Source organism: Phyllostomus hastatus, unplaced genomic scaffold, assembly GCF_019186645.2.
Source record: "Phyllostomus hastatus isolate PE091 unplaced genomic scaffold, TTU_PhHast_1.1 phas_contig_150, whole genome shotgun sequence".
NCBI lineage: Eukaryota > Metazoa > Chordata > Mammalia > Chiroptera > Phyllostomidae > Phyllostomus > Phyllostomus hastatus.
The window spans coordinates 4742911-4882405 of NW_025333611.1; the positions used below are offsets into that span (position 1 = coordinate 4742911).

The following is a 139495-nucleotide window of genomic DNA, read 5'->3' on the forward strand; positions in this document are numbered from 1 at the left end:
TACAGGTTCAGAGGAAGGATGAGTTCTGGACTTCTCTGTGGCTCTCGTGAGTTTTAAGTGTTGGAAATCAACTTTAAAAAACTCATAGAAAGTGTCCTGGCTGGTGTGGCTCAGTGGACTGAGCACTGGCCAGCGAACTGAAAAGTTGCTGGTTTGATTCCTGGTCAAGGCACATGCCTGGGTTGTGGGCTGGCTTCTCCCTTTCTTCCCCCACCCCCTCTAAAAATATATATTTTTTAAATCACGAAAAGCAACAGGACAAAGGAAATCTGTCTGTGAGCCAATACTTGCCTACAGGCCACCCATTTCTGAGTTAGCCCCAGGAGAAAGGAGGGGCATTTCGGTCACACGGAAATGGCACCTGCGGCACCTGTGAAGTCAAGACCTTGGGCAAGGCAGCCCGCTTAGGGAGCTGCTGCGCACCATCTGGTGTCATTGGGAGCAGAGGCAGAGGAAGCTCATCAGTGGTCGATCCATCAGGCCTGAGACATGGGTGTGCAAAGCAGCACCAGCTACTGAGCAGAGTGAGCCCCGGCACCCAGGCCCAGCCCAGCCCTGTCCACCCTGTCAGCACGAGGGTCCAGGCAGAGGCAGGCCCATCCCCCTGCTGCTCTCTCAATTAAATGTACGAAATAATGGCAACTGGGAACTGATAATAAGATGGGTTTTATCCACAAAACAGTGCCGACTCCATTTGGAATGAAGGAACAGTCCCAATTTTTATTCATAAAATTATTCAAAACAGCAACAACGGATTCCCAGAGGCACACACCCAATAACGAAACGGGAAGGGAACTGTTCGGAGACGGGAAGGGAACTGTTCGGAGACGTCTCGAGAGGTTTGGAAGGAGTACGCCCCTGGCTAGAAGTCGACAGCGGGACGTGGCTGCACGCCGGGTTGCGGTCACTCCTGCATTTTCTCGATGAGTTCTTCCTTGTATTTGCCTTTCTCTTTTCCAACCTGTCGAGATTTGGCTTTGCGTTCAAGAATCTTTTTCCGATCTTTGTCCAGTTTCAGCCTGGTGATAACCACCTAGTAGGAGTGAGAAAACAAGCAGATGTCTGTGTTTCAGGTGGAAAGGTTTAGCACCGTGACTCGTTTGTACAGCAGAGCTTCCCTCAACGGCAGCAGCTTACGTGCCTTCTGCCGGCCGACCTCCTCCCTGCCTGATTCCTGAGGACCTAGGAGACCATCTAGATAGTTTAGGAATATAAAATATCAATTGGCTTGGGAAAAATTGTGCTACCAGCATGTTTATGATTTGTCTATCCTCCCTTGGCTGGCAACATGCATTAAGAAACACCTGCACTGCCCTGGCCAAGTGGCTCAGTTGGTTGGAGCATTATCCCGTACACCAAAAGGTTGCGGGTTCGATTCCCGGTCAGGGCAAATGTCTAAATTGCCGGTTCGATCATCGGTCTGGGCACATACAGGAGGCATTCAATCTATGTTTCTCTCTCCTGTCCTTTCTCTCTCTCAAATCAATACAAACATGTCCTTGGGTGAGGATTAGAAAAGAAAAGAAAAGAAAAGAAAAAAAAAGAAAAGGACAAGCAGATGCCCAGATTGAGCCCTGATGGGTCTACGGACTATTAAATGTGTCTGTGGTGTGCTCAGGCACCTGTGTTTTGAAAGAAATGAAAAAAAAAAAAACACAAAAAACAAAAACAAAAACAAAAACCCCCCCAAAAACCAACCCATCTGTGTCCCTGCAGCTACTGGGCACTACAGAGATCACAGGGTAAGGACAAAGGAAGAACAGCACATTCCCCCAGGAGGGGCTGAGGGCCACAGGAAGAAATGGGCTCTCATCGCCATCTGGACATTATCTAGTGGCGAGGTGAGGTCTGGAATGCCCAGAACTCCCTTGCTGCCTGCTTGAACACGGAGCCTTCCCCAAGACTGACAAAACAGACAAGAAAAGCATCTGGATCCTTGATGGTATCACCAGGCCAGTGAATCCATCAAGCCCGCTGGACCCCCCTTGGGACGTCCCCTGCCAGGGTCGCCTGTGTAAACAGGACCACCGCATCGACAACTCTGACGGTGGCCGCTCCCCCCGCCCAGCTCCGGGCCGCACCTTGCTGGGGTGGATGCCCACGTGCACAGTCGTGCCGTTAGCCTTCTCACGCTGCACCCGCTCGATGTAGATGACGTACTTCTTTCTGTACACCTGGACCACCTTGCCGATCTGCTGGCCTTTGTAGTGTCCTCGAACCACCTGAGAGAAAACACACAGGAGAATCGCCTCCGTTTCTAATGCACGAACGTCACAGCGAGGACACTACCAGGAACGCACAGGCTAACACACAACCTTCTGTACAACAGCAGATTGACCCCGGCAGCCAGGAGTCAGCCGTGATTAGGCAGAAGTCTGCTTTGTGTTACCCTAAGTCCGGCGGAATTTCTTTACTTGAATTTTTCTCTTTTCGTATCTGAAGAACAAAGAATTCCTTGAACTAGGATGGCCATCACAGAACTAATCCTGAGAGTAAAAAGATATAATCACTGTACATCTAACATTAACATAATGTTATGTATCAACTATATCTCGGTTAAAAAATATTAAGAAGGAAAAAAACACAATCACTCTGAAGCCCTCAACAAAGATTGGTCGAAGGCAGCATACTGAGATTCATGCGACCGTTTAAAATCCGTGTTTTCAAAACATAATTTATAACCCAGGAAAATGCTCAAGATGTAACATTTAGAGAGAAGAGGCGAACACAAAGCTATATATAGAATCTGAATCTTGTATGTATATGTTTAATGTATTGATGAGGAGACTGAAATATATCCAAGTATCAATAAGGGTTGCTGATAGGCAGGAAGTAGGATTACAGATGCCTACTTTTAAAATTCAAAGTCTTCCACATTTTAAGATTTCTACAATTAATACAAATGTTTTATAGACAAAAGAATTTTAATGTTAGATTAAAACCTTGTGGGCTACACTAAAAATCTGCTCCCCTGCCAGCTCTATTCAAAAATCAACTAGATACAGTTTCCCTAAAGGCAAGAACCTACTAAACAGTAGCCACAATACAGGTGATGTTCATTAACAAGCACAGAGGAAAGAAGTCACATAAAGAACTGGAGAAGCTCACTACTTCTAAAACGTCTACCTGGGTTGTTTAGCTGAATAGCTCATTTACCAAGGCCACGTTCAGGTTGAAAAGAGACCAGCCACTCTTCAGGAAGGCCCACCACACTCTATACGAGCAGAGACTCGCACGTGGAAGTCTGTGAAAAAGCCCCTATTAACAACCATCAAGACTGAAGAAGGATGTTAATGAGCCTAAAGGAACAGCTGGGGTAAAGGAAGTGGACAAACACTTGACCCGGAGAGGTGGGTAAAATTAAACTGAACGGACTGAAAGGTGAGGAAGAAGAGCCAAGAATGATACTGAATCTGGCCGGGCAACTGGGTGGAAAACTGTGCCTTTCCCAGAGGCATGGAACGGGGGTGGGGGGGGGGGGGAAGAAACAGATTTTCAGAGAAAGCACGTTGAATTTGAGGCCTCTGGAGACATTCTGGTGAAAAATTCCATAAACAGCTAAGACGTCTACTGGATAGACAACCAAGACCTGGGAGTCACCCCCCTCGGAGTCTGGTGCAGAGAGCCACCCTGGGCAATGCCTGGCACCCTAACAGCCCCGGGGCCAATAAAAAAAAAAAGAGGTGTTGCTTGGCTGGCATAATATTTTTAAAAGAAAAGTATTATTAGGGGATTGAACTTGAATGTTCTTAACTAGGTTGGTTGGGCAGAGGCGCTCTGGTGGCTCTGGGCCCCCACCTGCGGTCTAACACACCCGCAGGGTCACATTACTTGCCAGGGTGCTGAAGGCCAGTGAGGTCTATGACTCCCCCACGCCCACGCACACGTGACGCCCCCAGGCAAAGGCGAAGCCCGCGCGCTATGCGCGCTATGCAACCGGGGCCCGCGGGACAGGTACCTGGACCTCGTCGTCCTTGCGGATGGGCATGGAGCGGACGTTGTACTTCTGCCGCAGCTCCTTGGAGAGCGGGGACGACATGATCTTCCTGCGCACGTGCGAAGGGGCATTGAAGTGGCGTTTGCGGTTTTTGCTACGGTCCGAGGTCACGAAGGGATTGAACTTCATGGTGACCGTCTGCAAAGAGCGGCGAGGGAGGGATGGAAGGGGCGTTCAGTGGGGTGCGAGCGCCTGCTCTCCATCAGGCACGCCTCATCCCCGCCCCAGTGCTCTACAAGCGGTGGCCTCGGAAGAAGACGACTAAGCGAGGGGTGGGGAGGGAGAGGGGCTGTGAGCGATTTGGGTGTTAAACTAAGGGGTGCATGCCTGATAAGAGGGATCGTGGGGAGAGTCTTTAAGCGGAAGAAAACGGGAAGGCAAAGCTAGAGAAGAATGCATGGATGGGGTCACGCTGAGAGACCTGGGGAGGTGGGTAACCCCACGGCACGTGAGGAAGGGTCCTATCCAGCGGAGAGCATCACAGTGCGAGAAAACTACCTGCAGCCGCTCACCTACCTGGCGCCGGAAATACTCAGAGAGTACGTGCTCAGAACCGGAAGTGAGGTTTCCTTGCCTCGTAAACGCAGAAAGAAAACGGTGCCCCATTCTCTGTAAATGAAACTGAATGGCGCCCCCTGCGGCTTGGGGTGGGATCGCAGTACCTCGTTTCCGGGGACCACGGGGTGGGTAAGCGACCCTGAGTGTCAGGCCAGGAGCCCCGAAGAGATGGCACCTCTGGGGAGAAGGGGCCTACTTTTTTAGTACCTGCAATAAGGCTTATTGATGTTCTTTTAATAGGTGCACCATCAATAGTCTCTCTCCCACCCCAAACTCTTTGCCCCTGTTATTCTCCGCATCAGTGGTCTAGGCATATTATCAGGTTGCTTCTAATGGCATGATGCTCCGAATGCAGTCTGTTGACTTGTTTCTTAAAATCATTGAGAAGCCTGTTCAAAATGCAGATTTTCGTGCTCCACTACGGTTCGGGTCAGGGTATCTGAATTTAAAGCAAGCCCCCTACACACACACTCACCCCCAAGATTTTGAGGCGCACAAATGTTCAAATGTTTGAGGATCGTGGCTAACCAGCCACCTGGCCTTGCAAAAACTCCCCGCCTCCCCCCAGTTTTTAAATTCTGTTTGGAGATCCAGAGTGTAGAGTTCAAGTGCCTCTTCATGCCATTGGCCCTTGGGGAGCCGCCTCCATGTTCCTGAGCCTCAGTTTCTTCACCCGTGAAATGGGGATGATCTTAAATTGGTGCCTTGTGGAGTTGTTATGAAGACTAAATGAGTTACTCCGTTTAGAGTGTTTAGAACAGTTTCTGGTACACAATGTTCAATTACAATCATCCATTATTCGTATCTCCCAGACAGCCCTGGGGCCAGGCCTCACATTCACCGAGTGCTCCATTCAGGCTTTTTCCGTTAACTCCGATGACGCAATCTGTAAGCTTTCTAAGTACACCACGCGTTTTAGTCTCTCTCTTTTCCTTCCCTTTGTTTGTTTTTTAACCTCTTCAAACGCCTTCGGAAATGGCCAATTCGCGCAGCTGGGGCTTGGGGGCGCGAGCGCACCTGCGGGATTGTGACCGCTGCCCCGCCCCACTCCTCCTGGCCCCGCCCACCTTCTCCCACCTCCCTCCCTCCCCGTCCCCACCTCCCTCCCTCCTGGTCCCCACCTCCCTCGGCGGAAGAGCGCCCATGGATGTGGGCGCCACTCAACCATTCGTTAGGCTCCGAAACCTGTGCGGGGCACCTTGGAATGAAAGGTCTCGTGATCTAGGCCCCGCTGTGCGGGAGACTCCATGCATTGATTCCTTCATTGAATGAACTGATTCATTCTTTCATTCAGTTCGTCTCCACTGGACGCCTACTTTATGCCGGATGCCAGATAGAATTTGTGGTGCTCAGTTAACAGATGCACACCCTGAAATTCAGAGAGGTGAACGTCTTGCCAGAATCAGGCAGGTTTCGTGCTCTGTCTCCCTGACACGTGGTGGTGAAATTGTTAAACACTGGTATTTACTAATGCTCACGGTCAGCCAGGGCATCTGACCTACCCCTGGACTTGCCGGGTCCCATCCTCCCATCCGAGGTTTCGCTCCAGAGCCCCTGTAGTTGTAGTCAGTGTTGGAGACCTCTAGCTTTCAGACTGGGGAGGAGGGCCACACCTGGGCTGTTTGCAGAGGTCAGGGCAGCAGAGTAGGCGGAGTGCCCACCGTGTGCCTTGGCTTCCAGAGTAAGGACGCAGGGAAGAGTCATAAGAAAGGAAGATCTTAAATGCTCTCACCAGGAAAAAAAAAAAAAAAAGACAGACATGCCAGGTGCTGCAGGTGTTAAGTGACAGACACCAGTGTGTTTATCACTTCCCAGTGTATCATTTCTCAATATGTAATTGTATCAAATCAACACATTGTACACCTTAAACTTACAGTGTCCATTATATTTCAACAAATGAAACTGGGGACAAAAAAAAAAAAAAAAAGAGAAAGCCCCTGGGCAAGGCAGGAGCAGAGTGAGTTCACAGGAAGGTAAGAGGGTTCTCAGAGCAGGTCATTCAGGCACTCACTCCCTCACTCACCAGCTCCTTCTCTGTTCATTCATTCACTCCTTTATCACACTGATTCATCATTCACCTACTCACTCACACATGCATCCTTTTACTCATTAATGTACTCATCATTTATTTGGTCCCTACCTGGAGCTGCAGGTACAGGGCTGGAGCACAGACACTGAGAGGGGGTGGGGAGGTCTGGTCCCTGCTCCCAAGGAGTACAGAGCCTCGCTGGCAGCCAAGTACGGGCAGATCAACACAACGCAAGATAATCAAGGTGTATTTATGATCAAACAGGGCAGGGAGGTATTTCTTTACACCCCGCCGTGGCCCAGTAAACTTAAGGCAAGCGCAATGACGTCACCGGACAGGATGATGACAGCCTGAGGCTGCATCCCTCTAATGAGCACCTAGTGGGACTGGCCACCATGTCACCTGATGCTCACGCTTAGACACATGCACAGGGACGGGCACAGGAGCCCCAGGCCCAGCGCAGAGCCTGGCACAGAGGAATTGCCCAGGGGATATTTTTATGTCTCAGAGGCAGAGGGTGGTGTGGGGCGGGGCGGGAGTGCGTAAGCCCCAGGTTCTAACTGCCTGGGTTTGCATCTCCACCACTTCCCAGCTCCGGAGCTTTGCATGAGACATTTAGCCTCTTTCTTGGTCACTCACGTTCCTCGTCTGAGACATGGGAAAAAGGACAGTCGTTACCTCATCGGTTTGGTGTCACGATTCAACGGACCCTTAGCACAGTGGTTGACTCAAAGCAAGCGCTTAGTAACTGGTGGGAATTACTGCTTATGAAGGAATAGTAATGGTTACTTTTATTAGGCTGTGCCTTCACTGTCAGATATTGTGCCAACAACTTTGCACGTGTCACCTGATTGAACCTGGTGACCAGTCCTCTGAACTGTCCCTTCTACAGCTGGGAACACAGGCTCTCAATGTGATGGGAGCAGAGGATGACCACAGCCCAGCACTATATACTCAATACGGTTATGAGCTCGCAGGCAGTAAAGATGACGAGACCCACAGTTAGTAACATAGGGAGGTGTCTACTAAGTGAGGAGAAAAGTAAACTACGAAATAATATTAACAGCACGACCCCATTGTGTTTCTGGGAGGGGGTCATTAAAACGTTAACAATGATGATCTCTGATTAGTGGGATAAGGAGTTCCTTTAAGTTTCCCTTTTTAACGTTTTGCTCTTTTCTGATTTTCCTCCGATGGGGATATGAAAACCCACTCTTTCTGTAATTAAACTCAGGTTTTAATGGTTTTAAATTTTTGTTTAAGAAAGTCCCCAGTGTTCAACTCAGCTTTCCTGCACAGGAAGAAAGCAAAAAACAAAAGTATCCTCACTGCTTTCAATTTTCCCTTTTTTGGGGGGGGGGCAGTGCACCGAGGGTCAGTTTTCCCTTTAGACACAGGTCACATCTTGGGGACTGAGGTGGAACCGTACAATATGTCATCACCCTGGAGCCAGGCGGACTCGGGTTTGCATTCCGACCTTAGCACCTGCCTGCTGTGTGACCCGCTACGCAAGCTGCTAAATCTCTGTTTTGTCCTTCCTAAGAAGGAGGTGACACCCAGCTTATAGGATCGCCGTGAGGATTCAGACAGACGAGGCCTGAACAATCACGCCCTGCCTGGCATGTGGAGAATCCCCCACCACTGGTGACAAGAGTTATTATGACAACAATAATTTATTTTGGTCAGAATGGAGTGCATGCCCTCATCACTGCTCAACTGACAGAGGCAACTGCCGGGGAGGGAGCGGGGTCTGGGGGGAATGTCTCCCTCAGCCCCTTGTGTTCCTGGACCACGGGCTGGCGCAGCCCACGGACCAGTTTCTTCAGAGGGAGGGGACCACTGGTGACCTGCCGCATGCACAATGTGCGTCTGTTTCTGGCAAGAGTCAAAAAACTCATTTGTGGGGACGGCACAGGGAATATCATCAATACTATTGCAGTGACTATGTACAACGCCGGGGGGGGGCACTGGGAGTATCAGGGGGACCCCTTTGTAAAGTAGGTGACTGTCTAATCACTGTGCTGTATGCCCGAAACTAATACAAAACAATACTGAATGTAATGTGTGATAGAAAAGAATTTAAACTAAAAAAAAAAAATAAACAATAAAATTCCAGAAACAAGTTGTTAAAAATATCAGTGACATGTAGTAATGCAGCTGGAAAGGTCAAGTTCGGGCTGCCTGTCACCGCCCAAACCGGTAAGCAGAGACAAGGCCTGGAGGTTCACGGGCGCTCCATCCAGACGGCCGGCACCATCGCTTCACCCCACTTCTCCCGGGGCCTCGCATGCCTGCCGCATGCTCACCCCAGGCGGCGCGGACTGCAGCACAGACTGTCCCCGTCGCCGCTGTGGCTCTGCACTGTCACCTCTCCTGCAGCCTCCCCGGGAGGAGCCGTTTCTGCCCGCACCCCCACGGCCCCAACCTCTCACCTAACCCCCCACCCCGTGTGGCTGTGTGCTGTAATCCCCGACCGAGAAGTCCTCTTACAGGAAAACACTGTAATCCGTGCTTGGTTAGATCACTGGAAGAATTGGTTTAAGGGACAAATCATAACAATGACACACACATACCGTAAATGTAATGTCAAAACACACTCGCTAGCCTTTGGGCCCTGAAGCAAGGCTACTTCATCGAGAAACCTGCAGTGGAGTTCTTCTTCCTTCTCCGTGCACGAAACCAACCCAAGAGTTTCAGTTTTTGGTTCATTCGACGTGGAGTGAGAACCTAGACACTTTCAGTACGAGTGCAGAATCCTCAAGGACTCCCGCCCACGCCCCCCCGCCCCCCCAAATCTTTCCGGCAGTCTTGTCCAGCGAATTCAGTAGCATTTTGCGGAGCCCGTGGCAACAGACCTTTATCATTTCTCTCCAAAGTGTTCGCCTTAGTGTGACCAGATTCTTTCACTTTCCAATCACGTTTCATCGGCTAACGAAGAAGTCACGTTGTCGTTAGGGCGCAGAGCACAGCTGGCACGAACAGGCTTGGGAACGCACGCGAGTGACCCCCGGTGGGCAGGCAGCCGACGGGATGTTACAGAGGGAAGGGGAGGGTCCGTGAAGGCCGGTTCCCAGACCGGTTCGCTCCCACGTCCACCCCCGAAGTGTCCCCCCATGTTCCTGCGGCCCCAGTGAAGGCCTTAAAGGGCCGGACAGCACGAGGGCACGCCGCCCGGAAGCCCCTTCGCCGTGGCTGATGGCGGTGTCTCTTTGCAGAGGAGCTAAAGGTGGAGTGAGCAATGCCAGGTCCTTAAAAAATCAAGAACGCATGAAACACCTTCGCGTGGGCGGCCCTTCGCTCGACCGCGTGGGGAAATCTCAGCCCTGTTCTCAAGATTATATTCTATTTGGGGAATCGCATCAGGGAACAGCTACCGTGTTTGGAAACTTCCCCAGGTGCCTCTTTCCTGCCTACGTGAGCTCGTTCTGAGCCCGTGGGATCTGCTTGCGCGAGGTGCAGATCTCATGTCTGCAGCTTCCTGAGAAGCTGTGTCGCTGCCAGCCCGTCTTCACCTGGGCAGACTGAGGCCCGCGAGGCGGGGGCTGCACAGCCGCAGAAGGGCAGTCTGGGCAACGGCCTGGGGGGCTTCGGTAAAGGCAGTGCTGAGCTCCAACGATGACTTTCTGAGTGTCCTCACGGGGCTTCTCCCCATCTCCCAACCTCTCTCCTACGGAATTAAACGCCTTCTGGGCCCGAGCCCCTCGCTGGCTGTGCAGCCACAATCAAGGAGAAAGACACGCACAGCAAGAGTTCTGAAAATCAGCTGTTTAATCTCTTTGAACCCAAGGAGTGGGGAAAGACCTAGAACATGTTTTTCCCTGGAGATTTTGTTGATAAGCCTATTGGGTTGGGGGGTGTCCCTTCCATAGGAAACCGACAGTCCCCGTGCCCTTGAGAGTTTGTTCCTTAAAAATGCATAGAAGTGGGTTATTTTCAATTCCTGTGCACCCCACAGATTTCCCCGCCCTTCCCCGCCCACCCTCTGAAGGGGCTCTTTTCCGTAACTGGGGAACAGAACGTAAAAAAATTTTTAAAAAATCTGCCTAAGTGGCCATAGACACCAGAAATAACCAAATGCAGGTGCCTACATCAGTCACCTCGTAGGCAAATGGGGAAGCTCTTCCTCTTGGAATCCAGAGCCAAAAATCACAAATGGCAGAGACTTAAGCTATCGATATAGATACGTGAGCACTCCCTCTCCCGAACACGCCCCTTAATTACAAAAGTATGCAAACAATCTTGATATAAATGGAAAACAGGCAGCCGCTCTCTTCCCGGGGCATGCCGAAAATTCCCTGGGTCCAGGGGCACCTGGACCACTGCCCCTCCCTCTCAGGGCCGAAGGGGAAGGATGAGGGGGAGCAGAGGGGAGCCCGGAAGGTGGACGTCCAGACGGGGGGAGGTGGGGCTGCTTTGCGTCCCCCACCTAAGGCCTCGGGGACGGACGGCCGCCAGCTGGGAGAGGCCGAGACATGATTGGTTCAGGGCTGCAGAGAGAGGTGCTCCCCGCGTGGACTTCAGTGCCCAGACCCTGTCTGGTTCTCCGAGGGTGCCTTCCCAGGCACAACCAGCCCCCCGCCAAGAGGTGCTGCTGTCACACGGCGCAGGGGCTGAGGCACATTGGCGGGGCGGGGGGGCGGGGGCAGTTCGGAGAAACAAAGTGAACTGAGGAAGGGGACCCAGCACCCACCCGGTGACCAACAACTGGGCATCTGCTTCTCGGGAGAGAAAGAAAGCAGGGGCTGGAGGCCTGGGCTCTGGGTCGGGCAGGAAAGCAGGGGGCAGAGCGAGGTTTCACCTGGAGCGCCACATCCCGGGGGCTTGCCTGGGAAGTACCATCCTTTGTTGAAGGCGCCAGGTGGCGAGGGGGGGGTGGTACCTTTAGGCAGCTTGGTCCAGGGCCGAGAGTCCAGGTCTGAGGGCTGGTTGCCCAGGGTGGGGGCCGGGGGGAGGGAACCAAGTGATTAGTGTATCCCAATGGTGGAGGCTGCGAGATTGTCAAAGCCTGGCTGAGAACTGGTCCACGTGGATTCTGGGCTGGTCCCACAGGAGAGGAGGGACTACAGCCCTCCCAGGAGTGGTCCCCAATATCCCCAAGCACCCTTTGCCTGATGCTGGTCTTAGGGCCCCCCAGGAGAAGGGGCACCACGACTTTAGGCAGTGTAACTCGTCTCGAATTAAACACGGGGAATAGAGGTAGCTGCGAAACTGCGAGCCGCCCCTCCCTCTCCCTATCCTCCCACTTTGGGATGCAGCCAGATCCTGGACCAGACAGAGGGCAGGAGGAGACGGGGTGCTGTGCGGGAGGCAGGGCAGGCGGGCTGCCTGGGCCCTGGGCCACGGGGCCGCACAGGGGGTCAATGCATCTTGCCCAGCTGGATCTTCTTCCAGGCCTCCGAGGCCGTGAAGATGCACGAGTCCAGAATGCCGGCGACGGTGAAGGTCCCGCCAATGATGGCGCAGATCTGCAAGGGGGGAGGTCAGAGGTCAGCGCTGGAGGGAGTGCCAAACCAGCCCGCTCCCACATCACGGGGCCGTGAGCTCAGCAAGCCCCACCGCGTGCATATGTGAGCTTGTGCTCTCTACCAGTGGGGTGGGTAGTCATCAAATCATCACACCAACAAATGCAGAAGTGCAACCAAGGCGAGCGCTACCGAGGAGAGAGGGGCCCGAGGTGCTACCAGACAGCTACCAGGACAAAGCTCCTGAGGGCACTATTGTCTTCTGGGACCAGGTGGTTCACTGTGGGGCCGTCCTGTGCATCGGAGGGCGTGCGGCAGCATCCGGGGCCTCCATCCACGAGATGCCCGCAGTCTCTACTCCTTGTTGTGAAAACCAGAACGACTCCAAACCTTGTCCAATGTCCCCTGGGGGCCACACTGGCTCCAGATTAAGAATCGCCGTAGCAGGGGATGACAGTGAGTGTCACCTGGATGCCTGCACTCCGTAACTCCCCGCCACCTAATCACCACAGCAAAACACACAGCGCTGCCACCTTCCCCGCGCCAGGCACGGTCTGAGGTGCTTCACGCCTCCCACCATGGAATCCCCAGACCAACCCGACAGGGCTAGTAGGATTCCTACACCTGCTTTACAGCTGAGGAAACCGAGGCACAGAGACACTGAATCACGTGTCTAAGGCTACAGCAATCGGTGGCCGAGATGGGGCACAAAATGTCGCGGGGTCTGCCCTCTGGACACAACACTACTGCTCCTCGGGCACGAAAATGCTCGCCCGGCCGAACCCCTCCCCCACCGCGGTGAAGTTGTCCGAACCCCACGGGTGATGTGTCAAACCCGTGCTGTGTGTTACTCCACGTGTTCTGACCCACCAATGAGTTCCTTCCTGGTGCCGTGAAACAATCAAAGTATGAAAGGGTGGAAAATAAAGGAAGTCCACCAGAGGTCTGCAAGGGAACTTGACAAGTATTTGCCGCTTGAACACACTTCGCGCTGTTCGTGAGAACCAATACCACCCACACCCGTGTCCCCGGGGAGGGGGGAGAACCTCTTCACTCCTGGCCCCGCGTGGCCCAGAGAGGGAAATAACTTGCCCAGAGTCACACAGCCAAGTGTGCGGCAGAGCGAGTCTGCCTGCCTCCAGAGCGCTCACTAGTCCCCACATGCGACATTTAAACACACTTAAATGACCACAGGACTCAGAAGAAGCCATGTTGGGTGGACCCAGAGGGTTCCCGAGACCACCTTGCAGACACCACTGGGTGGCTGGCCAGCCATGACCCTGGACCCCTGGAGGATTCTGGGAGAGGGTAGCGCCTAAATGGATCCCCTGGAGCCAAGGGGAGGCGGCCAGGAGACACAGCGGAGGCAAGAGGGAAGTGCGAATCGAACCAGCATTTATTTTTAAAGTGATATTTTCTGCGAGATGAGCTAAGCAGCGGCCCGTGAGGCCCAGGGCAGACAGAGCTGGTCTGTACGGATGGGCTGTAAGTGGAGCAGCTGGCGTTCCAGTAATAACAGCCCGAGCAACCGGAGCAGCCCCCCGGGGAGTGGAGAGGCTGGGGGCGCTGGAGGGATTATGCTGAAGTGCTTTCAGCGGGCGAGGCCTCTCCCCGCCGGCCTCGGAGCATGACGAAGGGGCACTTTTCAAGGCAGATGACGGCAGGGGAGCCGGTTTATTTCGGTAGAGCGGATCAGATGATGGGAGATTTTATACCACAAAATGCTTTTAGAGCTTGGATCAGAGGATAGGAAAATGTGACTTCAGTGCAATGGAGCAAATAATGAAAAAATAAAAAAATAACCACACACACACACACACACACAGATCTATATTCATCTGCACACCCTGGAGCCCGAGCACACCCGTGACTCACACACAGCCGGCACCCAGTCCACGGGGCTGGCCCGGAGCAGGAGATGGCACACGCATGGGGGTGCACGGGAGAACAGGGGTGGGGAAACTGAGGCCCTGAAGTGAGCCCCGTGTGAACCCACTGGTGTCCCCCAGCTCAGCAGCACGTCCCCCACCATCCCACATCTGTGGAAGGTGCTCGCCACCGGGCAACTGAGGACAGGAGGCTGACACCGTTTTGGGGGGTGAGGCTCAAAAGCCAAAGGAAATCTAGTAGCCCGCCTGACCTGTCGTGGCCCCTGCCCTCCTCACTGTGTCCACAGGCCTCCCTGACTCGCTCGAGAGGAGGTGACTGGCGTGAGCGGGGCTGTGAGCAGGGGGCCTGGGTGCTCTCGGGCCAGGCGGCCCCCGGGTGCTGGCATGTGGGTGGTCACAGAAACCACATCTGGCCTGGTCCAAGGAGGTGGCCAGGCATGGTCAGGTACGTGCCGAGAAGCGTTTGTGACAGACAGCATGCGTTAGGAGCAAAGCGCTAGGGTCATAGGCAGTGCCGCTTCTTTGGCCCACCTCAGCCCTCTTGCTAAACTCTCCTTTACCCAGAAGCCCGAGGGCCAGAAAACAGCAGAAGTGCCCGACACGCAGTAGGCACTCAGGACAGGTTCCCCGAGGCGGTAAAGGAGTGCTTCAGTGTGAGAGTAAACGGACGCACGAATGAACGAGTGAGCGACTTGCTCAGAAAAGGAGCAGAATTCCATCGCAAGGCCGGGGGGCTGGGGGGAGGGCGAAGGCGACTCACTCACAGGGTGTCGGCCAGGAGCAGGCCCCCCCCACTGCGTGCCCTTGCATCCCCCCGGCTCCCTGGACCTCAGTTTCCCACTTTTACAAACAGGGAGGCTAATCCTTGCTGGTTGGGACGGCTGTGGGGTTCATGAGAGCGTCCGTGACCCTTGCCTGCCTGCTCCCCAGGTCCCTCACCATTGCTATACTTTGCGCCTCCCGACCAGGCCCAGGCAGTGGGACAACCTGCAGGTGTGTGTGTGGGGAGGGGAGGGTGGTGGCAGGGGGAGGCGTGAAGGAACAGGGCCCCCAGAGCCAGCCCGTGCCACCCTCCTCCGGTCAGCAGCCCCAGCTCCAGGCTCGAAAACAAGGACAATTGGACACCCAGGCCCCAGTGGGCCTGAGACTTCAAGCACTTCCCTCTGCCTTCGGCGGCAGCGGTTGTCAATAATGCCCCTTTGTTCTCCGCAGGCCCTCCTCCCTGCGGTCTGCCGGCTTCCCGACCTCCTCCTCTGGCTGGGATGAAGTCAGCTGTCTACCTCGAAAGGAAGGGGTGTGTGTGTGCGTGTTTCCCTTACGTCTTAATTATGGCTCCCGATTCCGTGTAATACGGAAAGGGCCCGTTCCGACCGCACTGGCAGGGGAGCTGAATCCCTCCGTTGTCCCACCGGCGTCAGCCCTTCCCCAGGGCGAGCGGTGAGCAACTATGACAGACACGCCACAGGGGGTGGGGGGCATGGCGGGCTCCGGAGCACCCACTCCCAGGGTCGGGTCCCCGCCCTGTGACTCTGGCCGGGAAAACCAGTGTACCTCTCTGAGCCTCAGTTTCTCGCATCTGTAGAATGGGGCCCGCCGTGGGGGCCGAGACGCCCCTCCCCCCCGTCTGGCTGCCCGATGTGCTAAGTGCCAGGAGCCAGTCATTCCCCCACCCCGTCCAGGAGGCGGCATCGCTAGCAGCGCTTGTGGAAAAGCACAGCTCGAGGAAATGAATAATGAATCTGAGAGCCGTGGGGCTGGCTGGCGGCAGACAGGCTGGAGCCGAGGATGAGGACACGGAGCCCGGCCTGGCGGAGGTGGGGGCCCTCTCGGAGGGGAGGCTGATGACTGGGCCCTGGCAGGGTGGGGGCGGGGATGCAGGTCCCCACGCAGAGGCGTGCCACCTGCCAGACCGCCCAGACCTACCCCTCTAGTGCAGGGGACTGGGGGAACAGAGTCCTCCCCTTGCCATGTTCATCCTGGCTGCAGCTGAAAAATACCAGCCTCCCCTCAGAAAAAACCCACCTCGGTTGAGCACCTACTATGTGCCAGGCCTCAGAGGGCACTTATCTCTGCCTTCTCATCCGGTCTTTGCAAGTGCTTGGGGAAATGGGTGACCCCCATCCCACAGATGGGGACACAGAGGTGCAGAGAGGGGTGACTTGTCCAAGGTCACACAGCCACGACGTAGGACGACAAGAACCCGGGTCTGGGAGGCTGGCTGCAAAGGGCCTGCTTCTTCCGGTTAGCGCACCCCACTTCACCCCACCCTGCAGGCTACCCTAGGCCCCCACCCCCCACCCCCCTGCATGCACAGATGGCTCCATTACATTGTGTTTTCCCCATTCTGTTTTCAAACGTCCTGAAGTGAGGAGTCCCCCGCAGCCAAGTCTGTGAGGTAAGAAGCTGTGTGGCTGTGACAGTAAGTGCAGGGAGCCCGCCGCACCCCGATCTCCCTCGCACGCATCAGAACCTGCCTCCGCAAGGCTGCCGATGACGCATCTGTGCGCACGCGCAGTCGGCGCAATCTGTCCCCGGGACGCAGGCTCCTGGAAGACCTCGCTCTGTTGACCCGTCGTCGGGAAGGGTCTGAACTGAAGTTTTCTGCACTGACTGCAGCTCCCCCCTGCCCCCGCCCCCTGCCCCCCAGACTAACTGAATAACTGAGCTGCTAATTGGGACTTGTGCCATTCCTCATACAACGGAAACTGTCTTGGGGGCGGATCAAGGTGGACACCCCTCCCTCCGTTTGCTCATCATTTGACACTATTTATCACCCGCCTGCGCTGCCTGGCGCAGACCTGGAGACCAGAGGCGACAGGACCCAGCCCTGCCCTCTTGGAGCTCCCAGTCCCCCCGTGAAGAGAGAACCGAACCCGGGTCCTGAGAAGGCGGCAGCACAGCTACAAGCGCCCTGCCCCCAGCCCCCCCAGTCTCTGCAAGTAAAACCCGCTCAGGTTTGTCCTATCAACTCTCGCGGCCGCCTCCCTCCCCTGGCCGCAGGCCTGCCAGGGCGGGCTCCTCTGTGGGGCCCAAACACGTGGGCGGAAGGTAGTCAGACAAGGAGAAGAAAACGCGCAAACCGCAGATTTGGAGAGTTTGATCTTTTTTTTTATGGTTTGCACGTGCATGACTGTGCTTTTATCACGTGTGCTCACAGCACCACCTTGTTTCCCGCTACAATATGACTGTTTCCTGATTCCCGGGGGTGGACGTCACTGTAGCAAATGGCCCTGGCATCCTCCCAACGGCCCCGTGGCTTCTGGGGGCTCTGTGGCTGGAACGCCCTCCAGGGAGGGGGGCTTTGGGGTCAAGTTCCAGCCTTGCCATTTACTGGCTGTGTGACCTTGGATGCGTTTCTTGACCTCTCTGGGCCTCGATGCCTCATGTATAAAATAGGAATGAACGAAAACAGGAATAAAATAGGAACAGAGGGTCCCGGGGGCAGGGGGTGGACAGGTTAAAGCAGATAACTCTGAAACGACCCAGCACACAGTAGGTGTGCACTAGGCACAGCTATATCATCTCTTCCTCACGCAGCCACCCCTCGCATGTTTCTGAGCCCCAATGTGCCGGCCGGGCCCTGTGCTCTGTGCCGGGGACACAGCGGTGAACCGGGCCTGGCGGCTCCGAGGCGCAGTCTGGAGTCTGGGGGATCATCTCCCTGGAGAGCAGCAGCTCTCCGGCAGGACAGAGTCCGAGCCCAACTCGGCTGCTCCTGCTGCCCACCAGGAGCGGGTCAGTGCCAGCCTGGACTTTCTGGTCTGAGGCAAAAACAGCTGCGGCCATACGGGCAGCTCAGTTTGGCACGTCGTGGCTTCCGGCTGTCCCCCCCAAACAGGATAAAACCCACGAGGAAGGCGCTGTGACGCGAAGCCACCGATCTGCCGCCGTGACCCACTTGATGGGAATCTCAAAAAGGGGCTTCGGCAAGCGGCAGGGGACAAATGTGCATGTGTGGGAGGGGGTACTTTCAAGGGGGTCAGCAGCACGTTGTCAAAAACACCATCTGTCTATTCCCTTAGTGGTGGAATTTTCTGGAGTGCCAGTAAGCGGAGATCCGAGCAAGGTGCCCAGGTGGGTGAGAGGGAGGAGCCCTGGGCAGTCTGGTGGGGGCTGGGGGGCTGGGTGGGGCTGGTGGGGGGAGAAGCCCTCCTCTGTTCAGCCTCCGGAGGAGGCGCCAGGTACCAAATACTTAGAATTGCACTGGGGAGGCCCACAGCCGCGCCCGCCACCGGCTGTACCCACGCCTCATTCCAGCCCGCCCGCAGCTGCCCGGCAGCCGCCCCATGACAGCATCCCGGCCTAAGCCCCCTCTTCAGCAGCCTCTCTGAGGAGCTATTTGCAGAGGCCCCCCTTGGGGTCCGGGGGCTTCGCACGCAAGTGTTTGATGTTAAAGAGAGAGGAAGAGGAGTCCCAGCAGGTGCCCGCACTTCCCCACGCGCCCCACCCTGCCCCACCCCTGCCGGTGGTCTGTGGGCTGGGTGTCTGCGTGCGAACGTCACCCCCACATCTGCTGTCCCGTGACGAGGGCCGTTGAAGCTCCACAATGACGCCATCTGCCAGGGACAGCCAGCTGGCGCGGGGCTGACCCCCTGGTTGCCATGGCAACCAAGATGGCGTCACGGAGACGGGCAGGTGTGGCGGGGGTGGCCCTTCAGAAAAACAACGCAGCAGGCTAAGGATCTCGGCAGGCTCCCTGCAGCACCCCAGCTCACTCAGGTGGAGGTGGGCAGAGTAGAGATGGAGCGGAGATGGAGGAGGGGCCGAGGGCCAGAGTCGGGGAGGCGGTGGGCCTCTGGGTGACGAAGCTCCTGTCCTGTGCCCTCTTGGGACGCCCAGCTCTCGGGAGTCCGTCCCCGAAGAGGGAGGCTGCCTGGCTCTCACCAGACATGCTGCGTCGGGCGCCTCTGCACACACCGCTCCCTCTGCTTGGACTCTCTCTCCATCACTCAGTCCAGAAAACACCTCCCCGTCCTCCCAGACCCATCTCAGGTTTTCCTTCTCAGAGCTTCCCAAACAGAGGGGACTGTGCCCGTCTCTGGGTCCCCACGGCACCTGGTGCCCAGCTCCACCGGCACCCCCGAGGGAGGGGCCTGCACCTCTCCGGGTGCTTGCCCACCCGCCGCCGGGGAGCCGGCTGAGAGCAGAGATGGTGTCTAATTCTTCCACCCTGTCGCCCAGCCAGGGCCTGGCACGTGGAAAATTCTAGCAAATGCTAAATGAATACATGAAGTCGCTTCACTGCTCAGCCATTTGCCCAGGGTTTCAACCCTCAGAGCCTCAGCCGCCCGGCGTGGCAGAAGTGAACGGGAAGGGGTGTGAGGGTCCTTCCCAATCCCACCGGGTGGTGTGGGCCCAGGGCTGACAAGGCCACCCCTGCCCGGGGGCGCCTGCTGCACCTCAGCTTCTAATTCTGGGCACGCGGTCAGAGTGCGGGGCTACGCGTCGGCGCCAAGACCCACGGGAGGGAGAGCGTCGACTGTTTCGCTCTTTCACAGATGAAGAGATGCAGGCCTGGGCGTGGACATCAGGTCCTTCTGCCTCTTGGCACCCGCTCCGTCCTCTCCCGGTAACTGGCCCCTGATTCTTCCCTGGCAGCCTTTGTCCTGGGGGCCTGAGTGGGGCTGGCTGCCTGACGCACTCCATTCCTTCTCCAGGCCACAAGGACGGCAGGGGACCTGAGCTGGGCCAGTGACAGCACTCGCCTACACAGGACTGGGGTGGAATTACTGAGAAAGGGGCCTTTCCTGTTGGTAAATTCAATTTGAAATGAAGCCGGTGCGGAGGAACGCAGGTTGAAGAAAAACCTGTTGTAGACGATGTTTGTGTCTGGATCCAGCCATGCCTGAAGCCCACACCCCTCCAAGCAGCTCGATGTGGGGTCTGTCTCATGTGTAACAGCATCCCGACTAGTGCAAATCTAGTCAGCGCCAGAAATGAAAGTGCCAGGACCACATCCTGAATTGTACTAAAAGCAGGAAGAGGCGCAGAAGCCTAGGGGCCATGAGGCCTCAGTTTCCCCCTCTGTGATATGGGGACAATCACCCCTCTCTTCACCTCAGCCGACTCCAGTACCAAACACCTGCGGGCCTCTCGGCGGAAGCAGGGCCCCGTGACCCTGCTCTTCTGGCCTCGGGGACGTGGTGAAAGGGAGGCCAGGGAGCCGTGGACACAGACAGACCGTGAGGACCAAGGAGAAAGGACGGGAGCTTGAAGCTGCCCCGCAGAAGACCGGCCTGGGAGGAGATGGTGGCAGAGAACTCGAGAGAGAGAGAGAGACCGGGCAGGAGGGAAAGAGAGAGAAAACCTGACAATATCGGCAGCTGCGGGGGGTAGGGGGAAGCAGACTCAGGGGATAAGGGAGGCCAGTCTTCCCTGCAAGATTCACACAGAACAGGGTCCACCCTGCTGGGAATAATTTCCACGGAACGGAGAAGCTGGAGAAAACCAGGGACAACTGATCGGGCCACAGGCAGACCTGCTACAGAAATGAACTGAGGGGCATTCCCCTCTGGAAAAAGCTTTCTTGATGAAACGCCATCGACCCTAATGTACCTCTGGTGACACGTCTGCATGTCCCTGGGATCAAAGACCCCCGCCCCCCACCGTGTACAGCTTGAGCCCCCAGCCTTCAGGGACTGGCTGGGGCCACCGACGGCAGGAGCCCGCCGTGGGTGCCCCACCCACTCACCGTGGTGATGAACCTGTACAGAGGCTGCCGTCTCTCCGTGTACTTGACCGTGATGGGGCTGAGGTCGTATCGGAACCAGATGGCAGGGATGATGCGGCCCGTGTGGCTGTAGGCGACGTACTCCTGGGGTGGAGGGAGAGCAGGGGAGCGGGGGAATGTGAGATGCAGGCACACAGACCGGATGTCACGGCGGGTGGGGGCTGGCAGACAGAGGGCCCCCCTGCAGCCCACGAGGACGGGCTTTCCTCCCTCCCTCCTTGCCTCCCTCCCCCGGGGAGCCGGCCCTGCCAGCCCCTCCTCTCACACCCTTCCTCCCGAGGCTCGGCCGTCAGTGCGTGGATGGGCAACACGGCTGGGGGCGTTTTGACCCTTTCGGCTGCCTGGAAACTGCATATGTTGATTCCGGAAGCAGCACCAGAATCAAAATATGAATCGGAGTGCCGAGATGGAACAGGACAGTGAGACCTGGGCTCAGTGTGAATCAAGGCCTGGCTCAGCTCCCGGGCTGTGCAAAATCCATTCACTTGTTCGCTGAGAGTGTCCTGAGTGCCTCTCCCATATGCTGGTGCCTGGCACCGTGAAGGTGGCCGGGGACCCCGAGGGGGTGAACCCTGCCCCGTCCCCAGAGGGGGTCACAGTCTGGAGAAGGCAGGCGCAACAATACATGTAATACTGGGACATGGCATGTGCCGTGATAGAGGGACATGGGGGTGCTGTGGGGGCCATGAACAAATGACCAAGTCTCCCCAGGGGCACCTGGAAGGCTTGGCCAGGAGGGGACATTCTATGCCACACTGACATCCTGAGGGGTGTGTGAGGGACAGAGAGAGGCCTCTGGAGGCCACACGGGGAGTGAGGTTCTGTGGAGAAGGAACGCGCAGGGCTGGAAAGACGGAAGGCTCAGCCCTGCAGCACGGCCTTCTGGGACGGCCCCCCTGGCCGGGACCGAAGGATGCTCGGGACTGAATGACCGTGTGTCCTCTCCGGTCTGGGCGCTTCGGGACACTGGAAACCTCTGGGATACCCTCGCTCATCTCCAACACCTGGACACCAGGCTGCACCCCCGCAGCGCCCCAGGCCCGGTGCTGGGCCTGGTCCCAGGCCTCTGCCGTCTCTGTTCACCGTCCCCATGGGCACCGCTCCCTCTCGGGCCAGGCTGGGGCCAAGGCCACAGAGAGAGCTGAGCCAGCTGCTGTGGCTGCGGGGCCCTTGCCAAACAAAGCCTCAGGGGAAGGAGCCTTGGGCAAAACAAGATCAGCTTTCTCCGGGGAGACCTGATGGGGCAAGGTGACTGGGTCACAGCCTTGGGCTGAGGGACAGAGGGAAAAAAAAAGAGGCATTTATCCAAAGCTTTATCTGGTGCCTCGTTTTAAAGGCACTGCCTCATTTGACAGAGATCTTAGAAGGAGGGCATCATTTTACAGAGGAGTAAACTGAGGCACGGGGTGGTTATGGGACTTAGGGACTGAGCCGGGCCTGTACCGGTAGTCTCTTCCACAGCTCATGCTGCAGCCACGGTCTCCCAGCTGCTGGGTGCCATAGGCACCCGAGGGCGACAAGGACACGCCCTCCAAGAAACAACAACAGAGTCAGAGAAGCAGGCTCCCTTTTGGAGAGTTATCTGAGCAGAGGGCCCTCCGGTCACCCGGAGGGAGGAGCTCGCCGCCCAGCAGACTCCCGCCCCTGCTTCAGACTGAGTGGCGATGTGACCAGGGGGCCGGGCTCTGGAGCCCGCTGAGAACCCGGTTCTATTCCCCACTTGGCCATTTTGTAGCTCAGTGACCACCCTTCTGTGCCTCAGGGGTCCAGTCTGTGAAGTGGGGACAACGCGAGTCCCAGTCTCAGAGCTGTCGTGAGGACCAAAAAAGATGATGGAGACACCTCAGCGAAATATCCAGCCCACTAAAGGTGCCCAAGAAGTGACAGCTACACTGACTGTTACTATTACTAACTGAGCTAAACACTGTATCACTTAGGAGGGGTTGGGCAGCCCTGAAACGGAAGAAAAAGGAGCTTGGTGGGAAAGGGGTCAACGAGGCGTGGGGGGCGGGGGTTCGACCATCGGGTTCAGGCACTCACAGGGTCCTCTCCGAGGAAGCCCGAGGCTCTCAGCTTGCAGCTGGTCACCCCATTCTCCTGGCTCTGACCATGCCCTGCCCCCCCCACCCCACCCCCCAGGCCTGCTGGCTTCTCCATGACTTTGAGTCTTGGGGTCCTGGGACATTCCTGTTAACCAACGGCCACTGGGGGGATTCAAGAGCCTCATGATTTTGGATAAGGTGCTTGTGTCCTGAAAACCAGAGCATCTGTCGTGTGCTGACCAATCAGGGTCTGGAGTCTGAAGGACCAGGGCCAGATGCAGGGCTCTGGAGACACTTGCCACCCCGGGACCTGGGTGAGGAGGCCACCTGCCTGCTCTTTCTCAGACTCTCTGGCGCCTCTGCTCTCGGCCAGCAGAGGGCGCTATTGCACGCAGCGCAGCGCAGTCCAGCCCGGCCGCCCGCGTACCTTATTGGCCACCGTGTACTGGTAAGAGTAACGCTGCTTGCCGCTCTTGTCTTCGTAAACCGTGGGCACGATCTTCAAGATGTAGTCGTGGGAGGCGAGGGCTGCGGGAAGGACACAGAGGAATGAAGCAGGGGGACCGGCACCGCCTGGCTGGCAGCTCCAGGTCACTCCAACCTTAAACTCGCTTGGCATTGCCGGTGGCTGTGGGGGGGTAGGGGTGGGGGTGGGGCTGCAGGCTCCCCGTTTCCATCACCAAAGGACCCCTCTTCATTTTCTCCCATTGACCCCTGGCATTGAAAGACTACTCCTGCACTGCACATTACATTTCTGGAAACCAGGCATCGTCCATCAGGAGGGTAAGCACTGAAAGGTGGGTGCTGGGAGAGGCCATGTTCCAAGAGGAACTGTGATGTCAGAAGAACCGAGTTACATAACGGGGTGAATAATGCGTTTCCGTGCACGGGGCACAGGGAAGGCTCACGCTCCCCTCGTGCAAACATACGTGGAAGAATTCTCTGGAAAAATACCCAGAGAGCTATTAGCCGTTTTAGCCTCTGAGGAGGAAGGCAGGATGTGATCAAGATCGCATTTTATCGTGCGCCCTCTGCTCCTGTTTGAATGCTGTTACTTTGAAAACAAACTGGGTTTGGGTTTTAAAAAGAAAGAGCCCGCAAACCATTTCTGGTCTCTATGAAGAACTGATGACTTTCTTTCCCCATTTTTCAATGAACAGGAGACCTGTTCTGCCTCCACCTGGCCCTGCTGCAGATTCCAGAGTAACTCTCACCCCCTCCCCTATAGGGTGGGGAGGCCTCAGAGGGCAGGGGCCTTACTCATGCCCACGTCCCCAGCACCCTGCATGGGCCGGGTACGGAGCAGACAGCGGCTAATGCTTATTGAATGAATGAACAGGTGGAGGGATGACTGGTCAAAAGCATGAATGGGAGAGCAGATGAATCAGCTTCTGATAAGAATGAGGTAACCGGAATTGAACGCTGGGCTGAGAGTGCTGGCCCAACGCTGCCAGATATCGCCAGGGAAGGGTATGAATTCCCTTGGGCCTTCTGGGACGCTCAGAGAAGCTCAGGTCAGGGGTCGTGGAGCTGAAAGAGCAGAAACCAGAGATGTAGGCCCGAGGGTTGTGATCCTGGCCTCCTGGCTGAGTCAGCCCCGAGCCCTGCACTCATCTTGTGTAAGAGGTGGGGGATACAGCTGGTGTCTGCGGCCTCCTCCTGCTAACGCCGCGTCTCGGGAAGGAAGGGACAGAGCGTCCGGAGCTGTCTGCGGACTGGAGTCCTCTGGGAACCCGAGAAGAGCCCTGCAGCCTCGGGGCTGAGCCCACGAAGGCCCTAATGCCCCTCCGCTCGACCCCGAAGCGGTCCTCAGATAATAAAAGCACCAGAGTCACCGGGAAAGGCAGACACCTGGGCCTCACCCCCCAAAGGTGTGCCTAGGCTGGATGGAGCTCAGAAGCCGTCTGCACTTGAAAGCAGGAGCCCAAGACCACCCTGGAAATACAGCGTTCCAAGTGCCCACCGCCCGGCTGGAAACCTGAGGGCATGGGAATCACGTCTGTAATGGTTCTATTAAACAGAATGGAGGGGCCGGGAAAGCAGGGGATTGTGGGACGACGAAGAGGGCGAAGGGCGTCAAATACACCCTCAGGTGACGGAAGGAGACCAGCCTGAGTTGTGGCACTCAGTGGAGTATACAGACGTTGTATCACAGTCATGTACTTGCAATTTAACGTTACTAAACCATGTCACCCCAATAAATTACAAATAAATTCAAAAGAGCTCCATTAAAATGTGTACAAAAAAATGACCAGAAATAAAACAAGTCCACCATCCACAGGAAACCTCGGATTCTCACTCTTGTGTGCAAGCCGGCAGACTTGTGTGTATACACGTGTTTGCATTTTCCTAAAATTGGATCACACTGTACCGTTTTCTGAAAACAGAACGCCACAGACCCCAGAGGGCAGGCCCCACGGTGGGGTCGGTCATGCGCACTGCCATGCCCCCAGCACGGTGCCTGGCGTGTAGTAGGTGCTCAGTAAACGCTGGCTGCCTGAATGTCAGTGAGGTTCTGCCATACTGTGGTCACACGCATCCTGCGTGACACTGTCCTTGCCCCGAGCCCCCATGGCTAGACACAGACCTCATGTTCACTCTCATAAACGATGACCTAATGGACATCATTTCCCTAAGTCGCTGGACACTCTTAATTCTCCCCTTAGCTTCCTCTCTCATGAGTAGAATGGATGACTCAAACGCCACGACCGGTCTCAGAGCCTTTGATACGATGTGCCAGATATCCACTAGAGACCCTGCACCTCACACGCCCACATGGATTCCTCGTCACTCAGCTGACCCCTCCTCGGGGCCAGCGGCTCCAGCGCCGTCCACGCAGGCCCACGTACCCTTCCTGCTCCCTCCGGCCCTGCACGCATCTCGTTACGGAGAAGCTCAAACATGTAAGACGCAGGAATCACGAAGGAGCTGCCCTGCACCCCTTTCCGGAGTCACAGTGAACAGCATCGGCCAATGCGCTTCGACTCGACCCCGTTGCCCCTCCTGTCCCATTTGATGTTGCAGCGAACCCTAGACATCACATCAGTCCATCCACAAGCACGTGAATGCTGTCTCCCTGAAAGGTAAGTCCTCCCAAGAAAAGAAAAACACCCACCACCACTAGGCCACCGTCACAGCTCAAACGTCAACAACTTCAATGTCGTCGGGATCTTCAAAGAGAGTGGCCTGAGCTGAGAAAAACAGTAAATACGTTCCTTGGGAGGAGTGGGGTGTCCTACAGAGAAGGTGGTCAGGGAGGACTGCCAGGTGGTGGCGTCTGTGCCGACACCCAGACGACAAGAGGCAGCCCCCTGGGAAGACGTGAGTGCAGAGGCCTCCCCAGGGCTGAAAGCCCCCCAGCGCGGGACCGAGGCTGAGAGCTGAGGAAATGACAGGCTGTCCTCTGTCCTCTGTCCTCCATCTGGCCCTCTGCCACTGGACCTAATGTGTTTTTCTCACCACCGAGCAGGCCTGGGACGGCTTTCACCTTAGCCCCCAGGTAGGCGCGGTTTCCTGTCCGGACCCTCTGCCAGCTCCCACACTGGGGCCTCGAGCTGGATCGGTGTCCCATCCCGGACAGCTGAGGGGTCCGTGCTAACTGTGGGCACGTGTGCACGGCCACCTGGGGGCCCCACGCTGCCCTAACCCAGACCCCTGACGACTCCCCGCCGTCTGTCACCTTCACGCACACACACAGGAGGTGCCATCACGAGCACGGGCCACTGGGAGGCCACTGGGGAGCTGACACAGGCAGATACCGGACGTGTCGGCGGCACTGCTGACACAGCGAAAGTGCAAGGCGGGGGGGCCTGGCAGAGCCGCTGGGTGGGCGGCCGGACCTCCGTCACTGCCGGAAACACTGGACAGGACTGTGGTTAGTTAGGTCATGGGGCCGAGGACAGCAATCAGAAGGTACACTGCTGCCCACGCTTTGAACAAATGCCTCCTGGCCGTGGCCGAGAGCCCACAGGGACACGGAGGGAGGAAAGGAGGGTTCCCTGGGGGCGGGGCGGGGCCTGGGGAGGTGGTTTCTCTCTTTGAGGTTCCTGATGATTGGCGAGTGGAAGGTATTTTAATAGAAATGTTAGTGGGGAGGGTTGGGTGGGTGGGCTGGAATGGGAGCAAAAGGGAGAAGACTGTACTTGAACAATGATTAAAATAAAATTTTAAAAAAGGAAAATGTTCTATTTGAATAAAAATAAATAAATAAGAATTAGTGCTTAAAAAAAAAAAAAGAAATGCTGAGAAAAGCCTTATGGGTAAGAAAGGTGAGCCCGGGTGGACGAGGCAAGGTGACCGGCCCTGCAGAGTCCTGCGGGCAGACGGGCCTCCCAGGCCCGGTCTGCGTTCACGTCCAAGGCCCTGAGCGTGCGTGCGCTCTCCGGCCGGTGTGTGGACACAGGACACTGCAGCCCGGGCGGAGGTGACATGGAGCCGGAGCCGGGAGAGGACTCGGGAGGGGGCCTCCGTGGGGGGGTTCAGCAGGAAGAGAGGGTGGGGTGGGGGCGGCGGCCCAGGTGGCTAGAGCCCACGGAGCCGCCCACAGACCCGCTCTCAGGCAGCCCCGCGATCGGGGAGGGCTGCCGGCGGGGCCACCGCTCCCTGTGGGACCTCAGGCGAGTCCCTGAAGGACTGAGAACGGGAGCAGTGGCTACGGTCATGGCTGCCCGTGACACTGACGGAGTGCCCGGGGCTGCTGCCGACCCTCCCCAGGGCCAAGACAGCTTCGCTCCCCTTCTCTGAAAGACAGAGAGAGCTCCATCTTCCTCCCAGGCTGGCTGTGGGGAAGAGAGGCCTGGCGTACAGGCAGTGCCCCACGCCGGCCCCTGCCCTCCCCCAGTCCCTCTGGGCAGCCCCGGGAATCCCGGGGCAGGAGGCTGCTCCCGGGGGCGACACTTACGGTTGGAGGTGAGTCTGTCCGCTCCCCCGAGGGCATTGAACGCTCCGTGCACATTCTGGACCTGCGGAGAGGCACGGCGAGGGGGCTGACCTCAGGAGGCCGCCCCCTCCGGACCTGGCCCCGGCTGTCAGGGGACGGCCAGGTGCGATCTGGTTTAGGGACCCCCTCTGTTTGTAAAATGGGGGTCTGTCTCATAAAGCAGTTGTGGGGAGCAAGATCCAGACACCGCACAGGCCTGGCACACAGTAGGCACTAGTGTGCTTCCCATCTTGGGCACCTACTATGTGCACTCTGTCCTGGGTACTTGGGGGCCCGGCACAGAGCCTGGTGCAGAGCAGACGTCTCTAGAGTCTGAGGAATCCGTGACTGTCCAAGGCAGAGAAAGGAAGGCCCAGAGCCGGACACACCTGGTGTCTTACAAGCTGCGTGGCCTTGGGTAAGTTACTGAACTTCTTTGAACCAGTGTCCTCATCAGGAAAAGTAAATCACATCCCACATCACTGAGGGAGGTTTTCTTTTTTTTCTTTTTTTTAAAGATATTAGTTACTTATTTTTAGAGAGAAGTGAAGGGAGGGAGAAAGAGAGGGAGAGAAACGTCAATGTGCGGTTGCCTCTCGCACGCCCCCTCCTGGGGACCTGGCCTGCAACCCAGGTTTGTGCCCTGACTGGGAATCGAACCCGTGACCCTTTGGTTTGCAGGCCGGTACTCAATCCATTGAGCCACCCCAGCCAGGGCTCCTGAGGGTGTTTTCGATAGGATTAAAGAAGGGGTCGCCTACAACCCTGTATTCTGGGTGACAAAGGGCAGGCTTCCGTGCAGGCTGAAGGTGTCTGGAGTGAGGCGTGTGTGGGGTATGGTCAGTGCAAAGGCTGGGTCTGAATTCTGGCTGCACGTGCACGTAAGTGACGTGACAGTGGACGTGCTTGTGTGTGTGCACGTGCACCTGCGTGTTCACCTCCAGCAACCTCAGTCAGGAAACGGAACTCCCACCAAGCAAGGCCCGGGGTGCTCAGGGCCAGGCTGCCAGCCCCAGCGCCGTGGCCAGGCAGCTACTCTCCCTCTGAGCCTCGGTTCCCTCTGTCACACAGGCTGCAAGAGTCTCTACCTCCAAGGCCATCAACGCTTCCCCGCCTGCAGCTGGCAGAGTCGGGCTGTCAGCGTCTGGTCCTCCGTGTTTGCTGCCGGGCGGGGCCCGCTGCCCTCTCGGTCACACGACAAGGACTCGGGACACCTCGTTTACCGCGCAACCCACTGAGCAGCATGGGCCTGAGTGGAGAGGCCGAGGGGGCCGTGGAGGGGAGCGGGCTGGCTGTGCAGACAGACAGATCTCGGGGGTCCCTGCACCAACGGCATCCCTGGTCCCAGCTCCACGCCTGTAAAATGTGGTGCCCCTCCCACCTCCCGAGGCTGCGCTGACAGAGACGAAGCATCAGCACTGAGTGCTTGCTGGCGAAGACAGGTCCCTTGCCCCAGGCCCCAGGCCAAGGTGGCTCCAAGGCCAGCGTGCTGCTGATGAAACGGCAGCTGCGTGCTCAGAAGGAGCAAAACAGAGGGGGTGCGGGGTGGAGCAGAGGCTCAAAGGGGGCGGCCCCGCTGGAGGGCGTCGCTCTGAGCCCGGGAAGGACAGACGGCTCTGGTGACACAGCCCGTCCGCCCGTCCCTGGCCACTGCCGCCTGCAGTGCGGCTGCTCACCTGTAGCGTGTCCCCGAAGGAGAGCTTGTGGATGACGTGGGTCATGTCCGGGTTCTGTGGCTGGGCCGTGGCACTGTGTGTGGACACGTGGAAGTTGCCCGGGACCTGGGAGAGAGGCAAGTGTCAGGAGTTGGGTGGGCTTCCCCAGCGGGTGGGGCGCAGGGCTTCGCCCGGGAGCCAGACAGATCTACACGTGGACCGTAGTGTGGTCGGGCCACGAGACCGGAGGGGCCACTGCCCGCCTCTGGGCCCCGGCTTCCTCCCGGGCAGAAGGCGGCGGCGACGGCAGCCGCCCAAGGGGGCCGTTTGGCTGGGGCAGAGGGGACAGCGTGTCTGTGAAGCACCCTGCGGGGCACCCAGCGCACGGCCATGGACCGAGACAGCGGCTGCCCGCCACCCACTCCTGGCCGCTGCCGGCTCCACCGTGGGGTGGGGGCGACCTTTAGGCCTGCAGAGCAACCTGGCTTCCTGGGACTCTGAATCAACACGTCACCCATGAGGGGAAGAAGCACAGCTTACATTTCAGCAGCTTACTTTGTAAGCATGCCTGTTTCAAACCCTGCAGCCCGCTCTTGGGAACATGCGTCTTTATTAGGGCCTGGGCTGCACGCTGACGTGGGAGGAACTTGGCGGACAGCGTGTGGCTGGCCTCGGCAAGCTCGCATCGAGTGGCCAGCACGGGGTCTGGGCTCTGGGCCTGGGGGGCAGGCAGGCGGGAGGGGGCACGCCGCCAGGTCTGGGCTGAGCAGGAGGGACAGCATCGCCCGCTCAGGGCCCGATGACCTGTGACGGGGCGGCAGCTGCGTCCCACCCGTGGCTCCGGTCTGGCCCTGCCTCCCAGCTGAACGTGGTCCGTGGCTACTCTGGGTCTCAGTCTCCCCATTGGCAAAACGGGGATGACCACCTCAGGGGGTCACTGGGAGATTAAACGAGGCGATGAGTGCCAAGCCGATGGCACCGTCACTGGGTTGGGTTCGTAGGATGGACCACTCTGTCGTCGGGGGGGCAGGACCTCCCGGAAGAGGGGGTGGCAATGTCCACAGGCAGGGCCTGGGGAGGAGGCCCTGCACTTAAGAAATACTTTAAACTTCCTTCTGACTTATGCAGAGAACACGTAGAGACGTCTCTATTACAAAAACTTCACGAGATAAAGGCCGGACTCCAGTCCCCACAGCCGACCGCCCCCGGAAATGAGGACCATAGGGCGTCTGGTGTGTGTCCTGGGGTGCTTCCTGTGCAGTGACGCGGGGCCCCCTGCGGACGTGGGCAGAATGCAGAGTCGCGTCTGGGGCCCGGGCCTCCCGCTCCCAGAGGCAAGTGAGCCAAGGAGGCTGGCTCCTGCGCATCTGCCACCCGCTGCTGCCCCTCGGGCTGTGACTCAGTGACCCGCTCCCCCTGCACCCGGCATCCATCACAGGTGGCTGACTCATCCCGGCACACGCTGGGCCGGAGAAAGAAAAGCCGACGCTTTTAGAGCCTGTGACTTAGGAACCTGCGTCAGTGCCTCTGTGGATTTTAAAAATACATCGACAGAGCCAGGCCTCCAGCCCCGGCTCACCCTGCCCTCTTCCCCGGGGCGCCGGGTGATTCAGCGCGGAGTCTGGGGTGCTGGGGGCTGCCGGAGCAGCTCAGGACACGTGAACTCTGACTTCTGGCTGCTGGCCAGCCTCCTGATGGGTGGATAAGGAGGCCGCAGGGCACGTGCCAGCCAGATGCTGCGAGATAAAGGGGTGGGGGCCGGCTGCGGGCCCGGCCCGCCTCCACAGCTGGCTTTCTCCTCCGAGCTACTGCCTGGCTGGGAGCTTCTCGAAGGCACGACCCCTTAGCCGGGCCAGGGTGGGTGGGGGTCAAAGCGGGGCCTGAACTGTGCTCCGGAGTGAATGAACGCATCAGTCAGGTCACACGTGACCGAGGTGTCTCGGGGGAGACAGCGGGACCCCGGGCTGTGGGTGCCGATCTCCCTCCGCTGGGACGGGAGGCCCACCTGTCCGACGCGCGGCCCCAGAGCAGGTCACCCACCCTGAGACTTGGCAGGTGCTTGATACAAATTTTTGGACTGCATGAATGTATAATAACAGCTCATTTATCCCTCACACAAGCTTTGTGGAGGGGGCACATCATCACGTGATCATCCCATCCTCCCCCCAAAGATGTGAAAACCGAGGCTGAGATGGGCCGGGGGACTGGAGAGCATCTCTTGGCCAAGAGGGGAAGGAGCTGGGCCTGAACGCAGGGCTCGGAGCTGCCAACGCTGTGGTCTCCATCCCACGCTGCCTGATCCCGCCAGCAGGGGCTCCACGCCCCATGGAGCAGGAACCCCCACCCAGGCCCTCGGCAGGAAACCCCAGACACCTGGGTATTGACCTCAGCCCGCCAGGGGCTGGCCGGGGGAGGCGAGTGGGTGCACAGCGCGGCCATCAGGGTCTGGGGAGGAAGGGGGCAGCGGAGATCTCTGTACCTTGTTGATGCTGAACTGGCCCTCGAAGCGGCAGCCCACCCCGTTGTTCAGCGGGATCTTCATGGAGTTGTCGATGTGCCCCACCTCGTGCCTGCCCATCTCATCCTGGATGTCCAGCCCGACCACTGCGACGGCCAAGGAGAGAGGAGTCACAAACACCCAGAGCGACGGGGGCGGAGCACCAGCCCTCTCCCCCACCCCCTCCATGGACAGGCCGGGCCCTCCAGGAGCTCACGGTCCGGGGCCCAGAAACACAGAGAGGAAGTCAGGCCGCAGGGGGCGAGGACAGAGGGACCCTGGAGGAAGAGGGAGCCAGCACTCCCCCGTCCCCGCCACTGCCCCCGCTGGGAAGGAAGAGGGGAAGGAGGGGAAGGGGCAGCAGCCAGTGGGGCCGCTGAGGCAGGACTGCAGGGTGCGGGGGTGACGGCTGCCCGAGGTGGGGCTGTAGGCCGCAGAGGGTCAAGGTTAGGAATCCCGGCCTGAATCCTGGCCCTGCCTGCCTTGTACCAGCTGTGTGACCCTGGCCGAGGCCCTGAACTTCCCTCTGCCTCAGTTTCTTTCTTGGGAAATGGGGTGATAACAATGAAACCGTCCTTGGAGGAGTGCGAGGATCCAATAGTTAATACGGGTAGAAAACGCTTGGAATGGGCCATAGTGCACAGGAAGTGGCAGCTGCTTAATAAACTTCACCACTTAATGAGTCTCAGACAGAATCTGGGTTCACTGGTCAAACAGGCTCATTCGCTCATTCACTCATTCATTCATCATTAGTTCACTCATTCACTCATTCATGCATTCGCACCTTCCCTTACCCCAACGCCTGTTCCTCCAGGCCCCACCCTGCAAGAGCTCAGGCTCGATACACTAAATGGGAAATCTGGGGCATCCTGGCCCCCGACCCCAGCGTGGCTCTACCGCCCCTGTGACTCAGCTTCCCAACCTGGGAAACGGGCAGGTGCATGCCCACTGCTTGTCCCGAGATGGTCCAAGCGGTGGAGGTGGAGGTGGTGGGGTCCCCACAACCTACAGAAACGCAGCAATTCCCCTGGAAGGAACGCTGGGAAGGAGGTTGCTGTGTATAGAAAGAGCAGCTGGAGGTAACGTTTTAAAGGAGCCAACCCTGCAAGGGAGCCACGGGAACCACTCCCACGCCCTCGGTGGAGACGGGGAAGGGAGCGAGAGCCCGCCCACAGATGAGGATGCGAGGCAGCCCTTACAGAGGATGCTCAGGGGTCTGCAGTAGGTGGGGAGGTCGATGCCATCGTGTTCCGTTTAAAAGAAGACACACGCGGATCCCCATGTGAGTCAGCAGTCGCGTCCCGGGAGCCTGTGCTCCGCATGCACATGGGACCAGACCGGTGCGCAAGGCTGCCGGGGGGGGGGCAACCGCATCTGAGATCGCGACAGCTGGAGGCAGCAGCCCACTGCCTGTCAGCGGGGGCCTGGCCCATGGAACGGCCCCCTCCGGAAGGCCGGGCAGCGGGCACAGGAAGCAGCGGGAGACGCCGCCCACGGCGGGGCAGCGGCGGAGTGCGGGGGTGCGCTTCACACACGTTACCTAACCCCTCTGTTTCTCCGTCTCCTCCTCCGTCCTAGGTTTCTGAGGCTAAAGGGAAAACTAAACCAGCACTTACCATGCGCCAGACACCTCTCTAAGCGCCTTTTATGTAAGAAGGCGCCGCCCGCACACTCCCCTGGGGAAGGGAATGCTATCAGACCCATCCTTTCTGGGGAGACACCGAGGCACAGAGAGGTGAAGGAGCTCGCCTGGGGCCTCACGGCTAAGAAACGACGACGCTTGGGTCGGAAGCCACGGAGTCTCAATCCAGAGCCCAAGCCGTTTCGACTTTCCGCTAGAACACCCCTCGTCTTAACGCCACGCTAGCACAGTCGAAGCGTTCGCGGTGGGGCCCGGGCCGGGCTCAGAGCCCACTAAGTGCCTGCCGGGGTTACTGTTTCACTAATCCGATGAGTAATGTAAGAACAGCCCCAAGACATTAGCTGAAAAAAAGAAGCCCCAGAAAGGCCCCATACAGCTGGGTCCCCATCACGGAAAAAGAAGGTTGTTGATGGACAGACAGGCAGACAGGCAGGCGGACACAGGACACGGGGGTGGGGGAGGGGGTCCCCACTGTTGGCAGGGCCTTCCTCTGGGGTGGGTGGCACTCTGGGGGAACATGGGTTCCTTTCAGTGTTCTCTTGATCTGTTTCTATAGTCTGTATTTGGAACGTGTTATCCTTCTACAAAGTAAAAAATGTATTCCTGTACTAGTTGTGTAACCAAAAACCCCCATCGTTTTAAAAGCAGGACATGGGACGGCACAGCATGACCTCAGCGGGCGCAGAAATGGCCCGCGGAAGGGGAGGCCAGCGGGACAGAACGGCCCGGGACGCCCACCATGGCTGTCGTGGGAGTGAAGGATGGGCTAATGCTCCTCTCTCTGCTGCTCTGGATTTTCCCCAAGTACAATGGCGAGCACACAATTTTTCTTCTGTAATGTAAACTTGATACAGGGCTCTGGCAGAAACTGCTGGGGTTCGGGCGATGGCCCCGCAGGGCAGCAGGGCCCCACAGGCCGGCGCAGCTGCAGTGGGAGGTCGCCGGGCCCCTCTTGGGCCGCTGCCTGGAGCTGGGACAGAGCCTAGAACCACATCCCTTCCCTCCCCTGCCCCACGGGTCCCGGTCCTCTGGCCTAAGAATTTCCCTGTTCCAGAGACATGACCAACTCCTGAATGAGAAGCTGCCAGATGAATTATTTTTCTAAGAAAAAGAGAATAAGACAAAAATAAAACTGACCTATTCCAACAGGTTCCCTGGCTTGGGGCCCACTGTGGATTCAAAGTTGTGATGTAATTCTCGGCAAGAGCGGTCACAGGGCTGCCTCCCGGTCGCTGCCTGCGGACCCACCCAAGGTGCTGCCCTCCAACAGGAAGGGAGGGGGTGCGCGCCAGGCTGGCGCAGAGAAACAGCTAGAACCCCAGTCCTGGCGGAGACACTCAGTCCCCTCACCCACAGGTCTAGGCACCAGCTTATCATATCCTCTCGACAACTTTGGGCAATAGTTTAGCACTGAGCCCATTTTACAGATGAGGAAACCGAGGCTCGGGGAGGTTGCCGTAACCAGGGTCAGACAGGTTTAGTGACCAGAGGAGCCAGAATCAGATGCCACACGCCAGACTTCCAATGAGTTTTGTTGACACAAGTAATTCATTCTCTTGGTTGAAACAAAGCAGACAAACAAGGTAGCGCCTGACGTGGAAAAGGAAGTGTTGTGACAGCTACCAAGGGCTCAGAGCTGCCTCCTCCTTCTGGTGACTCCTGGTTGGGTGAAGGGCTCCCTCCTTCAGGCGCTGGGGAGGTTCTATGACCCCCCACTCACCCCCACACACCACCCTGCAGTGGTCAGTCAAGGACACCAAGGATGAGGATCATGACAGCCGGGCCCTTTGCCACCAGGTGGGACACACTGAGGTGCCCTTCACGCGCCACACATCTCTGCTTGTCCTCTCGCCTCCCTCACGCCCTTACCGGTTCCTCCTGAGAGCGCCCTCCCTCAATAAATCCATTTCCAGAGAACCTGACTCTGCTTCTTGGGAACCTGAAGGAAGGAACCCCACCCCCCCGCCCGCCCCGCAACATGTATTCTCCGGAGGTAATTACGCCCCTCAGCGGTTTCTCAGTTTTTTCCTCTGGAAGCTCACCAAGCACGTTTGCATGGGGTCACATTCTCCCCCAAAGGGCTGGAGAATCTCACGCTGCCAGTGGCTGGCAGCCCGCCCTGCCCGCTCCGCTGGTCCCAGTCCTCGCGCCGCTTCAAGGAGGGGTCTCGCGGCGGATACTCACGTTCGCAGTGCAGGTTGGGCAGACTGATGTTCAGGCTGACGTCGATTTTGCCCCCGCTGTCCTTGTCCGGGTCATCGACATACAGCTCATTCACACTGCGGGAGACAAGCACGGAAGCCTTTGCTGGGACAGGGGGGCACCCACCCCGGCTGCAGGGACAGCCAGGGACCACCCCCCACGGTGACTCCTGCTCCAACAGCCGGCATCACCCCCCTGGGGGCGGGGCGGGGGGCGGGGCCTGCGCCTGCCCAGGCGCCCGGCTGCGGGGCTCCCATCCCGATGGCGAAGGCGAGGGTGCTCCCCAGATGCTGGCCTTCCCACTCGGAGGGAGGGCGTGGGGGTCGTGGCAAGAGCACAGGAGTCAGTTCCGGTTCCAATCCTGGCTCTGCCCCTCTCCGTGGGGACTCGGCAGAGGTCACCTCTGGGAACGCGTCTGTTACATGGGTGGGGGGAGGGGGAGCGGGTGGTCTAAACGTGGACAGGAGAACTGCGGGCCTTCCTAGGGGTCCGAGCCCGGCACCAGCAGGCACACGGCACCTCCCTCCCTCCCTCCTTCCCTGCTGTGAGGTCAGGGCTCCCGGGGTGCCCGTCCTCACGTCCCGGCTCTCACAAACCCTGGGCGGGTTCCAGGTCTGAGAACAACCAGTCCAACGTATCAGTTTCCTGTGGCTGCTGTAGCACGTTGGTGGAAAGGTAACGACCTAAAACAGCGCACACTTATGAGCTTCCACTTCTGGAGGCCAGAGGGTCTCCAGGGGAGAATCCCCTGTCTTGTCTTTTGCGGCTTCTGGCGGCCGCCTCTGCTCACAGCCCCTGCCCTCACCTTCCCGGCCGGCCGCACGGCACGTCCCCTCCTGACTTCCTCTTAGAACTCCTGTGAGTTCGCCCTGCCCACCTGGGTAACCCAGGACCACCTTCCCATCTCAAGACCCTAGACACAATCACATTGGTAAACTTTCTTCTTCACGTAAAGTCACACAGTCACAGGTTTCAGGGACAGGGACCTGGACGTCTCTGGGGGGAGACATCGTTTGGGGGCAGGAGGCTCCACGGACACCTTGACAGCCTGCTGTCAGGGACAGTGGCACCACACTGGGATCTGTGAGCGACACCCGTGTATGTAACCAACCCTCTGAGCACCCAGCCTGTCCAGCACCAGAGTGACAGGAAACAGAGAGACGCGGTCTCAGCCGTCACGGAGCCCCCAGACCTCCGAAGCCTCCCAGGGAAACTGCACCCACCATCCATGACCACTGCTTTCATGGGGAGCGGGGGCGCCCCGAGAGGGCTGGACCAGGCAGCTGACCTCGGGGAGAGTGGCTGGAATGACCTCTCTGAGGAGGTGGTAGCTGAGTCTGAGGGGGAGGAGGCCGTCCTGGCGAAGAGGGAGGGGGCCCTCGGGACAGAGGTCTGGGGGTGCAAGGGCAGGGCTCACTGGGGAACTGAGTGAAGGTCGCTGTGGCTGCAGTGCGGAGCAGTTGCAGACTGGGTGGGGCCTGGGTCAGGGGGGCTCCGAGCCCATGCTGAGGCCTTCGCACTTGAACCTGAGCCAGCACCGTGGTCAGGCTGCACTTTACTGGGCTCCCTGTGTCTGCTGCCAGGGAGGCTGACCGGAGGGGCCACTGCGCACTCCGGGGTCTAGACGGGAGGCTGCTGCCGGGTGCAGCTGACAGGTGCTGGCCTGGCCTGGGTGTGGTGGGGATGGAGAGCAGGCAGGACTCTCGGCTGCAGGCCTGAGGGTGGGCCGAGGGGAGCACTGGGCGACCGCCACAGATTCTTCCCGGAACCCTTCACGGGAAGAGAACCGACCGGTGGGAGGAAAGGCGCCGGGTTCCGCGTGGTGTGCTGAGCTCCAGGTGCCTGAACGCTGGGCAGCCGTGTCGGAAGCCTGGTGCCCGGGAAGCTCCCCTCGGGGAGAGGCAGCCGAGCCTGAAGGCCGGCCTAGTGGGCAGCTGAGGGCAGAGCTGGAGGCGGCCCCTGGGGTCCCTCACACGGGCTGTGACATAAGAGGCTGCAGCTCTGAATTATCACAGAGCCTGGTCGACGGCTGCTTTTTGGGGAAAGAATGAGTCAGGCCGGGGCGAGGGCATTTTGTTTTACTAAGATCCTGTCCTTGCGCCCCAGCCCCGAGGGCGATACAGCAGGTGCTCACTTAGTAAGAAATGGAGGGCTCAACAACACACCCACATTCTTATAGGGTCACAAGAATGTCCCCAGAAACAAGAGAGACCTGCACAGTTTAGCCTCCAGATTTCGGGGCCTCCCGCCATCCAGCCAGGGACGGCCGGATCTGCCCCTGCGAGATGTCCTGATCCCCACTCTGAAGGCAGGAAACTGAGGCTCAGAGAGGCTGAGTCCCACCCGCAACGTCACACAGCAGGAAATGGCTAAGCTGCCGCCCCAGCCCAGGGCTGCCTTCCGCCTGAGCCCAGGGCTTACTCTGCCTTCCTCCTTCTTGTCCTCGGCATCCAGGGTCAAGGCAGAACATGAGGGGGGACTCTGGCCCTCCGAGGCCCCAGTGTGTGGGGCGGGAAGACAAGGGCCTGGGCGTGGCAGGCTGCTGGCGTGGGCGCACGTCAAAGAATGGGAAGAACTCAGGAGCCCGTGGGAGAGGAGCCAGCGGGATCAGGGGCGGTTACGCTGGAGGACGGACTGCGCCGCAGCCAAATGCTCCTCCTCAGCCTCCAGCGCCCAATTTCTGCCCCAGCCTTAGATGGCAACTCAGGAGGGGTGCTGAGTAACGAGACTGCTCGGTGGTGATTAACAGGATGGTCACCGAGGGAGAGCTCTCGGCTTCCCTTCCCTGCCCAGTGAGACTCTTCCTTGAAGCACCTCACCTCTCCCACCTGAAAGGCGGGGCCTGGAGCATCACTGAGGGATTGTGGGATGATGTCATCCCCTGGCAATCTGCTGGAGGTGACCTCAGCTTGCAGAGCGAGGTGAGTCCCAGGTGTGGCGCCGAGGTGAGCTCACCCTTGCGGCCCCAGGGGCCCTCTCCCAGGGCAGGGGCCCAGGCTCCCCAGCGCAGCTGAGACAAAGGGACTGAGGTGCAGGGAGGGTGACAAAGGCACTCACCTGCAGAGCTCGAAGACAGGCTTATCATGTAAACCTATACCTGGCTGATCCCAGGTGCCTTCCCGAAGGCCCCAGGCTGTGGGGGTAAACCGCCCGGTCACCTGGGCTGCCCGCCTGGGAGGTCAACACGGCCGCCTTCTGAGTGCAAGGTCAATGTTCCAGGGCTGCTGGCTTCCTGCCACCCCCGGCCGGCTCCAAGAGCCCACTCACAGCCTCGAGTCACTTGTCCCTGGCAGGCGCCTGCCCAGACCAGCCAACCTTACTGCCTGGGTCCGAACCGATTTTAAACCGTGACTTTAAACGTCTGTTTGGAACTGAAATAAACACTTTTTATGGACTCGCTGTTGTTTGGGGCCCCTTGTGGGCCTGGTCCCCCGTCACTAGCGAGGGTGACGAGAAGACCCGGGGGGCAGTGACAGGTAGATGTGGGCTCACCACCTGGTCCTGCCCCTGAGGAGCTGGGGGACCTGGGCCAAGTTGCTTCATCTGCCTGAGCCTGGGTCTCCTCAACTTAAAACTGGTAAAGCTTTCAGTGACGTTTAAAGTTTCCATAGGCACAATTGACCTATGGTAACAGAAGTCAGAATGGAGGGGGGGAGCGGCGGTTGCTGACTGGGAGGGGCAAAGAGAACCTTCCGGCTGGCGGAGGTGTGCCGTCCTGGGGAGGTGGTGTGGGCGTGACGTCAACACAGGTGAACACCTGTCATTAAGGTGTGCACTCGTCATCTCTAAGTTAAATATACACACACCTCACTAAAAAGGGGCGGGGGAGGAGGAAGAAGTGAGGGGAGAGAAAGAAGGAGGGAGAAAAGAGGGAGAAAGGAAGAAATGGACTAAGGATTCCGCCACCTCCCAGGGCTGTGTGAAGGCCAGGCCGGCGATGGAGCGGCAGGCTGCCGGGCAGGGGTGTTTGTCCCTCACGTAACCTCAGGGTCACAGCGTGGGCCTTCTACCAGAGTGGAAGTCCAGGCTCTCGGGGTTCGAACCCCGACTCTGCCACCCACTGGCCGACTGACCCGGTCCCTGAGCCGTCGTTTCCCCAGATCAGTAAGACGGGGGACAAAGACGCAGCACAATCTCGGCTAACGGTGAGCGCTCGGTGCCCGCCCATGGCTGTCACTGTCATCACTCCTGTCGGCGTCTACGGACAGAGTCCAGGGCTCAGCGTCGTGGGGAGGACTGAACGTGCTCCCGTGGGCACGGCCCTGGTCAAGTCGAAGGCCCCCGGAAAAGCTGGCCTTGCTGGTAACGCGTCAAAGGACATGGCCCCGTTCTCGGAGCCCAGGTGGTGGGGCTTTCACAGGTATCTCATTTAACACGCAGAACAAGCCAGTGTTGAATAGGGGTTCCTCTTCTCGTTCCACAAAGACAAAGCCAGGCTCAGAGGAAGACAGGTCAAGACCAGCCAAGGTCACACGGCAGGAAGAGGCAGAGGCGGGGCCTGAACCTAGAGACCCAGAGCCTCCAGAGCCCAGGGCCACATTCCTCCCATTGAGAGACACTGGATGGGACGGGAAGTAATGAAGAACCGAGGGGCGTGGCCCCCCAAGTCCACCTGTGGGCCAGGTGTCACCATCTTTCTGATAATCTCCAGATGCCCAACCCCCATGGCCCAAACATCCATAGGCTACGGAGGGGCTCAGGGGCCATGCCGTGTGTGCCCCATAAGCCTCCCTCTGCCACCACCTTGCACACCCCGCGGGCACCTGACCCCCCACCCCCCCGCAGAAGAGGGCTCCGCATCGCCAGCATGGAGCCGGGGCTCACGATCTCTGCTGACGGAACAGACGGGGGAGGCAATCGACCGCACTGGTGGGGGAGTCGGAGTGCATTCCGGCTGGAGGACGCCAGACAGCGTCGGGGAGTCTGGCGGACGGCATGGGGGTGCGGGGGCGCCGAGACCATGTAGGGAGCGGGAGGGAGGCCTGGGGAGGTATCGGTGGCGGGGGAGGGGGGAGCGTAGGTGGAATGTCACGGAGGGCCTTGGAGTTCTCGGCTGAGGCGTGCGTCTGATGACATCCATGGAAAACAATTTTATTTGCTTTTAGAAGAGCCCTTGAATAGTTCGGATTCCTGCCTGAAGCCGCTGGCCTCCATGCTTCACAACTGGACTCAATGGAAACTTACACATCAGCGAGGCCCCAGGCAAGGGTCTCCTCGGTGGGAGGGGGCGGGGAGGGACACAGGTTATGCAGTTACTCCCTGATAGGTAACGATGCCCCTCAAATCAGCCCTCCACAGACACCCCATCCTGCCCCTATCTCTGCTCCATGGCCATCACCCTCTGCCTTGGGTCATCACCCAGCCTCTCCACCTGGGCCTTGGCCTCCGAGGTCACCTCCTCACGAGAGGTGAGCTTTCACCCTGGCTGGTGTGGCTCAGTGGAGTGAGCTGGCCTGCGAAGCAAAGGGTCTCCGGTTCGATTCCCAGTCAGGGCACATGCCTGGGTTGTGGGGCAGGTCCCCAGCAGGGGGTGTGTAAGAGGCAACCACACATTGATGTTTCCCTCCCTTTCTCCTTCCCTTCCTCTCTGTGAAAATTAATAAATCTTTAAAAGAAAGAGAGAGAAAGGTGAGCTTTCTGAGACATCAGCCAGATCCTGTCACTGAGCTCAGAAGCCTTCAGCCCTCTCGCTGTTCCTTTCCCAAGGGCACAGTGACAACTGTGGCTGCTACCCGGCCCTGGCTCACAATCCGGGCCATCTCCTCCTCTCGGTGAAGCCCCTGGCCTCCTCACCCTGGACCTGCTAGAGGAGTGCGAGGACACCGGTCAAGGTTACCTCCAAGTTCCCACAGCAGGCAGTGGCCTCCTGGAGTCCCAACTGCCTGCCTGGCCACCTCACCCAGGGAGGGGGCACCCAAGTCCCCCGGTCAACTATTCGGACCAAAAAGCAGCGGCTCCCAGGTGCCCGGGGAGCAGACGTGCTCTGGGCAGGAAAGGGCCGGACGACAGGCCGGGGTGATGCTCGGGCGTCAGACAGACTTGGGTTTGACTCTGGCTCCACGACTCTCTAACCGCATTGAGGTTTTAGCCTCTTGTTGCCTCAGTTTCCCCAGTCATAAAGCGGGGCTGACACTAATAGCAGTATCTACTTCAAGGGGCTTTGTAAAGATCGAATGAGCTGAGCATGGTAAACTGCCAGCCTGGGGGGCCGGCACCTGGTCCCCTACTATCGAATCAGAACAGGACATTAGAATGAGTCGTGTGGAGCCACCAATTATTGTAACAGGGTGCGGCCAAGAGGGGAGCCTCAAATAGGGATCTGTAACAGGGTCAAGAAGAGCCTGGAGATAATTGGCTCCACACCACAGGGCCACACCTGCCCAGAATCTGGCAGCTGTGGCCAATTGTGAGAGGAGCCGGCAATGGGGCTGCAGAGGAAGATGGGCGCTGGGATTTGAACCGAGACGCGGCAGCCATTGGAGGGGGGAGAACCATGCGCAGCCCTACAAGAGAGAACCACACAGCTTTAGCAGAGTGAAGGCTCTCGCGGCCCTGAGGGAGGGAGAACCACGCGGCTCTGGCAGAGTGGGGACTCCCGTGGCCTGGGGAGAGAGGACCACGTGCCTTTGCCAGAGTAGGGACCCCTGCAACTTTAGGCGATACGGTACTCTGGACTGGGCAAAGGGGGAAGGAAGGAAGGACTGTGTCTGTTTGTAGGTGCTTTAGAGGACTTTAGGATTTTTGGTGAAGACATTAGGTCCCTACTTTAAGTTTGTACAGCATTAAATAAACGTTTCCTTTCCTTTTCACAAATCTCTGGCATTGAGAGACATCTTTCCTCTGGCGGCGGACATAACGGACCTGGGGGCTTCTTTATATCGTCTCAGGCCCCCCCTTGTTTGTTCTGTAACATTATCAATGGGGAGCTCCAGTGGCTACGGTTTCTCATTATAAATACCCGTCCCGTTAATAAGAAGAGCAGCCAGAGCCTGGGCAGTCAAAGGCTGGAATGTTCTGTGGCCACATTCTCCAAAGGTGGGGCGGCGGGGGGGGACGGGGGGTGGTTTGCTCCCCTGCATCTCCCAGCACCCTGTGGGGCCACTTTCCCCAGCATAATTAGAGGCCTGTCCAGGGCCCAGGTCGGAGTCCGATCACCCAAACAAACAGGCCTCTCTCCCACCGGGCCGGGCCAGAATAGCGTCTTATGTCACCGATAACCACAGGCCCGCATTGGAGCCATGTTGGTCCAACCAGCGGTGACCTCATTTCCTTAGGTTACAGTCTCACGGGGGGCGGGGGACTGACCCACTTCGGCCACACAACGGCCAGGGCGGGCCAGCTGCTCCGAGAAGGAAAAGAACTGTGACCTTCCCTTCTTCCCGAGCCAGCAGGGCTCTGCAGGGGCGGATGAGCTTCTGAGAGAGGGAAGACACCAAAGGCGCAACCCCTTCCCTCCGGACTTCTCTGGCGTCCTCGGTCCGTACCCCTGCACGCTCCCTTTGGGCAACATCTGTACGGCGGTTACGTGGCCACAGGGACACAGGGGGCGTCAGGGTCGCTGCAGGTCATAAGTGGAGCCTCTGGCCCTGACAGGTCTCTCTTCTCGTCCCCACGCCCCCCTCCCCACCTCCAGCCGCAAGCGCTGCAAACGGCAAAGTGCATGCTAGCCCAGGGCCGGACACAGGCAAACCCTCAATCAATAGCCTTCCATTTTGATTTCTTCCTTCACCCTCATCTTTCTTCCTCTCTAGGGTCCAGGATGCCCCCAGGGGCCAGGAAGAGGAAGTCCCAGGGAGGGGACAGGGTGGGAGGGGCAGGGTAGCGGGAACATTGTGTCATTGGGAAAGGGGAGCCCTGTCTTGGGTACACAGAAGGACCTGTCCAGGCTTGCTAGAGTGCCGCCCCGCCCCCCAGGCGAGGCCCCGCCCACTCCAGATGCAGGCTCTGACGTCCACACTCTCCTGCCTCAGCCCCCCTACCTGGCTGTGGGCTGCGCTGGAGGCTCCTAAAGCTGCCCTCCCAAGGTCAGCAGGAGGCGAGGGAGGCCTGTTCCTAACTCAAGGGAGGGGACCAGGCAATGAGCATTCAGGGGCTCTTACCACTGGGGAGGCCTCCCGACCCCCGAGTGTCAGGTGGGGAGTAAATATGCTGTGAGTAAGTGCGGGAAGAGATAGGAACCTGTCGGCATCAAACGCCACAGTAAGTTCCTCATTTACTTGCACTTCCCGGGGGTTGCGTTCTCACACCTGGAAGTCAGGGCCACCTCCACTGGCCAGAAGGGGCCTCACACCCTTGAGGCGGTCCGGCCCCAGACCGGCGGCATCTCTGAGTGTGCCTCTATCGCGTGCAAGCCCCCCAGCGCACCACACCCCTCCTCCTGCTGCGTCTCTTCGTTCAGAGCCTCACCACGAGCGGCTAGGTTCCAGGGCCGCTGGCCCGCTGACCCCTGGTGTGTCCCCTGCTGCCCTTGTCAGCCCCTCTGAGCACGGAATCACAGAGCAGCGAATAAGGCAGGCCTCGCCCTGGCTCCTGGGGGCTCAGTGCTGAGGGCGATCCCCATTAACACGCAGCTGCATACAGAGCCCCGCCTGACTTGGTTCCTCCTGCTCCGTGCTCTGCGGCCCCCCTCCCACGGCTCCTGCCGCACCAGCTCTCCGTCCGTACCTCACAGGCTCCAGGGAACCCTGCCTCTGGGCCTTCGCACCTGCTAGTGCCCTTGCCTGGGACATGTGAACCCTCCCGCCGGGTGCCCGGGGCGGGGCCAGGGCCCCTCCTTGCTGCCATCACACGTGTACTCCTCTCATCTTGCTCAGAACATGAGGGGCCTGCACCGCACCCCTCCTCCCAGGGAACAGGGGGCAGCCTGGAGAGGCCAGCAGGTGCCTGGCACACGGGTCCTCTGTAACACCAGCGACCCTCACAGCCTCTTACTACTCTCCCTGCTTGCACCGCCAACCCGCGATGGGGTGACCCCTAGACGTGAATGGCCCACGTGTGCGCAGGCGGGAAGACACTTGACTCGGACAGGTCATCCCCCATTGGGGGCTGGGTGTGGAGTGGGACACACAATCCCTTCTCTGACCTCCGCGTGGTTGGGGGTGGGGGAGCAGGTCCTGTCTCGGGAAGCAGCTAAGCCTCCCCAGGCCTGGAAGGGAGTGCGACTCTGATCCACCGTCCCTTGTTTCGCCGGCAAGACTCAGGCCCAGAGAGGTTCAGCAACGTGCGCAGGGTCACACAGGAAAGTGAGCAGAGACCCGGCCCCAGGTTTCCCAGTCCTGGTCCACAGCATTTCCCACCACTCTGTGAGGACCCTGGGGCATGGGTGCCATGGGGATTGAACATGGGAGCAGAGGCACAGGGGAGGCCCACCCTGTCACACCTCGGAGGGCAGGAAGCTACACACAGAAACAGGTTAAAAAGAGGCGAGACCAGTAGGCCTCAGGAGCCACCTCCTGATGGCATGTCATGGACTGCAAGCAAGTGGCCTGCCTGTCTGTCCCTCAGTTTCCTCAACTGTACGGAGGAGACAACTAGCCCTGGGGCCATGGGAGGGTCAAAGGCCGTGACACTCATACAGCGACCAGGCCCATCGGGGACCGAGAGGCTGTGTTTTCAATTTCCTGGTGCCTCGTGGCTGAGGAGGAGGCCAAGAAAACCAAGGAATTCCGTGAGTAAAAGAGAAAATTCCAGTGTTGAGCAGGAGCGCGAGTGGCCAGGGCTCAGCCCCCTGACGACCTTCTCGGCTGCCAACACGGAAACAGAGACCGGGAAGCCTCCCAGCCAAGGCGGTGAGCTGATTCCGTCTCCGAGGGGCGTCCGAGGGGGCGGCGGCTAGATCATCCCACCGGCATCTGGGTTCCGCACGGCCCAGAGGATGTGCTAGGAATCGGGGCGGACTCACAATGCGTCAGTCGCGGCCAGGAAGCCCGCGCCCCCCGAGCGAGTGAGCGTGGGCCTGGGAACAGGACAGGGGGCTTAGCCGAGGGGGCGTGGCCTCTGACGTCAGCGGCCACGCCCCCTCGGATAGGAAGCCGTGCAGTTTCTCCGAACTCGTCCAGCTTTGACAGGGAATGACCCCGGGATGAGTCAGAGGGGGGAAAAAAGCCCCCCTGCCAAACACAGGGACGGCAAAGACAGCAAATGCCTTCTGCCCGTGGGGGGACCAAGGGGGCCTCCCGCAGCACGGAACCGAGTTTCCTCTTCAGCCAGAACAAAGCAGCATTCGCTTCTGCTCTGACTTGAAAACCCTTTTAAGAGGGAGAAGGGCAGCAATGCCACAGGCTTGGAAAGGGAGTTGGAAGGTTCTGAGGTTTCTCTCTGTGTTCAGGCCCCTCCCTCTTCTCATCTGGGAAAGCTCTGGAATGCGCTGTGGGGGTGGGGGGGGGTGACTTACACTTCTGTGGTGATGAATCCAGTGAGCTCCGAGAGGAAGAGGAAGAGGATGAAGAGGCAGCAGCAGATGGAGACTGGAAGGAACAACAGAGAGACGCACCGTAAGGGCGGAGGGCACTGACCGGGGCAGCCAGGCTCTCCCCGGCCCTCCCCGCCCCCTGCCCTCAGGGGAAAGCTGCTTAGAGGGAGGGGGAGAGACCCCCTCACACAGCCCCCAAGGCCCCTGCCTACTCTTGGTCTCAGTGGGAAGCAGCCCTGCACCCAGAAAGGGAGCCTGACCCTCCAGGGGCCGGCCCAACCCTCTTCCAGGGGAGCGGGTTCGAGCCAGGCGGTGGCCACCAAATGTGTTCTGTTTGGCTTGAGTGGGACACATTCTAAAGTACGGAGTCGGCCCTGAACGCCCCGGAGATCCCCCCGAAGTCCGGCCTTCCGGCTGCTGCAGAGCACCCCGGCCCCTGTACCCGCAGGGCTCTGAGCCCACGGGTGTGCCACAGGCCCCACCGTGCCCTCCTGCCTCCCTGCTTCCCAGGCCGAGCGCCTGCTCCGTGTATCACCGCCCCCATGGTGCCACCCACAGCGTGCCCGTGTTCCCATCCAATGTAGGAAAACGAGGACGGCACGCTCTGTGCTTCAAGAGCAGGGACCACTCTTTGTGGACACGGGGAATGGCCCCAGTTGGAAATGCAGAGAGGGGGGCCGGGCTCCAGGGCTGGCCCCTGCACCTGTGGGGAGCTCGGCTGTCTGGCTGCTGCCACTGCTGACGCTCGGCTGTGTGGTCCTGCAGTGGTGCAGGACACAACCAGCGTCCGGGGGTCTGGGCCTCCGGTCACCTCCAGGCCCATCTCCTGACACGCCCCCGACAGCCACACCGAGCCGAGTGCTGGTCCCAAACCGTGCATCCCATTTCGGTCCCTCGGCCTGGACTGGCTTTCCCATCATCCCTCCTCCTCTGCCGTCGCTCTCAGATGTCCCTTCAGTGGGGAAGCCCACCCCATTCCCAGAAGTGGAGCTGGCTCCTCCTTCCTCCCTGTTCCCAGCGTCTGCTGGGACACCCGTCACGTCCAGGGGTTGCCTGTGGCTGTGTCTCTCACTCAACTGACACCCCGGAAGGCAGACACCCCACAGCCCTCTATTAGGCTCCTCATCACAGAGACCTGGAAGGACTGGGTGGTCTGGGGAAGGTGACGTGGCACATGGGTTGACCGTTGGTTTCCTGTAGAGAGAAGGTTCGTTCCCAGCCCCACCCACTCCTTCCGCTACACTCTGGACACCTGGCACCTGGACTGGCCGAGCCACCGGACGGGCGCTGAGACCACTTATATCACCATCATCCCACTTGTATTGTTATTATCAATCTATCTATCTATCTATCAAGACTGGTCAAAGACGCCTTCTGGGTGCAGAGAGCAGAGGATGAGCGTTTCTTGACCACCTACTGTACGCCCTGCTGAGGGAGCACGGACGGACATCTGGTCACTGCACACACCCACGGTTGGGGGGCAGGAGCCCGCGTGAGGGGTGCAGGAACAGAGGCCCAGAGAGGAGGAGGCTGGCCTCGGAGCCACGCCGGGAGGGGATGGGATGGGAACCTGTGCGCTCTGGAGCCGGAGGCCAAACAACAGGTGCCCCAAGAGCTCAGGGTCCAAGCGAAGGGCCCGGGCATGTCCTCAGAGTCCCCTGCCAGCTCCCAAAACCACCCCGAGACACGGGGCTACTAGAGTCCCTTGCCAGGTCCTCCAGTCTCTGAAAGAGCGGCTTGGGGCAGCTCTAAAAGGTTTTCTTTTTGTTTGTTGTTCTTGAAGGGGAAGAGGTAAAATACGCAAGTGGCGAGAAAGGAGTCAGGCTGCATTAAAAGGCACCTGGTGTGCGAGTCTCTCCCTCACTCCTGACCGCAGTCCCCGCCCGGAGGCCGCACTGTCACAGCTCTGTGTCCTTCCCGGTCACTGGATCACAGGCGGGCAGATCCCTTTCTTTCTCTAAGCCAACAGCAGCCTAAGGCGCACACGCCTCCCGCCACGCTCCGCTCCCTACGCAGTCTCTGTCTGCGCAGGCACCACGTCAGCTTGTCCAGGGTGCCCACGTTGGTTCGCTTGTTTGTTTGTGTCTATGGCCCAGAAATGAGTTTTCAAGCGCCTTCCCCAGCTGCCGAGCAAGCCCACTGCAGGAAGGAGTCCCAGTTTCCCGGCGCACGCCCCTCCCCGCATCACCCATGAGCTGCAGTGATGACAGAGCTGCCCCCACACCCGTCACCTGGCCACTGCGCTGTTTCCGAACAGCACCCCATCACAGAGGAACCCGTTCTTCAGCATCGGCTTCCCCCCTCTCACCCCACCCTCAGCCCCAGCAACCCGCAGGGTGCTGCAGTGAGGACCGAGCCCAAAATAAGCAGGCGTTTTTGAAGGTCAGTGCTGACCTAGGTCTATCGGTGTCTCCTAGCTGCCTTCCTTGCCGCCAGCCTGCAAAACGGGTCCCTAAGTTCTCCCTCAGCACAGATCGGAGGTGGACGGACAAGGCCTCTCTCTGAAACCTGCGTGCTTCATTCAAGGCCCCGAGGAAGCCCGGTCAACCCACCCAGTGGACGCCATAAGCCCCAGGCCTGCGCGGCTGGAACCCACGTGTCCAACAGCCCTGACCACTCGAGCTCCCTGTCTGCTCCCCTCACCCTGTCCCCAGACTGGGAGGACACAGACTGCGTCACAGCACCGCCGTGGCCTCAGGGTCCGGCAGGGTACCCGGCTCAGAGGGGACGTGAAATAAATCTTCGCTGAATAAGTGAATGGAAAACGCCAAGGCCAGGTGGGAGGTGTCTCAGCCAGAGAGGCCTTCGGATCCCTGGAGATCGACGAGGGCTTTTCAGTCCATGTTTGGGCAAGAGGCCGAGGCTCTCTCCCCGACTCCAGACTTCCTCGGAGGCTGACTCAGGCCCCGGACAGCAGGAATGCGGCCCCGGGAGGACGCGGGCGAGCGGGCAACCTGGTGCAGCCGGCAGAGGGGCGCCCGGGTCTAAGACCCACGGCCCCGGGGAGTCAGTGAACTTGTCCCAGGCCACAGGGCTGCTTCAGGGGCGGAGGCAGACTCCAAACCCGACCCGTGTCTCCAGGGCCCTCGCCGGCTTCTTCAGTTACTAATAGCGCTTATCACGGGGCACGGGGATGCTTGTGTGTCTGCCGTGGCGCGTGCTTCTGCAGGACGAAGACCGGAGCCCGCTCATCGCCGTGGTCCCAGTCTTGTCACGGGGCCCGGCCCCAAGGACCTGGTTAATAGATATTTGCTCGCTAAATGGAAGCTGAGGGCTGGCACCCAGGCCTCACGCCTTCCCTCCTGCGGAAGGGAGCTGGCTGCCGGGCCCGCTGTGACTGGGACCGCGAACACACCGCATCTTGGAGGGCCGTGGGGGGTACCTGCTAATGTTACAGCATACACGCCCTGTGGCCCAGTAATCCCTCGCCCAGGAAGGTTACCTTATAGAAATAACCCTACCAGGACACAAAGAGAGACGGACAAGGATGTGTGTGATGACAATAAAATGAATTCAGCCCTAGCTGGTGTGGCTCAGTGGATGGAGTGTCAGCTTGCGAATCACAGAGTCGCCGGTTCGAGTCCCAGTCAGGGCACATGCCTGGGTTGTGGGCCAGGTCCAGAGTGGGGGGCACATGAGAGACAACCATGCATTGATGTTTCTCTCCCTTTCTCCCTCCCCTCCCCTCTCTAAAATAAATAAATAAAGTCTTAAGAAAAAACACTTAAGCCCTGGCTGGCATAGCTCAGTGGATTGAACATGGGCTGCGAACCAAAGTGTCGCAGGTTCGATTCCCAGTCAGGGCACATGCCTGGGTTGCAGGCCATGACCCCCACCAACCACACATTGATGTTTCTCTCTCTTTCTCTCTCTTTCTCCCTCCCTTCCCTCTCCAAAAAATAAATAAATAAAATCCTTAAAAAAAAACACTTAAAAACGGAATCAGCAATGTCCACCCTCCGAGGGCTGCTTACATAAACAGTGGGTCACCTGCATAACGTGACAGGACACAGCTGGAAAGAAGAGTGTCGTGGCCAATTATGTGCTGGTGTGAAGGCATCCAGGACCAATCAGCTGAAAGGAAGGCCGGGAAGGTGGCGAGCACCGCCTGCATGCGTCTGTGCTGGGAACAGCGATACACGCGTATCCAAGCCTGACGATATGTTTAAAAAACTCTAGGAGGACGCACATCTGAGAGCTAAACGTGCCGACTCGGGCGAGACTGTGCAGACGGAGAAGGGGCTGGAGCTGTCAGCCGCAGCAGGAAGGGGACAGGCCTGGGGTGAAGTTTTGGGCGCAGGTTCATAACACAGCTGAACAGGTGGACGAATAAGTCCCTCTCCTCCCACATCCCCTGAATATCCTTTCCGTGGGGGCCAAGGCACCAAGCATCGCATCTCCTGCGGTCACAGACCCCCGTGGGCCGTGGGCTCCAGGAGGATGGTGATAAGCAGCAGAGTGTCAGCCAAGCACCGGGGACTCGGCACGTGCCCTGCACTTGATGTCCTTCAACGCCCAGATCAGGGAACTGAGACTCAGAGAGGGCAAGTGACTAGCCCAAGGCTGCCCAGCTGCTACATGGGAGCAGGCACCCAGGCCTGCCAGACCTCAGAACCTGTCCCGGCCCCCAGAGGTGGGGAGACTCAGGACTCGAGAAGGCAGCCACAGCTTCCGTGAGCCGAGCTGCAGGGAGGGAGAGCTGGGCAGGGCCAGCCAGGGTGTGTGTGGGGGGGGTCCCTGAGGCCATCCCTTCACCTGATGACAGCCTGCCCTGGGAGGCCACAGCGGACTCCACCCCACGGGCCTGACCCCAGGGGACAGTCACCCTCCGCACCACACACTGGAAAGGCCCACTGAGCCCCAGTCTGACTCCCTCTCTTCCAAACTGTGACACATCAGGCTAAGCCCGCTTTTCCTCCGAAAAACGAGGCCCAATCACTCCTGCTTGCACAGTTCTTTCGGTTTATTTTGATTTTCCCCCAATAAACTTTTCATTGTGGAGTAATACTGGATACGACGATGGTACAGACAGTTCCCACACGCCCCGCTCCCAGCTTCCCCTTCTGCTAACACATGGTGGGTCTGTCACAGGGAAACAGTGACACGGTCCAGTCCTGTTACTACATAAGCGACTGGCTTAGGTCACCAGCTTCCCCACCGGTGACCTCTGCCTGTGCCGGGAACTGGGCCAGGGCCCCACACTCCACACTCAGCCACCGCCTGTCCTCGGTTTCGAATCTGTGCCGGTCCCTCAGCCTTCCCTCGGTTCTCAGGACCTGGCCCCCTTTGAACAGTCCCCGTGAGGGTCCTGTAGGACGTGCCCCCGTCTGGAGCTGTCAGACGTGTCCTCGTGATCAGACCGACTGGCTGGTGGTCCTGGGGGAGGGTCTCCAGCAGTCAGGTGCCCTCCCCGATGCGTCCCAGCAGGGGGGTGTGACATCATGACATCATCTTTGAGACTTCTCACTGGCTGATCGCCCCCCCCTCCGAAGGTGCTGCTCCAGCACCACCGTAGTCACGGGACTGAAAAGCGCGTCACGGAGGCCAGCCCACACTCCGAAACAGGGGAACTAAGTAAGCGCCAACTCCCGTGCGGGGACGCATTCGTCGACATTGTTTGGAATTCTTCTGCAAGGGAGAGTCAGCCCTTCTTCCCCGTTTGTTTAGATCCGCGTGGACTCACGGGCCTCTCCTCCATGCTCCGGGCGGCCAGCCGACACCCCGTCATCCCTTCTGTGCTTGCACCGCCCCAGCCCTGGCCTCCGGGCTCTGTCGTCCTGGCAGGTTCCCGCGCCCCGCTGGCGCGCCCCATCTGTATTTCTTCCCTCCGGGTTCCTCCGGGCTCCTCCGTGCCCTCTGGCACACAAGATGCCCCCGGCGTGTTTTGTGTCCCCTTCCTGCCCAGCCCCCCGAAACCGGCCATTTCTCCAAGGAGAGCCCCGTCCTTTCATTGAATAGTATTTCGAACCCCAAATCGAAGTGAGATTTTTAGTTTTTTGAATGGTTAGAAGCATGCTTACGTCGAAAGTGCGAACAGTTTCAAAGGCCTGGAGAGAAAAGTCAGGCTCTTCCTGGCCCCTGACCCCCCGAGTCACCTCCCAGGGCAGCCACTACGCGTGACGTCCGGTTGTCCCTCCGGAACCAGGCGCTGCCTGATGCCTTGCAGGTGACGGAGAGGGCAGAGGGGAGACGAGGCTGTAGACCACGGACCACGGGCCTGGCAAGATGCCCACCATCTCTGTCCCCCTCCTGTGTCTCTCTGTCCGCCCTGGCCCAGCAGTTCTACAGGGGGAGTGGGCACAGGGCTGGGGTGGGGAGGAGCAAGGGCAAGACGGGGCTACTCACTAATGGCCCCGGTGTACGTCGGCTGCGTGAGGTCCTTGGGCACCTTCCTGTAGATGTCAAACCTGCAGAGAGCAAAGGGGACAGGGGTGAGGTGGGCACAGAGGGCCGGCCTTGGGCAGCAGGGGACACGGGGTGGCCAGTGAGCCACATGGCTCAGCAAGTCACACCGCTTCCCAGAACCAGCTCCTCCAAGAGGCCTGTGGGACACCCCCTCTGATGGGTCCCCCACAGCCACCCTGCCTTTACCCTTGTCACGCTGGCTCATGACTCTTATTAGCACTGAGAGGCCCTTGACCCTCATCTGGTCTTGCTTCTTAGCTGGCCTTTCCCCATCAGGAGGTCGCCCCCACGAGGGCAGGGACCTGGTGCGGTTTGGCCCCCCTGCCCCGTCCCCAGACCTCAGCACGGGCCTGACGCAGAGTGGGCCCTCAGGAGGCGTTTGTGGAGCACACTGAGCCCCCGAGGGAGTGTGAGGCTTCTCCGGAGGTGAAGGGAGCAGGGAAACGCAGTCTCTCCCGGGTGCCAGGGCGCTCACCCCCAGTCCCAGCTCCCCGCTCCCATGGCCCCTGCAGCCTGCTTCTTACAGATCCTTCTGGACTCCGAGGCACCAGGCTAACCTAAAACCCTGCCGGGGGCCACCGTCTCAGCATCGGGTCGTGATGATGGCTACGGCTCTGTGTGACGGGGGCTCTGGCCCTGGCGCCGAGAGGATGCCTCTCTTTCACAGGGGTCCCAGCGGAGCAGGCACAGGTCGTGGGGTGTGGCGAAAGGACTCGGGGTTGGGGACTCACAGGGATTCCATGGGTTTAAATGTGGCCAGCTGTTTAAGATGCAAGGCCCTGAATCAGACCGCCCTGGGTTCAAATCTTGGCCAGTCTTCTTCCTCGCTGTGTGACTGTGTGACTTTAGGCAAATAACTTCACCTCTCTGTGCCTCAGTTTCCCTGTCTATAAAACACAGGGCTACTACTCCCAGACCTGCCAGGCTACTGAGAGGAGGAAGGGACAAGCGTCTGGCAGACCCGACATGGATTGTTCACAAGGAAAGGTCCTCGTGCACTTGGGTCCCTCCCCTGCCTGTGGCCCTGAGCAGCCAGCTCCCCCATGCAGAGTTCTGCCAATGGGGCCCTAAGTCCACACAAAGGGTTCCCAGGCTCTCTGGCTAGAGCCCGGCTTGGTGAAGAGCCGCTGCTCTGGGTCTGCTGGTGACAGGCTGGCGTGCAGGTCCCGTGAGCGGCCAGGGAGCAGCTAGCGCCCCGCTAACCCACTGCAGTGATGTAGACGTCTTGCGTAAGGTCTGATACTTGACTCCTGTGGGCTCACTTTCATCACAGCTGTGCTAGCTTCCCGAGACCTCGGGGGGCGAGGCAGTTCCTGTGGGCTGACAAGTTAGAAGGTACCACTTTCTCTCCTACCTGCTCAGCCAGGTAGTTGGGCCCCAGAGGGCACCAGAAACTGGGGCTGGGAGTCTAAGGGGGTGGGGGCGGTGGGGAAGGGTATAACCATGTGACTCAGCCACCCTGACTTACGTCACCTCCCTTACCCTGAAAGTGCTGACCCCTTTCATGCGACAGGTGTAGGAGAGGTAAGAGCAGGTACTGCAGAGTCAGCCTGCCTGGGCTCAAAGGTGACTGCCACTCTGTGACCTGGGGCACGTCGCTTACTCAACCTCCCGGGGCCTCAGTCCCACCGTCTGTAAAACGGGGTGACAGTCGTACGCATCTCGAAGATAGGGGTGAGCGCCAGGAGACTGGAGCACGTGAAGCACTTTGAACCAGCCCGGTGCCCAGGAAGCACTGCCCGAGTACTGCTGTTGCTCTTACTGATGCTCATGTGAGTAACATTTGCGAGCACCTACTACGTGCTGGGTGCTCCTTTAGGCACTAGGGCATGGAGATAAAATCAGCCCTGCGTGCCTGTGGGTCAGCGGCAGAGACAAAGGGAATGGAAAGAGAAGGTGAGGCTGGGGTGGGGGGGTGGGGGGTAGGTTCCACCACGGGGTCAGCTGGAGGCACCTGGGGAAATCCAGGAAGCTTCTTGTAAGAGGTGGCGTCTGAGCAGAGCAGGAGGATAGGAGGAAGGTGGGTGCGGGCAAAGAGTAGCCCGGACAATAAGAACAGCAGATACAGAGGCCAGAGAAGGGCCGATCTGGAGTGATGGACACTTCGTTCCCTGGCAGGGGGCACCGGGCTGGGAATGGAGGGAGCGGTCCCTGGGAGCGGGGGAGGGGCTGACGAGCCACTTTCCTGTCCAGTTAATACCAGTCACCATCCAGGGCCCCCAGGCCCAAACTGGGCCTCGCAGCTGAAAAAATACAGGAGCCATCATTTCAGCACTGGGAGCTTTACGGGAAGTGAGAGGCTGCTCAGGGTGACGAGGCAGGGGTGGCCAGGAGCGGAGTGTCAGCACCAGAGTATCAGTATGAGCAGGGAGGAGGGGTTACATACAGGGGTGGGGGCGGGGGGGGGCTGATGAAATCAGTGAATACAGTGAGGGTGATGAGGGCCAGGTGCCTCACTGAAGGGGGAGGGACTGAGAGAAAAGCTGAATAAACCCTGGGGAGTTAGCGTGCAGACGGAAGAATCCCTGTGAGTTCATGGTTTTCAACACACGCAGTACAGAAACATCCCCGTGGGCGGGTGTGTACACACCGCGGCACGCACGCTTCCCGGCTCGCTCCATAGAGAGGGTCCAGGGACGGTGACGGACAGATCACGGACGCACCTGGCGCTGACACCTTGGCTTCTAAATTTCATTCTTGACTCAGAGGAATCAGCTTTTTGGAGAAATGGCTAATTCTAGGGCTGGGCCGGGAAAATACAAGATGATCTTGCAGCATCATTGTATGTCAGAAAGCAAGGAAGCACTCAAAGCAGGATGAGGACCCGTCAAAAGGACAAGCAGCCACTTAGAGGGGCCCCCTCCCCGGGCCGGGGAAGGACAATGTGGACCCCACTCAGTAGTCATGGTAAGAGATCTACCCCCCTGGCTAACACAGGAAGCCCACAATCCACACGGATAAAAAGAAATGAGTAAAAGCAGGCATCTGATGAGGCATTTCCATGCCTTCGCTAATTACAAAAGGAAAAAGAGTGACTTTCCCGGGGAGAAACTCAGCAGACATCACGGTGACCAAGGGATCGTCACCGGGAGGAGATGTGTCACGTGCCTCCTGATGGGACGTGCTGAGGAGGGCACACATCACTCCAAACGCACACCCTCAGGGGAATCATGGGAAAACCGCCAGCAAAGCCACGCGGACGGTCGTGTTTCAAAATGCCCGGCCAGCGCTTGTCCCAACGACCCAGGTCGGGAAGGCCGGCGAAGAGGAAGGGACCCTCTGAGATCGGAGGCAGTGGAACAGACGCCGCAAGCAAGCCCCGTGGGACGTCCCGAATCACAGAAAGGACGGCGGCGGGACCGCTGATGGGATCGGAGTTAGATCCGTAGATGAGTGTGTACAGAGGACCGCTCCCTTGCCTTTGATCACGGTGTCTAGTTACAGAAGACGCTAACATTTCAGGAAATTGGGCAAAGGGCACAGGGGAAGTCTCGGTATTATGTTTGCCAGTGTTTTGGCAAGTCTAAACATTATACCAAGATGAAAAGTTAAACGTGGTTTAATTCAATGACAAGTTAAAAAAATATTGTAAGGGCGAGATATCCCGTGAAAATCCCACCCAGCCCGCTCTCCTCCTTCCTGCCTGTCCCTGTAGGCATCTGAGTTTGAGGGGCTGGCTTAACTAACGTTTGCTGAGTCTCTCTCCTTGGTGTCCAGGACAGTGAGTCTCTGTGGGGGGTGGGCGGGGGGGGGGGGACCTGGTGAACAAGGGTCTGCGAGAGGAAGTCAGGCTCGGACCAGACTACAGGCGGCAGCGGCAAGCCAAGGAGGCGGACACCCCAGAAAGAGCAAATGGCGCGAAACCAAGGTCACTGCCGCCCCTTGCTAGGCTGCTCCTCACACGACCTTGAGTGTAATGTTCACAATGACCCTGGAGGGTGCTGATACCCCATCTGCCCAGGGAGAAGACCGAGTTTAGCTAGAAGCCACTTGCTCCAAGTCGTCACGTCTGTGATTAGCAAAGCTGGGATTCAACCCCAAGTCCAAGTCCGTAGGCCGTGGTCCTTCCACCACCCTGTATTTGCAGGAATCAGTTTAGAGCTCAATTATTGGTCAACTGAAGTCTCGAGGTTTTGTTTATTTCTTTCTGAAGACGCTGCCTCAGATCGCGTGGAATCTCCTGGAAGACAGGGACCAGTTCAAAACACAATCGCTCGTCCAACAGATAGTCACTAGGCACCTACCGGCAGTGCCCTCGATGGTGGAGAAACGAAAGCAGACAAGGCAGACCCGGCCCCTGCCCTCACGCCTTGGGGTCCCTGCTCAGGGCCACTGCAACAGAACATTTTCTAACAATAATCCCATTCCCACGCTACAAAATCCAAGCTGGGGAGCGGTCGCAGGGTAAAGGGAGAGCTGAGAAAGACCCTGGGTTCACAGCTGACCACAAGCCGGGTGAGTCAGCGGTGAATGTCACTGAGAAACTGGGCCACAGGGAAGAGGGTGAGAACCCAGGCATGTGACAGACCAGGAAGTGAGCCGTCCCCCTGGGCCCCCACCAGTCAGCCCCTCGCCGTGGTGACCACTCACTGTCACAAGAATGTGGGAGAAAGGACACGGAGAACGGGGGCGGGGGAAGGGATGCTTACTGAGTGTGCACCTAGCCTGTGCCAGGCCCACGGGAGGCCCCAGCCAGCACATGCCTGTCCAGTCATCGTGGCCAACCCACGAGGCAGGGACTGTGAACCCACTTTGGAGAGGAGGCTCAGGGAGCCGGGGGGTCTGGCTAAGCTCGCGCACCTATGAGGCAGCGCTGCGAGGACCGGAATCCAGCCCTAGCTTACGTTCTTGCTGCTTTCCCCAACGATGCGGGACAAAGCAGGGCCACCTGGGCGGAAAACACTTCTTGGGAAGAAAGGTTAAAGAGCTGGAACGGCTTGGCCTCGAACAGGGAAAGCTAAAGGATGGGCTTTCGACGGCTGACAAATAAAAAATGCCCGTCCTCGGACCTCCCACTGGACCTTGAGTTTTTCAAGGGCAGGACCTGGTCTCTCTGTGGCCCAGCCCAGCCCTGCCCGCTCCAGGCCCTTGGGGAACCGGCGTGAATGGGTCGGTCTGTGAGCACGCCTGCCCCGAGGCGAGGCCCCTGCCGGGACGGGGGGTAAAATGGGAGGTGGGGAAGCTGGGGGACGGGTCCTCGGGGCTCTTCTGCTTCCGTGGATATTTCGAAACCCACTTTAAAAGAGGCAGAGTGGGTTTAAATGAGAGCAAGAGGACACTCGGCTGGACCTGAGAAGGACTGACGCAGATGCCAGGAGAGCGGGGCCAGGGTCTGGGGCCGGCGGGGGCAAGAGGTTCGTTGGCTGCTGGCCCAGAATCCAGAATCCGAACACGGAGGCCCCACAGGGCCTCCTGCTGCCTTCACCACTCCGCACTGCCCGGTCCGGGAGGGACTCGGAGGTCGCGGTGCCCACTCATCCCGCAGAGGACAGAGCAGACGCCCGGACAGGAGCAGTGACTGGCCCAGGCCAAGGCACAACTCACCTCGGTGGAGTATTTACAACAAAAACAAGCCAGTCAAAAGCTAGCAAAATCCTTGTTCTCTCTCATGCTCTTGAAAAGCTCTTGAAAAGTCATTGCGAGGGGTTCTCAAGCAGGAGTGATTTTGTCCCCCTAGGGGACATCTGGCCATGTCTGGGGACATTTCTGGCTGTGGCCCTGGGGGTGCTGCTGGTACCTGGTAGGCAGAGGCCAGGGATGCTAATAAACACCCTAAGATACACACGGCAGACCCCACAACAAAAGATTACGGGCCCCAAATGTCCATAGCACTGACGCTGGGAGACTGTTACATGCAGAGCAGGACTTCCCACGAGGGAAGCTGGTTTTCCATGAAGCCCGCATTCTCACCGAGAAGCATTGGCTCCCGCTGGGAGAAGTCGGGGCTCCATCCTCGACCGCCCCCCATGGAGACCAAGAATCTGGACTCAGCGGTCTCTCCCTTCCCCTTTTCGCTCTGTGCCTGAGAAGGCAGCGCTTACTTGGAAGAAAACTGGGCGAAGGCCCCAACAGGGAGAAAAGAAAGTTGACCTGGGTTTATGACTTACGCTGGTGACGCAGTAAATACAGGTGTCACTCCGTTTAATCAAACAGGTGCCGGATCTGGGCCTCTAACCTCACTGTTCTCTAGGACACACGAAACACACATCGGCACCAGAAGTCAACGAGCATTTACTTTACAGAAATTCGAGGTCGGGACCCCAGCTAGCCCGCAGGGCGAGAAAGGCGGCGTAACGTCACCTAAAATAAACAGGCAGGAGGGGACTGCCACTGGAAATGTCTGACTAATGGGGCTCTTCTGTAATGTCTTTTCATAGCAGAACGTCTCAGCTTGGCTATTTTAGCTTTTGCTGCTGGGGACCACACTCCCCCCCCACTCCTGTGGACGGTGCTCGCCTCGCTCTGCGGTCCGCCCTAGGTGGGCGGCGCCCGGGCGAGCGCCTGTGATGTCACTGTTTCCAAGGCTTCATGAAATCAGACGCCATTCAGGAGCAAGTCATTGGAAGTGGTGGGTCATTCATCCCAAAAATAGCCAGCGAGGGTTTTCGTTGGCGCTTTGGCCCGGTCAGCCCAGCCCGTCAAAGCCTCGGAGCCAGGTGCCAGGGGGTTCGGTGAAAACGGTGCTTGTTTGTTCACTTGCCCACTCCCTCCACCTTCCTGGGAACCACTGTGTGTGCACGCGTGTGTGTGCGCACGCGTGTGCGCCGGCCGGAGCGCACACCAGTCCCGAGGGGCCCTAGCATTCCCCTCGTTCCCCTCCCCCATCGTGTCCTTGACATTCAAACAGCTAACAGGAGCTCACACGGCTCCTCCCCCTGTTCCAAGGAAGGGGAAAGAAGGCCGTCTGTCCGTCTGGAGCTTGGGGCGGGGGGTAACGTTAGTGACAACAGTAGCTGCCCCAGCTGGGCTTCTGTGTGGTGTGCGCCCCCTTCGCTTGCCCAAGATGCAGCCAGCTCCCGCGGGCTGGCTCCCGCGGGCTGGCCCCTGGGCAGGTTCACGCCTGCCCACTGCACACCGGCCTGCCTAGGCCAGGGGGATGCCCTCCTGCGTGTACAGACTTGGGTGGGGACCGCACACACCACCGACATACAACATCCGTGCCCAGTGTTCTCCCTCCAGCCTGTCACCGAGGCCTCTCTCCCCACATCTCGGAGCCCAGGCGGAGATCTCCCTCTGCAGGGTGGCCTCCCAGCTCCAATCACCTCCGCCTGTGACCTCAGCCCCTTCAGCATGCCCTCTCCCCTCCCCTCCTTCCCACAAAGGCCACCAAATCTAGCCAAAGAGGAGGAGGACTAAATCTGACACTGACTTTCTAGAAGGCCGCTCCCGAGGCGGCCTCGCCCACCTCCCTGGCCCAGCCCCGAGCTGGCCGCAGGGTTGTCCCCTCTGGCTGGGCTGGACGGGCCAGGTTTGGTCCTCAGTCTCCCGTGGGCCGTGCAGGGCTGGCCCACTTGTGGCATCCAGTAAATTCCGGGTGAAGACACCAAATGACACATGCACAGGGCTGTTCACCATAGCACCAGCTGTAACAGCCAACGACGAGAGACCACCCAAACGTCCACCCAGGGGGACCGGTCCACAGGCTACAGACCACCCATAAAGTGGAGGGTGATGAGTGACACAGCAGTCAAGGGGAACGAGGAAGATCTCTATCCAGAAAGAGAAAAAAGCGAACCGCGGAACACGGCGTTCTGTTCAATTTTACGTGTGTGTGGGTAGGGGGGGTGGATAAAAATAAATTGGCATCCTTGCTTGTATCTTCAGAAAGAAACAATAGAAGGTATAAGCAAAAGCTAAGACAAATGGTTACTTCTACTATCCTTAGAGACGCATAAAACCTATTAAATATTTAGGGATAAATTTGACAAAAGAAGTACGAGACCCAAATAGGGAAAGCTCTGTAACAGGGATGAGGGAAATTTTTCAAAAGACCTAAATAAATGGAGAAATATACAGTGTGAATGAGTCAGGACACTCGATATTGTTACAATGGCATTTCTCCCCAAACTGATCTGCAGATTCAACTCCATTTCAGACAAACTCATGGCAAGCATTTTTGTAGGGACTGACAAGTTGACTCTAAGATTTACAGGGGCATGCAGAGGGCTTGGAAGAGCCAAAAACAATTCTCAAAAAGAACAAAGTTAGATTCGACTTCAAGACTTGCTATAAATCCTCTAGAAGAAAATCTTTGTGATCTTGGGTTAGGAAAATTTTTTTCTTTTTGATAAGACACTAAAAGCAGGATCCATTAAAAGCAGGTCCTGTTCTCTAGGACACACGAAACATACATCGGCACCAGAAGTCAATGAGCATTTACTTTACAGAAATTCGAGGTCGGGACCCCAGCTAGCCCGCAGGGCGAGAAAGGCGGCGTAACGTCACTTAAAATGACTCAGCTTGGCTATTGATAAAAAATTGATAAGTAAGCCTTCACCAAAGTGAAAAACTTCTGCTCTTCAAAAGGTGCCATTAAAAGAATGAAAAGACAAGCAACAGACTGAGAAAATTTATGCGAGCCACACGTCTGATAAAGAATTTATATGCAGTATAAAGAACGCTCACAACTCAGCAATAAGAAAGCAAATGGCCCATTAAAAACTGCGCAAAAGGTCTGAAGAGACATTTCCCCACGAAATGATGCCAGCATCAGAATCGCTGGGGAAATGTGCATTAAAGCCACACGGAGCTCCCCCTCTCTACCTAGGGGAATGGCTACAATCATAACGGCGGATCGCGCCGAGGAGGGGTGAGGATGGAAAGCACCTGGAACTCTCAGACCCTGCCGGTGGGCGGGAAAGTTGCACCAGCTCCGTGGATGAGGGTGTGGCCGTTTGTTCAAAAGGCAAACAAGCACCTATCATATGATCCAGCCAGTCCACTGCTAGGCATTCCCCCAGGAGCAACGAGAGTCCATCCCCAAACAGACACATGTGCATGAATATTCATGGAAGCTTCATTTGTAATAGCCAGAAACTGGAAACAACGCAAGTGTCCATCGACAGGCAAATGGACAAACTGTGGCATAGCCACACAATGGACTCAGCCGCAGACAGCCGTGGGTATTGCTATGAGCTTCTCAAAACAGTCGTGTTGAATGAGAGACAAACCAGGGTCCCGATGGTGAGTCCATCTATAGGACTTTCTCTGGGAAGCACAGACTGATCTAGAGTGACAGCAGACCATCGGTTGCCTGGAGACAGAGGGAGGGAGGGGCCCGAGGAAGGTCTGGGAGGTGATGCATGTGCTCGCTGCCTTGGTTGTGATGATGGTTGGTTTCATGGGTGTACACACGTGTCGAATTTCTCAATCCCAGGGCCCCACTGTGGAACGAACCACAGCAGAACGGGGCAGGAAGGCAGGAACGGTGTCACGTAAAAGCACGCCTGAGACAAGGCCACTGCTAGAACCGTGAAGGTAGGAGCCAAGCATTTATTTCCAACTGCAAACTGGTTTCCCCAAACTTTCCCCCTGTACCCATGTGTGTTAACAGAGGGACAGAAAGCGGAGCTGGCATCTCCTGGACTCCCACCCCACGGGCCAAGCACTCCTCACACCCGACCCATCCCCTGAATCCTCCCAGCCACCCATGAGGTCCCAGCACCAAAGGCGGAAACTCGGACTCAGAGAGCTGGAGCCGTTGGCCTGACCTCACACAGCCAGCAAGAGGCCGAATCAGGACTGGAACCCTGGCCGGCTTCACCAGGAGGATGCCCCCGACACCGGCCCTCTGCAGCCTCCCCGGAGATCCACGCAGGCCCCAGGGGTGCTGGCTGGCTGTGCTCACGGCTGCCCTCCTGAGCCACTGTCCGGCCTGGTGCAACAGCAGGGGAAGGGGGAGGGGTCCCACACTGCAGCGTGGTGCCACCCTGAGGCCCTGCAGAGCACAGCTGGACGGGGGTCCCCTTGCCCCTGGCTGCCTCCCCACCTCCAACAGCTCCGTGAGCTCAGGCTGTCCCAGAAGGCGGAAAGGCGCGCCGTCTGCTGGGGCCTGAGCTTGGCTGGGAGTCAGGCATCCTGCTGTCAAGGCCACAGGGAGCGCGGGGCCGGGGGGACAGCAAGGGCCCCGGAGTGTTTCCAAATCGCTGGAACCAGGCCACGGCCGGCCGGCCGGCCGCCCGCCCGCCGGCCCCACACCAGGGCGCAACAACATCCCAAGTGCAGATGCTATAAATGGAAATGTATTCTTAGAGGGGCAGAAGATGGGGGTGGGGGGGTGGGGCTCAGAAGTGACCCATCATCGGATAAAAATACAGACGACATTTAAACGCTGAGCGGCAGGAGCTATTCCGGGGACTGGATTTGCACGCCCACGGCTCCCCGCCAGGGCACGGCCTTCGACGGATCTGAACGGAAGGAGCTGGCGTGTTCAAGTACACGAGGAGAGTGCTGACCTCACTCACAGGCCTCTACACACGAGGGGAGGAGGGGGCAGCCGGGCCATGTTTCCTGGGGGAAGGTGTCCCCTTCTGGGGGCATACAAGTGTCCTTCGACCTCCTCCAGCACTTGCCTGTCAAGTCCAAGTTTACTCTGTGCTGAGACCCACCTTTTGCACAACATCCCCAGCTACTCTGGAAGGTCAAGGCTGAGTTCTGGCTTGACGTGGGGGTGAGAGCCTGGGGCAGGGTTGGGTCGGAAGAGGGTTGCAGGGCAAGGAACGGACGGCAGAGAGAGAGCTGGAGGGTGACGTGATGGCGCGGAGAAGGGACGGACAGCATTGGCTGAGCCAGCCCCTTCACTCACGCTGTCTCCCTGTCGCCTCAAAGTCAGCCCAGGCACAAAGACGGGGTTCAGCCGCATTGTCACAGAAGAGGAAACTCAGGCTCGAAGGGACTGTGTAGAGGCGGTGACTCGGAGGCTGAGGCCCTGAGCCTGGAAACACAGGCAGGAACGAGGCTGGAGGAAAGGGTGGAAGGGTGTCTGGGGCAGGGTGACACCTGCCGCTAAGGTGCCTGGCTCCTGGAGCTCAAGGTCACTCCAGCAGCATGTGGCAAAGCTGCCACGTGCGCCCTCTGGGGCCCGCACAGGAGGGGAGTGTGCCGTGCTGCGTCCAGCCCAGCCGTGGGCTTTGGAAAGGGAGGCCTGGCCCACAGATTCAATGGTGAGACTTTTCAGACACGCCCGTGCAAAGGGGACGAGGAAAGTGTTCTCCTCGTGGGCCGGAGGGGGAAGGGAGCTGGTAGCCGTTTTCACGGGGGCACATCTCAATGTTTTCCAGCTGCTCTGTACAAACAGGCTGCACATAAAAAGCCGAGATGGTCAGGGTCTTTGGGAGACCTGGGTTGGGCCGGCCACCCTGTCTGCACATTATCTGGCCCCCTCACTCCACGGCCCCTCCAACACCCTGCTCCAGAAAGGCCCCTTCGGTCCCAGCGCCGGGCCTTTGCAGGCATCCTGCCCTCTGCCTCTCCTCCACCGGCTCGTCCACTCTCCCTGCCCTTACTGAGTGCCTCCAGTGGACCACGCACTGCTCTAGGTGCACATCAAAGAGAACACTTCCGCCCCGGCTGGTGTGGCTCAGTGGACTGAGCGCCAGCCTGCGAACTAAAAGGTCGCCGGTTCGATTCCCAGTCTGGGCACGTGCCTGAGTTGCAGGCCAGGTCCCCAGTTCTCACACACTGATGTTTCTCTCCCTCTCTTTCTCCCTCCCCTCCCCTCTAAGAGTACATAAATAAAATCTTTAAAAGAACTGTCACTCAGATTTGGTCTGTAAGTCTGACTCGGTGTGGATCACAAAGTCTGCCCAGGACTCGGGAACAGGGACACCAGTGACATGCTTCCCGGGAGTTCTCGAGGCTGACTCAGTCCAGGCCCACTTTTAAGGCAGAAACATGGAGGTCCAGGAAGCTACACAAAATTTCCTAATGTCAAGAGTGAAAACTATCAGTGAGTCCCATCTGGGCTCTTCCCATGACACCCAGGTGCCCCTAAATTTGGGGCCTTTTGGCCTTATTGTCTACCAAAGACTGATCTTCGAGAAAAGTCATCTCTCAATCAGTGATGCACGTTGTTCAGAAATTTTGCTTCTTCCAGCGATGCATGCTATCCACAACTCCGTCAGAGCAGGAGCTTTCTAAACAGTGAGGGGGGCTCTGAGCCCCGAGGAAGCCATGTGAGGGTGCTGTGCACGGGCCCAGCCCCGGCGGAGGGCCTGGAGCTGGCCGAGGGGCCTGGCAGCAGAGGGAGCCCGGGCCCACGCGAGGGCCGCGGCCTGCCCGGCCCTCCTCCTTCCCCCTTGGTGACTCACTCCTGGCTCTCGGCTTCAGTGCGCTGGCTGCCGAGTCTTCAGTTTTTCTTGGCTCCTGAGCAAAATGTACTTTTCCAAAGGACATTGATTTAACTGAGCTTGGATTTTGCAATGGCCTGGCAGGGGCGAGGTTAGCCTGAGCACACGCTGTCCCAGGAAATGGGGACCAAAGAATGTGGTTATCGCCGCCCTCACCTCCTCCTTCCCTCTCCCCAAGTGGGAGGGTCAGTCCCCCCCTCCGCCGGCGAGCCTGCCATCCCCTCGGCCTCCCTGGTCACCTGGCTGCAGCCACTGCCTCCCTCTGGCACCCCCCCAAGAGAACACACCCCTAGACTGCGTTTCAAACCACCCCTGACAGCAGGCCTGGAGGAACTCCTGGCCAAGAAGAGCCTGCAGACCATCCAGCCAGGGAAGCCCCCTCCTCCTCTGCAGAGCCACGCCCCCCCCAACCAGACACCAGGGCTGGGGGTGTGGGAAGAGCACAGGTCAGCAGGTCAGGCTGGGGCTGGCTCAAACACCAAGTACACTGTGTACCGGTCTGCTTTTTTAAAAATAGGCCATTGTTCGGGGCTGTTTTAGGTTTACAGCAAAATTAAGTGGAAGGTACAGATTTTCCACACATCCACCCCGCCCCCCGCCCCGGGGTGGGACATTGGTTACAGTGGACGAACCGAGACTGACGTCATCATTGCCCAGAGTCCATAGCCAACGTGAGAGTCCTCTCTTGGTGTTGCCCGTTCTGTGGGTTTGGACGGAGGTGCGATGACATGCACCCCCCGTTATAGAATCCCACGGAGCGGTCTCACTGCCCTAAATAGTCTCCGTGCTCTGCCCGGTCATCCACCCGGCCCGCACCCCCAGCCACAGCCTCCCCGGGGCCCCAGTCCTGGCCCCTCCAGAATGCCAGGTGGTCTACCCTGGAGACCACACCACGTGCAGCCTTATCGGACCCCATCATTCAGCAACATGCACGTTGGTTTCTTCCACGTCTGCTCAGGGCCTGGGAGCTCATTTCTCTGCGGCACTGAGCATCCACCGTCCAGGGTGTGGATGGAGCCCGCGCACCTGGGTTTTCAGCCCCCCAGGTGTGGATTTGCAGGGCTCGACTGCCTCGTGCACGAGCCGCCTGCCTTTGGGCAGATTTTCCTCCCAACCTCCAGTGTTTTTCAATTGTAAAACGGGGATAAAAAGGCCCACTAGCCCTGACTGGGGTGGCTCCGTCGGTTGGGCATCATCCCGCAAGCTGAAAGGTCGCCAGTTCAATTCCTGGTCAGGGCGCATGCCTGGGGTGCCGGCCAGGCCCCCAGGTGGGGACGTGCGAGAGGCGACCGATCAGTGTTTCTCTCCCTCTCTTTCTCCCTCCCTTGCCCTCGTTCTAAAAATAAATAAATAACATCTTTTTTTTTAAAAGAAGACCAGCTACCCAAGGGAGTGGGGATTATGTGTGGACACGCTCGGAAGGCACCCATTGCAGTCCGCAGCACGCGGCCGGCGCGTGGCAGGCGCTGGCTGCAGCGACCGTCTGTCACTGGTCCTGCAGCTGTCCTTCCAGGGACGGGCTTATTTTTGCCTTCGTTCTACAATGCAGCGTGGGGAGAAGTGGGGACGCCCCAGCTCTGGGCTCACACAGGCCAGGGTTTGAATCCTGACCACGCTTGGGCCACTGGCTAGACCTCTCTGAGCCTCAGTTTACTCATCTGTATAGTGGGGGGGGGGCAGGGATCACATCTCCCTCCCAGCACGATTTTGAGAAACCAACACGATCACTCACTAGAACGCAGAAAGGCCCCCCTGGCACCCCGGAAGTGGTCACAGGAGGTCAGCTCCAGGCTGTGTGGGGCAGGTCCCGTGGCCAGCCCTGCTGAAGGCAGAATGCAGCGACAGTGGATGGATGGATGTGAGGGTGCGGGTGACAGCCTGCTGCTACCAGCCGGGAGGGGTGACTTCAAAGCAGAGTGTGGGGACAGGCAAGTGCCACCCTGCCCAGCCAGGACGCGGTAGAGGTCGCCAGGACTGAGCGACTGGGGGCTGTGGCACTCTGCAGCCGGCCAAGGCCTGGCCAGCTGTCTCCTTGGTGTCAGATGACAGCAGAGGAGGTGGTGGCCAAGGCCAGTCAGCACTGTTCGTGGCCTCCAAGGTGAGAAGCAGGGACACGGGGAAAGTTAAGGGGCGGCATCAGTCGGCCGGCTCCCGTGTGCCCACCTCTGCTCTCCAGAAGAATGCCCCTGGTCTGGGGGCCCGCCCCCTGGGGAGGCCCGCCCACCGGGGAGGCCCACTTGTACCCAGGGAGGCCGGCGAGGTGTCACATCCCGACAAGGCAGTACCGGGGACCCTGGGAGGGAGACTCATGGTCCCCGCTCTCCAGAGGAGGAAGGTGAAGGTTGTCCCAGGGGTCACTGCCAGGGAACACCGAAGCTGGGACTCAAACCCTTGACTTTTGGCTTCCCCATTCCCCGAGCCAGGCCTAGGGTTTCAGAGGCACCCCCAGGGGGCCTCCTCGTAGACAGCCTCCACTGCTCTGCACCAGAGCAGCCCAGTCATTCATGGGCGGCAGGAAGCCGAGGCCCAGGCCTCCCGCCCTCTGTTACAGTTGAGGCTGGACAGTGTTGGGCCACAGTGGGCCTGGCGCTGGCCTTTCTGGGTGTGAGTCTCAGCATACCACTTGCCAGCTGTGGCCTTGTCACTGCCCGGTGCCTCAGTTTCCCAGTGTGTCAAACAGTTCCCACAAAGCTGGGCTGCTCTGACGGGGTTTAGTACTGTGCCCGGCCCCATGAGTGAGTGTGCACCGCTGTGGCTGTTATGACACGTGCCTGAGGCTGCAGAGTGTGAGGCGCAGAGGATCGCAAGCAAGTTCCGCCCACGAGGCCCTCTGAGGGCTGGCTCAGCAGAGGTGGCCCCAGGGGACCCAGGAAATTAGGTCAGAATGAGGGGCACACTGAGCTCCCCATAAGCCCCAAATGAAGGCAGGGGTCCCAGGGACCCCGAGTTACAGCTGCTTCACCAAGTCTGGGAGCACCTCCCCCAAACTCCCCCAACCCGCCCCAGGCCTCCCACCCACTCAGCTCTCTTCCTGCCTCCCTCCGACTGGCCTTTCCTTCCGGACTCCCTTCCAGCTCTCCCGACCTCAACAGCACAGAGCTGAGGTTCTGAATGCCAGAGGGACTTGGAACATTTAAAAAAATTTTTTAAGTCTGGGCTCAGCAACGCACGCACACAGAAAGTGTGTGTACACACCTGCACACTCACACATGCCAATTAAGGATCCGTTAAGAATCACACACAGGCAGTGGGACGGTGCCAGCGTTGCCAGAGGGGTGTCAGCACCACACTCACGAGAGGAGCTACACCAGGGAGGGGGGTGGGGGGAGGGGAGTCATCAAAGAGGGAAACGTGGAAGCAGAAGGAGAATATGGGGACGTGTGGTTTGTTTGTTTTTACGATTTTATTGATTTCTTTTTAGAGAGAGGGGAAGGGAAGGAGAAAGAGGGAAAGAAACATCAGTGTGTGGTTGCCTTTTGCATGCTCCTAAGTGGAGACCTGGCCTGCAACCCAGAAGCATGTGCTCTGACTGGGAATCGAACCGGCGACCCTTTGGTTAGCAGCTCATGCTCAATCCACTGAGCCACACCAGCCAGGGCCAGTTTGTTTCTTCAAATGGCGGCTGGGTAGGGATTATTCTCTGTGCCACCTGATGTGTCACACTGAACCCCCTCCCCCCGCTCCCAGCTCAACGTGACGGAGCCCAGTTCTTGGAATTAAGTAGGAACAATAACGCACTATGAGAATAATTCTAATATTTCCTAGAAATTCAGGTATTTGACTTTTCTTTTAAGGGCCAAAATGCTCTGCAGTTGAGCAAAGACAGGGAGAGCTAGACAACAGTCAGACCTGAACTCCTGGGGCTGGAAGGAAGAGGCGGGTCAGGTTGGGGGGGGCTCAGGGCAGATGGGGCCCATGGTGTGGTCAGCGGAGTCCGGGCTCTGTATCTCCTGTCCCCGGGGAAGGCCCAAGTGGCTCTGGGGGAGCCCTACCATGGCCCGTACACGATGGTTTAGGTGGACCCCGAACAGGACCGCTCGCCAGTGAGGGAGTTCCACCTGTCCCACTTCTGCGATTCTCGTGACTGAGCCGGGGGTCAGGGCAGAGTCACATCCGGGACGAGTGGGTCTTTCATCCCCTCATGATCTCCCTCTTTCACGAGGAGAAGGAAGGGCTGGCTTCAGGCTTGGAGCCCTCCGCCGGCCATGGCCGGGGGCTGGACCCGGCTTCTCACTGCGCTCAAGCCCTCGGAGACCTAGAATTCCTGGCGGGTGACACCGGTTTTCCATTTCTGGGGGTGAGGTAACATGTTTACCATTTTTAAACTCATCCATTCAAGCCTTTAAAAGCGGGTCCATTTCAATAAAATATAAAGTGTATGATAATATGGGCAGAAGTACGGCGGGGGCGGGGGAGTGGGAAATGGAGACAACCGTGCTTGAACAACAATAAAAATAAACAGATAGAGACAGACAGACAGACAGGAGTCAACACGGACGAAAGGGTGAACCTGCCCCAGGAGGGGTTGAGATCCGGTGAACGCTGCTAAGGACTCTGGACTCGGGGATCCTGCCACGGCTTCCCACAGCCCGAGATCAGCGGGGGTCGCCGAGGGACACCCTCCCAGGTGGCCGAGCTCACGGGGGGAGGCCCACATCCCCTTTAGGAAGAGCAATGTCAAGGCCGGCTGGCCGGCCAGCAGCTAAAAGCTCTTCCTGCAAGCAGGATTGTACACCTGCAAGGTGGCCTCTCCTGTCCTCCCCTCCCGTCCCTGTTGCCTGGTCTCCTCCACTCGCGACTTCCTCTTGCGCGCTTCTTTCTCTGCCCCCTCCCCCCGCCTGTCATCCTCTCCCACTTACTGTCCCGCCGCCGCCTGAGTCGCACAGGACACGGCGGGTGAGGTGGGACCCGCAAAGGACGGCAGATGGCACGCCCGCCGGTGCTCTTTGTGGGACAGAAAGTCCCCCCCCCCCAGCTTCCCCTAACGGTCACATCTCAGACAACCACAGAAAAATTCTCCAAGCTAAGACATCCACCTCGGTGAGATACCGTGCGGCAACCGCAGGCCGCGCCAGGAGTTCACCGGCTGCCCTGCTCCCGTCCTTGTCTGGCCGCGGGTCCAATCCGGGGTGCCGCCCGCACCGCCTCCAGCTGCCGTCCCCTCCCATCCGTGACGATACTACATCCTGCCTTGTCTGTCATGACGGCGGCACTTTTGAAGAATGTCCGTGGTTATTTTGTGGGATCTCTCTCTCTCAAAGTGGGTTTGTCCGATCTTCTCTGGCGAGTCAGGTCAGGCCGTGCCCTGCTGGGAAGAGCACCAATATACGGGCCTGGGTCACAGTGACACATTAGGGGACAGGCGGGCCGTATGTCCTGGCCCTGGTGTCAGCAGCCTTGATCACCGGGCTGAGACGGTCTCTGCCAGAACTCGCTGCTGTTTGTCACCGTTTTCCCCTTTGTGATGACAGAATGTTTGGGGGAGATGCTCCCCGCAAGTGTGAGCTGCAGCTTAAACTTTTGCCCATGTGTGTTAGCACCCATGGGTCGATTTTAACTACAGCAGTTATGACCGGCGGGTTCCACCTCATTTCCATAGTCTATCCCTCTTCCTGCGTTCACCGGCTGGAATACCTGCGCCCCACCTCCCTTTTTGGTTTTAACAATACACGTCCTTGGGAGGAATTCACAAACTCTCCAGCGGGCAAAGCCAGCCTGGCTCTTCTGCCTCTTCTACGTTTCCACGGAAACAGAGTCCGCTGCATCCCGGGACCTGTCGTCCTTTCCCCTTTTCCCCTTCACTTCCCTCCTCTCATCCTGCCCCAGCCAGGGGCTTGACTTGGAGCCCGTGAGCACCAGGCTGGCCTGGCCCTGTGCTCTGCGGTGTGCACCAGGCTGGTTATCCCCACCTGAGCCCCCACGCTTGCTCCATTTACTAATCCTCAGTCCCTATGAGGTGCCGGGCACCAAGACCTAAATACGTATTTCATCTTTACAGCAACTTTAGTAGGTCGGCAAGATGCTTCCCATTTTACAGATGGGGAAACCAAGGCGCATTCCTTCAGCCAACGAAGAATTAGTGCCCACCAGTGCCAGGCACCCAGGGCAGAACTGGGGAAACACAGGTGAGGCAGACAGGCAAGGTCCATGAATGAAGGGATTTACGTTCTCATGGAGGGGACAGGCGATTAAGGAACATTTTAACCAACGCAAAAGGAGATGGGATCGCTGTGAGGTGCCCCAAGAGCCACGCAGCGCTCCACGGGGTGCTCTGCGAGAGCAAACGCACGGGAGGCTCTTCGGGCTGAGCGGTCAGGGCAGGCGCCTCCAAGCAGAGACCTGGAGGAAGGGAAGGAGCGGCCTGGGAAGGGCATCCCAAGGGGAGGGAACAGCCACTGCGCAGCACAGGCTCAGAGGCGGGAGCGAGGTCGACCTGGTTGGGGAGCAGCAACAGCCGGAGCACAGGGAGGGGAGGGCACAGGACGAGGTCGGCCGGACGGAGGACGGACCCCCAGGGCCCTGCGGGCTGGAGAAAGGGCTCCGTGGTTTTCCCCGTGCTGGGCTGGAAGCAAGCTTCCTGAGTGTCCAGGAGGGTGGACCACGTTTCACCCAGGGTGACCCCGGCAGCCAGTGACAGAGCTGGGCCGCCTGGCCCAGCCTCCGTCCGGCCCAGCCAGGCCCTTCCTCTCCCCCCAGCACCCGCAGGGGCAGGCCCTCAGGCAGAACTCCAGACCCTAAGGAACTCGGGGTCTGGCTCTGGAAGATGTTTTTGTGCTTGCAACGAACACGGGCCTGGCTGACGCCCTGGACGGCTCCTCACACTGTCGAGGTCACTCACAAGGCCCACGTTGATCTCCCCCTCCAGGAGGACGGACCCCGGTCCCTCTCCCTGTCCTGATCCCAGGGCCTGCACCCGGCACCAGCCCAGCGCTGCCCCGTCCAGGTGCCCGCTGACGTCAGTTCTGCCGCACACCCCGGAGCGGTCCGTTTATTTCCCTGTCCCGAGGTGTATGTGTGCTATTCCCATTTCTTTATCCAGCAAGTTCACAGTCAGGCAGTACTGTACCGGAGTACTTGGGTTCAGTTCCCAGCTCTGCCACTAGCTGGGTGACCCTGAGCAAGTTAATCAACCTCTCTGTGCCTTGGCTTCCCAATGTACAGAATATTTATAACGACAGGTCCTCCCCACCTCCTAGGAGCAGCCATGAGGATTATTATCACATTGGTTCATAGGTGGGAAGAGACAGAGCCCCAGCACCCTGAGAATGCTACTCCAGGACTGGCTGTTCCCACTGAGTCTCACGCCTCCCCCGCCTCCCGGGCCTGCGAGCTCCCTGAGGGCAGGGTCCACCGGTCCGTCCAGTCCCTGGCAGGGGCCCGGCCCTGAACAAACGCTGTTTGTTGAAAGAATGAATAAGAAACAAGCTTGCAGGAGGCTGGGCTGGGCAAATGCGTCAAAGGTGAGATCGAAAACTTGGAATCACTCAGGACAAATACTTTCAACAAAAGCGCCCCTGGCAGAGAGCCGCCTGAGGCGAGGCCCGTGGGCACAGCACAGCTGCAAGGCCAGACACGGGGGCGGGGGGGGGGGGTACGAAACCCAATGCAGAGGCCCGGGCCGACGGATCATCAGGGGGGGCCCCCAAGAACAGACTTCGGAGCCTGGAGTCGCAGATGCTGGGCTCCCAGATCCCGGAGCCACCACCTACGTGTGGACTGTGCTGTGGCCCCGGAGACGGCCGTCCCGTGCCCCGTGCTCAGCTCAGCTGAGGGGGTATAAGGACTGCATAGGGGGCTCCAGGGGCCCCACAGAAGGGGAGATTTCAAAGTGGACCCCCACCGAGGTAGCAGAGAGGTGCCTAGCAGCCTGACACCTGTATCAGCTCTTGGAGCTTTAGTTCTTTTCTTTTTTTTTTTTTTTAAGATTTTATTTATTTTTAGAGAGGGGAAGGAAGGGAGAAAGAGAGGGAGAGAAACATCCATGTGTGGTTGCTTCTTGCATGCTTCCTACTGGGGACCCGGCCCACAAACCAGGCATGTGCCCTGACTGGGAATGGAGCCGGCGACCCTTTGGTTCACAGGCCTGGGCTCAGTCCACTGAGCCACATGACCTGGAGCCACACCAGCCAGGGCCGGAGCTGCAGTTCTAACTTGCAAAGTGGAGCAAGTGAGAGCCGCCCCCTCTCCCAGGGTGGGCAGAGAGTGCTGGCACCTGAGTGACACTGGAACGTCCACTCTTTTTGTGCCCAGGGCCTGCAACAGTGCCTGGCACACAGTAGGTGCTCGGTGCACGTGCTGATAAATGAGCAGGCTAATGGACTTGACTCCTGTCCTTTCCCCACAGGCAGCCTGGGAACCAGGTGGCCATTCAGCGGGCTCAGATACAGGCAGGCGTGACCATGAACTTCAGCAAACTCTCACACCCCAAGTCTGGAAGAAAACAGAAAGGAAGGGGGTGGGACGGGTCTAATTTCAGGCTGGAATGCAGCCTTTCTCAGTCAGCTGGGAAAAGCGATAAGGACACAGACGTGGACTTGGGAGCCTGGGAATTGAGGGTGGGGGAGGGTCGGGCCCCATTCAGGCAGAGCAGGAAGGCTGGGGCCCCAGGCCGCAGGGGCACTCGGGCAGGGTGTGGGGCTGGGCCTGGGAGCAAAGTTCCTGAATGACTGGCTGGCTGGCTGGCTGGCTGGCTGGGCCCGGCCTCGGGCCCCTCTTGGGAACCTTCACAGTCAAGAGCAGTGTTTCATCAAAACAGGAAAATCATAGAGGAAAAATGCATATGTCAGGGAGCTGGTATTCGCAGGGCTGGCTCTGCCTTGACCCCAGACCCGAGGATGGTCTGGGAGGGGGGTGGGGACACAGGGGAGACCTGCCGGGAACAGAGCCGTTGGGGGTCAGGCCACCCACTGCCCACCCCAGCCCGGGACGGCTGTGTGTGTGTGTTAAGGAGGGGGGTCCCACGGAGCTAGGAAGGGGCCTGGACCGGGTGGCAGACGAGCGCACTGAGAGCCTCGGAAGTCACGCCCTCAGAGCCAGTTCTGCAGCCACGGGCCCTGGGCTTGGGGCAGACCTTGACCTGACGTTACCCGTGCAGAGGGACGTGCTCTCCCGTGGGTGTTACCTGTAGGGCAGGGAAGCGAGGACTTTGGCCCCAAACGCCCAGCAGGCGGGAGCCTCAAAGTGCCGGACCCTGTTTTCTCTGGGCGGCCGGGCGCTTCTGCCCCATCGCAGTGCCCTGCTGGGACTGCAAACTTCCATCCGCCAGCAGGGTCTGCAGACACGGCCTTCCCGGGGTTGCCCAGGAGCTCCCGGATGAGCGCTGAAATGGTCACGCGAGCGTGGCGACCCAGCAAAGCATCCTCTGCCCACCCCAAGCTCCCGGGACCCACAGTCCCGGTGCCTGGGCGCTCCCCTGTGCACACACAAGGACCCTGGTGTCACTAAGTGTGAGCTCCAAGTCTCTCCTGTAGTTGTTAATTAAAGGAGAGCCGGGAGCAGCGTGCAGTGCGCAGACGCCCCCTCACTCGGACCCTGCGGGAGGCTCCTGACGCCCCGCTCTGCCCCTTCCATCCCGAGTGAGCTGTTCACCAACACCGAGCGAGGGACACTCTGGGTGTGTGTCCTAGAAATGGCCGAGAGGTGCCTGGCAGCAAAGTCCCACCGAGGAGGAGGACGCCTCTGGGCAGCCCAACCAGTCCCTCCACTTCCATTTGGGGAGCCCCTGGGGCCGCACAGGGACCTCCGCAGGCCAGCAGGCACCCCCCAGGGGCTGCACTCGTGACTCTTCTAGAAGCTTCCATCCGAGGCAGGGGCAGACCCAGAAGCAGCTCGCAAGTCACAGGGCTGCTGGGCAGAGGGCACATTCCTGTGTGTCGTATCTTCTGCGTCATACCCTTCCAGGCAACAGCAGCACATGGCAAACCGGTCCAGCCTGGTGATGGGGTGGACACCAAGGCCACGCCCCACGGCCCCACACTAGGGAGCCCCACGCACGGGGCGACGCTGGCTGAGCACCGATAGCCGCCTCGTGGGCCTTCCGCAAAGCCATGAACCCCCAGTCCCACATGAGTACACACACACACACACACACACACACACACACACACACGGGCGCTTCTCTGACAAACAGGGCTGGCTCCCCGCAGAGGTCCTCTCCCCCGGCCACACCTGCGTGCCCTCTCTCCCCGAGGCTGTCACCTCCAGCATGCTCAGGGAGAGTCTCAAGTGACAGTGCTGCACTGGCACCTGCAGGGCCAGAGCCCCGCATCGAAGTTCAAACGCAGAAACACCCGTGTAAACCAAACAGCAGGCACAGCCACGTGTGGTGGGCACGGCCCGCGGCGGTGCGCCCTGCTGAGCGAGGGACCTGTCCTTCCTCCTCGCAGCTCCGCTGTCCCCTGGGAAGAGGGCACCTCGCCATCCCCGCTGATGACGCCGACCAGGCGCCGGCAAGTCGGAGAGCCTGTGGGGAGCAGAGCAGAGCTGCGACTCAAACCCAGGGACCCCCTGCTACTCACTATCTGAGCTTTTTGGTGTGCCCGGCACTGTCCTAGGCCTAGGGGACGCTGAAGTGACCAAGACAGAGCGAGGCAATGACCGCCTAGCGGGAGACCAAGCTCCTAACCCTGATCCCTACTGTCTCCCAAAGGCCACACGCTCCTTGCAAAGACAGCCTTCCCTTCCTGGGTCCCTGGGGTCCACCGTTGGCCTGAGGCCCCTAGGCAGACCCTGCAAGGGGGTGGGCTGGGCTAGGGGACGCCAGCCAGCACAGACCAGGTCCTGTGGCTAACCCGTGCCACAGGGCACTATCGGGGCACTTGAGACCGCGGACCCAACTCGCCTCCCCGTCTGGGCTCCGGGCTCTGCCAGGTTCAGCTTCTGCCTGTGGCCTGTGTCCCCCCGAGGCTGCCCTGTCCCCATAAACGGGCCCATTGAGAACTAGGGTGTGGGTCTCACAAACGAGGGGAGCCGGCTGGGTGTGAGGCGGGTGCCCCACCCACGGGGGGCAGCCGCATGGCCGGGGAGCCCCGTTTTCCTACAGACACTGGAAATCCACACTGCCGTGTGAAATCTCTCCATTTGAAGATCCTGGCATTTCGTTCAAAAACGCGTTGAAACGTGAGGCTCAAACAATCCCACCTGGGACCGGGCAGAATTCAATCCCCGACGCTGCCAGCGCCTGATCTCCGCAGGACGCAGTCGCCAGGAAGTTCCCTAACCGAACAGGGACAGGGAAATAGCGCGGCCGTGACCCTGAATGAGGGCCCCCTGGGAGCCGGGAGCCGTGGGAGGCTCTGGCATTAACTCTGCACAGCCGCCCGGCGGGGTCGGGTTCGTGGCCCCGTTTGCAGGCCAGAGAAAGCAGGCTCAGAGAGGTGCAGCGAGCTGCCCAAACACACACAGCGAGCGCGGGAAGCCTCGGGCCCCAAAGCCCACGTGCCCCGGGCCTGCCGGCCGCACACAAAGGCAGCTCCAGAAAGAGCCGAGTCTGGGTGGCTGACTCGTCACCCCGCGGGGAGCGTGAAGCAGGCGGAGGTCCAAGCCGGGTGACGCGCCCGTGCGGACCCACTCACTCGGAGGGGCCTGATCCTCCAGGGCGGGGCGGGGTGGGGCGGGGCGGAGGCAGGTGGGCGAACCTTCTCATACCTCCTTTGACTCAAGCTCCACTCAGCTCTGACAAACCAGCTGGCTTCCAGCGTGACCCAGTTTCACAAGCTCAGCCGACCGAAGCGAGACGGGGAAGGCCGGGCATGTCCGAGAGCGGGACCAGTCCCTGCGCCTGGCTGGGTGGCTGGGTGGCTGTGGGCACGGCCCTCCGCGCATGGAGCCCAGAGCCCCCCAGCTCCAGAAGGAGGGGGCTGGGAGGCCCTCCGGCTCCCATTCCTACTGATTCTAATCAGCCTGGAACCTTAACACGCACCGACCCTCGGGCACACCCCTCCCTCTCTTCTCTCTCCTGTAGACGGGACACTATGGCCCCCATTTCGGGGGTTGTTGGGAGACCTGAATAGGACGATCTGTGTGTCTCGGGTAGCACTGTGCCCAATGCCCAGGAGATGCTCATACATGTTTATTTCTCTGATCACCGCCACCCCAACTGTCTACCACCCTGGGCTCCTCACGTCCCTCCTCCCGGAACTATCGGGGTGCAGAGGACGGGTCAGGTCTAGTTCCCCGCATCAGGGACAGAGGTGTCCAAACCCACAGCCGTGTCAGCTCAGGGGCTGTGTCCCTGCGGCCCCCTCTCCAGCGGCATGACCTCTCTGACTCTGTGTCCTCGTGCAGGGAAAACAATCACTCCCAGACCACAGGCACCTTCTAGCGGGGGTGTCCAACCCTCCGGCGTCTCTGGGCCACACGGGAAGAAGAAGAGTTGTCTTGGGCCGCACATTAAGTACATTGTGACGTGTAATCACAAAAACATCTCACAGTGTTTCAAGAAAATGTATAACTTTGTGTTGGGCCACACTCACATCCCTCCTGGGCCACAGGCTGGACGCCCCTGGGGGCTCCCTAAAGTCTTAAGTGCCATAGGGCACTTTCGGGCAGTTGTTACCGAGTTGATTGAGATCTGCGGCCCTGCGTTCCAGAGTTACCCTGGAATCCTGATGGGGACCTCCTCCCGAGGGTTTCCCCAGCTTGCCTCATCCCGAAAGTCACTATCTCCTCCGGGATCCCAGGGCCCACCTCGGGCCACCTGGACGGAACTGTGGGCTGGAGGTGGGGCTGCACCGGGCCCAGGTGATAAGGGAGACAAACCCGCCAGTTGTAAAGAACCCACTTGCTCGACCGAAACCGGAAATCGGGCGAACTGGGACGGCCAGGGGCCGGCGTTCTAACAGGAGGCATCCCTGTCCGGAGGTGAGAAAGTCTTAAGTTTAATCAAGGCTTGGCTCTGTGGCTTTGCCAGCTGTGTGACTCTGGGCCGGGCTCTCAACCTCTCTGAGCCTCTGCCGCCTCAGAATGGAAACAATCAGGCCTGACCCCGAGCCTGGGGTGAGGGTGAAGCATCAGGTGTCCTCTCCCCCGACGACGTCCTCTGATTCTGGGGCTAACGCGCCACTCCAAACCAGTGGCGCTAGCAGGGCCGGGGGTGACTTGGTCACCTCCCATTAGGACAAGCCGCCGGCCACCCGCTCCTCCTTTAGTGAGGGCCCAAGTAGTGTCTGATGTCCCGATTCCCTGGGACACGGTCCACAGGGAACATTCCCCATCCCCATGGCTAGAGAAACAACTCCTTTCTGATGTCCTCACGCCCTCAGGAGAAAACTGGAAACAGTTTCCAGACACCAAGAGGCATGGCAACCAAGCGGCCAACCTGCCGGAGCGGGACCCCTCTGCTCGGTCATGGAGGGGGGGGTCTCAGCTCACTGGGGGCTCCCAGCTGTTCTGTGGGGGCGTGAGGGAGGGCAGGAGCCCCATGTGCAGACTTTGAATCTGATTCCGACTCAGCAGGCCCCTCCCTCCCTGCCTCTCTCCTCCCGCCTGCTTTCCCCCTGGAAGCCTCCCCCACAAACCTCTGAGTGAGTGAAGGATGAAGGAAGGAATGAACCCGCCAGCCCCCGTCCCTGGGCCTCCACCTCTCTGTCCCCAAGACAAAAGTGACAACACCTCTCAGCCCAGTCTCCAGAGATCCTGGGGAACACAGCCTGTTTTCCGTGGGTGGGACTCGGTGCTGTTGCAACTCGGGGTGCGTGGGACGTCGGGGGGAGGGGAACCAGGGACAGGAGAGGAAGCCAAGCTCCTCTGCCCTGTGAACAAATCACTCGTGGACTCCACCCAAGTCGAGAGCCCAGAACAATGTCAGGAAGACAGACCTGCCACCTGGGGCGCCCTCCCTTCCACAGCACGCAGCAGCTCGACAGTTCCCGCCGATGCTGTCACCGGATAACCCTCCCCCCGACAGGGCCAGCAAGTAGGCGACCAGGTCCCACGCGTGCCCAGCGCCGCCTTCCGATTTCCTGGCTCCTCCAAGCAGACCTGCGAGGCTGGCATTCCTGGATCAACACAGCCACATGGACCGGCAGGGGACGGTCACAGGGACAGAGATAGCAGGAGCAGCATGAATATAGGCGACCGTGCCCAGGGTGGCTGCCCCTGTGGCAGGACGCCTTCCCAGACCACAGACAGCAGCCAGGGACAGTGGAGAGAACACGCGAGAGGTGACGGTTGGGGCCACCCATGGGGGTGGGAAGGTCTCAGCTCGTGGAGACGGAGGGGGGATGCTGGCTCACCCAAGGCCAACAGCCACCTCCCGGGTCCACAGGAATCAGAGTGATGGCCCCCCTTGTCTACTTGAAGGAACAGGTCTCACACACACACTCCTCAACACACCCCCACGCTGGGGGAGAGACTTCCCGTCCTCTCGCGAAAGGCTCCCATGGGCCTGGCTACCGGCTTGTCTTTCCCAGGGCATGGGGTGTCCTGGAAAAACTGGGTGCGGCTGTCAGACCGCTCACAGCCTCGAGGATCCCCCCGCAGAGGTGCTACTCGGAGCCCACGCCGCGGGCCCTGCCCCGGCGGAGCAGAAAGAGGCAGCGAAGTCACGTGAAACCACGAGGGACTGGAGAGGCGGGTGGCCCGCACGTGGCTTGCGGAGACCGGTTTCCAGGCGGGGAGAAAGACCACCGATGCCAGGGGGCAGCCTGGCAATGGGGCCTGAACCAGGTGCTGAAGGTCAAAGCCACCGGTGGGGTCACATGGATGTCAGGGGGCGCTGAGAAGGCCACTCTAGCAGAACCCAGTGTAATCACGAGAAAAGACCGAACAAGCCCAGACCAGGGCACGTCCACAGAAGGCCTGGTCAGCGCTCCCCAGGCCGCCGCGGTCCTGAAGAACAAGAACGCTCCCCTGACCAGAGGGGACCGGGAAGCCTGGCCGGCGAAGGCGATGTGGGGTGTGGCGTGGGCCCGATTTGTGGGAAACAGGTGAACTCCAAATAAAGCTGGCATTTCATCAATAATAACAATAACGGACCGATGTCAGTCTCTTAGATGTGGCAAATGTGGGAGCATATGCCGTGAGCCACAGGGGAAGGGGGCGGGGTCTGGGTACCACTACTACAACTCTTCTCAAATCTCCGTGTTTCCAAATGGAAACTGTGTTTAATCTCTAAGGGGCGGGGGGGGGGGCAGGGAGAGAGAGAGAGAGGGAGAAAATACGAGAACTAAAACAGGAATCTCGTGAGGCTGGGGGACCGGAGTTTTCTGTCTGGCTCAGTGCTATCGCCCCAGCTTCTAGAACAGTGCCTGGCACACAGTAGGCCCACAATAAATACATTCAGTGAACAGAGGACTCCACCAAGCACCGCCAGCTCCTGGCCTATTGATGGGGGCTTCAGAGATGGACCAAAGAGAGGGCAGGATGGGTACCCCGTGCCCCCCCCCACTTCCCACAGGGAGGGCTGCACCCCTCCGCCCGCTCCCCAGCAGGGGCTGGGCGGTGAGGTCCTGACCACAGACATGCACGTCACGCAGGACAAGGCCACCAGCTAGCCTCTTCTTCAGTGACCCGGAGGCCCCCACTGAGGCTTCCATGGCAACAAACAATAAACACGACCAAGGAGATGGCGGCGGACGTGGGGGATGCCCGTGGAGGGGCCCCAAGAAAACCGAGGAGATAAGGGTCCCCTGCAGGGCACGAAAGTGTGGTTAAAGAGCCAGCTCCAGCGTCGCCGATGAGCACTTGAGACTCAGTCGCGTCCCCGGTGGTTGGTGGGCCCTCGGCCAAGTCCTGCCCCCTCTCTCTGCCCAGCACCCTCATCACGCAAACGGGAATAACACCCGCTGCCTGCCCTGGCTGGTGTAGCTCAGGGGGTTGGCCGTCGCCCCGCAAACCGAAAGGTCGCCGGTTCGATTCCCAGTCAGGGCACATGCCTGGGTTGCGGGCAAGGTCCCCGGCTGGGGGCGTGCAGGAGGCAACAGATCGATGTTTCTTTCCCTCTTCCTCCTTTCCTTCCCCTCTCTCTAAAAAATTAGTAAAACCTTTAAAAAAACAACGAAAACCCCTGGTTCCTACCTGACGGGAGGAGGAACAACGGGAACCCCAGAGAGGCTGTCAGTCTGGCCGTTGATCAACGGGGACTAAGCGGGCGCTGCCGCTGTGGCCCCGCCGGAGCCCTGGGAAGGCGCCAGAAGGGGCATCCTGGGGGCTGCAGGCGCTGCAGGACCTGGGGCAAGCGCGTGTCACTCACACTGGGCTTTGGCCAGCTCCGAGCCTGCCGAAGAGAGCGGCAGGCCCTGCAGCAGAGCAGGCAGTGCCACCCACACGCCCTCGGGAGCAGGAGGGGAGCCCCAGACTGCCTCTGTCCAGACCTGTGGGCCCCCCACGCCCCCGCCTCCAGCTCCAAGTCCGTGCCCACAGACCGCCGCCCGAGGGTCCGTGGGCTGCGCCCCGAGTCCCGTGCACCTGGCCAGCCCGTGACACAGGTGGCACGTGGCCAGCTGAGCGGTCGCCAGCGCTCAGCGAGTCCCGGCGGGGCCCGGCAGGGCGTCCAGCGACACTGAAAGCGGAAGCGGTCGCCAATGGTACTCGTGCTTCCCGAAAAGCAGGGCCGCCAGCCGCAGTGCTGGACGGGAGCTGCCCCTTCCCGCCCCCCGAGGCACCTGGCTGGGCCCTGGCGCATCGGGGCGTGTGACTGACCCTTTTCTCTCTCATCAGGTTCATGGCTTGTTGTCTGGGTCACCCTGTGGGTGCCACTGAGAGAGGGGAGTCGTCGGACTCCAGGTCTAACCTCCCCCTGGGGTCCTCATGGGAGCGCATCACCGGCCCTGCAAACCCAGGAGGCCCTGGTTTTACTGTGTCCACCCGCCGGAGGGTGCACTCTGCTAAGGTTTCCCAGGTGAGGCGCACAGGCCAGTGCGGCCAGGCAAGGCCAGGAGGAGGCAAACGCACACACCCCTGTTCTAACCACTGGCAACCAGAGGTGCCCGCCTCCCACGTGGGCTCGCAGGAACCCGGCAAGGACCATGGGGGCACCCGACTTGCAGCTGAGGGAAACCGAGGCTCCCAGAGGCAAGGTCCCGCCCAGGGTCCCACAGCTGGGACACGTGGGGAAGAGATTCAAACCCAGGAAGGCTGGATAGATAAGCACACGGGAGGGTCCATTCCGAGGGTGGCCCCACAGCGTTCTCTGGGGAGCCCAAAGGACAGCCCTCGGGGGGAGGGGCTCACAGTGTAGAACATTCCGCAGGTGTGGCCAGGGTCGGCCCGCCACGTCGTACATTCCCCTGAAGGTCTGGACACACCTTGTCCACTCGGGAATGCACTGTTGGGCCCGGCAACACATCACAGCAGCCCAGGCACCACCCAGGGCCCACGAACTGCTGTGTGTACGTGGCTGGGGGTGGGGAGAGAGGCCTGGTGGGGAACCACAACCACCAACAATGGCAAGGTACTGGCGAGGCAAGACGGCATCGCGGTGAAGCACCCTGGCTCAGGAATCGCCAAGTTCAAGTCCCGGTCCTGCATGTCCCCGGCTGTGTGCCCTGGGCCAGCCCCTGTGCAGCTCTGGGCCCCGGTCCCCTGATTTAAAGTTGACCTAATAAAGGAAGTAATTAACCGAGTGAAAGGGAGAAAATGTTTGAAACCCATATATCTGAAAAGGAGTTAATATCCAAAATACATTAGCAGCTCCTCCAACTCCACTGTGTGAGGGGGGGTGGGGGGGACCCTTCAAAATGACAACAAAAACAACCAAAAACTGGGCAAAGGACTTCAATAGGCATTTCTCGAAGACATACGAAGGGCCAACATATACTTGAAAAGATGCTGAAGTGTCTCTAGTCATCAGGGAAAAGGAACTCAAAACCACAGTGAGGTGCCTCACACCTGCCAGGATGGCCATTATCCAAATAAAGACACCACGTGCTGGCGAGGACGTGGCGAGAAGGGAACCCTCGTGCGCTGTGGGTGGGAGCACCCACGGTGCCGCCGCTGCGCAGAACAGTAAGGAGACTCCTCGTAAATTAAAAGCAGAACCTCCATGGGATCCAGGAACCCCGGGACTGGGTGTTTATCGAAAAGAACTGAAATCCGGACCGTGAACACGTACGTGCACCCCGGGTCCATCGCAGCACGGCTCACGATCACGGGGAAACGGCCCGACTGCCCGTGCGTGGGCGAGCAGACCAAGAAAACTCCACACACGCGCACACACACACACACACACACACGACGGGATAACCTTCAGCCTCGAGGAGGGTGGAAACCCCCCCAAACACGACGACACGGGCACACCCGGAGGACGTTGTGCTGAGCGAAAAGAAGCTGGTCACGGAAGGACACAGACTGCATGACGCCGCTTATGGGACTTAGCTAATGCGGCCGAACCTGCAGGAGCAGAGAGCAGAAGGGTGGACGTCACGGGTGGCGGGAGGGACGTTGCCGTGGATGGCAATGACCTCTCAGTTGCATGAGATGGGTCGGTTCTAGGGACTGGCTGCACCACACGGTGCTGCGCCCTCGAAAACTGCTGAAGAGGGTGGGTCTTCGGCGTTCTCACTGCAATTAAAAATCTAAGTGAACAGCGTGACTCTCACGCGGCAGCATTGGAGTTTCTTGGGCTGGCGGCACTGCTCCGTAGGTTGTGGGGGTGGCTACGTGATATGATGTCTTAAATGCCACAGACGGGTACGCGCCCCCAAAAGGTCCACTTGACCGTAGGTCAGTTTTTCAAATAAAATAAACTCCTAGGAGTCCTCTCTGGGTCGTGGGGCCAGGGTGACTTCCGAGTCCCGTGACATGCCCAGCACATGCTGGGTGCGGCGTGAGCTGGGGGACTGGCGGGCATCCCTGGTGAGCTGGCCTTGCCCCTGCCCTGTCCTCCTCCAGAGATGCCAGCCCCAGAGCCAAAGTGCGACAGAGAGAAGTCACCGTTCTGGAGGGGCTGTCACAATGCCCGTCCCCAGTGTTTCAGGGACTTGTGGCTGGACTTAAGTTTAACAACGGCCAGTCCTCTCCCCTCCAATAGGGTTTAACGGAACTTTCCATTCATTTCCGTCGGATCGTACTGCCTGTCCAGGTGTGCTGCCTAGCGGGTTCAGGGGGGTGAGGGAATCACACCGTCAGGTGTGCGCAGGTCCCCAGGGCCCCCTGATGTACCCGAGGTGCGGCCCAGCATCTCTGAGGGGCACTTCAAACAGCGACAATGACGCCACTGTGCCAGCCAGGGGTTCATGCGGCACTCTGTCCACCCCCTCCCTGGCTGCCAGCCGCACACAGGACCAGCCCCGAGTTCTGCCCGCCTCTCCCAGCAGTTGGGGTGTCTACATCCGAGAACACACAGCAGGGTCAGAGGTTCGTCCTGCCCTGTACGTCGCCTGCATACCCGATGTAATTAAATCAACAGACCTAAATGTTAAGGTTGACAACAATTAGGCTAATCACCACTTACTTCCCTAAAGAACCAATTAGGGCTATTTCCCAAACCACATTCTGAGAAATGGCACCCAGCACTCCACGAGCAACAGGGCGACTTAGGCAGCAGTAAGTCTGGCGGAAGCCGGGCTGAACCGAGTCGCTCTGGCTCCTTCCACACGAGGCTTCTCAGAGCCTTCCGCACGTTGGTTAGCACGGGCTGTGAATCTCCAAGGGCGGGGGTGGGGGGGGGCGCAGCACAGAGACGCATGGGCCGGGAGACACTCACACAGCCACACAGAGCAGGGCTTTGTCCTCACCGAGCAAAGGACCAGGGAGTCCCGTTAGCCTCCGTTCAGACTCGCGGGGAGGGCGGGGCTGGGGGACACCGAGACCGCATGTCTAACGAGCTGTGGTGACGCTGCAGCTGCCGGTCTGGGGACCGCGCTTTCTAGAGCAAGGGTATCTATCAGTGGGAAGATAAGACCCCTCCCGGACCACTTGGCTGGTGAGAAAATCCCCGAGTGGGGAGCTGGCCTGCCGAGAGGCACACAGGAGTGCCAGGTGGGACGAGGTTCCAACCCCCGGCCTCCCCTGCGAGGACCAGCTCGCTATGGGTTCTCAGCATTCAGGGCGGCCTCCTCAGCCTTCGGTGTGCACTGACATCATATGAGGACATTTGAAAGTACTGACGCCTGGCCCTGAGCGGCTGGCTCAGCTGGTTGAGTGTCCTCCTGCAAAGCGAAAGGTCACCAGTTCGATTCCCGGTCAGGGCCCATGCCTGTGTTGTGGGTTCAGTGCCCAGTTGGGGCGTGTGTGAGGGGCAACCGATCAAGGTTTCTCTCCTTCTCTTACTCCCTCCCTTCCCCCTCTCTGACGCCTGCCTCCCTCCTTTGCCAGAGCCTGACTATGGGGTCTGGGGTGCAGCCCGGTTTGGGGGCCTTGAGTGACTGTGACCCACAGCCCGAGGTGAGGTTCGCTGGTGCAGAGTCAGCTGGTGAGCCCCGCCCCACATGCCCTCCTCACACCCTCCCTGCGTGCCTGCCAGTCGAGACCTGAGGCAAATTGCCTGCAGCGACTCCAAACTAAAGGGTGGAAGGGTTGCCAGATGGGGACTGGCACTGGGGATGGGATCACGAGGCCACCCCCGGCTCAGGGTCCTGTGGCTTCTCCGCCAGGAGCCCAGAGCACCTCGGGAGGACGGCTTCCGTCTCCTTCTGTGCCCAGACAAGCCGGTAAACACGCACTCCCCGCTCCAAGGCCGCGGCAGCCTAGAGGGGCCCTGCACCGTTCAGGGTGAGAGAGGCCCTAAGCTGGTGTGAGGCCGCTGCGGGGGGCCTTTAGAGGCAATTTCAGAAATGGGTGTCAGGCCACCTGAGGCTGGTGTTAAAAAAAAAAAAAAGGTGGGCAGCTTTAAGCTTCTTAATGAGCGTGGTTAGGAAAGGATTAGTGACAAGAAGAAAGTCGATGAATCCAATTAGAGGAGGTTTCTGTGTCTCTGAACTTGGTGAGCGTCAGAGACAGCCCGCCGGTCCCCAGTGGGGCTGTGGGGCCAGGCGGCAGCGCTCCAGGCCCGGCGCCTCTGCCCACCCGCGTGTCCCTCCCTCTGCACCTCCACGGGCTCACCTGTGAAGTGGGGCGACCGAGACGCCTGCCTAAGGGGGCTCCCGGGGGACTAAATGAGTCGATAAACGTTACAGCAGGTCTGGCCCCAGTAAGTGCTCAGCCATCGCATAACACTGGTTTGGTTTTCACGTAAGTTTTCCTCTGGTCGAATCTTTCTTAGATTAGGTTTTTCCAGTTTATTTAAAATTTTTAAAACACTTGTTGTAAAGTTTGGGTTCCCATCAATTTCCCCAAGTGTCTTCTGGAATGAGACCGGGTGGACAAACAGGGGCTCCTGTCAGCCACAGCCTGCGGAGTGTGAACTCTGGGCTCAGAACCCCGAGCTCAGAACCCCGCAGCTCAGCTGGCTGTAGGCAGTGAGGGGGGGCCCCCACAAGGGTCTGCAGGGGGTGCCCCTCAGATCACAGAGGGAGCTAAGGAATTCATCCTGGGCCCTCAGAGCAATGGATCCTGCTTGAAGGCCGAAACCAGGAAATGCAAAAATTGGTCCATTTTGGGGAACTCGTTCAGGGGGTCTCTCTGGGGCTGGAGGGCTGGGGTCTCCTGGAGGGAGGGCCACTTGGAAGGGCCGTTTGCTGGGCACCGCCGCAGGGCTGACGGTACGTGACCTCGGGTCGTGCGACCCGGGCGATACGGGTGTGCGACCTCGGCCGTCTCCCAGGGCCCCACGCTCAGGAGGGTTCGTGCTGAGCTCAGTGCTGTGCTGTCACCGTCCTGAAATTCTTAACATTTTTCCAACAAGGGGATCTGAATTTGTATCGTGCACTCGGCCCCACAAATTATGCAGCAGCCCTACCTTGCGGGGACATCGCACATGCCTCTGTGTCTACCTTTCCCGGTGAGCCAGGGAAGGCTCTGATCCCCTTGCAAATGAAGAAACTGAGGCTCGGAGGAGGCGAGTCAACTGTCACAGGACACAGCTGGTCAGTGCAGGGTAGTGGCACACCCCAGATCTTGGAGTTTCAACTCGGGGGCCCCCCCTGTGGGCGAGCCGGCCACCTCCGCCCCCCTAAAAGCAGTGCTGAAGTTCCCCCTGCCCCTGCCCCGCCCAGCCTGGGCTGCAGGAACTGCCCCGTCACCTACCCCAGGCTGAGCTGAGCGGGAGGCAGCAGGTGGTACTCGTCCCCCCCCCCCCGCCACCAGGAACTGGGTCCGGTCTGGGCCAGCGCCCCCGGATCTGGGTCACGAGCCCATTTCCACAACCGCAGGGTTCAGCGATTGATGCAACAACGCACCAGAAGCAAAGCAAACACAAGCCATCTTGGAAGGCCCCCGCTCCTTCCTCTAGCTAGACCCTGCCTCCTTTCCTACCCCCAGCAATTCAGAGCCAATTCAAGGAAAGAAGGGGGGAAAAGTCACCAATAGCTGAAAACCTGCCCGGTACGTCTAAGGAGCCAGGGCGGCCCAGGCCAGGTCCTGGGAGTCACCAATGAATCAAACAGATAAAAATCTTTGCCCTGGGGAGCTTGCGTTTTAACGGGAGGGAGAAGGAGGACAAGCATAATAAACCACGTTTGAGCGTCAGAGAGCACAGGTGCTTCGGTGAAAAAAACCCCCACAAATAATGCCAACAGGTACCAGGGTGTATTGGGGGTCTCCCGTGTCTAAATGCTGCGCACAGGTTACCCCATGTAGCCCCCTCAGCGAGCCCTCCCCACTCTCTCACCCCCAACTCTGGACAGGAAGAGGCCCAGGAGGACGGCTGCACAAGCCCCCCCCCCCCCACCCGACAGTAGGAAAACAAGGAGTATTGATAAGAAAGGGCAAAATCCTCCCGACTTGGTTTTAAGGAGAACAAACAGAGCAGGAAGCCTGGCTCACTCCCAGGCCCCGGAGTGGGGGAGGGGGTCCGATCAGAGTGTGCCCCGCTCCACTCCCCAAGGTTCTCAACCACCCTGTCAGGGTTGCGGGACCCTCCACACCCTCCCCTTTCTTCCCCCCCCAGGAGCTAAAGCTTTGGTGCTCACGGCCCCAAATTCAAACCCCGGCTCCGCCAGCTCGCCATGGCCCTGGGCAGCCAGTCTCCCCGTCCTGTGACTTAAAATGAGAGTAAAACTGCCTCTCACAGGTGACATGGGTGAGTGCTCTACTCCCGCCTCCCTCCCCCCCCCCGCCCAGTGCTGCGAGGGCAGGGCCACACATCGGCTCCGTGGGACGCAGGACAGAGAGCCAAGCGCGGTAAACATCTGGTGACTCCACGCCGACCAAGGGGAAGGTGTCTGGGGCGGTGGAACCCCCCTTCGAACCCGAGCCCTGGAGTTCACGGATCTATGCAAAGTGCAGGTTTCGGGACACCAAGGGCTCATCCTCTGAGGTTGGAATGGAAAGTGTCGAGTCCGCATTCCCGGGCAGGTGGTGAGCCCGCGCCCTCCAGGGACTGATGCAAGTGCTGCATGAAGCTGGGGCCCCCACAGCCCCGAACACTCCAAACCTCCCACTCCAGGGGCACCAGGTCAGGAAACTGCACGTGACCAGGGCCCTGGCCCACCCTCCAACCCCGCCCCTGTGAGGTCCAGGGCAAGAGGCTCAGCCTCTTAAAATGAGGGGATTAGGTACGGCGGGAAGGGATGCGATGATTAGAAGCAGGGATTCCCCCAAGGTCAAAAACGGTTGAACCACGTGGGGATGGAGAAGGGGCCGGAAGTAGCAGCCTGGAAGAGCGGAAGCTCTGCGCAGCCAGGAACCCAGGTGCCGACCGTGGCTCTCACTCATAGCTGGAATGTCACTGTCAGGAGGCAGCCTGGCTCCTGAATTCCATCAGAGGAGTTTCCTTGTCCGAAACAGCCCTGTGTCCTCAAGCAACTGTCTGGGACCCGGCGCCGGCCTCCGGGCCGCACGGAAGGTGCAGGCAGCTGGCAGACGTTTGCGAGATGGCACCAGTGCCCGAGACGGGCCGGAGCACCACGTCAGCCCATGCGAGCGAGAGGTCCCAGGCCAACACCCTCTGCAGGCCTGACCCCCACCGTGCCCACCTGCCGTGGGGGGTCACTGCCAGGCTTTTCTTCTGGAGAGGGCTGTCCCTTTACCCTGATGGAGGGAGGGAGAGTTCCCTCCTGGGAGGTGGGCCCCGGAACCCCGGTTTTGTAGACAAGCAAATGGCCTCACGGAAAAGCTGCTCACCCACTCACTTCCGATTCTAAACCCGCACTCGGCACTCACAGGTGGGACTTGAGGGTTACCCCCATCCGCAGGTGGGGACGTGGAGATGCTGACCGAGCTGGGACCCGTGCTCAGGTCACCTTGCCAAGCGACAAGGGGAGGTCTGCAGGCAGAGCCTTCTCCCTGACTTCTAGAACGCAAGCCCGCTGGCCCGCTGCTCAGTGGAAGGGGCAGAGCCTGGATTCTAACTCGGCTCCCACCCACACGAACGGGGCTGTTTTCCTGACCACACCACCCGTGGTGTGGCTGCCTCAGGCCAGGGCATCCCTGGGGCTCCATGTCCCAAGGGTTAGTCTGGCGGGGACCCCTTCCCAGGCAGGCTTCCCGAAGGCCTAGCCCAGTACAATGTGGACCATGAGGCGGTTGGACCCACAAAGGACCCATTGTGGTGACTGGAGGAAGCCAAGGCCAGACCCTTGGGCCCCTTGCACAGCACTGGCCCAGGCTCCACAGCCTCTCCCCTCGCCATGGCGCCTCCATACCCAGAGCTGAGGACCAGGACTCGCCTGGGGGACAGGCCTCCTGTTCCGCCTGCCCAGCCGAGGCAGCCTGAGCCTATGGTAACTGAAACCCCTCCAGCTGCCCCGCTGGCAGGATGGGCTGCAGAGCCTGTGGATCCCTGGGGGCTCTTTCAACGTGCCCAGGACGCACCTGTCAGCTGGGTGGGGTCCCCCAAAGGAGGCTCTGCAGAGGGCAGGAAAGGGATGGCCACGGGGCTCCCAGCTGGAGGAGGGAGCAAATCTGTGTCCCAGGATGGAGGGAGGGCAACGCGGGCCTGTGAAGTGTGAGGACCTGCTGCAAGGAACGGGCAGGCTGGGGAGGGGGTTGCGCGGGGGGAGAGGGATGGTGTGGCCGGAGGTGGGTGGTTTTGCCGAGGAGGTGGGGGGCTGCACGAGGGGGCCCTCCGCAGCCCTGGCCGGCTTTGTGTGTGGCTGGAGGCCGGCCTGGGGACCCCGAGGGCCTGCCGAGGCATGCACAGGGCAGGGGCGCCCTGTGCGTGACAGGCAGGAGGAACCCGCAGCGTACCCGGGCACCCCCGGCGCCTGCAGACGGGGCTTACCGGTGGCCGGGGTCGCCACACTCACCTCCTGAAGTCAAAGGGCATCGTGCCGTCGCCGCTGAGGGGTGGGAGCGCTGCAGGCCAGGCGGGCCGCGGCGCCGCGTGGGTCCCAGCCGGCTGCCAACGCCTCCTCCGGCCGCCCCGCCCCCGCCGGGCGCCCCCCCACCCAGACACCCGCCGCTCGCCGCTCACCGCCGGGAAGTGACGCTCCGCGCAGCCCATTGGGCGCCGCTGGCCCGGACGCCCCTTCCGCCGCCTGGTTTAAGGGGCCCGCGGGCCGGGAGGGGGAGGGGTGGGCCTTGGGAGGTCGAGGCTCCGGGACGGGGAAGGAGCGCTTAGCGACACCGTCATCTCTGCCAAGCCCCGCGCTCTGTGTTCCTTCACCCTCTCCCTCTCTCCTCTCGGTGGCTTGGGGGCAGCCCCGCGGCCTCTCTGAGCTTCTGCTCGTTGCATTTGTAAAGCAGATTCCTTGAGTTGTGACCAATACGTGGAAGGGTCCGGATTTGGGCCGTACCCAGCGTCTAGCTCGGAGTAAGGGCCTGCCACTGGGTGAGAGGGGCGAGCAGGCAGTCCTGGTTTGGAAGGTGCACCGTTTGACCATCAGGCGGTTCCCTGCTGCACCTCTGGAGTTGGGGGCGGGGAGCGGGGGGCTTGGCTTCTCCGCAGAGTCCCACCCCTGTCCCCGATGTGCATCAGGAGGACCGGGGCACTTATTCAAGGGCTGTTCCCCTAGGGATCAAATGAGAAAGTTGATTTGGTGCAGTCCCTGGCACGGTGTAAGGGCTCAGCCCCCCCCCCGCCCCCCCCCTCCCCCGGGAGCTGCTGTGGTCGGCTGGGTGGCTCTCTGCTCTCACCTTCCGAGGGTACTCAGGACACCCTCAGAGGCGGATAGCCACCTGGGCTCTGAGCCTCGGTTTCCCTCTGTGAAAGTCACAGGTAGTCCACATCTCCCTGGGCTAGAGGAGAGAGGAGATGGTAGTTGAGATCACCTAAGGCCCCTGTAGAGGACACTCATTCCGAACTTCCCCATCTCCGCACCGCCCTCCCCGCCATCAAGGCTGTGGTGTCTCCATGTCTTGGGGCTTGAAAAACCCCAGGGGAGGAAGGTGGAGGCCCCTGCTCTAAAAGCGGGGCCTGCTGACAGTTAGCTTGTCTATAAATAGAGGGTCGTGCTGGTACCTGGCCCTCCGGGAGGAGTTGGAACGCACAGCCTCAGTATGGGGGGGCTGCTGTGGGTGGGGGGGATCCGGAGCCAAACTCTTCCCAATGGCGTCTACACACAGCCTGATCAGTTGCCTCGCCGTCCCTCTGATCTCTGGCATTTTCTTGTCGTTCATTCGTTCGTTCATTCGTTTGTTCATTCGATAAGGGACTTGGACTCTTGGGAGAGGAAGAAATCTCGGCCCAAACTGGAAACCTGAGGGCCTCGAGCGGCCACTGGGCCCAGCAGACCGTTGGCTGGCCCTGCGCGGGAGGGAGTCCTGCAGTGGTGGGCCTCTGACCACAGTCTTCCTCCTCAAAGGGTGGTCCAGAGGCCAGCGGCTAGGGCATCGTGGGCAGATTCCCGGCCCCAGCCCAGACCTATTGAATCGAGTGTGTATTCCGCATAATCTCCAAGAGATTCATCGGCACGTTTAAGTTTGAGAGGCATTGTGATAGAGGACCTGGCTCCTGCAGGTGGGGTTTGGGGAGGGGGGAGCTTTTGCACCTCCTGTCCCTTTTCCCTGGGACACTTTCCTCTCTCACTTCCACGCTGCTATGTGGGCAGAGGACGCACGTGCCTCCCTCTCTTCGTACCTGTGAACCATGAACAGAGCCCAGACTGGGGCCAAACTGCACAGCCTCGTGGTCCACGGTGCCCACTAACTAACTCACGTTACCGCTGTCCCTCAGTCTTCTCGTCTGGAAAATGGAGGCAACGCTAGTGCCCTCTTCACAGCTCTGTCGTGAGGATGAAATGTGCTGATGTGTGTCAAGGGCTTCGGTCCGTCCCTGGCACAGTGAGAATGAAAGATAGTGTTGACTATAGTTGCTATTTTTGTGTGATGCTGGAGTTTCCAATTTTTGGCTGGGTATATGGGTGCTCAGGATGGAAGTTGCATCCCCCAGCTTCCCTTGCAGCTAGGTGTGGCCATGTGACTAAGCTCTGGCCATTGATACATAAGGGGAAGCAGCTTGTGGCAGCTTCGGGGATAGTTGGTATATGTTACTCTGTGTCCCTTTCTCCATCTGGACGCCCAGAAAGTGGATGTCACCTTCCTGGACCATGTGTCGGGAGCCGACCAACAGCTGACCTCTGACACAGTCAGGTAAGGTCGGATGAGACCCATCTGCACAGCGGAGGTGACTGTGGCTGGATCTCCTGTCTGTCTCTTCCTGCATGCCCGTCCCTGCTAGCGATAGGTGGTGGATTTTTAGATGCCTGTGTGTTTTAATAAAAAATTTGCACGATGCCTCTGATTCTGACTTCGTGAAATGACTTGCTGACCACAGACTAGAGACCCTAGCAACCCTAATGCTGCCTGCTTCCCCCACCTGGGAAGTTAAGGACAAAATTAAACTATGGGCAGACCAACTGCCAGAACGCTGAAGGAAGCTGTTGATAGGAATGTTTCTTAAGGAGTCACCACTCAAAAGCTTAAGATTTATTAGAGCCACTGTTCCTCCCATACCCTGGACAGGAATGTAAAGAAGCAAGGGGTTCTAGTTGGAAATAATAATCTCAGTACATGGAAACAAATAAAAAACATGCCCCCCCCCCAAGATTTATAAATTTAAAAACATAGGCAAAAAATTAGTTATCTAATTGAGATAAATTTAATTTTAATGGATAATAGTTGATTTCTATATATCTATAGATCACCCCTTGCACCCTTTTAATTTAGACCAATTCCTAGAATTTTAATAGATATCTAGTTACTAATTGGCACCTGAAAGTTTGTGCCCGTATAGCTTCATTGGCTACCTGATTAATGACCCTCTTGGTCAAAATAACCTTTGTTTAATATGGTTGATCTGTGGGACCTCCTGCACTTTTCCGTTATTTCCTTGTTTAACATGGTTGATCTGTAAAACCTTCTGTGGTTTTAGAAATTATTTCTGTGGTAACCATTCCTGTTTTAATAATCACACTAGGCACTGAATGTTGTATCACCTCCCCTATAAAAATAAAGATTGATTTTTCTCGGTGAGTCAGTCAGGCCCGAAAAGCCTGGCTGTCCTCTGGCACCCCGCCGGGTGTCTTGCTTCAGTCTCTTCGCCTTAGCCCTGCATCCTTCGGGGACCCTGAGACCCCGCTGAGGCTGGGCCCCGGTGGCACGGAAGGCCACACAGCACAGGGCAACAAGATAGAGGAGCCTGAGTCTCTGTCACAGAGTGACACGTACCTGTCCTCACACATCTGCCCAGACACCTAAGCGAGAGAGAGAAATAAACATCAGTCTTGTCTGAGCTACTGTTACTTTGGGTTTTCAGACACCTACACCCAAACCAGGTGCTAGAACACCTGCCCAGCCTCAGCGCAAACACTGCATGCGGCACAGGCCCGGTCCCCTGGTAGATGCCCTCATGGGCACCCTGTAGTTTTCCCTGGGAGAACCTGTCACCGTTTGCGACTAGACTATTGTAACTGGCTAGTGTCTTCCTTCCCATCTTGAGTGGTAACTCTCCAGGGAGGATGGGCGTCTGCTTGTTCCCTGTGGTTCCCCAGCATCCAAGCAGAGCCTGCCTGTGGAGGGGAGCCGTGTCTGTGAAGGCTGCGTGGAGGCTTCCCAGGGAGGCCAGTCTCCCCGGAGCACAGGGAGGGTGGGAGCAGGGCGCATCAGAGAGGATCTCCGTGGGGACTGCTGAGGTCTGCACACCACCAGGCTGCCGGCCCACCTGCCCGAATGACGGGGGGAGGTAGCGCTAAGGCGTGAGTGGGAAAGCCCTGGATCTCTCGGCCCAGGGGAGTGACTTCCTAGCAGCTGAGTTTTAGGATTCTTCATCCTGCAGTCGCCAGCCTCCTGGTATTGCCATGGCCTTGTGCAATGCCCTCCCACAGCGAAGAGGCCGGACCTGGGTGACCAAGAGGACATTGCAGAAATGACAGTGTGTGACTCCTCGGGTCAGGCCGTACAGGGCCTTGAGGCTTCTGCTTAAACCCTCCTGACTCACCTGCTCTGGAGGAAGCCAGCTTCCGGGTCAGAGAGACGCCCCAGCACCATTACAGAGGGGTCGTCTTGGCAAAGCCCAGGCCCAGCAGCTGGAAATGCCCGCCCCTTAGAAACGACGCCAGGTGACGGTGCTGGCGTTCAGCCACTAAACTGTGGGCCATCGGCTGCACGGCGGCAGGCAATTATGCAGCCTCCGTCTCCCAGCTCGTCTGGTGAAACGGAAACCCCTTCGGTCAGACAGCCCCCCTCCCGGGTGATCTGCACGCATTGCTGAACCGGCTGGGTGTCTGAGTGTGACGTGCAGGATAATAACACCTCACCTGTGGCAGGTAGCCTCTGAAATCGCCACCCCAATTAGTCCACCTCTCGGTATTCACACCCTTGTGTAACCCCCTTCCTGGCCGTGTAGGCTGGGCTGATTAACTCACTTCTGCGGAACAGGATGGAGGAAGGAATGGCATGTTGCTCCTAAGACTACGCTATGAACATACTGCGACTTCCGACTTGGGCACTCTCACTGTCCCTCGGGCCCATCGCCCTGGGCCAGCCAGCTGCCGTGTTATGAGGCAGCCCCCTGGGGAGCTCCACGTGAGTGAGCTTGCAGGGGAGTCTGCCTAGGCCCCACAGCAACCATTCGAATGAGCTTAGAAATGGATCCGTCAGCCCCAGGTCAGCCTTGGGGTGAACTCAGCCCTGGGGTGACCTCAGCCCTGCAGCCTCATGGGAAACCTTGGCCGAGAGGTACCCCGCTGAGCTGACAAATGTTTTAAGCCCCTAAGTTTGGGGTAATGTGTTACACAGCAACAGAAACAAATACACGGCCCTAGGAGCTTGCTGGGAAGATGAAGTAACACGTCCAGTGCCCAGCACATAGTATGTGCTCATTAAATGCTTGCTGAATGACTCAGTCAATAAACATGGAAAGTTCTATAGTGTAGAATATTCCCTGGGCCCAGGGCTCACTCCCCATCACTCCCTCCTGCAAACGAGTCCCTGAAGTGGTTTCAAGCCGGGGACTGGCCGGGTCAGATTTGTTTTTCAGTAATAGGAGATGGTTTTGTGTTCCATGGGCGTGGCTGGTCCTGCTGAGGTCTGGGTGAAGAGAGATTAAGAAATAATAACCCTTTGTCCGCTCAGAGAAGTCTGCAGGGTAACTTGAGCCTCGTAGAAGTTAGGCCTCAGATCAAACAACTCTCCTTTCTTGTTCTACTCAAGTCTCATGACCTACCAGAAGACATTCATTCATTCATTCATTCACTGAACACCTCTTTATGGCAGGTCCTCTGGATGTAGAAAGGAACACGACATCCCTGTTTGCAAAAAGCAGGAAGAGGATGTGCAAAGTGTGTTGTCATTAAAAACGCCAGGGCCAGGCCACCAATTCATGTGAGCGTGTAGTTCTGTGCGGTGGTGAGGGCAGCGTGGAAGGTTCTGAGAGGCCAGAGGGGCTGCCCAATCCTACCCGTGGGATAAATCAGTCTGAACATGTCCAGTGGAAGGTGACAGAAATCATCTGCAATCAACACACAGTGTCTCAGGACAAAAGAGAGAAGTCCAGAGGAAGACAGGCTTCAGGTGCAGCTGAATCCAGGCACATCCACCGCAACAGTGGGCCCATCTCTTTCTCTGGCTCCGGGCTCCAGGCAGGCTTTCCCTCTGCGCTGGCAAAATGTCTGCCTGTAGCTCCAGGCTGATGCTTTCTGGCTCAGCCATGCCAGCGGATTAAGAGACCTGTTTCCTGATACCGCCACCAAAGACTCCTGGGCTGTCCCTCAAGGGCCTGGCTTAGGTCACAGCCCTGAACGGTGCCCTCCTCAAGAACGGAGCCTGGAGTGGGATAGCCTCATTGTACGCACACGGATTCAGGATTCAGATGGGAGAAGGGTGGTTTCCTTAAGAGAGAGGGGGGGAAAAAAAAAAAACCAGAGCAGCATGGCCAAAGATGGAGAGGATGTTAAGAGGCTAAATCATCAGGTATCTTCAACAGGGAGTCAGGGAAGGCTTCCAGGAGGAGGAAGAGTGAGACCTGAAGAACAAGTAGGCAAGGAGTCAGGGGGAGAAAGGCAGGCATCTCTCTGCGTTGCCTGGGAGGAGCCCTAAGGCTGGAAGGGAGGAGGGAGAGTGGGAGCTTCCCGAAGAGCTGAGGGTCCACCAGAAGGCCAGACGGGAGACCTTGGCACCTGGGCTCCACCAGAGACCTTTAACCCCCTTCCGAGAGACTCACCAACCCTGTCCGGAGAGGTGTTCCACTAATATTTATTGAGTGACTGTGATGGGCCAAGCCTGGCCTTGGCCTGGGGTTGTCATTCGGGTGGATTAGGAAATGGATCCCGAATCTCACTGTGTTAGCAAGCGGAAGGGAGAGAACACTGACCTCCCCGCAATGCTCTGTCCAGGGCTTTTGTTAGGTCATTGTGAAAATAATTTTTAAATCCATTAAATAGTCTAGGAATACATGTTCTGTTGAAAAAATGGAAACTTTTGCCCTGGCTGGTGTGGCTCACTGGATTGAGCACCAGCCTGTGAACCAAAAGTTTGTTGGTTCGATTCCCAGTCAGGGCACACGCCTAGGTTGCAGACCAGGTCCCCAGTTAGGGGTGTGTGAGAGGCAACCAATCGATGTTTCTCTCCCTCTCTCCCTTCCTCCCCCTCCCTTCTCCTCTGTCAGAAAATAAATAAATAAATTCATACATAAAAAGGTTTTTTTTTAAATGGCAACTTTTCAGGTTAGCCTAAATCCTGCCCTGATCTCCAGCTCCATCTGGGTTTTTGTGCACTTCTCCAGAAGGAATCCCCATTCCCAAATCGGTGTGAATCCTTCCGACATTTTTCTCTGCGTTTTTCCTGCATGTGTGTTTTGTTTTTATTTGTCTCGCTGGGTTCCTGGTATCCTATGGTTGGATGATGTCCCTGGGAGGTTTCGGTTTAGCCGAGCGCAGACCTGTGCCCGGCGTGCGTGCGTGCGGCGTTTCACGGGACGCTCCCGGGAGCCCCATTGCCCACCAGCCAGCCGAGGCCCAGCACACGTCACATGTCAGGGACTCCTCAGGGACTCGCCACGGCCGGTGAGTAATGGAGCAGGATTCAGACGTGGAGTCCTCTCCCCACGTTCACGTTGCCCCTGCCCTTTACCCAGTCTGCCTGTGGTTTGTGCCTTATGGTTCCTCTGGCTTATGACTTCATCAAAAGCACCGTTTAAATGGCAGGTCGATCACAATACAAAGGACAAACTGGCCACCTCCCTTTCTTGTGAAAAATACCTCCCTGGCTCCCTATGCGCAAAGGACCGGGTCTGAGGACCTTGACCCAGAAAGACAAGATCTGCGAGCCAGGGCTCCCTGCGACTTCTCCAGCGACCCCTGGCCTGGCCGGGCCCTGCCTTGGGGGCGGAGCTCCATCCAGTCTGCGTTTCCCAACACCTCCAAGCAATTCACTCAATTCTGATACTCCACCTGGAGAGAGTGTCAGATCCCACAGGTTCAAGGCTCAGTGCTACGAGACTGTCCCCGCCCTCCACTTCAGAAGCCGGTCTCAAGTCCAAGTTGTCATCTGCGCTTCTGAGTGACGCGCTCTGTGGGAAATTCCCGAGAGTCCCTCCTCGGGTTCAATGACTTTGCCCAAGTGGCTCACAGAACTCAGAAGGACATCTAGTCCCAGGTATCCGTGTGCTGTAGAGGACGTTACAAAGGATTAAGAACCAGACGAAGAAGTACACGGGACACGTATGGGGGAAAGGGCATGGAGCTTCCGCGCTCCCTGTGGGCACGAGCTGCTCCCGCAGCAGTGATTGATTGAAGGAGATCTCGGCCCCTCGCCAATCCCTGGAGTGGGCGGGGCTAAGTTCCAACCCTCTCATCCGCTGATTGGCTCCCCATCCCTAGGGGCTTACCGCTCTCCTCACTTTGAAAGTTGCAAATGTTTTGGAAGCTTGGTGCCAGCAATGGAAGACTGAACGCGTGTATTTTATCATAAATCACAATCCAGAAAAAACAAACTGCCTACGGCTGCCCTTGGGCCAGTGTTCCTCCTCCTTGTCTTTCCTTCCTGCCCCGGGGGAGGCTCCTCATTCTCACTCTTTGCCCATTTCACTGAAGCTCCTTCTTCAGTCCTCCATACTGCGCCATCCCTCTTGGCTGTCCACCCTGTCACCTCCTGTGTGGCCCACGAGGTCTTGCACTTACCCTGACCGAAGCTTTTCTCATCCTGGTCTAATTGCCGGTAGAGCTGCCTGCCCTTGGAGGGTGAACTCCTGGAAGCGAGGGTGCTCTTCCTTTGCCTGCGCCCCTAGGCCCCAAGCACGCCTGCACGCGCGGGGTGGGTACTGCTTCCCCTCCTGGGGAGTCCAACGAGCGCTTCCTCGAGAGAGGGAGGGTGGAGTTCATCCCGAGTGGGCATTTCGGCGAAGGTGGGAGAGAGGCGAGGTGAACACTGGGTAACAGACGGGACTGGGGAGAAGAACCCAAGGTCTCGCAAGCTCAGTTTGCCCAAACGGCAGTCACCTATCCAAACGTGTGGGGTCGCAGCGACTCAAGCCACCCCCGAGCTCAGCCGTCTCTCTGAACTCCACAAGGTTCCTCTCTTCTTCTCCTGCATCTGGGCTTCCAGGCCGGGGACAGGGGTGCAGGCCGAGGATTTCATCTGAAATCAACCCCGCCAAGGGCCGGTGGAGGCCCAGGGCTACGTTAGCTTATTCATGCCCCTTGTTTCAAAAGAGAATCAAAACCCTCTGCCCACCCCTGAGACCCGCAGGGGTTTCCTGAGAAGAGGGACGGGGAGCTCCCTTTCTGGAGGAACCGCTCCCCTCCTCCAGATGACAGTTAGCACTCGCTGCTGTCTCTTCATTCGCATTTTGCCGCAAAATCCCAGTGTCATCTTCTGTTATTACTGGAATCAGGGGAAGCCCAAAGCTTTCACCCTTCCCTCCCACTTCCCTTTTCTCCGAACTCATGGGAGGGGAAAGCTCTCTTCATTTCTTTTTCTGAATGGCATGGAATGCTGCTTCTACTATAAAAGTACAAACTGGCCCTGGCTGGCGTAGCTCAGTGGGTTGAGTGCGGGCTGGGAACCAAAGTGTCGCAGGTTTGATTCCCAGCCAGGGTACATGCCTGGGTTGCAGGCCATGACCCCCAGCAACCACACATTGATGTTTCTCTCTCTCTCTCCCCCTACCTTCCCTCCCTAAAAATAAATAAATAAAATCTTTAAAAAAATAAAAAAATAAAAGTACAAAATGATATTGTTAAAAAAAACAACAGAAAAATGTGGTAGAAAGTGCTAGAACCCCTGTGCGGAGACACTGTGTCATTTAGAGCTCTTCCAGCCTTTATTCTACATGGGGGTTTTAAAAAACATGGGATGTATACACCAAATCATGTATAACACACACACACACACACACACACATATATATATAAATTTAAAGAATTATGGAGTGAATACCCATGTACCCATCACCTAGCTTAAGAAAACAGACCATCACCAATACTTTAGAAGCTCCCCAGTGCCCTTCCCACCCAACTCAACCAGAGGTAGCCAGGATTTCAAACTTCATGAGTAATTCCTCTTGGGTTTCTTAATAGTTATCTAGATAGATAGATAGATAGGTACACACACTGTATATATTGCTGTATATTATACATATACACATATACATATAACTATATGCATATACATACCGATGCAGACACCGGCCCGCAGTGTCTGCGTCATTATGGATGAAATGAGACATTCACGCGGACTACCGAGTCCGGTGGAGGAAAAGGGACAGCATGGCTTTTCTCTCAAGGGGAGCAAAAGCCGTGGCCTCCACCATACAGGCCTTCATTGGGTTTCTCCACCCATTACACGATGGTCCTCATTGACTATGCACAGGTTCGCTGTAGGTGGTTACCTTGTACAGAAAACAAAGGAGCCAATGCCGGTAATCACATCACAGAAGAGGGATATTCGCAAACGAAAAGGCAAAAGTGGTTGAACCAGTTACACTCATCCTTGGAAGGTTTAGCATGGATTTTAGGAAGTCACTTTGCAGTAAATGTCCTCAATTCAGGGGGAGGGAGTTTTTAGCAAAAAGCAAGACTCAAAGTGGCCTAGGTACCTTGCAGGCCTGATTCCCCACAGGACAACCTAGCCCTGGGCGTGGGTCCTATGCATCTCCAAGTGGGAGCTGGGTCCACACCACGCAGAACACTCTCCTACAACATATTACTATATACATACAGTGTATAGTGTACATACACTACATACTATACTATATATACTACATAGTATAATATGTACTATACACTGTATAGTGCATATAGCATATACTATATAGTATAGTATACTATGTAATATATAGTATATAGTGTATGTATATCATGGTGATGTGTATATAACTATTCATACAGTATATATATAGTGTGTGTATATATATATATTATATATAGTATCCCAAACCAGTGTAGTGTTGTTGACCTTTATGTAAGTGGAGTGCATCACTCTATGATTCATCCCCTTCATTTGCCACGTGGGCGGGTGTGTCTGTGTTGGTGTGTGTGGTCGAGATGCCCTGTCCCACTGCCCCCTAGCAGTCCATTGTCTGGGGTGGGTGTCCAATCCTCCAACCTGTCTATCCGTTCTTCTGCTGCTGGACACGCGTGTGGTTTCCAGGATGTTTTTCCTCTTTAGAACATTGTATTAAATGAAATTATTAAGGGTGTTTTTGTTGGGATGAAGTATACTGAAACGCGGAGTTTTCCATTTCAGGCACGTCTCAGGGTCCAGAGCAGCGGCACCTGGCACACGCACACTGTCACCATCAGCTCCAGAACGTTCTCACCTTCCCAACTGAGACTCTGTCCCCGCGAAACACTCACTCCCCATTCTTTTCTCGCCCCAGCCCCGGACAGCCACCATTCTGCTTTCTGCCTCTGTTAATCTGAAGGTTCTACATGCCTCATATAGGTGGACTCATACGGTATTTATCTCTTGGGGGGGGGCTCATTTCACTTAGCATAATGTCCTTGAAGTTCATCTCTGTCGCAGCCGGGGTCGGGGTCGACCTTTCCTTCCTTCCTGAGGCTGCGTCATACCCCATGGTATGCACCTACCACGTTTTGTTTACTGAAGGGGAGCAGAGTTTGCCGCCCCCAAATGGGCCTCCTTGCCGTACCCATTGTTTCAAGCTGGACCATTTTCACACACAGCGGGCCTGGGAGAAGCTCTGGAAACCCAGCAGAAGTTTCCTTTTGTCAAAGGCATTTCCCTTAGTCGGGGAAGTCTCCGTCTCCGAGGGGGCCGCCCTCTCCGCGCCAGGAGGAGGACAGTTACAGTGCCAGAAACTGTTACCAGCGGGGAAGCCGCGGACCAGGATCTGTGGAGCGATGTTACTCTTCTTTGCTCTGCTCTTAGTGGTCCCCTCCCTCAGCAGACTCCCCCAGTCCCTACATCCTCGTCTTTAGCTGCTGGTACTCTTGCAGGTGGTGGCTTCTGCCATCTCGACGAGTTACTCGGTGTCCCTGGGTCTCTCCCAGGCGCACAGGAGGTAGACATGAGTCAGGGAGGAGCAAACTTCCCTCCACCCTTCTCGGTTCTTTCCGCTGGCCTAACAATCAAAAAACTCACTGATGAATACACAAGAGAAAATGACCAGATTTAATGACATCTGCCTGTATGAGCCAGTCGGAGACCCCACGTGTGGGAGAGGTTCAGAGACCGCGAGGAAAACGGGGTGCATGTGGCGTTGCGAGCTAAGGGTGACGTCAGGCACCTTGGGCACTCGGGGGGGGGGAGGGGAGATGAGGTCACCGCAGGTGGTGAGGAGAGCAGAGGTTTGCAGTGAGACGTTTGCCCTGCCCTGGGGACAGGTCATAAAAAGTCATCTCTGGTGATAACTCTCAGTGCGGGCGGGGCCCCACGTGGAAGTCCTTCCAGGGAGCAGCAAAAACCTCTCGTGAGCCCCAGGGTCTCAGTGGCCTTCAGCTCAAAATAATTCACACGCCAAAGCGGCACCTGTCGGGGACGCCCGACCCGAAGCCCTTCACATGGTATTAAACTTCGGTTTGTTTTTCTCCTGCCCACCTGTCTCCCGTCAGCCGCATCACGGGGCCAGCCAGAAGAACCCTGACAACACGAGGAAAGCGTGTCCGCCCCGACACTATCCATGCATCTGCTGATGAGCACCTGGGGCTATTCGCACCTTGTGGCCCAGGGGAATGATGCCGTGAATGAACCTGGGCAACCCAATATCTGTTGGGAGTCCCTACTTGCAGTTGTGTTGGGGTGTACACCCAGAAGTGGAATGGCTGGGTCCCACAGTAATTCTATGTGTCATTTTTGTGGAACCGCCATATTGCTTTCCACGGCGGCCGCACCCCTGGTACTCCCACCAGCAGGACGCAACTCCTCCAATTCCTGGTGTTTTTGTTTGTTTCCAATAATAGGCGTCCTAATGTGTGTGTGAAATTATTCCAGGGTTTTAATTTTTATTTATTTATTTTAGAGAGAGGGGAAGGGAGGGAAAAAGAGAGGGAGGGAGAAACATCAATGTGTGGTTGCCTCTCATGTGGCCCCCACTGGGGACCTGGCCCACCACCCAGGCATGTGCCCTGACTGGGAATCAAACCGGCAACCCCCCCGGGCAACCCCTTCGGTTTGCAACCCATGCTTAGTCTACTGAGCCACACCAGCCAGGTCCAGGGTTTTTAATAAACAAAACAGCTATGGCTTTTCTAGTACCTTATACCCTGGTATTCATGTGCAGGAGTTTTTCTAGTTACAAAACTAAGAACAGAATTGCCCGGTCATAAGATACAATGTGTGCGTATTGTTTTCCAACAGAAGAGCACCGGTGTACGGCGTACATTGTCACCAAGAGCAGATGATCGTTCTGGTTGTTCCGCATTGTAACACGGGCTACTGCCAGACCTTGAAGTTTCACCAGCTTGGTGGGCGTGAGGTGATATTTCAGTGTGGTTTTATTTTGCATTTTCGTGAGTAAGTACAAGATTAAGCTACTTGTCATGGGTTTCTTGGTCATATTTGTCCCCTCTTATGTAAAATATCTGCTCTAAGCTTTTTGTCCATTTAAAAAAAAACTTTTTTAGAACTTTTCATCTTTATTGTATTTTTTTTACCTTTTAGTCCCCCTATACAGTGTTCACCCCACCCCCACCCATTTTTCTATTAGATTGTTTGCCTTAATTCTATGAATTTGTGGAACCTCTTTATATATTCTGGATACTCATCATTTCTTGATGACACATGACAAATATCTTCAGATGTACGCCTTGTCATTTCATCTCTCTGGGGGGAACAGAAATTATCTGAACTTAGTTCAATGCATCAGTCCTTATCTTTGTGGTTGTACTTTTTTGTATCTTGTTTAAGAAATCTGTCTCTATCTAAGATCCTGAAGATATTCGATATGTTCTTCTTAGAGTGTTTTCCCAGACTTGCCGAGATATAATTGACAAATAGCATTGTGTAAGTTCAGTGGACACAGCAGGATGGCTTGATGTACGTACATATTGTGAAATAATTACCACAATCAGGTTGGTTAACACATCCATCACCTCACATAGTTGCTGACTCTGTGTGTGTGTGTGTGTGTGTGTGTGTGTGTGTGTGTGTGTGCAGAACATTTGAAACCTAGTCTCTTAGCCAATTTCAAGTACAACATACAATATTTACATATAGGGTTCATGCTGTGTGCCAGATCCCCAGAATTTACTCACCTTTGCCTGAAATTTGTCCCTTCTGACCGACATCTCCCCATTCCTCTGCTCCCCTCACCCCATCGACCACTGTCCTGTTTCTACAAGCTCGGTATTTTTCAGAGGCCACACACCAGTGAGGTCCTTTGACATTTGCTTATCTCTGTCTGACTCATTCCAGTTAGCATGGTGTCCCCAAGATCCATCCACGTCGTCACAAACGGCAGCGTTTTCTTCTTTCTTATGGCTGAATGATTCTTCTCCGAGTTTTAAGGTGTTTCTCTCATATTTAAAGCCGTGGTCCCCCTGGAATGGGTCTCTTTTATACGCTTTCCCAGCTTTTTTCACGGTGTTGTTGGCTCTTCCCCGGTGGGTCCTCGGGGCACCCCCCCCCGGAAGTGAGGTCTTCTGGTCTGCGTGGATCTCTCCCTCGGCTGAGGCCCTGTACCCCGCTCCATTCACCTATTTGTCCATCCCTGGACCAAGGTCATATGTAGAAACTGTGGTCGTTTTACCATGCATCTTGATAAGTTCCTTCCCTGCCCAGAATTCAGCTTTGGGAAGGTCTTGGCCTTTCTCAGCCCTTTGTTCTTCTGTGTAAGCTGAAGATTCAGCTGGCCGAGTTATACGAGAAACCGGGCTGGCCTTTCCATTGGAGCAACGTTAGGACGCCTTGAAAACTGCCTTCCTGTCCACGAATATGGATGCATCTCTGTGTGTTTAGGTCTTTAGACTGTCACTTAATAAAATTATTTAATTTTCTTAAAATGGCCTTGACAATTTGTCTGCGGTATGTTTGTGGCTGTTTTTGTAAACAGTTTCTGTGTCCACATACTTCTACAATGTACTTGTAGCAACATTGTATACAGGTGTTTTTGAAACCAGAAAGGTCGGTGCTCCTGCTGCCTGTCACCACCAGAACCAACCAAGAGAGACAAGGATTGGATCGTTATGGGGGGCTTTATTCAGGCAGCCAGCAATCTGAGAGGACAGCGGGTTACCTACCCTCAAAAACAATCTTAGCATCTCCTTTCCAGCTGTCATTTTTGGAGACAGTCAAGGAGAAGAAAGGGTGGGCAAGGGGTTTGGGAAAAGGTTAATTGGATAAGAGTTGCAGTTCTGCAGGCAGTTCTCCTAGTACTTCTTTATCTGGGGATCTGTTTTGTCTGTATCAGGGGGTTCCCTGCCTGGAGCATGAGGGCTCGGGTACACACTCCACGGCTTCCAAACCCCCAGGCGCAAAGGTTGAACTGCTTGTCAACCTCAGGGAGCCACGTGCTCAGGCATTGCGGTTCCTGGAATAATCACTGTCCACACCGGGAGCATTAGTCACTTAAGCCTACCAACAAGGCCAAAGTCTTTCCACGTGCGTGAATCACTTAAACCACTAGTGGCAAACCCAAGGCCCGTGGGCCGAATCCCACCTTCTACCTTGTTTTATCCAGCCTGGCACCTTGTTTCTACCCAGAGGTGCTTGCCCCTAGTGAAGGAGTAGTTACATTGATACAGTCCTAAAAGTACTTTTGGCCCTTGGAAGGCAACCTTGAGGCTCATGCGGCCCCTGGTGACAATGAGTTTGACACCCCTGACTTAGCCAATCAGCTAAGGCTAAAATCTTTAACTCTGGCGTTCCCCTATCATTCTTTTTTTTTTTTTTTTTTTACTTCTGTTACATGACACCTCCCTTTTCCCAGGGTTACTGAGTATTTGCAGAAAGGAGCGACTGCCGGATGCCTGGGTACTCCTGGGACACCTCAGGTTACTGGGTTTTATTTTGCTTTAGTCTCATTAGATGCCTCATTTTCCTCTGAGAACTTGGGGTTTGGGATCTGACGACCCTGAATCACAGTCCTTGCTCTCTCTCACCTTAACCTCTCGGTACCTGTGTTCTCGTCTTTAAAAGGGAGATCGTGATACCTCCTTGGTGGGTCAATCATGGTGATTGGAAGGACAAAGCCAGCCCCATTTGCCCAGCAGGCCTATGTGCTTGTTAAACAGGATGCCTTTTCACACATCTAAGCTGTTGCCTCCAGGCCTGGAAATCACTGGAAAGAAACAGAACTAGCAGCCTCGGCCACAGGCGGGAAGATAACGTTGGAACACACTGCAGCCTCTCCACAGCCCTCCGGCCACACACACGACAGGAATCCCCACCCTTTTTAAATCCAATTATAATCCAACAGATGCTCAAAGCCCCCAGCCCTCAAGGCTGGTGTATCTACCAAGCCCGTGCCTCCTTTCTGGGAGACTGAATAAAAACTGAACTCTCTACACTTTCAATCTTCGCTTGGTGACTTCTTTCATGGCCCCCAGCACCACCACCGACCACCCTGACAGTGATTAAACGAGACCACAGAGTGAGATGTCTAGACCGGGGCCTGGCAGAGTGAGAGCACAATGAAAATTAGCTACCATTCTTTTTCAACAAAGACTTTTCCTTTCCTTCTGTTTTGCTAGGTAGGTCTTGATTATTCTAGCTGAACTTGGTGTTCGGAAGACCGGGGAGGAAAATCGGGATCCCGGCATTCCGTTTCACCTTCTCGCCTTCTCACACCGCTCCTCCCCGTGCCCCTCGGCCCCCCGAGCAAGGGCTGGCGGAGTCCAGGTGAGCAGGGTTGAGCCGGAGGCTCTCAGACCCTGTAGGACACCTGCCCAGGCTGGCTCTGGAACCCGTCCCCTCCTCCCCATTCTCCAGCAGCCGCCTGCGTTCAGGTCTCGGGGTTGCTTCCTGGCCTCTCTCCCCAGCCTACCACCTGGGCAAGCCTTCCCACTTTGCAACTCCACCACCTGGTAGTGCCACCACCCCCTGTCTAGAGCCTTCCGTGGCTCCCCACTGCCCTCAGGTTGAATGAAGCCCCAGCTCATGAGTCTGCTTTGCAAGGCTCTGCAGGATCTGGGCCCCTCGCTGCCATCGCTGACCCAGCTCCTGTTCCGTGTCTCACACCCGTCGTCGGTGACCCGTGGTACAGAATTATACAGAACTGCCGGGTGGGAACCGTTCTTCCCTGGCACAGATGAGGACGCCGAGGCTCAGAGGCTGCAGGTCTGAGAGGGGCAATGACCCCTCAGAGGCCCCACGATTAGGAATCGTAAGTACAGACACGGGATTTCAATCCCAGTCTCCGGCTCCTGGGCCGGTGTACCTCCCCTCACACCATCTCTTCACCCCCTCCACCCCTCACCCCCCCCACACACTGCCTCTCTCACCAAGCACCCAAGTCTCTGCTTAATCCCGTGCAACATGCAAATGAGTCTGGGAAGGGCCCTCCCCACCTCCCTCCGCACACACTGGTCTGAGCTCACTCTCACTGCTGCAGCAGAGGCGCCCAAGAGGGGCAGGCAGAGGGTGAAGGCTGAAGAGCAGCGGAAGTAAAAGAGAAAGTATGCCCCCTGGCCCTTAGCGTCTAAGCCTGTGCCCTGCGGTGGGGGTGGGGCTGAGCAGAGGGGGAGGGTGGGGTGAGAGGCCTGGGGGGGAGGGCGATGAGGTAAGAGCTGAGGGTGACGAAAGGGGTGACGGACGAGGAAGTGAGCAGGACCAGGAAACAAGCATGCAGAAACCACCCCGGGAGGATCGTCAGAGTATTCCTGGCGTCAGTCGATGAAGGTTTTAGAAATAGTAATAATTACATGTTTAAATTCCCTGCGCCCCTCCTTTGCCTGCCCATTCAGTCACTCTGAGAACCCTGAAACGTTATTGTTGCAATTTCTGTTTGATAGAGGAGAAAACTGAAGCTCGGAAACCTGTGGGGACTCACCCAAGGTCTCTCAACGGAGGCGCGACAAAACCCACTGGGCTCTGTGGGGGTCTGCCTGGAGCCCAGCTCTGCCCCTCTCCGTGCCCCCAACACTGGGGCATTCTGCAACCAGCTGGGGTCCTCCAACTGTGGCCGAGGAATTTGGGGGCCACAAAGAGATCATAGCTGTTCTGCTAGGCATGAAGTGTCCCAACAGTGTATAGGACGCTGCACCGCACTGGGAGCCCTGCTGCAGGCTGGGTGCAGAATGAATGACCCCGCCACGTGCTGGCCCCCGGGGCCTGGGCGCGGCCTGCCTGCCTGTTCCCAAGTCCCCATCCGGAGCCTGCACAGGCCTCTTTCCAGGTCCCACTGAGAGGGGGACGTAGGGCTGGGGATGACCGAGTGTCTGCTTTTGGGGTGTGGGGCAGTGGGCAGAGCAAATGCAGGCTGGGCGGGGTCCCCCAGCTGCTCAGAGGCTGGATCAGGGACCAGAGGGAAGGTGGTTTCTTCCTCTGGGCCCTGCCATGTCAGGGCCTGAACAGGGGTGTAATCGTTTTTGGGTTTTTTTTAAGTGAATATACGTCCAGAGAAGAAATGAATTATTCAAAAGAGGGGAAGATTCGCATAGTTTCAAATAGCAAAAAAACCCTATGCATTCATACGTTCAAGGTAGCATTATTTGCAACAGCCAAATAGGGAAGCAACCTCAGTGTCTATCAATAAACGGACAGCTAAAGGAGCGCTGCCCGTGTGCAGTGGAAGGTGACTCAGCCATCTCAAAAACAAAAACAAACAAAAAAAGGAAGAAACCTTGCCGCCTGCGACAACATGGGTGGGCCCGGAGGGCCTTGTGCTGAGCGAAGTCAGTCGGACAGAGAAAAGACACAGTCCAGAATTTCCCCCGTCCGCGGTCGCTGAAAACCAGACGATCGAGCACACCGGAAAGAGACGCGCCGACACAGAGACCGTGTTGACGGCCGGGGGCTGGGCGGAAAAGGCGAGGGGGCCGAGTACAGATCAGCGGTTGCACGCTAGTCACGGGGATGGATGTTCAGAGCAGGGGGGCTCTGTGTGCCAGTGTGTGCCACGTCAGCTGGGTACTGGGCTTATCGGGGGGACCCCTTCGTAAGTTACAAAATGCCTAATTTTACGGGGCGTGCACCTGAACCGACTTATAATATTGTATGTCCACTGTCATTGACACATTCAAAATCATTTGAAAAACAAACAGACCAACCCCACAGCTGTGTCCCAGGTTGACGGTCTCGGTCTCGCCAGGTGGGACGTGGCAGGAGGAGAGAACAGACAGGGGAGGAGGCCGGCGCTGGGACCGAGGGAGGGAGGGAGGGCCGGCGGACACAGCTTGGGGGCGGCAGAGGCAGAGAGGGAGTCTGTGGGAAGGCGGCAGTGAAGTCTGTCGTGGAGGCTCCCATCTGTGGCAGCCCCCGCTCGGCGGGGCAGAGCGTGTATGGTCTTGATACGTGCGTTTTATAATAAAGAACATTGTAAACAAAACCCGCATCCGGCAATACTTCGGGATGGGGTTTGTGGTTGTGGGTGGGGGACGCTGAGGCTGTGCTGAGACTGGGCTCCGTTCAGGAGCCGGGCAGCTGGCGGCCCGTTCCCAGGGGGGCACGTGTCGATGTGGTTTTTCCCTCCACCCCTTCCTTTTTGTCACCTGTCTATCATCCACTCACGTTTCCTGCACAAAGTGGACTGTTCTATTCTGCAACCTCAATGTTCACTTCGCTACTTTCTTGGATGGCCCTCGGCCATGATCCTCCATCCCATCTCATCCGAAGATGGCAGAGTTAAGAGGCACGGTTTACGGGTGGACGAGGTCTCATGCCCACACATGGCTTCTGGTGCCTCTGAGGGCCCTGCCAGCCATCCGGTCACGTGGTGGTCACAAGGGCAACGGATCGGGTTCTTGGAGCAGCCTCCCCTCGATCCCCCTCAGCACAGAGGCCTGCTTCTCCCCCTCCCCCTCCCCGGGGGCTCCAGGCCCAACCCCTGGCACCGGGCAGGGCTCACTCTCGGTACAAGTGAGTGAAGGGCCAAAGGGCGAGTCCCAGGGGCAGGGAGGTGGGGCGCCTCTCCAGCACCACGCGGTCCGAGGCTGCTCTTGCCCCGATCCAGTCATGAAAGAAATTCTCCATTCATGAAAGAATGAAGAAACAGATGAGCAATTAAATGCCTGAGTCCGGAGTAATGATGATTAAGGAATGCTGGGAAAGGGAATGATTACACGCTCTGAAAGCATCCGAAAGCTCGGGGAGAGTGCTTTGGACGGGTGGGGCCGACCGTTATCAGGAGGTGCCGGGCCCCTCATTCCTGCCCCGTGAGGTCACCGGGAGGGAGTCAGCGAGAGATCGGGGCTAGGTGTCACTGTTTGCGCCTCCTCACCGCGGATCGCCCCCTGTTGAGAGGCAGTGGTGGACGGATGGGGGGCCCCTCGTGGGTTCTCCAAGCGGGAGAATGTGGTCTGTGACATGGGATGAGAAGGACGAGACCTGAAGCGACTGCAGACAGTAGGGGAGATCTCCCTGGTTCAGGATCTGACACAGAGAAAGCCCTCAATAAATGCAGGAGGACGTCATTAGGGGGCCATGCATCTTCTCCAGAATGTCACCTCCCTGAAGCAGGGCTGCCGTGTCTGTCCCTGGGGCGTCCCCAGAGCCCGCGAGAGTGCCTGGCTCCCAGGTGGCACCCCACGCACAAGCGTTGTGGGCACGAGCAAACGCATTACATAACCTGGTCACAGACCCAGTGGGGCAGCTCCGGGGCCCGGAGCTGGGTTCCCACAGCTCGGTGCCGCAATCCGCCCATTTCCCCCGCCTGCCCCACGAAGCCCTGACAGGCAGTGACCACGCAGGGCAGATGACTCTCTGCGTACTTCCCTAAATGCTCCCCAAGGCCGGCGGAATCCCCAGCGCCTGGCTCATCAGGAAGAGCGGATGACTTGGGGCCCGGCGTGGTCCACCTTCCCGTCAGCAGGGTGCCGCTGGTGGTCAGCAGGGGCCAGACTCGGAGGTTCTGTTTTGGGAAGGGAACAGAACATGCAGCCCCAGGAGGAGGGACACTGCCCAGGCCCCTTGCAGTAGGAAATGAACCCTGGCCTGCCCCCCACCCCACAGCCGCCCCTGGTCTGAAGGTCACTTCTCTGTTGCCTCTGACCTTGAGCCTGCCTTCATCCTAGGAGGTGACCGGGCTCTCTGCAGTGAGTCTCAGCAGTAGCAGCTAATAGCCAGAGGTCAAGTTCATGGACCATCTGATGGCAATAATGACTGTCTCCTGTGCTAAATGAAAAGATTTCATTTCACTTCCTCTAAAGGGGTGCCCGATGGTTTCCCAACACTTTGCCCTTTGACAGGGCTGCTCCCCCACGTGAAAGGCCCTTCCCGGTGACCCCTCTCCCTTCGGCACCCAGCTCCTCTGCCACCTCCTCTCGGAGAGCTCTCCCGTCGGGCCCGAGGCAACCAAACCACAGCCTTCTGCGGGTCCCCACGGCTGTCACTTGGGTTCGTGTGTCTGTCTGCCCCTGAGCTGTGGCCCGTCCAAGGCCACAGGCTGTGTCATCCTGACCCTCTTCTCCCGCCTGTCCACCTCCGCGCCCAGCACGCAGGAGGGACACTGTAACGGCTGGCTTTTCCCTCTCGCCTCCTTGGCACGGGGGCACTTGATCTCTTGTAAGCCCCTCATTCCTTTGTCTTTATACAATATTTGTCTCTGTTCCAAGAACAATGCTCATCACGTTATAGGTATTTATAAACATAAGTTGAATAATATCAATGACTCAGCGACCTGACGTGCAGGGCACCCGATAGAAGGTGTTTGATTATTTGCCTGCAGAATCCATGGTTACCCCCCGGCCAGGAATGACCAGAGCAGGCAGGGGAGGGTGCAGTCAGAAGGAACAGAATGGGGGACGGTGCTGGAGCTGACATTCTCTGAGCGCCTCTATGGGCCAGGCGTACGTTTCATTAGCTCCCAACCGTAACCCAGTGAAGTGAGTATTATGATCCCCTTTTTATAGACAAAAAAAAAAAAAGGCACAGAGAGGTGAAATGGTTTGCCCCAAGTCACACAGCAAGCAAGCAGGGATCTGAGCCCCATTTGTCTGGCTCGGTCAGTTAGGGGGAGAAGGCCAGGGTGTTGTTGCTGTCGAGTGGGAGTGCGGGGTGGGGGGAAAAGCAAGGCGGGACTGCGGGACCCTGGGGGGAGGGTGGGTCCGCCCTGCAGGTCAGACCTGGACCCCTGGGCGCCCGAATGGTTGTGTCTGTCTGCGTGTGCTTCCCAGCATTCCCTACGCAGTCCACGGAACCGTACGCTTCCGTGTGACTGCATTTCTTTTTAAAATATATTTTACTTGTGTTATGTTATTGTTCAAGCACAGTTGTCTGCATCCCCCCCCTTATCATTCCCCGCCACCCCAGCCATCCCCACCTCCCTCCCCCGATTCCACCTCCCCCCCTCCCCCCGCCCCTTGGTTTTGTCCATGTGTCCTTTACACTTGATCCAGATGTTTCGTATCACGGTTCCCAGGGACAGATGTTTGCTGGCCTGTGGACCCACCCCGGACGCCTCCACATTTGGCCACTTTCTCTCGAGACAGCTCACTTTTCAAGTAGCTCCTTTCTTTCTTTCGAAGACTGATCCATCCTGAACCCTTCCCTCTGAGTCCCCGGGACAACCCTGACCCCACAGAGCTGTGCAACGCCCACTGAGGGCTCCAGGAACCCGCAACTTCTCAATAATGCTGAACCGGGTGAAATTTCCCAGTAAGCCCCTCCCCCGCCTGACTAATGCTTTCTTAGCTGGGCAATGCAATGCCCTATTTTTGAGGAACCTAGTCATTTGGTTTAGATTCTTTGTTTTATTTTAATGACCTTCTGAATCACCCAATTTTCTATCTCTGAACTGATTCACTCCTGGCCACTTCCTTGCATAAAAAATCCAACCCCTCCTTTAAGACTCAGCACCAGCAACCACCTTCTTCTGAAAATTATCCTCACCCCCCCACCCCCTCTCCGGGGAGAAGTCCTCCCCTCCCCCCTGACCTCTGACAGTTATTCTATTGTCATCATCACCATCATAACGACAAAAACGGCGCGCCAGCCACTCGAGGGTTTCTGAGAATTCTCACGGGGACCCTAGGAGAAAGTCATTATTGTTTCCATTTTGCAGATAGTGAAATGGAGCCTCGCAGAGCTTCAGCCTCTTGCTCGAGATCACACGGAGCAAGTGAAGGAGCTGAGACTGGAGGCCAGTCTGGCCAGACGCCAGAGCGAGCGCCCCGAAAGGCAGCTATGTGCATGGGGCTGCCTGGCTCTGGCTGTGGTGACGGCATCACCCCCACCCCCACCCCCGACCACGGGCTCCGTGAAGTGTGTGTTCCCTGTCGCGCTGCAAACATCTGCAGCGAAGAGCTGATGTTCCGTGGACGTCGAACAACAACCGGAGAACTTCCTGTCCCTTCTCTCGAGTTCATTGCGCGAAGCTTCTTTACACAACTTTGCGTTCTTACAACATCGGGAGCTTGGCAACAACACACAACAGAGCCCACTGAACGCAGGCTGGGAGGGGTGGGCATGGGCCTGGAAGACTCCAGTGGACCGGTTTCCTAGCTGAAAAGCTTCCACAGGAAAATTTTTTAAAATCCTAAAATCCTTCCTGCAGCCCGGGAGCAAGGTTGCCAGACAAGACCTCCTCATCACTTTTTTGGGGGACGAGCCAAGAGCCAACAACATCGACAGAAGGGGTGGGTTCACACTCGCTCATTACACCTCTAAAGTGGGTCGGCCGTGGGCCAGGCTTGCACTCTCAGGCCGGTGCAGGAGGCGGCTTCCTTTGGGTGCCCACCTGCCCCCGGACCCCCCTCCCCCTTCTGCGAGATAAACTGCCCGCTGCCCCCAGGGCAGGCAAGGGTGGGGCCTCAGGAACAGGGGGAGGCAGCGGGGGCAGTGCCCTGTCTGGTCAAAAAGGGCCAGGCAAGAAAGATCTCCGTGTGCCAGCACGCCTCCGAGAAGTGAGTGCCAGCAGCAGAGCGGAGGCCCGGAGGAACCGGCTCGCTCCTCTGGAAATGAAAAGACAGCGCGCTGAGGATGGAAGAGCAGACAGGTGGAGGTGGTCTGGGAAGGCTACTGAGGAGGAGAAGCCCACTGGGGGCACAGCGAGTTAAGGGTCCCCCGGCCACTCAGTGCGGTGCCCTTGACCGCAGACTCTCCCTCGTCCGCTATCAGGATTGCTAGCCCTGCTCTCGGGTCACCTGTCCTTTTCTGACAGCCCTGCACCCAGCCTTTCACTGACAACCTCCCAGGGACACTTTGCCTCAGGCATGGCTTCTCGGTTCGGGCCAAGATGACGAGCGTCACCGGTGGGCAGGAGCATTCTGCCCGGGAAGCAGTAGGGCCCCGTGGGTAAAACGAGCCTCTGGTGCCAGGCTGCCTGGGCCGGACGGTCTGTGGATAGCCCGACAATATGTAACAGGACACTCAGTGCACACCTAGCACTTTCCCGTCCCCAACCTAAACAGAAGGCAGAGCAGAGCAGCCCCACTTGACAGATGGGGAAACAGAGGCCCGGACACACAAAGTCAGTTGCTCCAGGGGACAGGGAAGGGACGTTTCATTGGCATGCCAAGGGCGTTGGCCATCTGGGTAGACCCACTGACCCTCTTTAACTCAAGAGCTTCTTGACTCTCGGACTTGGCCAGGAGGCCAGGGAGCCCTCACCCGTGCCTCCTCACGGTCAAGGATGAGACTCAGACCTGTTGACGGCAAAGCAATAATGCAGTAGGGATGAGGCCAGCAGCAGTCAGGGTTGCTGAGGATTCACCGTGTGCCCAGCACCGTGCCGTGCGCTTTCTGTGTTTCCTCTCGACCTTTCCCAGCGTTGTGGCTCAGGGGCATGGACTCTGAAGCCAGACAGCCTGGGTGTGAATCTCCGAGCTGACACGGACTGGCTGTGTGGCCTTAGGCAAGTTACTTGACCTCTCTGGGCCTCAGTTTCTTCATCTGTAAAATGGGGCTGGTGATAGCACCTTATAATAGATCCCTAGCACATGGTAAATAGCATATAGATATGACTGTTCCATTTAAGAAATCTAACGTGAGCTTCCTCTTTCTTTGGCTTATGAATGGTGAGTGTGTACAAAGGGAACCTGATAAAAGGGAAGGGCCCCTTGTTCAGAACTGCCAGCCGAAGGGAAGACACTTTTCAATAAAGACAAAACATCAGAGCGGACAGGCATGCTCTCCATCTACAAATGGGGAAACAGAGGCTCAGAGAGGGTGAGCCGCTTGCCTGAAGTCACACAGCCAGCATGCAGCAGGGGGATTTGAACTCAGACCCGCCTGATGTCACAGCTCGTGTCCTTCATTCCAGTTCCAACAGGGCCCGTCCTGGGGGACGTGGACAGATCTGGTGCCAGGCCCCGCACTGAAAATGGAACTATGAGTCACTCGTTGTCCCTGGGGACGGGTGAGGAGTGAGAGGGGCCCAACGCTGCTGGGCCAGAATGTTCCGCCAGATGCGGAGGAACCGCTGCCAGCCCCACTCCGTGTCTTTCATGCTGAGGAAGGGGGGAGGAGGAGAGTGCGGCCGAGCGGGGGTCACAGCCGGCGGAGCAAGGCCTGGACCGGGGCCGCAGCTCGCAGGGGATGACGTCAAGCTCGCACATCTGGCCCCTGGAATGCTGAGGCCCCCGAGGACAGGCCCACGTCGCTGCTTCTCCTGGCAGCGGGCTCCTCGCCTGAAATGACCCGCGTGGTTTCATAGAGAGAAGCCTCGGGCTTTCTAGGCTCTCCTGGACCAGTGCTGGGGGTGCAGTCTGCACGGGCTCCCAGGGATGGGTTCCTGGCTGGGCCGCCCGGGCCAGCGCCAGGTGTCCGCCTCGTCCTCGCCGGCTCTGGAGGATGTAGCAGGCGCAACGCCCAGCATCTGGTGGGCGCAGGGTCCATGCTCCTGCCACCTGAGTCAGTGAACGAACGAGCACATTGTCGGGACGGCGTCCACGTGGCGCCGGCACGCAGTCGGCGGTCACCACCTTGCTGGTTAGATACATGGTACCTGCCCTCCCTTTTCTGGGTCCATTTCCCACTTGGCTCCAAGGGAGACCTGCCTGGCCTCTGCCCTGGGCCGAAATGTAGGAGGTGCTCAGCCTTTCGCCGTCTTCCCGCCGGGGGATGCAGCCGCACCTGACTCATCTTCGATGCTTGTGCTGGTTCTTCTACCTGGGAAAGTTTGGGGCTGGCCACTGGGACTTGGTGAAATTGGTGATTCATTTTGGTCCCAAGGGATCAAAAGCCCAGGTCTTCCCGAGACACCCCCTGCCCGGGGAATGAGTCACCCTGCTCCCAAAGGTGCTCCCGCTCTCACTTCGCCTGGGCCCCCAGACACCACACAGCTTCCACTTTTCTTTGCTGCTGGGGCGGGGGCGGGGGAGGCCAGTATATCGAGGGAAGACCAAGAAGAGGAATTAAGCTTCCACTCGTTCCTCGCTGGCCACCAAAAAGAGACACGGTTTTCAACAAGGGCACATGTGAAGCCACAGCCACACGCCCCTCGTGGCCACCTTTCTCCGCCCGGCTGCCCCTCCCGGTGATCTCCCCCAGAGTGGGAGGACACCCCGCCCTCTGCAGGAATGTTAAAGAGAGCTCCTGGTGACATGATTTGCCGGGGGCACTCGTCACTGGGTCCCCGCTTAGATCAACCCTGTGGCCTCCATCGCCTGCCGCGAGGCTCGTCCTGTGGGGCTGACGAAGCTGTCCTGGGCCGCCAAGGAGGTGACACACATGGTGTGTGAGCCCTGGGGGGAGAAATCCCCTCCCCGAGTGTCACCGAGGAACAGGTGGGACCTTCTGTGACGTGCGTCCTTGTCCCCACAGGAGGGCTCTGCTTCTCTGGAAGCCGGACCTGCCGCAGGCTGGCCCCTCGGCCACCCGGAGCTCAGCTGTGGGCCCAGAGTGACTGACAGGAATTCCGCGTGGTGACGGAGCGTCACAACGCCCAACACCATTTTGGACGCGTGGGATGAGACAGTCAGAATAAAGGGAGGTAGAAGCAGGATATCCTCAGAGGCGGTCATCTGAAACGGGGTGGTGGGGGCTGAGTCACTTCCCTGCGCTGGCCTGCAGGGGGGTTTTCCTCCTTTTAAACTAAATCAGTAAAACGGAGATAATACCCCCCCCCCCCCCACACACACACAGGGCTGTCCGGACTTGGGCATGGCCTCGTGATGACGAGCCTGGCCCTTGCAGCCCAGTCTCAGTAGCATGAGGCTACCCTGCCCCGTGGAAGCTTCCCGCGCAGCCTTAGGGCGAGATGGCCTCGATCCCCACCCGCAGGCCTGCTGTGAGGACCCACTGAGGTAATCAGTGAAGTGTTCACGGCGGAACATCCTCACGGCCAATAACCGATAGCCGCCATCCCATCTGGCGCTGAGCTTAGTTCCCGCACACGGCAGGTGCACCCGCAACGCTGGCTCCCTCGGGGATGCTGCTGCTCACAGGAAACACGCAAAGAGAACCACTGGGCATTGCCGGACGAAGGGGGGGCGGGGGAAGACCTTGGTCTCATTTTAGATCGCCCCCTTATTTTACCACGGGGGACGTGGAGGCCCACAAGGCAGATCACCGAGCCCGAGGTCACCACAAGCTCATCGTTGCCGGCCCAGCGCTCTTGGCCGACCCTGCCTCCCCCAGCAGACTGGGGCTATTTGGGGTGAAGCCCAGCTCACAGCCTCCGCGGCTCCCTGGGGATCGCTGGGGGACGGCCCAGGGTGGGAACCGAGAGGTTTCAGGCAGAGTGGCGTCACCCCGAGAGAACTGGAGGGCAGCGGTGTGGAGATGCCCCCGTGAATCAAGGTTATGGTCCTGCTTTTGGAAACAATCCACAAGCGAGCGTGTGCGAGTGCGGCGTGCGGCTCGGAGACAGCCACTCTGGACGATAACAGCGGCCACCGTTTGGTGGGCACAGACTGCGGGCGAGTGTACCATCTCGGACATCTTCCCGGCACCCCTGGGGTGAGGGCTCTATCATCCCAGCCAACTGAGGCGCAGGGAAGCTGAGGCACTGGGCCGAGGACCCCAGCTAGGGCGTGCGGGGGAGGAGCTGGGGCGGACGAGAGCGCCGGTGAGATCAGGCGTGGGGCCGGCTGTTCCCGGGCCTGCAGCCCGGACTGTGCGGGAATCAACCTGTCCACGGTCTGCTCCCTCCCGAGCACCGGAGGTGGGCAAGGTGGCTTCCGTGCGAATGCTCAGCCAGGCGAGGCACGTGGGTGGCTGGGGTCAAGAGTCACGGTCTCTGCCCTTCCCCGGCCCACGCTGCTGCTGGAGGAGCCGTGCTCACGCGGCCCAGGCCCCGCCCTCCCCGGGCCCCCAGTGCTCCCGCTGAGTTAGGAGGCCAGGGTGAGTGGGCGGTCTGGAAAGTCTGCTCGGCTGGTGAAGATGGCAGGCCTACGACCTGCCGGTGTGACGTGGGCTGTGTACCATCTGGTACACACATTCTTCTGTCCTTAGTCGGTGAAACGGAACAACCCCCCCCCACGGGGCTGTCGGAACTCCGGCACGGCGACCCCGGGACACCCCACCTGGCGGGGCTCAGGCCTGGGCTCCGGTCCGAGGGTCAGGGGAGGGCCTGCTCCCAGCCTGGCCCCGAGCGGGCCTCGGGCTGTGTCTCAGATCCCTGCCCAGCCCCAGCACGTGCTGTCCCCGTGAGTCCCTCCCTGGAGCTGACAACTCACTCCTTTGTGCCCACACGGGAAAGGTCTCCTTTGGTCCGTGTCCCCAGGCAAGCCACTAGCATCAACACGCATCTGAAGACACTGCGTCGTGCCTTTCAAAGTCCCTTTGCAGACACTGTCTTATTTCAAACGAATAAAGTTCGAAATTGTGAATAATAACTCAAGGCAATAACATAGGTGCCATCTACCTAGAGGCAGGTGAAGGGGCCTTCCCATAGGCCTCCAGCCCTCACAGTGGCCCTTTCCTGGTGTCACTATGACTTCTAGTGCATTTTGGGACAAGGAGACAGAGGTCCCAAGAGGTAGAGGCTGTCACATAAGGTTCCAACTGGGAATGACAGAGTGGGCAGTGTCTCATTTGAGCCCCATTTTTTTTTCCACTCCAACATCTGCACTGGAGGGACTATTCTTTCACCCAGAGGGTACTCTGCTTCCAAGCACCCTACTAAGTGCTTCAGCACCTAGTGGGTGGGCCAGGCCTGTTCCCTGCGGGGGCCCAGTCCATAAAAAGCCCGTAAGGCAGTATTTTTACTCATCAGAGGCAAAATGAGGGCTCTCTCTCTGCTTCAGTTCCACTGCCCCCAGCCCGACCACTCCCCAGCTGCGTGACCTTGAGCAACGACCTTCTCCCTCTGTGCTATGGCTGAGAAATGGGGAAAATATTAATTTCGGCCTCATTGTCTGGTTGTGACGAATTAATCAAGAGCAGCATTATCAGGCAGTTGGGACCTGGAACGGAGAAAGTGCTCCGGACGCTGCCCGCGTCCCTCCGTGTTTCACCGTGAGCGTGCTCTGCAAAGCTGTCGTCACTGTCAACCTCATTTGACAGACAAATGCACCAAGGTGCTGAGGGCCCTGGTCTCTAAGGGCACAGAGCGATAGGTGTGGATGCACGTTCTCATCCCCCTCAGACTCCAGGGCACCTGCGTTCCTGGGATCCCGCCCCTCTGGTTCGGGGTCAGCTTGCCAGGAAACCAGAGCTCCCCCCCCACCCCCGTGGGCTGGGGAAAGAGGCCCCCTCGGTTGCTGGTGCTGCAGCAGGAACTTCAGGAAGCAGGGCTGAGAGGACTTCTAAGAAAAGAGGGAGGCATTAGGGGATACAGCTTGTCCCAGTCTGAGGGCCAGAGGCCAGAGCCTGACTCTCCAGGTGACCCCAGCCTCCAGCCCAGCCCAGCTCGGCCCTTGCACGTGGTCAAGGCCGGCGGTGAGGCTGTGAGACGGTGACCTGTGCCTGCCCAGGCCCTTGTCCAGGCCTGCCTCTTCCAGCCTTCCCTGCGAGATGCCCGAGGCTGGGGTGAGGTGGCCATGGCCAGGCAGAAAGCCCTCTGTCCCCGTCACATTCAGGTCCCTCGACAGCACAGCAGGGCCTGCCCTTTGGAACCCAGGGTCTTCAGTTCCAGCCTGGCTCTGCTCCCCTTTGTGGGAACCCTGGTCCTGTGTCCAAATGGCTCTGACTCCGGTTGCCTTGTCTGTACATGGGGGAAAGAACAGTAGCTCCAACTGGGAGCAGGTGGAGTGGTCCTCCCTTTGAGCACCTGGTACAGAGCAGGTGTCCCGGAAATGCCAGTTCCTATTCTTGTGGGTGGGAAACAGGTGTGGGGGCCTTGGCCTTCCCAGGGCTGGGGGTGGGGCTTTCCCAGTGCTCTCTGGTGTTGCTGGTTTCCTGGGGGTCTCATTAAAGCCACAGACATGGTCACGGGCCTGCTCTGGGTCTAGCAGGGAGACCACCAGGCAGAGCCCCTGACCACAGCTCAGCTTTGAAGGCCACAGGGCACCACAGGATCCTGAAATCTGGGGGCCTGTGTGGCTCAGGACCAGCACCAGAGGCTGCGCCTGGCCTCGGGTCCGCAGCCACAGCAGCAGCAGCAGCAGCAGCAGCGGAGGGAGCCTGACACGGCCCTCACGGAGCGTCTCGTGATGGTTACGTTAGATAAGTGGGCTCTCTGTACCCAGATGCCTGGAATTTTCTCTGAAACACCCAGAGGCAGGGCCAGTCGGCTGTGTCAGAGTGAAGTCACCAGGATGACTCACCCCAGGACCGTGACCCACTGGAGCTGTGGGTCTGGACTCCTGAGGGGCAGCGGGCTTGGGGACCCAGTGTCCCCTCACCCACCCCACCCCCAGAGCATGCCTGCTTCTCAGTTTCCCCGACCCACGCTGGGGGTGGGTGCAGGGGACAGGCTGCCGGCCTAGAAGGGGCCCAGGGACCTCGGAAGGGGTTTTGGAGGACTGAGCGGTGCAGCTGAGCCACCGGGGCTGCGCCTCACTGACTCAGCCCCCACCTTGACCTTTCCTTCCCACAGGCTATTTTTGGGCATTTCCTGTCCCTTGAATAGGTAAAGAAAAGGAAGCGAAAGAAGCTCAACGTGCGGCTTCTTTAACAGCTGGCAAATCGTTTTCTTCGTTATTAATTTTTTAAACAATACATGCTCGGAGAGAAGAATGGCAGTGCTGGAGAAGCACACCCATGGTCCTGTGCGGTAGATCACAGGCCCACTCAGGGCTTTGAAGAAAGACGCTCTTTGGGAGCGGGGGTTCGACAGGGCAGGGGAGAGAAGCCAGGGGCAGGGGAGGAAACGGGGCCAACTATAACCATACAACAATTGTACAAAAAAAAAAAGGCAAGGAAGCCACCCTCTATACATCAGTCTTGCAAAGAACGTCTGTTGAACACCTACTGTGTGCCAAGTATTGTGCAGATCCCTCAATTTGCTTTTTTCCCCCTCAGTAACATACACTGGACATTACTGATAATCCTGCAGGAAGGTGGTTTTCGGCCCCGGCTGGACATCGAACCCCTGGGATGGTTTTGAAAGTGCCCGTGGCCAGGCCCTGCCCATGGCCAGGCCCTGCCCCAGGTGAGTTACGTCGGCAGCTCTGCCGGAGGGCCCCAGGTGTCCACAGCACCGAAGGCCGTGGCTCTGGGCGCCTCCCAGCAGCTGGGAGGGGCAGCCGGCCCTCTGAGTGGCCCGTGGGGTGGAGCTAGTGTCGGGAGTCTCTGCTTGGAAACATGACAGACAGTGTTGCTTTCTGTCCAGGAAAATGAAAAATTAAAAAAAAATATTTTTTAAGTCAAAGAAATATTCCTTTATTTTATCATAATGCCAGATCCTCTCTCTCCCTCTCTGGGAAGGCCACTTTGCCAGCGTCAGGACCGGGCTGGGCTGGAGCCGCCCCGCCAACCTCAGTCAGAGACAGGTGTCCATAAGGACGCGAGGGCGCAGCTCCTGGGGACCGAGGATGCTCGGTCCGGGACCGGCCTCTCCGGTGTGTCCCTGAGCAAATAAGGTCGCGTGTCTCCCGCTGTGTTCTTACTCTACAAAAAGGATTTTATAAACACTGACCCCCATTCTTTTGGGAACCACCCTGCCTGGTATCAGAAGCTGTAACCCCCGCCAAGGCTAAGGCTGAGGGGACGACCTTGGACCGTAAGCCAGCAAGGAGACAAAAGCTTATCTCCCTGGCAGGAGCGCAGCTTCCCCTCCTTTTACTTCACCCTGCCTGGCCCCCAGTGCGTGGTTGGTTAGCCAATGACGGGTACGATCTATGACAGGCACGATCACATGGGAGGCCCCCAAGGAACTTGGAGGGCTACAGCAAAAGGGGGTGATGGACCCCTGCCCCTCGGCTTTGACAAAACCTGAGTCCTCATTGTCTGCGAGAAAATCTCCTAATCTCTTGGCTGCCTCAGTTCCCTTGCTCCACCTAAGCCTGAAACAATGGCAGAGGGTGGTACAGCCCTGTGCTGGAAAGGGCCAGGTCCCCTGGAGATCAGGCCTAAGAAAGAATATGTAAAATCCTGTGAAACCTGCTTTGTTTAGAATGCTCTCAATTAACTGATAAGGGTCCAAACAAGAAGTAAGTTTGTTCCTCAAAGTTTTACAGCTCTTTAGCTATCTGACCCTGACTCAAAATAGGCCCTCAGAGTTCTTTGTTATCTATTGTTTGTTTGGTCCTTACTTCCCGGCAATGAGTGATGAGCTTTACCTGGATTCCGGTGTAAATGAACCCAGTAAAAGCCTGCTCGTGTGGGAGAATGAGGCGCTCTCCCCTAGGGAGGGTGGCCGAGGTGCTCCCCACTCGAGAGAGTGGCCATCCCATCTATACTTCCCCCCAAAGGACCTGGCTGTCTCTGTGTATATTTTTCTTGTGTTTTCGACGAGCCATCCGCAGCATTCCGTGGTCATTGCAGGCCAGTGGTCATGTCACCATTCAGGTTCTTTTTATTTATTTATTTTTAAGATTTTATTTATTTATTTTTAGAGAGGAAAGGGACGGAGAGAGAGAGCGAGACATCAATGTGCGGTTGCTGGGGGTCAAGGCCTGCAACCCAGGCATGTGCCCTGACTGGGAATCGAACCTGCGACACTTTGGTTTGTAGCCCGCCATCAATCCACTGAGCTATGCCAGCCAGGGCAGGTTCTTTTTATTTATTTATTTTTTTAATTATAAACCAGGCTATAAAGTTTTGAAGGTTTTCAAAACTAACCCGAGGTTTTGAAGGTTTTTTTCCCCTAATGAATTCTTCTAAAAGTTGTATTGTTTGAGCTGTTACATTGAAGTCAAGGGCCCATGCTGAGTAAATTTTTATGCGTGGGGTGAGGTAAGGGTCTAAAGTCTTCCTCTGACATATGGATGGGCAGTCAAACATCTCAGCACTGTTTGTCAAACAGATCGTCCTCTCCTCTAATGAACTTCCTCGGCGCTTTGGTTAAACATCAACTGACCATGAAAACAGTCACCAGTGTTGTAATAACTATGTGATAATATTGTGATAACTATGGTGTCAGATGGGTGCTAGACTTATTGGGGTGATCACTTCATGAAGTATGTATCTAGTAACTGTGTGTTGTACCTCTGCAACTAAGAATCACATTGTGTGCCAACTGTAATTGGCAAATAAATTACTTTAAAAAAATAAAGACAGAATACCCTAACTTTCCGCTGACTGGTTGCTACATGTAGCCTCAGACCAAATGCACAATGGCTCTGTTACCATCTTCTCTATCCTTCAGTAGATCTGAAACTATTGGGTCTAAGTTAGAGAACAGAACGTTAGCCCTCATAATTGACTACTGCTTGCTTACAACGGGCATCAGAAAGACCCCTGTTAACCCTTTGGGTCGTTCCTTAAGTAAAACGACTTAGCCCGATGTGAGGCTGTTTCTCTCGACCCCACGCGTGATTCCTAGGGACTGGCTCACATATCAGGTTCAAATCCGCCAGCAGAGCCGGGAGAGTACAAATCCCCGCAGACTCGGCAGACTGCTGGGGCCCCGGTCACCTTGCCCGTGGGTGGGTGGGGGCCTCCTCGTGGGGACAGCATGGAGAGGGGGGGGACTGGCTGCTGCAGTAGCACCCGGCACCCACCGTTAGCCCTGGATCGTGTTCACAATTTTTACCATCTCAGCTGAGCCAGCTGTTTTTGCCGACAGCTTCCAGCTCTCGCAGCGTTCACCTCCGGGCAATGTGACTGAACCACACGGCGTTATGAAAAACTCCAGGCGGGCGGGAGGTCAAATGAAGAACACCATCCCTGAACACCCGAGCACCTGCCACATAGACTCAACAACTGCTAACGTTCTGCCGTAGTTAATTAATGTACGTGTTTGCATGTTTTCTTCTGAACCTTTAGGGCACGGCGCTGATTGCTAGATTCTTCGGCGTGCATCTCGGAAGAACAAGACATTCTCTTAAGTCACCGCCACGAACCACAACAAACACGTCCCTAACAGCATCTAACCTCCGACCCTCATTCAGCGGCTCTCGTCTCAGCAGGGGGTGCTGTCAAAGTTTTGGATCTGTGCCAATCTGGTAACACTCCTTTCTCTTCCTGGGGTGACAGATGAGCTTCTTTGACCACGGTCATCATGGTCCTGCTGCGGCGCCTTTGCTATGAGCTGCCTGCCTGCGGCTTTAGTCCATTTTAAAATCGTGTGTCTTCCTCATCTCTATTTGTAAGAACATCTTAAGTATTAGTGAAAGGAGCCTTCGTCTTTAGGCTACAAATATTGTCTGTTATTTGGCTTTTTTTTTTTTAATTTAACTTTGCTTATGAAGCTTTCTTTTTTGCCATGAAACATTTTCCCCCTAATGTGGCTTTAACTGTTATGCAGTTGGACTTATCGTGTCTTGTTTGTACTGTTTCTGCACGTAGAGTCCTCCTCTTGGGAAATAAAGGAATCCCCTCACGCTTTGTTGTAAGGCTCCTTTTTAAAATCTAGCTCTCTGGCCCATGTGGTATTTATTTAGGTGTTTAGAACGGGGTGTGGGTCCACTTTTAACCTTTTCTTTCCCCCCCAAATGACTGTCCAATTAATTGTCCCAAGATCACTTATTTAAAAAAGCCCCCACGTCCCAGAGATCTGAGATGCCACCTTCATCATATACCTGATTTCCACATTTCTGGGCGTTCTGTTCTGCTCCATTGGTATCTCTGGCTCCGGGCGTGCCAGCTGCCACACTTCACACTGCTGACGCTCCGTGGCTTACCCCTACCACAACGTCCTTTTTTAATCTTCCTGACTCTTCTTGATTGTTTATTGTATCATAGCAACTTCAGGATCAACTTGTTTAACTCCAGAAAAAGAAAAAAACAAACCCAGCCCTGGCTGGCGTACCTCAGTGAATTGAGCTCGGGCTGCGAACCGAAGCGTCGCAGGTTCGATTCCCAGTCAGGGCACATGCCTGGGTTGCAGGCCAGGGCCCCCAGCAACCGCACATTGATGTTTCTCTTTCTCTCTTTCTCCCTCCCTTCCCTCTCTAAAAATAAATAAATAAATATTAAAAAAAAAAACAAACAACCCCAAACCATTACTTTCATGAGGCATACGCTAAACGGATGTATCTACCTGGGCCAAATGGGCGCTTCTGGGGCCCTGAACCTAATATTTACTATCAGGGACTGTCTTTGGGTTGTGGGCCCTGCTTGGGGTTGAATTATGTCCCCCAGAAAGTTGATGTGCTCACGTCTTAGCCACCAGGACCTCAGAGTGTGGCCTTATTTGGAACCGTGGTCTCGGCCGAGGTAATCTAGTTAAAATGCGGTCACAAGGGTGGGACCTGATCCAGCAGGACGGGTGCCCTTACACCCAGAGGAGATCTGGTCGCACGCACACACACGCACACACACGCAGGGAGGACGCCACGGGAAGAGGGAGGCAGAGGCCGGGGTGAGGCCTGTACGAGCCGAGCCACCGCGAAGATGGCCGGCAAACCGCCAGCCGCGAGGGGACAGGCCTGGAGCCGACGGTCCCTCGGGGTCCTCAGAAGGAGCCCACCCTGCTGCCCCTGCTCCCAGATTTCTGGCCTCCAGAGCAGTGGCACCCCACCTTCCTGTTGTTTTAAGCCGCTCCGCTTGTGGCGCATCGTTACAGCAGCCCCAGCAAACCCCTACAGAGCCCCCGGAGGATCTCTTGGGCCAGAAATGAGGGGCCGGCCATGACTTTGGGACATGCAGAGGCCTTGGTTTGCTTTCCTGTCCATGACCCTGAGCACGCTCCCCCAGGCCTGTCTCTCGCCTGCCCGAAGCTGGATGAGGGAACCAATGAATGCATGAGAAAGCTGGAGGTGTGACTTCACTCTCGACGGTGGCCAAACCCTCTGAGGTCAAGGCCAGTGAATGAATCATTTGTGCACTGTGGCCCAGTGAGTCAGGGAGCACCAGTCAGAAAGCCTGAGTAAGGGGCCTATCTCCTTTTCCTTTTCCTTTTGAAGCTAGAAGCAGCCCCCTAAAAGTCATCATCCCAAGAAACGGTGACATAGGGCGACAAGCCACCCTCATGACACACACACTGTGTGCTGGGGAGAGATAAGGACAAAGGGCTTAGGAAACAGAGGGAGAGAGCCCGAGGCATCCAGCAGAGCCGCTCACTTGAACTTGGGGCAAGTTAGTCACTTCTCTGGGCCCCAGGTTAGCTCATCTCTCCAAAGGCAGGTGTAGTAGTAATACCTGCCCCACAGGGTTTGCGCCAGGATCACACGCGAGGAAAGGACCAGAAAGCTCCTGACGAGGAGCCGGGCCCCTAGCAAGTGCTCAGGTATTAGTCATAGGGCTTCCCTCAAGTAACTTCCACACCAACGCGAAATCGGGGATGCACCATTTCTGCGTCTCCGACCACACTTCTCAACACCCGCCCCCCCCACACCCGTTTCCTCCTTCCTGCAGGGAAGGGTTTGGGATAGACCAACGATGACCTCATTTGCTCCCTCCAACATGGATTAGTGTTTCCTAATTATGAAAATGAAATTATGTCTCAATTTATACTCTGTCTTAAAAGAAAAAAGGTAATGACAGAAAGCTATCACTTTTCCCCCAAGTCAGCTCCCTGGGCCCCCGGCCAGGGCGTGGCTCGAGGCCTCCGTGTTCTCAGCACAGGGACGGCCTGAGCAGCCTGAGTCACAGAGGCCCTGCTGCTTCCTGGTCCCTCTCCTGGGCTCCTCCGTGTTCACCCAAACAACCCTGCCTGAAGGTTTGTGCTGGGGATCCAGAGTCGCCAGAGACCAAGTCCCTGCTCCAGGGCTAGGGGGACAGGCAGAGAGGGTCGGCCCCGGGACTGGTCGCACAAGCTGCCGAGGCTGCCTGGGGTCCCACCGTGAATCTACAGGCTGTGTCTTGGGGTTATTACTGTCCCATTTTTTTTCTTTTCCCTTTTTCTTTAGAGAGAGGGGAAGGGAGGGAGAAAGAGAGGGAGAGAAACATTGATGTGTGGTTGCCTCTTGTGCCCCCCACCGGGTCCTGGCCCCTGATCAGGAATCGAACTGGCAACCCTTTGGTTCACAGGCCGGTGCTCAGTCCACTGAGCCGCACCAGCCAGGGCTACTGTCCCATGTTATAGGGGAGGAAATGATGGTTCCCGGGGGGAAGTATTTCATACAGACATGGCTACCCTACCTCCGTCTGTGTCTCTGGTAGACACCCCCTCCTCGGAGCACCTCTCTTGCATGATCCCCTCCCAGCTGAGGGGGGGCCCTTGTCCGCCCACCCCGACATCTACCCTGGCGCTTGGCACCTGGGCTGTCCCTGTTTATTAGCCAGGCTGTCCCCTGCTAGGACGACTGCTAGTTGAATGACTGCAGAGTTTTAACTCCTGTCCGCCTTAAACCTTTTTACGTTACTTACTCTACCGGATGGAGGACGGCAGCTAGGCCAAGGTCCCTCTTCAATGTACGCGCCATTAAGAAAGAACAATGCTGTGAATTAACTAGGACATTCCACTTTGAGGAATGTCCCAATATGAAAAATGTGCCTGTGAAAGAAAGAAGAAAGAAAGAAAGAAAGAAAAAGAGAAAGAAAGATAGAAAGAAGCCCAAATGAAGTCACTTTTGCTAAGTCATGCCACCAAACCAGACTTAACGACCCAGTTGCAGTTTTAGTCCCTCCCAGCAGTGGAATTTTAAACCCATCAGTCTACATTGTCCTGGCCCGCCCGCGCTAAAGAGCTGACCCTCCTGAGGAGACCCCAGCCCGCCCCTGAGGGAAGGTGTCCTTGCCTGAAATAATCCACTTTTCCAAAGTCCGAGTCCCACCCTGTTTCTGCCTATCAGTACCTTCCATTCTGCATGGCCCCTCCCAACACCCGTCTAGTTGTCGGGAGGGTGCTGCCAGCCCCCCGCAGAGCTGAACAAAGCCAATTAGATTCTCCAATGCACACAACTGAATTTTGTTTTTTAACATGATTTAGGACCAAGGAAATACACTATGAAAGCAATTACTGCTTTTGAACACGTGCTAGGAGCAGGAGATTTTCAGGAACATCCATGTATCAATAGTGACAGTTTACCGAACACTTACCCTGTGCTAGGCATTATTGCAAAGTACTTTCCATCGCTGACTCGGTGTCACCTGATATCGGGGTGTCACAAACTTCTCCTGTAAGGGGACAGGGTCCTATATTTTAGGCTTTGTGAACCACGCAGTGTCACAACTCACCCCCCCCACCCCCCACCCCACTGTAATGCCAAAGCAGCCACAGAGGACAGAGCAAAGGAATGGCTGAGGTTGGGTTTATTTATGGACACAGAAATGTGAATTGCGTGGAACTTGAACATTTCACAGAATCTTTTGGTTTGATTTTTCCTCTAACCATTTAAAATGTATGAGCCATTCTTAGCTTGTGGGTCGTGTGTCAAGAGGGAGGGGCTACATTTGGCACACGGGCTGCAGTTCTATGACTCTGGTCTCCTATGATCTTCATGGCAGCTCTGTATGACATTACCCGCATATTACACGGGAGGAAACGGAGTCTCAGAGAGACCAAGTGACCTGCCCAAGGACACACAGCGGGTGGGTGCTCGAGCTGCGCTTCCAACCCAGGCGGTCTAACACTGTGACTTCAGTCACCCTGAATAGAAATAGGGTTCAGCCTAAATATGGTTGCCTGTTCATATTTTTAACTTTTGCTCCTGATTACAAAAGTTCCACATTTGTGTCGAAAAACTCAGACCAAGCAGAGTTGTTAGGAAGAAAATGAAAGTAACCCCATCCTCCAGAGATAACTGCTTAACGGTTCAAACACACAGCTCATATGACACAGGCTAGGGCTAGAATGCTCTGAACACTGTGTGACTTTGGAGAGGTTGCCTAACTTCTCTGGGCCCTTGTCTCTAAAGAGCAAAGATGACACAGTTCTGCAGGCTTTGTACGGATTGTGCAATTAGCCCTGACTCTGTCCTAACTGCCTGGGTGTGGAGGGTGAAGTCACCTCGTGCCAGCTCCACAGGATGGGCCGAGTGGCTGCTGAGTCTCCCTGCCTGTGGCTTACTTGAACCCCAAGCCCTGAGTGACTTCGGAGAGGGAGCAAGGGCCCCAGGGCCTGAGTGGGGAGTCCTAGGAAGCTTAGGCTCCTTCCAAGGCTGGTGCCAGGGACCACTCCACCCAGATAGCAGAGTCCCGGGCAAGCTGGGTGTCAGGGTCTTAGCCCAACATTGCCAAGGGTGCAGAGCTGAGGATCCTACGGCAGGGTGGCTGGGTGCACGCTGTCTCTCCAGCAGACGGGCCCCGGGCCTGCACCTGCGTCTGATGAGTGCCAGCTGTGTGACACGGGCACGGCCCCTCTCAGCCTGTTTCCCTACCTGTGAAATGGGGACAGTGACCACCTCAGGGTGGTCCAGAATCCAGAATCCCATCGTGATTAGTTCACGAGATGTCACCTGTAGTGCAGGGAAAAGGCACAAATGGCCATTTCTGTCCCCTTTCCTTCTCCCACTTGTCAACAGTGCACTTTGAAAACACTCTTCCACCATGCCACAAATTGTGGACCTGCTACCCTGGGGTGCACCCCAGGTAGGGGGGTGGGGTGATGAGCATGCCTGTGGGAGCCAGCTGCCTCTCCTGAGGGCACCATCCCCCCAGCCAGGCCCTTTCTCACACGGGGTCTTAGGCCTACACAGATCGGATCGTATTTCCAGCTCATGAATGGGGAGACCGAAGCTCAGATTCATAAGGCCTCCTGCCCAAGGTCACAGAGTAGTGACAGTGAGCTGGGCTACTTCCTGTGGTCTGTGAGAGGGCCGCTCTTGAGAAAGAGTGACCCCAGGACGGGTCCAAAGGTGATTTTGAGGGCGGTTTTGGACAGTGCGTCTGGTAATGCTGACCTTAGCTACGCTGCGTCTCCCCACAGCCTGTAGGGGTGCGTGTTACTATCCCCATCGCAGGAAATGGGGAACGGAGACCCAGTGAGGGGAACTGACTTCCTCAAGGCCACACCTGAAGGGTGGGGAGTCCCGGCCTGGCCTTCTGAGTTCAAACCCGCACCCCCACCCCACACTGTGTCCAGGTCTGTTCCTAGGCCCACCTAAAACCGAAGAATCCAGGTCAGAAAGGCCCAGTGCTACCCTGAGTTAACGAGCATTGTCTTCACCCTCCTCGGTGGGCCTCTGCCCGCCAGGCCCGCCATCCCAGCCCCTCGCTTTTCCCGCAGTCACCGCAGACCAGGTTGCACGGGGCCCTTCTATGGCTCCGCCTCCAGCCAGAAGCAGCATCTCCACTGCCTGGATTGGGGGCCTCCGTGGCTACGCCTTCATCGCCAGACCCCCTGACCCAAGTCACTGTGTGTCAGCTGGCCTCCAGGAGGGACCTTATCCTGAGCTGAGCCCCTGCCCCTACCACACCTTCTGGTGTCCCCTGGCGACTTCTCCCCGAGTGTCTGTGCCAGACCCCAAAACACACAGAGAGAGGCGTGCTGTTGGACCAGCTGCGCTTCTGGGAAGGGGGGGCAGCCCAGAGATTTAGTGAATCACAAGACAGGGTGTGGTGGGCTTCGGTTCCTTAAACCCACCATCTCTCAGCCGGGCCTCAGACCATCGAGAAGTAGGCAGTTTTAAACCCGGCGTTCAGATATGTGCTGAGGCTCAGTGGGGGGAGAGTGGGGGCATCGCCCAGCAGCAAAGTGACCATGTGTGATTCAAGCTATTCTCTTTCCAGAAAAAAATAAAGAGGAAAAGCCCGAAATTCTGAGCAGACACCTGACCCCAGGGCCCCACTGTGCCGCCACCACCACATTAAAAAGTTTCTTTTAATGCAAACAGATTTTTTTAAATTTTCAGAAGTTTTCTTTTTAAAGAAATGTAGAGAGAGAGGAAGGTATAATGAATGCTCTTGGTAAAAAAAAAATTGTGGCAGATCGAATTCGTATGCTGTGAAAAGTCAGCAGCTGTAACATTTTATGATTCATGTAAAAAATATGTTGAGTTCCTCAGCTGAATAAGTAATATAAACAAAACAAATTCTTCTCCTTTTTTTTTTTTTTTTTAAGATACCGGGTGGGTGTTGCCATTTTCTGAGGACCTCTTTGCTGCCCTCAGCCAATGTTTATCTGAAGGTGGAAAACGCCCTTGAAAAAAACCCACTTAGCCCTGAAACCTTCTAGAATTTAGGCAGGAGGTTTGGACAGGAGGGAACACCAGCTACGCAAAGCAAATGCAGAAGTTGCCTCTGGTGATATAATCAGATTAACGACATAGGGCGGCAGTGAAATTCCCCCCCCCCCACAAAGAGGGGAAGAAACCGCAGAATGTTCCTGACTCCGCACCCCAACCGGGTCGCGCAATGTTTATGTTTGTGTCCTGAGCACCACGTCGGTGCCACAGCAGCGGGCTCCACCGCCCACGGGCCGTCACTGGGGCTCAGGGCGCCGATGACCCAGTGGGGTCTTCCCAAACGTTTGTCCAGGTCCTAGAGATCCTCCTTAAGTGCCTTGGGATTTGATTTCGAATCCAGCCCGTATATAGATGACGAGAACCAGGGTGAGGGTGTCGGGGTCGACGCTGTTCCTAGTTGGAGCCCCCAATCCATACATATTTGTGGAACTGAGATGGGGCAGCTCCATTTGTCTTAAGCAAACGCGTCCGTAATATGTGTCTAGCGGCCCCCGGGGGGCGCTATCACCTTCCCAAACGCTTGCGACCCTCCGATTTCAGCCCCGGGAACCGCCTTCCTCTGCTAAGGCTTCCAGGGACCATTCACAAAGGGTCTGAATGGAAGGCATTTTAGTCATTAAATGAACCTTTTTTTAAACAGGAAATTCTGGGAGACAGGAAAACATTTCCCTGAAGCCCCCCCTCCAATTCACCTCGGTTGTTCGTGTAAGAGCATTTCTATGGGCAAATTTCTTAAAATGTTCTCTCATTCTCATTTCAGGCTTCTCTTTGTTTCCCTCCCCAGCCCCCAGCCCTAGCAGTGTAATGCTGGGCGAGTAAATCTCTTTCCCTCGGGACGCTGCCCCTGGTTGGGGACGAGGAAATGAGAAAAACGGGCACACGCGTACGCAAAAGCGCAGGAAGCCCCTTTCCGCTGCGGACCGAGGGGGAGGGGGCACACCGGGGGGAGGGGAGGAGGAGGCCGGTGGGACGCCCCACCCCACGCCGCACCCCCGCCCTCCCCGCTGCTCGCTTCGCCGCCAGCCCTCAGCTGGCAGCACGTCCTCCCCCGTTCCTCCCCTTTGAGCCAGAGAGGTGCGGGCCAGGTCCCCGGGGACACGCCGCGAGCAGGCCGGACGGCCGGGTGGGGGACAGGGACCCGAGCCAGCGCGCAGCCGGCGGATCTCGCTCCGAGGTCGATGACGTCTTCGCCTCTGGCTCCGCCGGCGCCAAGCCGGGCAGGGCGGGTGACGTCACCGTCACCGGTCACGTGACTGCCATTCAACAAACAAACCCCCTCCCCCTCCGCGCTCACTTAGTCCCTCCCCCGGGGAGGCTACATATAAAGTGACTCGCGCGGGCCAGGTTCGCTGCGAAGGACATTGGGACTTAAGTTGCCAGGCGATTCAGGGCGGGCAAGGGAGCGTCAAGGGAACCCGCACCAGAGCCCCTCGTCCGGTTTACAGGCAGTTTGCCGTTCTACGCCAAGAAAGTCACCAGCGGCGGGCTTCTCCTGGAAACCCGTCGCCTCCCTGCCCTTGGCTCCGAGGACAAAGCACACCAAGGCTTGCACGCTGGGGGCGCTGGGACCGGCCATGGTCATGGAAGTGGGCTCGCTGGACGCCGGAGGCCTGCGGACGCTGCTCCGGGAGCGCGCGGCGCAGTGCCTGCTGCTCGACTGCCGCTCCTTCTTCGCTTTCAACGCCGGCCACATCGCCGGCTCGGTCAATGTGCGCTTCAGCACCATTGTGCGACGCCGGGCCAAGGGCGCCATGGGCCTGGAGCACATCGTGCCGAACTCCGAGCTGCGCGGCCGCCTGCTGGCCGGCGCCTACCACGCCGTGGTGCTGCTGGACGAGCACAGCGCCTCCCTGGACTCCGCCAAGCGCGACGGCACCCTGGCCCTGGCGGCCGGCGCGCTCTGCCGCGAGGCGCGCTCCGTGCAAGTCTTCTTCCTCAAAGGTGCGCCCTCGGGGAAGGTCGGGGAGAGCTGCCAGCCCCCTGCCGCCAGGCCGGGGAGGGGTGGAGGGGTTTGAGTAGAGCCGGCCCTCACCTCCTGCCCCACCTGGAACTCGGGGGCACCCGAGTCGTATTCTGGGGGCTTGTCATTGGCTTTGTTTGGCTCCAGAACAAAGACTCGGGGGTAAACTTCCAGCGCCGGTGGGTGGGGGAGTTGAATGAAGGTGCTCTATCCCAGCGGTACTAACGGAAAGAAATCTCTTTGTATTCCTAGGAGGATATGAAGCTTTTTCAGCTTCCTGCCCAGAGCTGTGCAGCAAACAGTCGACCTCCATGGCGCTCAGCCTTCCCCTGAGTACTAATGTCCCCGACAGCGCCGAATCGGGCTGCAGTTCCTGCAGCACCCCGCTCTATGATCAGGTTAGTAGCGGGTCATACCAGAGGGGGGAAAAACAGCCGACAGAGGCCTGGGGGAGAGCAGTGTTAGTGAGAATATAGAAAGTGACCTGCCATTGTGTCTGTCACAGAGGGGACACAGGGATATTATTTACCCTGTGGTTAAGTGGTTTGCTTTAGCTGAGCCTCTTAATTGCTGACACGGCAGAAATGACCACTGGCCTTGCCTGGGCAAATGGGTTTAGTCTCCTATTTATTTATACTCTCAAACAACCGTGCCGAGAGAGGTCACCCAGTTTCTGAAACTGAGTTTTTCAGTGGGGAGTTGTTGTGCGTGTGGGGACCAGCATGGGCTTTGAGCAAAGTTTGACAAGTGTTTGCTCCTTCTGGATTTCAGGGTGGCCCGGTGGAGATCCTGCCCTTCCTGTACCTGGGCAGTGCCTATCACGCTTCCCGCAAGGACATGCTGGATGCCTTGGGCATCACTGCCCTGATCAACGTCTCAGCCAATTGTCCCAACCATTTTGAGGGTCACTACCAGTACAAGAGCATCCCCGTGGAGGACAACCACAAGGCGGACATCAGTTCCTGGTTCAACGAAGCGATCGACTTCATAGGTAAGGGGAAGGGATGCCGGAGACTTTGGCCTCACTCCCCCCATCTTAGCCACTGAGCCCAACACACATATGGCCAGGACTTGAGTGACGTTTTTCTAGTCCTTCCTCCAGACATCAAATATCAATCTGGTGTGGGTAACATCCCTGCAAACGATGACGCTGATGTCCCACTTTGCAGATTAGTACACTGAGGCTCAGAAAGTTGAGTTGATTCACCCAACATCCGTTTGCTTAGTGGAGGACCAGCCAGTCTGGGTTTAAGATCTGTGCTTTGCACAACGCCCACATGGCCTCCACGAACAGTGTGTGATGGCCTGAGGCCATGCTTACCACCTCTGCACCGGACAGTTCTTAGACACCCCGTGCCAGGGGCTGGGGTCGGTCCCCCGAGCTGTTGAGTAACCAGCCGCCCTTTGCTTTCCAGACTCCATCAAGAATGCTGGAGGGAGGGTGTTTGTCCACTGCCAGGCGGGCATTTCCCGCTCGGCCACCATCTGCCTCGCGTACCTCATGCGGACTAACCGAGTCAAGCTGGACGAGGCCTTTGAGTTTGTGAAGCAGAGACGGAGCATCATCTCCCCGAACTTCAGCTTCATGGGCCAGCTGCTGCAGTTCGAGTCCCAGGTCCTGGCCCCGCACTGCTCAGCGGAGGCCGGCAGCCCAGCCATGTCCGTGCTGGACCGGGGCACCTCCACCACCACGGTCTTCAACTTCCCCGTGTCCATCCCCGTCCACTCCGCGAACAGTGCACTGAGCTACCTTCAGAGCCCCATCACGACCTCTCCCAGCTGCTGAAAGGCCACGGGAGGTGATCTCTGCACAACCCGCCGGGACTCCGGGCTCCTCCTTGAGAGGAGAAAGGCAATAACTCCAGGGAAAGGGGCCCACGAGGGCTGGTCCTTATTTATTTATTAATTTCACCCAAGTTCCACTGGGTTCCCGAGCGGTCACAGGGATGACTGAGCGTCCAGGCATTTGCTGAACTCAGCACATTCGGGACCAATATACTGTGGGCACATCGAGTCACCCTGACAACAAGGGGCAGAAGAGGAAGGACTCTGTGTGTGAGCTGGTTTCTTTTCACTTGCCCTGGTTTTGTTTTTTTGTTTTTTTGTGTTTTTTTTTGGTAGAAACTTCATGCTTGACATACATACCAGTATTATCATTCCTGACGACACATATACACATGAGAACATACCTTATTTATTTTCGTGTGGGTGGGCTGCCTTCACAAACGTCGGCGTCGACTCCTAGAAGAACCAAATACCTCAATTCCTGTGTTTAAGTACTGTAATGCCCTGTAAATATATCCTGAGCAGGTTTGTGTCCAGCACTGATGGGAAGCACCAGTGTTCTGTTTTTTTAGTTGCCAACAGTTGTATATTTGCCGATTATTTATGACCTGAAATAATATATTTCTTCTTCTAAGAAGACATTTTGTTACGTAAGGATGACATTTTTTTATACAGCAGAATAAATTATGGCATTTCTATGGAACTGTCGGTGCTTGCTTTTTTTTATTTTTGTTTTTAGGTTTTATTTCTAGGGAGAGGGGAGGGAGGGACAGAAACATCGCAACCCCAACTGAGGGTCCTGGCCCCACAACCCAGGCACGTGCTGGGAAGTGAACCGGCAATCTTTCAGTTCGCAGGCTAACGCTCAACCCACTGAGCCACGCCAGCCAGGGTGCTGCTTGCTTTCTTGTCTGCCCCCGGTCCCTGTCCCTCTAGTGATGAAATGGGGATCTGATGCCACACTGTGGTGGTCTGGGTTGTGATGCAGGTAGAGAAGTACCATCTGTCACGAAAAGCCAGGTGCCACAGCTGAGCTGTTCACCTTGGACCCAGATGTCCCTCCATACATCTCCTACCACGTCACCCAGGGCGCCTGTGTCCCCAACAGCCAAAGCTGGAAACATGGCCACTTGCTTGGGTTACCTTCCCCGAGACCACATAAAAAGCCCCCCTTCTCCCTGGGAGCTGTGCTAGTTTTGAGCACCCTTGTTTCCCAAAACGCTGGACGTCAGTGTGTTCCTACTACACGCGAGGCTGTGTGCTCCCTGCCCCCCCCGTAGCTGCCCCAGGTCTGCTGCAGAGATGCTGAGACAGGAGCAGCGGAGGGGCCAGAGTCGGGGAACTGGGCCCCCATCTGTTTTATTTTTCTGATTCTAAGTGCTTTGCACTGACCTCTCAGTGGGCTCTCTAGTTGCCTTTTCAAAGACCTTTGTTTTGGTGAAAAGACTACCTCAGATGGTTAAAAACCCAAGCACTATATAGGCAAATGCAACACAAATGACCTGAATGCCCCACCCCCAACCTGGCCATTATTGCTGCTGCAGAATCTCCGCCTACTGGTGCCCTGCGCCTTTGGTGCTGCCTGCATGCAGCTCCTGCAGCTCACTTGGGGCTCTGGTTTCAGAATTTTGTTCAAGAAGCTAGGCGGTGAAATCCGACTTGCTCTAGGGCAGCATTCTGGATTTTTACTCTCTCGCCAAACAGTCCAAAACAGAGGAGGTGTCCTTGACCACTAATCCATTAGCCAGTCCATAGTGTTGAATTGAATAGCGGCGAACTTCCTGGATTCCTGACCCCTCAGCTCCCGCCCCCTCTCCTTGTTTCTGCACAGAAGGCTGTAAGGAGCAGGAAAGAAAACATCCTCCTAGGCTTTTCCAGCAGCACTCTGAGGGGTGGGGTTGGTCCAGCCCTGCCATTCAAGGCCTTGAGGCAGAATCAGTGTCCTTGACCTTTCCCCATCAGTGCACCATCGGCCACCTGACTCCCAGGGCCTGAAAGATCCCTGTGTTCTGAGGTCTCTGAGAACTTACCCTTGGGCTGGCAAGCTCATTTCCTCAGCCGGGCTTCCGATTTCACGCCTTTCAAAACAAACCGTACCCTCGTGTTTTTATCAAACCCTAGACCTTGACTGTTGCCGATCTCTCCCCTCGTGGAAATGTACCAGTGGCTTCGAGTCTGTGGCAGATGCCATGGCTGACTTCCCCGTGGGCTCCGGCCATCACTTTCGGCTTGGCAGGCTCTGGCTGAACCCAAATTAATCTCCACTGTGATCCGTGCAGTGGAAAAATACAGCGGCTGCCTGGGGAACCTGCAGCCCAAACGACTCACTCACTTCCCCCAGCACCAGCACTCCCGCTTCCGCCGCCCCAGGAGAGCCAGCGCCACCACCCTCTTCCCCAGGTATCCGCCGCCTGGTCTTCAGGCCCTCCAGAGAAGGTCACTTTTGGCCCGAAACTGCTTTTCTTAGGGAAACAGACATGTGTTTCCTGTTGAAAGGGAAGATGCCTGAATTGTTAAAATGGCTGATTCTCCGTGGGAGACTGAAATAGAGACAAGCCCATCACTGAATACTGACAGTGTGGTGATAATTGCCAGCCACCTTCCCATTAGTGACACCTACAACACCCACGGGACAGAGGCGGCTCAGGGAGGTGAAGCAACAGCCCTTCGATGCTAGTTCAAGGGCGTACAGCAATTAGAGGACATTGCAGGCACTGGAACCTGGGTCTGTAAGAAGAGTGGGGAGCCCAGTCCTACTTCGGTCCAGAGGACAGCTTGAGGGAGCGGGGCAAGATGAGCTTTAGCCAACCAGGCGTCACCATGGGCTTTATATGTAATTTTGGGGCCTCAGTCTTCTCATCTGTAAAATGAAGAGAAACACTAGGTCCCTTTCCCCTCTCCTAGTGACCTCCTGCGCCCCAGGGTCTCAGTCCTCCCACCCCTAAAATGGCCACTTTGCCTTCGATCTAATGGGCAAGGCTCCTCCTGACCCCCTAATTCTAGGACAGGAAAATGTATCAATGCAAACGAGATGTTTCCCTGTGGTTTCCAGGCACCCATTATCCCTTTAGGATTCTCCCCACCCCAAGGCCTGCCTCCGCAGCATCCTTTCCCTTCCTTGGAAATTTTGCAAATCACCGCTAATTCGCTTTGAACTTGTAGCCTCCGGAGTCCTTTTCCCTCTCTCCCACCCCCGCCCACGGAGGGAGGGTGTCCTGGTGGTGTGTACACCTTTAAGGTGATATAAATCTGTGATCCTACAGTCCATCCCCATGGTAACGCGGAGGAGTTTCCCTTTTGTGAGGAAAGCTGTCCTGTCACTTCCTGCTGCTGACAAATCAGTTTAGGAGATTAAAATGCAGGGAGGCGGGGCGCTGCGGTTTCTGCAGAAGTGCTGGCCGCGGTGGTTTCTGGTTGCCATGCCCACGGCAAACAAAGCCCCGAGCGCGCGGGGGCAGCCCCTACTCGCTTTCTCACACCTGCCCGCCCGGTGGATCCAGGTCACCCCGCCACGTGTGTCTCTGCAGGTCGCATTCTGGGGAGTAGGTGGGAGAGCTGCCCACCTCTGGGGACTTCCCCGGGGCTCTGCGGGGCAGGCCTGTTGGAGAACAGCGTCTGGGGCCAGGCGGGCCTCTGCTACCCTCCCCGCCGCCCCGCTCCCCCGCCCCTGAGAACAAAGGGTGTGCACGTTGCTAGCACCACAGGGAACAAAAACGACTCTGCAGCGGAAAATACCATAAAACCTCCCTTTTCTGCACTGTGGCTTTTTAAGCTGAATATCAGGCCCTTTCATTCATCCATCCATTCATTCATCAAATAATAAATTATTGAGTGTCTACAGGCCCAGGGATTCTCTGATGCAGCACAAAGATCCTACTCTCTAGTAGCTAACAACTGGGGGTGGGCAGGTCCTATAAATAAGACAAGAAATCAGATAAGGATGAGGGCTATGAAGGTGGGATAATAAGGGGGGCTCCTTTAGATTTTGGCTTGAGGGGTGGCTAAGACTTGAATGCTCAGAACCCAGGTGCTGGGAAGAGGCTTCTAGGCCAGGAGGGCAGCAAGCTTGACCTGGGATCAGCTAGACCTGGGTTCAAGTTCTGACTCTGCCACTTAGTAGGTGGGGCTCACTGCGCATAAGTCTTTAAACCTCTGACTTTTAAAGGCTCTTTAAGGATTAAATGGGAGGCGGTCACCTCTGAGCACATCAGAGAGGCGTGGGAAAGGCTCCTTGTCCTCAAGTGACTCAGCTGGTGCCCATTCTGTCACTCGGGCAACAGCGCCCCTGGAGAGGTGGGTGGTCTTGGCCCCTGTAGACACTCGTCTGGGACTGCACTTGGCTCGGTAGGAGCTTGTGTCTGGAGACCGCCAGCCCCGCCCCATTGCCTGTACAAGGGGCGCCTTTTCTGGGCCTGGAGTGACCATCTCTCCTCTCCTATCCAGCTGGGTGAACTTCAAGCCCCTGCTCACCCACGCCTGGGGAGTCTCTGGAATCTCTGGGGTTCACTTGGGCTGTTTCGGGGAGACAAAGGGGAGAGGAATTAGACACTTTCTGG

The 139495-nt window shown here is 57.5% G+C and overlaps 3 protein-coding genes across 5 annotated transcripts; 1 reads left to right on the forward strand and 2 right to left on the reverse strand.

The window, feature by feature from the left end:
- Positions 1-693: 693 nt before the first annotated feature.
- RPL26L1 (ribosomal protein L26 like 1) lies at positions 694-4563 on the reverse strand. Of its 2 annotated transcripts, none has more exons than XM_045825568.1 (4): positions 4514-4563; positions 3959-4135; positions 2082-2222; positions 694-1033 (listed from the first exon to the last, which is right to left on the reverse strand). In XM_045825568.1, exons 2-4 carry the CDS (start codon positions 4124-4126, stop codon positions 905-907), a joined length of 438 nt encoding a protein of 145 aa, XP_045681524.1. In that variant the 5' UTR covers positions 4127-4135; positions 4514-4563; the 3' UTR covers positions 694-904. The 2 variants fall into 2 exon arrangements, with proteins under 2 accessions (XP_045681524.1, XP_045681518.1); XM_045825562.1 differs by having other exon boundaries at positions 4419-4531.
- Positions 4564-10334: 5771 nt separating this feature from the next.
- Positions 10335-90159, reverse strand: ERGIC1 (endoplasmic reticulum-golgi intermediate compartment 1). Of its 2 annotated transcripts, none has more exons than XM_045828644.1 (10): positions 90011-90159; positions 52378-52439; positions 46015-46087; positions 35604-35698; positions 31760-31884; positions 29302-29406; positions 27608-27668; positions 23135-23235; positions 20627-20749; positions 10335-12049 (listed from the first exon to the last, which is right to left on the reverse strand). In XM_045828644.1, the coding sequence occupies exons 1-10, from the start codon at positions 90028-90030 to the stop codon at positions 11942-11944; spliced, it is 873 nt and encodes a 290-aa protein (XP_045684600.1). In that variant the 5' UTR covers positions 90031-90159; the 3' UTR covers positions 10335-11941. The 2 variants fall into 2 exon arrangements, with proteins under 2 accessions (XP_045684600.1, XP_045684592.1); XM_045828636.1 differs by lacking the exon at positions 90011-90159 and adding an exon at positions 87734-87787.
- Positions 90160-132539: 42380 nt separating this feature from the next.
- Positions 132540-135642, forward strand: DUSP1 (dual specificity phosphatase 1). Its single transcript, XM_045830192.1, has 4 exons — positions 132540-133135; positions 133407-133552; positions 133926-134145; positions 134570-135642. Exons 1-4 carry the CDS (start codon positions 132769-132771, stop codon positions 134938-134940), a joined length of 1104 nt encoding a protein of 367 aa, XP_045686148.1. The 5' UTR covers positions 132540-132768; the 3' UTR covers positions 134941-135642.
- Positions 135643-139495: the final 3853 nt, after the last annotated feature.

Coding starts and splice junctions, on each gene's coding strand:
- ERGIC1 (XM_045828636.1), bottom strand. CDS start 87,771: ATGGCGAGCTGGCGGAGCCGGGGTTTGAATTTGGGGCC. Junction 52,440..87,733: donor CGGGGTTTGAATTTGGGGCC/GTGAGCACCAAA, acceptor TGCTCTCTGCAG/GTTTGACATCTACAGGAAGG. Junction 31,885..35,603: donor GCCCAACCTGCACTGCGAAC/GTGAGTATCCGC, acceptor TGGCCGTCGCAG/TGGTCGGGCTGGACATCCAG.
- DUSP1 (XM_045830192.1), top strand. CDS start 132,769: ATGGTCATGGAAGTGGGCTCGCTGGACGCCGGAGGCCTGCGGACGCTG. Junction 133,553..133,925: donor GCACCCCGCTCTATGATCAG/GTTAGTAGCGGG, acceptor TCTGGATTTCAG/GGTGGCCCGGTGGAGATCCT. Junction 134,146..134,569: donor CGAAGCGATCGACTTCATAG/GTAAGGGGAAGG, acceptor TTTGCTTTCCAG/ACTCCATCAAGAATGCTGGA.
- RPL26L1 (XM_045825568.1), bottom strand. CDS start 4,126: ATGAAGTTCAATCCCTTCGTGACCTCGGACCGTAGCAAAAACCGCAAA. Junction 2,223..3,958: donor GCAAGGACGACGAGGTCCAG/GTACCTGTCCCG, acceptor GTTTTCTCTCAG/GTGGTTCGAGGACACTACAA. Junction 1,034..2,081: donor TGGGCATCCACCCCAGCAAG/GTGCGGCCCGGA, acceptor CACTCCTACTAG/GTGGTTATCACCAGGCTGAA.